Genomic DNA, 139,099 nt, shown 5'->3' on the forward strand with positions numbered 1-139,099 from the left:
CACAAACAGAGCTTGAAATCAAAAGGATACAAGCACTGAAGGATACAAGCACTGACATGGGTAATGAATAACACAAATCCTAGGTGTAAGTACGAGACTCAATTTTCTTCGCTACTAGGATTATCTAAATTCAATATAACTTGAATGAAGTCTGTGCTCATGTTCTAAGAGCACACATAGCAAGCTATCAAATTAGAGTGGCCAAAACAAGGTACTAATTGGTAAATAGCAAGGCAGCTGATACAAGAGACAGGGTTTCTTTTAGTATCTATATTATACAAACTTATTTACAGTCAATTAGCCAGAACTGGGGTGAGATGAGTAAAGAGAAAGGCGTATGGATCTCGGGAGGGAGGCGAGGGTGGCGGCGGGATCTCGGGCGGACTGAGTCAGTGAGACCTAAGGCCGGCGGATTGTTTAACGGTTGGAACCCACGGTTACGATCCATTAGAAGTCCAATAATGACTATCCCTCACCACACCACACCAAACTGCTAGGGAGGTGGAGCCCAAACCAAATGAATTTGTTAGCAGTGTTGGCCCATTAGCACCCAAGCTAAGGAAGCCCAAAAAAAAATCCAAACTGTTAAAATTATTTCAGCCCAAACCATTTGCAGGGTTAGCCGTACGCCGTGCCTCCTCTCGTTCTCGCCCCGCCCGACGAAACTGGCACGGTTCGCGTATTCCATGGTGCACGGGAACCTGGCACGGTGGCACCGTTTGCTGGGGTGGCGCACTCGGCGAACGTTCCGAGGGCCGACTTGCCGGATGCCCGGATCCCACCACGGCGACGCGCTTGCCTCCGATCAGCTCGGCGGGGCCTCGGTTGGGTGGAAACTGGAAAGAGTAAACGTGGGGGTGTTCGCCACTCCACTCATGAACCCGATGCACAGTATCAGGAAGTCACACACACCAAGGTGTCTCCATTAGATATTCTTGACCCATATTCTGTAATTTTGCAGTGTTTTGTCCGTGACGATTTTGATTTTCTAAAATCACAAAAAGAATTCTGCAAACTAGCTAGATTGTTAGCCCGAGCCTCCGAGTCACGGTACTGCACAAGCACCCACTTCCATGAAAATGGATGCAACCAGTGCTCCCTTTAGTTGAGTCACTGACTCGTATGAAATTAGGAGTACACGTTAATAACTCAACTGTAAAGAACAGTATTGTAGGTGGATCTTGTTCCTTCCTGTTGCCATCACCGAACACCTCGCTGTTGCTCACCAACCGCTTCAGCACGATGACCTGCTCCTCCGGCGCCCGACGCAACCACGATCTAAGCCTGTTCGGCTGGATTTATAAGCCGGCTGAAAAGCCTGATTTTTGTGAGAGAAAAATATTATTCGATGGCTAATAAATCGGCTGAATAAGCTGAAACGAACAGGTTCCTAGGAGTCCGAGGGTGGGTAGTTGAACGCCGGCGCCTACCTATATCGACAGCAGTGAGCCACGCACCATTTATGCCTCGTCGGTGTCGAAAGACCACCACGCGGAAGCCCTTGGTGAGCGCGTGCTTGCACACTATCAGGCTGCTAACGCCCACTTCATCGTCACGTCCATTGATCGCAAAGAGTGACGGAGGGTGGAGGCTGGGGCCAAAGGGAGGAGGCAAGGGCCCCCATGCAAGCCTCTATAATACGAAATTTTTTGAGCTTCTAACTCCGTCCCTATCCACAAATTACGCACTAATACCTTTTTGTTTCTCATTTTAAAGAAGGACGATGAGGTCACGGCACTATTGCCACCTCCCACCTACTCCTCGAAGAAATAGAAACTTTAAATATTATGAAAATAAAGTTTAGGTTATTCTAAAGAGTTTTGATTTTTGCTCCGGGGTCCTTCCCAAGAAAACTGCACGAATTTTAAAGCAAAGAGGTAATTGATTAACTTTTACGGAAACGCTACTGTCCGAGCGTCCGAACGCGTCGGACGTCATTACGCTCCCCTCCGCTTCCGATCCATTCTCACAGTTCTTTTTCTTCCCCATCCTCTTTTTTCTTCAACCTTCCACCCCGGTGTCCTCCTCCTCCACTCCGGTGACCTTGTCTCTCACCCTCGCTCCATGCCGGCGTCCTTCTTGCCCACCTCGACGGCGTCACGCTCCCCCACCCGGCAGCCTCGTCCCCTACCCGCGCCCCACACCAGAGTCCTCCTCCCCACCTCGACGGCGTCGCGCTCTTCCACCCCGACGGCCTCGTCCCCCACCCCGACGGCGCCCCTCCCCCCCACTCCGGCGTCCTTAACCCACCGGGAGCGCCCAACACCCTCGGATCTAGTGGCGCTCTCCCTGACCCCGGCGAGATCCGAGCAAGCCCCTGACCCTCCCCTACCCTGGTCGGCGGCAGCCTCCTCAGATCCGGCAGCATCTCCTCTCCTTCGGCCGACAACGGGCAGGCTGGTTGTCGTGGATCTGAGTGTTGCAACAGGTACCTCATGGTGTTGCAATAGTTATTTTTGGATGTTGCAATGGTGGCTTTTGATGTTCATCTGTTTTGCAACAGTCTGACTTGTCAGCAATCGGGTGTTGCACCAACTTGTTCATGATGTTGCATATAGTTGTTTTCTTTGTTTCGGTCTCTTCTTCTTTACGTTGTTGCAATGTTGTAAGAGATGCTTTTTTTATTGCAATGTGTCTGTTTTGAATGTTGCACGAAGCGGTTTGTGATGTTTCATGCACGCAAAGGTATTACAATCCTTGTTGTTGCAAGTGTTGAGTTTTGATGTTTCGATAGTTATTTTCTAATGTTGCGACGGAGCGTCCGATAAAAAAATTATCGGACGTCGGGCGCTAGCACTTCCCTAACTTTTATTATTAATATTTTATTCTGGGTCTCGTATGGGCCCGGCCCTATCCCATCCTAGACAGAACCCAGCCCATCCTGAGAGGGATTGGAGGTCGTCGTTCCTTATCTGCTTCTCTTGGTTCTCATGCGAACAGCGTGCCGGATTATTTCATCGTCAGACCGAAGATCGCGTCGACGGTGGCCATTCACGGCGGCGGCGCATAGCCATCCAGATAGCATCTCTATTCTCTACCCTTTTGTCCTCTCCATTCCATTTTACCTTGGCGCAACCACGCGAGTCCCATCGCGCTGCGCTCCAGCCTCACCTCTGAGCTCCGGATGGTACGTTCATGGCACCTCACCTCGCCGTGACCCCGTGCTCTAGGATGCCAGCCCAGTCCACATGCTAGATTCCCAGGATGGCAACACTGCGACTACAATGAGGAGGAAGATGAAGCAGATATGACAAATATGTTCTCTAATTGCCTATTTTTTGTCAAATGAATTTGCATGGGGCTATCTAAATCTCATTTTCCTTCTCGGCAAACAGCTATAAGCTAATATACTTTTCCTTAAATGTACTGATGTAACTCTTTTTACCTGGGATCCATCTTCTTTGTTCAAATGATTGGCATATGCGTGTTTACTGTTTACCGGAACTAAGGGGGTGTTTGGGAGCACTCCACTTCACGAAAAATTGCTCCACTCCACCAACTCCAAAAATTTCGCAGCCAAACATGTCTAGCTCCAGCAACTCCGGCTCCAGGAAAAAAGGTGGAGCAGGGGGTAGATCCACGTTTTTCATGGAGTACCTCAAGAGGTGCTCCAAAAATCCCCTTTACAGACCTCCTCGTGGAGTTGGTGGGTATTTACCCACCACTGCCACTCGTTACACAATGTAACGGTTCGCGAAATAAAAAAGGCTTCCGTCGCGCCGGCCGGCCATGCCTGCCGCGCCGCTCCCGCCCGGCGCCGCCGCCCGCCGCCGCTCCTCACCCGCCGCACCCCACGCCGCCCGCCGCCCGCCTGCCCGCCGGTCCTGCGCGGCCTGCCTGCTCGAATGAAGAAAATCGATCCCAACCAGCAAAGGAGAAGAAGGGGAGAAGTAAAGGACACCGACAAGTGGGACCCATTCACATGGGTATAATGGACTTTACACAGCAAGATCTTCTATTTCCGGAGCTGGATCTATGCATTTTGCCAAACATGTGGACAACTCTGGTATTTTTTTGGAGTCGGTGGAGTGGAGCTGCAATGTGGTGGAGTTGGTGGAGTGGAGCTCAAAAATTTAGATTGGAGTGCTCCCAAACACCCCCTAAATATATAATTCCATTAGATGTGCGTACAGTTTCAGAAATTAGCTATATCAAGATGCAGTGCCAGGGGTTGCTCAAATCAAATATCCAGGGCATTTCTTAACGAGAAATATTACTACTGATCACAATGTGTCTTGCTCTGCAACATGCAATTTGATGCGTTGTGTGCAAAAAATAAGCTAACTTTTCTCTGCACGAATCTAATCCTAGGGAATGTGCTTCTTCTCACATATTACATTGTTTTTTTTTCTGTTTCCTATCAAATTTAGAATACACTTGTCTTCATGCTAGTGAAATGAGAACACCGCGTATTGATCGGAGCAGCAAAGCCGGCCATGCCGCTAGTATTGGTTTGAACGGCTAGTTTCCCTCTTTACAGGTTACAGAACCTTAGTGTACTGGAAGAGGACTCTTTAAGCGGAGTGCACATGTCCAATTTAAGAATTTAAACGTGGTTCACACAAACAATCCAAAAAAACTCCACATCAGGAAGCAATGTAGAGTTGTAGGCTGTAGTTTGTTGGCCTTGTTCTTTTCGGTGTACTCTCCCAGGCCACGGAGCTCTATGTCTCGTAGGAATACGTCTTGGCTGCCGATGATGAAATCGGATTGGGGAAGAGGCGGGGTGTGGCAGCGTTGGTCCTGATCCATGGTGCGTGCTGCGTGCGAACCAGCGGATCAGGGTGGAGACCAAACCGCGACGCACGGGGATCGAGGACGGTGTGGAGAGTCACTGCCGAGCGTCGCCACCGATGATGGCGCCGCTGCCGCCAGCCGTTCGTCCATTCGGCAATCGGCACGAGCGAATGGTAGGATAAGATCCAAACTAATCTGGATCGGGCTCTAGTAGGATAAGGGTAGTGCTGGATCCAATGGTGATCCATAAGGCTAATCCCAGTGGGAGTTTCATAGAGGTTTCATGCATATTAAATACGGTGACACATCAGCATATGTGATGACATGGTATGGTAGTTATGAAGTGAGAGAGGGAAGGGGTTTCATCAGGATGAAACTGTGTATACACTGTTTCCAAGACTATGAAACATATTGAAACTCGCATTGGGGGCTATAGAGTTTCATTTCATCTAACTATATCCAATCACATACCTCATAATTAAATATCATGGGCATCCTATGAAATCGTGAAATGAAACTGTGCACTGGGACTCTCTGTTTCATTCATGAGAATACACCTCATGGGATGATGTGGCATCTTTGAAAACAGTGCAATGAAACCTTGCACTGGGACTAGCCTAACAAAATTAATTAAACGAAATATCTCTTTGCTTTTAGATCCGTGCATTTTTTTTATGGGAGGGACCATTGGAGCAAAACTCAAGAGTTTTTTATTAACTTAAATGCATAGTTTAATCAATGCATTAAAATTTTTAAATCCAATTTAATTTGCTTAAAATAACTTTCAAAAAACACTTATACTACACTACATGTGCCCGAAACCTTCGAGCTCTTCTATCGATCATATGAATGCTCAAGTAGTCGAGTTCACATGGTCTGCTGGAATTTCAACATTCATCTCGAGCTTTCATGGGCGTTGAAAGAGGCCTTGAACGGTAGGGACATGACAGCTAGCGATACTAGCGGGCACAGGGGGTGGCCGGCACACCGGCATTTCGCGGGCTGTGCTGGTCGATCGGATGAGTAGGGAGCGGGAGGAGTGATGGAGGCGGATGCAGAAAAGAATGTAAAAACATGAACCTGATGCCCCTCTTTCTGCAACTAGTTTTATAACTATGGGCGTTCTTGTGATTTTCAGGGTTCATTTGCTAAATTTCCAAATTCATTTGGACTATCTGTTTTTTCCGCTTCTGAACGACCGTTTCCTTCCCGGTTGGGCCCAACCAAGACGGCCCATTCTTTTTTCTCTCCAGGGCTGGACCCTATAAAGGCAGGCCGGGCCAAGGCTCAGAGCTTTTTCGTCGTTCTGGGCCCCGTGCGCGCGAGCCCACCTGTCGCCTGCCGCGCCACCAAATCCGCCATGGCCGCCACGGTGCGCTCTTGGCGTCCACATCTGAAATCCCAGACAGCAAGAAATGCACCCTTTTCTTTTCGCTAAGGTCCGAAGATTCCGAAGCCCTGGCGCCATTTCTTCTAACCTTGAACTTTCCTGGAATGCATACTTCTGAACAGGGAGGCTCAAGGCTGCGCGCTGATCTGCACCCAAGACGATGCACACTTCTGAGTTCTGATTCCGAATTCTAAGTACTTTCAGAATTTCAAGCACGCGCCACTCTGAAAGTCTGAATCCGTAGCAACGACTGTATGGTTTTATGCATGATGCCATGATGACACAACGATGTTCAGGAAGGACCCTACAGTCCCCTCCACTTGCTGGCACTTGCGTTGCAACTTGCACGCCTGAAGAGAGGTTCCAGGAGCTCCCACTCGCAGCCATGTGATCGTGTGGCAGATCAGTACTAAGCGACCCAGTGGTAATGAAAAGTCCATTAGCTTTCTTCCATGGATCTTATCCTCTCAGCCCCGCGGGAGTTAATGTTAATCCTGCTGCTCCTTGCAGTAGGGTTTCGCTGTCCCGTCTGATGATCTCTGGGATGGATCATGGATCCGTGCCTTATCCCTGACCACTTTGCACCGATCGAATTAATGACAGAGGATACAGCCATAACCATCATGCCTTGTTCTTCATCACCAGTTCACCATTCACCACGTAAAACCGGAGCCAAAACCTTTGTGCTGAAACAATGTCAAAACGATATGAGAAGCTTCTTCTTTTTTGAAATAAAATATGGGAAACTTTCCGACTTGATGATATGAGCAGACACTAGGGATCCCCAGACGAACTTTCTTGAGAGCAAAAAAAGGGATGTGGTGAGAGTGATGGAAAGGTGGCGGCCAAAAACACGAAAAGGCAGGATTGGATGCCATTCTTTAAAGGCTATAGCAAGCTAGCTGCCTAGCTGCATCTGTGAGATGAGATGCCACCCCTAGGACTATGATGTCGCCGGCGGCTGCCTCGCCCGGATCGGCAAGCAAAACGGCATGGGTCGCGCAGCACATTCTTCCAAGGATGAAAGATCCGCCCCAAAACTTGCCCACATCCCTGAATCTACGATGATTGGTCGCCGAAAAAACTGCAGTCGTATACTATACTGCACCATCCCTGAATCTATGAGTAATTTCCTTTTACCATTGGATTTCGATGACTGAAAATACAGATACTAGCAACTCTAAAAGCTCCCTTAAATACAGATACCGCACAACATCCCTGAATGAATCTCCGATGATTGGTCCCTGAAGAAACTGCTGTCGCATACAGTGTATACTGCCCCCGTCCGGTCAAAAATATGAGTAGTTTTACGTTTGTTTCTACCTAATTTCCTTTTACCATTGGCTTTCGATGACTGAAAATACAGATGCTAGTTCCTAGCATAAGGTTGGCATCACCAGGCTGTTGATGGCATCTCGTGTGTTTTCACCGCGTGTGGTTTACCTCTCGGGCTCGTGTGAAAGTTACCGCGGGATTTTCGAGAGACAGAGGAAGCGGCGGGGCCTGCTGGCCTGGGAAATGCGTTTGGAAAAAGGGCGGGATAGGGTACTGTTCCCAGATACCCTGCCAGTACTTCCCCCTGTCTCGAGCGGGCCCACAACCCGTGGACTGTATGGGCGGGGGTTCTCTTCCAGAGAAGTCCGCGGGCGATCCGATTCGCCCGTTTCGGATCCGACGCCTGCCCCGCCGCGACGACGAGACGACTCAGACGAGGCGCCCGCGGCACTGCTTGCCTGCTGGGGATGCCCTTCCCTCCGGCATGGCGCCAAGCGGTGGGCCCGGCCAGCGCATGAAGAGAGAGAGAGAGAGAGAGAGAGAGAGAGTGCAGGCCGGTCAAAGGTGGTGAGGCCAAGCAGAGGGCTGTGGTCTCCCAATCTGCGCTGCGTCTCTGCTGTCGCGCCCTGAAAACCCTATCCTCCGGTCGTCCTCCTCCTCTGCTGCGTTGCACGCCGTGGCAGGGACGGTATGCGACACGCGGTGCAAAGCGCACCCGGCCAAAGCTCCCCCTGCCTCCTGCTCCGGGTATGGTCCCAGGGTTTTCACTTTTCACTCGCTTGCTCTTGGGATCCATCCAATCGTCCTAACTCCTAAGCTCGATTTCTCGTTCCCAATCTCTAACTTTTTTTTTCCCAATTGAGGCCTTGTTTAGTTTCCAAATTGGGAGCGGTAAAGTTTGCATTTTTGCTATAAATACGCAATTGTAGTATTTCGTTTGTATTTGTGAATTATTGTCAAAACATTGACTAATTAGGCTCAAAAGATTCGTCTCGCAAAGTACAACAAAACTGTGCAATTAGTTTTTGATTTTATCTACATTTAGTACTCCATGCATGTACCGCAAGTTTGATGTGATGGGGAATCTTCTTGTTGCATAGTGTCAAAGTTGGAATTTTGGGGAACTAAACAGGCCCTGAGTACGTATTGGCTATTTACTCGTTTGATGGGTACCGCACGGTTGGTACGTGCAGCAATTGCGGTCGCCCGTAAGAAGAGGGAGGGAGCCGGCGTGGCTTCAGGGTGGCCGCACACGCCGCGGGGGCGTCGCGGCGCTGTCCGTCTACAGGAAGCCACTCCGGCCATCAGCAACGACCATCGATGTTCATCACCACTTGAACAGCGACCGCGTGTGCATTCTTCGCGTGGGAGACGGCGACGACCAAGCCTTTAGCAGAACATTCGGGGAAATTCAGGAGCAAAAGAAGCTGCGACTCCGCTGCCGCGCCACGCCATGCCCTCTGCAGCTGCAGGTTTTGCACCGCATGCCATCGCTATCGCTGGCACTCTCCAAGCCGAATTTACTACTCCCCCATGGCTGGCATGCATGGCCACCTAGCTTCTTGGCTGCTGCCACTTTGGGCGAGGCAAAGGAGGATTCAGAGAGCCCGAAGAGGGAGGGAGCGATTGGTTACTGGATTAGTGACAGCTCGGGCCACTAATGCCGACCCTAATCGAGCCACCAATCACCTTCCCTTTCAGCTCGATCCCAATATTCCATCGATCACCATCCATCGTCCGTCGCCGACGTTCGTTCACACCGAAATTTCATTTCACTGCAGCAGAAAGCCAGATATTTCCGTGCTGCGATATTTCTGCTCACAGGATCAGCGAAAACTTATCCAAAACCCATCATCGTCAGCTCGGGTCGTCGCTCATCCGGGCACGCGGTTGCCATCCACGCCTTTCCCAATCGACGACGGGGACCGGAAAGCAGAACGAAAGGCAAGGGCGTCCTTTCAGATTCAGGCTGGCCTTTGCAAGTTCTGATATCAGAGGAAGGTTCTAGAAGCTCCAGCTACCACCCGTCCGGAACTTTATCCGAACGCGTGCAGCGACGGCGCGGGTCTACCTCCCCTCCCAACGACCTCCGCCCGGGATCTCTCGTCTTCGTCTTCGTTGGCCACCCCCTTTTTTTCCCCGCACCGAAGAGGTATTGATGATCTCGGAGAAACCAGTGGCCCAGCCTGCCGATCTTGTGCTTGTGGGTGAATGGTGATGCAGCATCCAGCAACCTGCCTGTTCATAGCTTCCCGTGTACGGTGTACCAAGCTGCCAGATTTGCCGTTTGCAAAACGGAAAGGGGGAGGGACGCTTTCCGGGGCCAGAAATGGAGGCACCGTTAGCAGCCATTACCTGATTGACTGTGTCATCCTTGTGGTGGTCTTCCCTGTGTTTTCTTCACCTTTTTACTGTTTTAAGCGTACGCTTCATTTGGCATATGATGGTTAGCAGGAAATGAACCATGTTTTTTTTCTTGACCCAAACTCCTACAAAGAACCTTTAGATTTGGTTTCGAATGCCTTTTCCTCGACATACCAATCATAGAAGCCACTCTATTTTGAGTAGATGGAATCTAGAATCTCATCTTTTGTACTGGTCGGATAACCCTCTAATATGCTGGAAGAAATTGTAGGATATGCTAGAAGAAATTGTATCGGTTACGATAAACTCTCCAATATGATCGAAACGAGATGTTGCAAAACTAAGGCTCGAGATTCTTTAGGCCCAGCTGATTTCAGCTATCAAATCCACTGAAACTTGCATAATCTTGGATTTCTGCCACAAAACCTCCACCATGAAACCCTAGCCTCTCCAGGATCAGGGGGCCCCGGAGGGCCACGTGTCGGCGCCTCCCCCGGTGGCGATCCGGGCCGTCCATTCATGCGGGCGGCATGGACGACTATGCAGCCCCAGCTCCAAACCAACACGGCGGTCGACACATCACACGGGCGCAACAGTATCGGCGGCTGTTCATCTCATCTCTGACAAGTGACCATGATCACCTAGCCTAGAGCTCAGCAGTCAGCACCCCTTCCCTCTCCCACTCCCTCTTTCCTCCCAGATTCCCGCCCCCCTCCGCTCCTCGGCTCCTCCTCCTCCCGGGCTTCCCCCCACTCGCTAGCCTCTAGCTCCGGGCCTCCTCTCGCTGTGCGTGCACAGCGGTGGCGCACAGGCGCGGGCAGTAGGGGCCGCTGCATCGAGGAGCGCGCGGCGCCTGCGCGGCGCGGCAGGAAGGCTGCAAGGCTGGCGGCTGCTGCCCACTGGGCGTCGCCCTGAACAGTGGAGATTCCCATCCCCATTTCCCAATTATGGATAGCCAGCGGCCAGGGGGGGAGGACTGAGGTCGCTCGCTCGCCATTGCTCCCGTTTGAGGTAAGCGCATGGAATTCCTGGTCTTGCCCACCTAAAAATCCTAACGAGATCGGATCTTTTGGCTGCTGCGAGCCCGGGAAATGGAGAAAGGCGGGATCTTGAAGGCGCCTTCTCCTACCTTTCTTGGTTTCCTGCTGTTTTCTTTTCGGTTATCCTTTTATTGATTGATTCATGATTGCATTTGTGAGTCCCTCTGTTTAGCTTTCGTATCCATTCTACCGGTGGTTAATCTGTGCGAGGTTCCTCTGTTTTTTTTTAATGCCAAAGCGAAGTGTTCTTAATGTTGCCTAGCAGAGTGGAGTTACAGCCAAACAGGGTTTAGCTCCTTTTGACTTTTTGTATAGCCCCTTTTCCCCTAATAAGTTCGATCCTAGCATCGGCAAGTGTGAGTGCTGTATTCATTTTTACCGGAAAAGTGTGGGTGCTGCTGGTTGCTGGTAATCCGCTTTGGGTGCTGAAATGCGATGGAAAGTGAGGTACAATCTTGGAGGAGTGATCGATGGCTTGCCATGTTTTGCCTTCAGCATTCTTTCAGATTTTGGAGAAACGCAATGGAAGGACCATTGCTCGTTCCCGCCTTCCAGAGTTAGCTAGAACAAGTGGTTGATTTTTGGCTGCCGGATACCAATTCATGGTGGCGCTTTTTGGGCCTTTTGTTTCTGCTTTTCTCTTTCAAGAAAGTACACGATGCCTTTGCCCAACTTCGTTTTCACTGCCGACTACCAAAATCGCGTAGGTCCTACCTTATTCCCCGAAATGAGACTATCATTGCAAGCGGTTGTCATGAGGACTTATGCCAAATCCTGTGTTTAATGAGAGAATTTGTGCCATCCCTTAACCTTCATGGCCCTGATTTCTTAAATTGTCAAGTCACCATTGCCTTTAGACAGCAACCGAGCGGAGGCCTGAGCCTGGGCTTTTGCAGATTCCTCTTACCTGTTTATTTCTATATCACAATATCAGATGCGCCATTCAAATGGCATCTTTCACAGACACTAATTTCAGGTTGCTTTGTTTGCGTGGCTCTCCTTGCAATCTCTCAGAATTTATTCCTGAAGAATACCAGGCTGCTCCACAACTAGCTGTTCATTCACGTATTCGCTATTTTGACCATAAATTGCCCCATCCATTATGGGTCAATAAATTGGAAGTGCATTCACAAGATTACGATCTTTCGAGTCTTTCCTGACATTTTCTACCTTAGGGCTTAGGTTATTAGCCTTGAAGATCATGTTCTGACTTGTTGCTTTTCATTTTTAGGGTCACAACTTCTCGTACCTGTTGTAGCTCGGCAACCTGTTTAGCAAAATGAGGCCTTCAGACGACAGGGCGCAGCTCTCAGGCTTTGCACAATCAGAAGAATCAACACTTGATGTGGAGGGGCATTGCTACCATCAACAGTCATTTCCTTGTTCTCCATCAATGCAACCAATTGCTTCTGGGTGCACACACACAGAGAACAGTGCGGCATACTTCTTATGGCCAACATCAAACCTACAGCATTGTGCGGCCGAGGGGCGTGCAAACTACTTTGGCAACCTTTCAAAAGGACTTCTTCCCAAGTCTGGCAAGTTGCCCAAGGGCCAGCAAGCAAATAGCTTGCTTGACTTAATGACTATAAGAGCTTTCCATAGCAAGATATTGCGATGTTTTAGCCTTGGGACGGCAGTGGGATTCCGCATCAGGAAAGGGGTTCTGACAGATATCCCTGCGATTCTTGTCTTTGTTGCTCGCAAAGTTCACAAGAAGTGGCTTAATCCGACTCAATGCCTTCCTGCAATTGTTGAGGTTGGGAAACTTCAATTTATATGTATTTTGATTATTGGACTAGCTTGTTTTCTTTGCACTTTGTATTGGTTTTGTCATGGTCTGAATAGCTTTCACTTAGTTGGATCATTGACAGGGTCCAGGAGGTGTTTGGTGTGATGTTGATGTTGTTGAGTTCTCGTACTATGGTGCACCAGCTCAAACTCCAAAAGAGCAAATGTTCACTGAGCTTGTTGATAGGTTGTGCGGTAGTGATGAATGCATTGGTTCAGGCTCTCAGGTACACATTTGTTCTTTTCTGCATTGATTGATTTTTGAACCATATATCATGTGGATTAATTAGATTGTGCTACCGTGTGCACTTGTGCAGTTGTGCACAATGATTGTATCAGACAAAACCATGTACTACAAAATTGTACTAGTGGTTTGTAAGGGGACCATTCAATTTTGTCAAGATTCTTCTCATGATTTTACCAGTACGAAGGGAAAAAATAATTGTACGGCATGCATAGGACTGTGCTAAGGACTGACAGTTACTTTTTCAGCTAGTCCAATCATGTAAGATGCCTGGTTAAAGGAGCTACTATGAATCCTGCAAATGTTCAGTTCATCCAGCTGGATGTTCTGATAAGCTATTACAACTAGTATCCCCTGTAAAATCTATGCTACAGCGGCTAACACATCATCTGAGATAATGCAACTGAACTTTGCTTCTATAACCTAAATTACCTTGGTCATTGGTTCTCTCTGAAACAAATAGAATGCTTCTCTGATGCAATGGATGATTCAAGAGGGCATGCTTCTGAAAACTTCCTCCTTACAGATCTTGTTTCACTGCTTCAGGTTGCAAGTCAGGACACTTTTGGAACTTTGGGTGCCATTGTAAAACGGCGAACTGGCAACAAGCAGATAGGTTTCCTCACCAACCGGCATGTTGCAGTTGACTTGGACTACCCAAACCAGAAGATGTATCACCCATTGCCACCCAACCTTGGGCCTGGTGTTTATCTTGGAGCTGTCGAAAGGGCAACATCTTTCATCACAGATGATGTTTGGTATGGAATTTATGCCGGAACAAACCCAGGTAGAGCAGTTACAAATTACCTGGTTAATATAGGAAATACAATATTACTTACAGCTTTAATTGCTTGGTTAATTTTGTGTCTATTTAAAATTTCACAAGATGCCATTATTTATTAATCTATTCATATCAAGCATGGTTTGACATTTGTGATTTTATTGAACTTTGTCAGTCAAATTAACATCAACTTGCTCTTCAGGTTACTACTTGCAAACAAAGCAGCATTAAGTTTTACTTTGAAAAAAATTTAGGTTGGGCCTTTTTTCTGAACAAATAAAATAAAGCCTATTTTCCGTCATGCTACCCAAGCAGTACATCTACCTTATATTTTTTTTGCTGATGATTCCAAATGATGTACATAACCTTCTAATTCCCAAACATACATGCCATGCTCTAATGAACCTGCAGAGACATTTGTACGGGCTGACGGGGCATTCATCCCATTTGCTCATGATTTTGACATCAAGACTGTCACGACTACGGTTAGGGGTGTTGGTGACATTGGGGATGTTAAGGTTATAGATCTGCAGTGTCCACTTAATAGCCTCATAGGGAGGCAAGTATGCAAAATCGGCAGAAGTTCTGGTCACACAACTGGAACTGTGATGGCTTATGCCCTTGAATACAATGATGAGAAAGGAATAAGCTTCTTCACTGATCTCCTTGTTGTTGGTGAGAATCGCCAAACATTCGATTTGGAAGGTGATAGTGGAAGCCTTATTATCCTGACCGGCCAGGATGGTGAGAAGCCACGTCCTATTGGGATAATATGGGGTGGCACAGCAAACCGTGGGAGGCTAAAGCTTACATGTGACCATGGCCCTGAAAATTGGACCAGCGGAGTTGATCTTGGCCGCCTTCTGGACCGTCTTGAACTTGATCTTATCATAACCAATGAATCACTCCAAGGTATGGTATTTTCCTGGCTTTCTGTTCTCTGTGTTATTCTCGTTTTCAATTGCCCGTTCAGATATCTACAAAATTCATTGCACGGCTCACAATTATTATTACAGAAATTGAATCTGTATGTTTTTTTGGTTTTTTTCAATGACACACAACTGACAGAATTTATCCCAAATGAAGATGCCGTGCAGCAGCAAAGGCTTGCGCTGGTGGCTGCAGCCAACTCTGCCGTTGGGGAGTCTTCCACAGTAGTCCCTCCTGTCCCGGAAGAAAAGGTGGAGGAGATGTTCGAGCCTCTGGGGATCAAAATTGAGCAGCTGCCTCGAAATGATGTTCCAGCCTCTGGAACTGAAGGGGAGGACGCAGGTGTGACCAATGTGGAAGTGGAAGAGCGCCAGTTCATCTCAAACTTCGTCGGCATGTCCCCCGTGCGCCAAGACCAGGACGCTCCGAGACAAATCGCCAACCTGAACAACCCATCAGAGGAAGAACTCGCCATGTCACTGCACCTAGGCGAACGGGAGCCCAAGCGGCTACGCACTGACACAGAGGCCGACCTCGACCTGGAGAAGTGAAGGGGTCATTTCAGCATCCCTACATTCAGAAACCAGAAGTAGTCCGAAGATCTCCTGCGGTTCAGCAAACTGAACCAGCAGCCTTAGCCTAAACCAGCAGGTTCCTGGCAAAAGCACTATCATGTACCATGATGAAACTTGATTCAGCATTTGTAGGATTTTAGGTAGTATCCCTGCAGTTTTGCTGTGCTCATGAGACTTTATATACACAATGCTGAATCCCCTATCATCATAAAACAATGCACGGAGTGATGAATTGATCACTTTTTTCCTATCATTATTGGTCAAGTTGTTTCAAGATCAGCTTCCGGAAAATCTCATGTTTTCACTTTCTGAAGTACAAACTGCTGTTTTTTTTTCTGCTAGTATGTATAGCGCCTGTACATCTCTGTCTATGGTCGAATCGACCTTCTTACTACTTGCCAAACGGAAGATGTTGAACGAATATGCTGAACATAGACGACGTAGGATGGGATGAGAGGATGGTCCTACCCTAGTTCGGGATGGTCCTATCCTAGTTCTTTTTAAGGATTCAAAGGGATGGAATGGTGTCGATTTCACACGGTTAGTTATAGTAATTTGTGAGGCACACCTGTCATTCGTGGCCCCACATGTCATCCTCTTTTTTTCTTTCCCGGCCGGCCCTTATCTTCTTCCTTTTTCCTTCCCCCACCGGCTTATCTTCTTCCTGGAGACACCTTGGCTCCTCACGCTGGAGCCCATCCCCGCCGGCACCCGTGCTCGTCGCCGCCGGGGGCCGCCCGAGCTCACCCCCGCCGGCCATGGAGGGCCTGCGCGGAGCTGCCCCCCGCCGGCCATGCGCCGGCCATGGAGGGCGCAACGGAGCTCCCCCTGCTGGCCATGGAGGGTGCCGCGGAGCTCCCCCCGCCGGCCATGGAGGGCCCGCGCGGAGCTCGCCCCCTCTCTCCCGCTCGCCAGACGGAGGTGACGCCGTCGAATCGGGACGACCCTTCGCATATTTTCCACCATCCCTATGACTCCAAAGCAAACAGTATCGAATTTGGGATCGTCCCGTCCTTCGAACAACGCATCATCCACTTATTTTTTTTCCAGAAGCAGATCTCACTGACACGTGGGTCCAACACGGCGAGCCGGCACGAAACCTAACCGTACTAAACTAGGACTCCTCTGGGACGATCAACCCTAATTACTTCCAGCCATAGTCACTGGTGGCTGGGCCCTGCAGCACGTGTGACGGGGTGAGACGGATCCACGTGGCCGCTGGTTGCTTCGCGTATCTCCCTTCGGCTGGGCGTTAGAGTACGGGACGGGAAACGGGAAGGATAGCGAAACCCTCACGCCGCCCACCTCCCCATTCCGGAAGCGAATAAAACACCGCAGGATTCCGGTTTGGCTCCAGCGTCGGTGTCCCCCGATTGGCTCCAAACCTTGCGGCCCCGTTCGCGCGATCGGAGCTAGCTGGTTTGGCGGGAAGGCCCTCGCCTCTCCTGTCTTCTCTTCAGCTGGAGGTAGTTGTGGGGGTCGGTCGGTGTTCATCGTAGGGGGGTGGGGGCGTCAGAGTTGTCGGCGTTTTCTTTTCGTTTCAGCCAAGGAGTTGAGTTGAGTTTCCTTGGCGGGAGCAGATTTCTTGCCGCCGCGGCAGATCGGGACTGCTCCTGTTCCATCTATGGACCAAATCGCTTCAGTTTTTGCTCTGATCCTCCCAAATCAGGTCGCTGCCTTTGCAACAATTTACTGAAATTGCTCATCTGTTCGTCTGGTGAAGCAAATCGCAAGCTGATTTCCCGAATATAATCTTCAGCTCACCTTGATCTCGCTGCAATTTGCTGGAATCGCTGGGCCATTGCTGCTCAGCTTGATTTGAGACCTGCCGACTGCTGACGGCGCTTTGTGGGGGCTAGTTACCGCTGGTACTGTTTGGGAGCTGAAATTGGATAGACAAGGCTTGGAAAAGCGCAACCTTTTCTGGTGACCATGACGCTACTGGAGGAGTTGATCCGGGCGATTGAGCTCTGGCTGCGGATTGTGAAGGAGCAGGTGCCCTTGGTCGATCCAACCCTTGACCCGGTGCTACTTGTTCCTGGTATCGCCGGCTCCATCCTAGAAGCTGTTGATGATGCTGGGAACAAGGAGAGGGTGTGGGTGCGCATCCTCGCCGCGGAGCATGAGTTCCGAGAGAAGCTCTGGTCCAAATTTGATGCCTCCACTGGTATGAGCAACACTCTTGTTCACCAATAAGTTATAGTTTCGATTCAGTTGGCTATTATATATTGACTTAATTATTTATACTCTAAGTTTCTAATGTTATGGACTGTTGACTTGCTTATTTTACATGATTTGAAAAAAAGGAAGTTAGAATATTGAGCTAACAAAAAATTGGTAGAGATGCTTGTACTAAAGTCACATGGTCTTGATGAGATAATTGCTATAAACAAATGTATGGAAATTTAATTTCTTTTCTTTGGCTTGATAAGGAAAATTGTAGCTAATCCATTTCAATTTATGCTTTTCCCTTATGCTATTAGATTGTTTCCTGCTTCTATGTCATATGATACAAAGTTATTCTAATGGAGCAGGTGAAACTGTTTCTGTGAACGAGAAAACAAGAATTATTGTCCCTGAGGATAGATATGGTTTGTATGCCATTGACACATTAGACCCGGACATGGTAAGACATTACTTATTTGGGAGCTTTATTGTTGTTTTGTTATTTTTTAAAAGTTTCACATCAAACAGTCGCAGCTTGTAGAAGTACATGTTTGTGATGTTTTTTCAGCTTTCTGTCTCTTAGCTCGTGGCTCTCATCATGTGCTCGGTTTCTTGTTATAATAGCCATTTCAGATAATTTTCTCTTTTGTCTGTTGTGGGCTAAAATCCAACTTATAAGTAGTAACTCGGAAACTGGGACTTTGAAGCCACTTGATTGTGGATTTGATCTGAGCCCCAATAAAGTGCATAAATTGTAGTGGTTCTCATAATTTACTACATTTTGGTAATAGATCATCGGTGATGAGACTGTGTACTACTATCATGACATGATAGTGGAAATGATTAAATGGGGATATCAAGAAGGAAAAACTCTCTTTGGATTTGGTTACGATTTCCGCCAAAGCAACAGGTAAATTTTGCACTTTGTTCTTGTTTTATTTAGTTACCCACTCCGTGATCCTTCACTGATTATTAATAGTCAGAGTTTTCTGAGTATTTCTCATTGGTGATATAAGTATTGTGGGATTTTCCCAATCTCTGGTGGGACACATTACTTCTCCATCCTTTTTGATACTGTTATTTTCTTCAGGCTCTCAGAAACACTTGACAGATTTTCCAAAAAGCTAGAGTCAGTTTACACGGCATCTGGTGGGAAGAAGATAAATCTTATTACTCACTCAATGGGGGGATTGCTCGTCAAATGTTTCGTATCTCTGCACAACGATGTCAGTACTTCATGTCCTTTGGATCTTTTCTTTCAAGACTATAGTGCCTTTTTTGAATAGTGTTGTTTTTCTTCTATAGGTATTTGAAAAATATGTTAAGAGTTGGATTGCAATTGCTGCACCATTCCAAGGTATTATGTGCTTGAGTATGATTTCTCTGACATTATTAACATAATTTGAAATAGCTGCTGGATGTCTTATCTCCTGTAGTAATATTTTGATGATTTACCCATCTGCCATGGAACGTTTATCAACTTTGAGCTAATGAATGAAAATCTCACCTTTATGTTGTATTGTAGGAGTTATACTAAGCAGGTATTCAGTATTGCCTTGCCTTTGCACCACATGTTGTTGTGAATCATCTCTACTAGGCTGCTAGCAAATTTTGCTTGACAAAAGCAACCTTTTCAGGTGCCCCTGGGTACATAACTACTAGTCTGCTGAATGGAATGTCTTTTGTCGAAGGATGGGAGTCAAAATTCTTTATTTCCAAGTGGTGTATGCAGCAATTGGTATGCAAATATCCTACCCATTCCCATCCTCTGCATGTTTCATGTGGACACCAAAATTTTTGCGTTTGGAAAGAAGGCTGAAAACAGTTTTTCTGCTTCAGCTACTTGAGTGCCCATCAATCTATGAGTTGTTGGCAAACCCTAACTTCCAGTGGAAAGACACCCCACTGCTACAGATTTGGAGAGAGAATTTGGATAACGATGGTAAGAAAAGTGCCCTGTTAGAGTCATATGAGCCTGCAGAAGCAATAAAGATGATTGAAGAGGCTCTTTCCAAGAATGAGGTGAGCCATCCGCATTTAAAATTATGATATAACTCAGCTTACATTGATGCTTACTCTTTCTGAAAATTAAATTTTAATGGCAGATCATTGCTGACGGGATGCATATTCCGGTGCCCCTTAATTTGGATATATTGAAGTGGGCAAAGGAAACTCATGATATTTTATCCAGTACAAAGCTTCCAGAATCAGTGAAGTTCTACAATATTTATGGGACAGATTATGATACTCCGCATACTGTCTGGTACTTTCCCACCTGGATAGTTCTGATTTTAGTTTTAGTTGTGTTCTTGCGCTAAGCAGAATCTCCATCGGACCCATTGATATGATTGGATTATGTGTTAATTGCTGTTTATAAATTGCTCGATAAAGAGTGGTGAATAGCATGCTAGTAATTTCACAATACTAGTATTGCTACGAAATGTCGCCAAAACCCAAATATGCAGGTGGCACATAGTCAAAGATTATGGGATAAAGGCACAAATATGATATAAACCATCGATGTAGGATGGCTACTTAGATATTTGATGAGTAGCATCAACTTTCAGTTACTAATATTCATGTGTTTTGCAGCTATGGCACTGAACACCATCCGGTTTCAAACCTTAATAACCTCTTATATGCTCAGGTTAGTTTTTTTTTGCTTGGTTTCTGGCTTCCTGGTGCGCCGAACAATCAATCCCAGGTTTTTAGTGCCTGAGGCTCTAAGCCATGTTCTTATTTTCAGGGAAAATATGTCTATGTTGACGGTGATGGATCTGTCCCAGTAGAATCAGCAAAGGTCTGATACTTTTGTTGTTCCAGTTCATTATTTGGGAATTCTAAGGAAAGCTACTAAGAAAATTGAGTGGAATGTTTTTTTTTCTTTTTGCAGGCTGATGGGCTTAATGCAGTGGCAAGGGTTGGAGTTGCTGCTGACCATCGAGGAATCGTCTGCAGCCACCACGTGTTCCGGATTGTCCAGCACTGGCTGCACGCTGGAGAACCTGATCCATTCTACAACCCCCTGAACGACTATGTCATACTCCCAACAGCCTATGAGATCGAGAAGCATCATGAGAAATGCGGGGATCTCACATCAGTTTCAGAGGACTGGGAGATCATCTCCCCGAGCGACAACCAAACCTTGAGGCCAGCTGAGGTTCCTCCTATGGTCAACACCCTAACTGCAAGCTGGGAGGGCGTGGAGGGCACACTGGAAGAGGCGCAGGCGACAGTCATCATTCACCCACGGAACAAAGGGCGCCAACATGTGGAAGTTAGGGCTGTTGGAGTTAGCCATGGTGGCTAAGCCAGCCATAGGGAACATGCAGGTTGCCTAGCAGAGCTGAACCTACAGAGCAACACTGTAAAATAGCTGTACATATGGCCTCTCTAGGAAATCTGTGTTTAGAACTATCAAATGCTTGTGCTGCTTGTAAATGGTAAGAACTGCCAAACTGGGGCTCTAATGATGAATCAGAAGGGAAAGAGCAAAGCCGTGTTTGGATTGCAATTTCCTCGCAAAGAAATAAGAGGGTATTGCAATTTGCTTATACGTGGGGGATGGAAATTGAATTGCTTACACTTTTTAGCTTGTCCGTGGAAGGGATAAATAAAGGCTTTGTTGTTGTGATCAGCTCTGTTGGATATGCCGATGCATTTTGTTTGGCCGTGCAGCATATTCTGCACCTGTCATTTCTTCAGCCGTAAGGGTCGGTCAAATGTGTCATAAAGCATATTCAGAATATGCCAATTTTTCTCCAATAGACTTAGTCGCCTGAGATTTTTTGTTCATAATGATCCAGTCTTTCTTTGCTCTGGACTTTATGACAGTTTGGTACAGTTGCACCCAACTGGACGCTGGAAAAATTGACCCAGACCATGCAGCGGCAGCGAATAGATGTTGATTTTCAGGAGAAGTTAAGGAGTACGGCAATAATGAAGCACCAAACCAAGTACAAATTGATCGGAAATGTTCTCTTTTTCCAGAGCACACACACGAACTCCAGAAAGAAAAACTTGGATGAACTAGTGAAGTCTAGAGATGGAGTTGCAGGTACACCAACCCCATGATCACAATACTAAAATCATAATAGCGGCAACAAAGCATATACACGACGGAATCAAAGAAGCATCATGACTCAGAAAACAGCTCCATTCATTCGCGTCCCTGCAGGAATCGATCTGGGTCTGGACGCGCCGCCATCGCTGGAGAGGAGAGCTCAGAAGCACATGTCGAGCACGCAGCAGCAGCAGAGGGCCGCCAAGCTGCCAGATCAGAAACAAAAGGAGTCAGATCAGTGAACAGGGCACAAATTCAGAAGCGATCTGAAAGCGTGGCGCGCGTGAGAAGAAGACGACTTGTGTGTTGCAAGGATATCGATCGATCTTACCATCCTTTCAAGAAGCCGTCGTTGCCGCCCTTCTCCTGCTGCGGCGGCGGCGGTGGCGGGTAGCCGGCGGCCATGGGGGGCGGCGCGCCGTAGGCCGGCGGCGGGTACGCCTGCTGGCCCGGCGGAGGGTACGCCGTGCCCGGCGGCGGGTAAGCTGCAGATCAGCGCCAACAACAAAACCCAAACCGATCAGTTGATAGCTACAATAATTTCTTCTCGGAATTCAGTGTCAGATAGCAAGAAAAGGCATGGACGGATGATTGGACAGAAGAACTCTAAAGTACCTCCTCCCTGCTGGTAGCTCATGGCTGGCTGGCTGGCTGGCTGGCTGGTGACTGGAACTCCGGAAGCCAAGCAAGGACTGATCACTGGGATGGGATGACACGAGCTGGCGGATGGAGAGACGAGACCAGAGGCCGGGTCCTTATGTAACGCCGGGCGCCGGGCTAAAAAAAACGCGTTCTTTTTGGCTAGTCGCCACAGGCAACCTACCGCGGCCGTCGCCCCAATTGCTTACGCGTAGATGCACGCAAGGCAACGCGTCGTTTACGCTGACGCTGCGAAGCCGCGCATCGGTTTCTTCTGCTGCGTCGCTTTCAGATCGCCCAGCCACAGCGCGCGCCCACCCAACCCAACCCAACGTGCTTTTTTCAAAGAAGATCAGATCGATGGCACGGTCAGAGGAGGAAGAACAACGACCGGCGATCTGCTCCGGCCGCCGTGACGCCAACAACCTACTGCTACAGCCAACACTTCTCTGCCGTCTCCATCGTCGTTCCAATTCCATCGCATGGACTTGATGAGGCTCGTTTCTCAACTTGCTACTTCGTCGACCAATCGGATCATGCATCTTTCCCAGAAAAAATGCAGCATCCTTAACCCCTAAGCATCCGCGCATGCACGGCACGCGGCTACCGCCACTGGCAAGTGTACAAGCAACGTCTGTTTCTTACCACCCTTCCCCCCCCCCCCCCCCCCCCCCCCCCCCCCCCCCCCCCCCCCCCCACTTGGACGTTTCCTGCTGCAGTTGCTGCCGCTTAGGGTTCATCAGTTTACCACCCTTCCATCTCAAACTGCTCCATTACTCACCCCTCTTCACGTGGCGCGAACAGCTGGAGACGAATCGGATTCTCTCGATCGGTTAGGTGAAGGCTGGCGCTGGCAGCGCAGTTTTTTATTTGTTTGTTATTTTTATAATGTATGGTCTTTGGGGACCAGGCCACCACCAATAATTGCTGCTCACGACGTCGCTCTTCCTAGGTCAAACTTGAGGACCAGGATATTTTTATTTTTGTCGGAGGATTCAAACCTCTAGCGACTGTCCGTGCGTAGCAAATACGTCCAGATCAAAAGGTTCTCTTTAGACGATCGACATATTTTTATTTTACTTTTGTTGGAGAATAAAACAAGGACAAAAGGCGAGCAAGAAAAAGTTCAGGTAAACATCCCCTCGCCATTAAAAAGAAGGGATAAACGCAGGTAGACGTTTCGAACATTTTGGGCCGGTTCAACTCCAGGCTCGACGACTATCGTCGAAGCATGGCCTTCGTTCCTCATCTGATGTCCCTCAACCTGTTTATTTTTTTTTTGTTCCTCGACTATTTTAAGAATAGTTTCATGTGATGCGGTGCTGGATCCCACATGTCAAGTCAAGGCCGGCAAATGGCCACTTTCACTGTCGGTTTCCTCGCCGGCCGGCGACAAGGACTACACCTACGGCACGGGCTCGACGGGACGCATCCAAGGCTCTAGCTACCGAGGTGGTTCGCTACCCCTAGCCTGCCGGCGGCGAGCGGTGGCACTCGGCCCACAGTCGCGGTGGCGTTCCAGGCGACGGCGACGGCAGAGGCGGCGAAAAAGCGAGCGCACTAGCTTCAGCATGTCGCACGTGATCTATCTGCGGTGCTTGTTGACGAGGAGGGGGCTGGCGAGGTGGTCGTCGACGGCGAGTTGGAGCTCGGGGTGGTGGCGGACGGGAAAACTTAAATCCCCGTCCGCGAGGTGGACGGCGAGTGACGCGGAGGGGTTGAGGAGGGAGCCGAGGAGGTGGAGTAGGTATGGGCGCGGTCGATTTGATGGAAGTGGCCGGAGGAGGAAGAAATCGGCCGGCGGGCAGGAGTAGCTCGCACGGTCCTTGCTTGGCCAGAGGAGGAAGAAGAAGAATGAGAGGGGGAGAGAGCAGGGAGAGCCGGGGCTCATGCTGAATGGTTGGGGACGCCGAGCGAGAGGCGAGCTGCTCGCCGGATTGGGAGGCGCGGTCGTGGCCGGATTGGGTAGGCGGCGGCGTAAGGAGCCGACGGTAGAGGAAGAGGGGGGGAGGAAGAATGCCACTTGTTATGTGGGGCCCACCGCCACGTGTTTCCGTGGGACCTAATGCCACGTCACGTGAAACGACTTTTAAAACAGTCGAGGGACAACAACAGACGAGATTTAGGCCTTAGTTGCCCAACTTTGAAGATGCAAAATCACTATTGTAGTACTGTAGCATACTATAGCGTTTCGTTTGTATTTGTAAATTATTATCCAAATATTGACTAATTAGGCTCAAAAGATTCGTCTCGCAAAGTACAACAAAACTGTACAATTAATTTTTAATTTCATCTATATTTAATACTCTATGCATGTACCGCAAATTTGATGTGACGAGGAATCTTCTTTTTGCATAGTATCAAAGTTGGAAATTTGGGGCAACTAAACAAGCCCTTAAAAGAGAGGGATGTGGACGTAAGGCAGACTTCGACGATAGTTTCCGATACTAGCGGCTAATTAGTGTGGGTCTATCGACTATTCGAATGGTAATTAAGAGAATTAAATATGAGCTAATTATAAAACTAATTGTAAAAGTCCTAAGCTAATTTGTGAGATGAATCCATTAAACCTAATTAATCCATCATTAGCAAATGGTTACTATAGCACCACATTATCAAATCATGGAGTAATTAGGTTTAATGGATTCGTCTTGCAAATTAACCTCCATCTATGAAATAATTTTATAATTTACTTATAGTTAATACTCCTAATTAGTATCAAACATCCGATGTGACTCGGGAGCCAAGCAGGTCCTAAATTGGCTTTGAAATCTGCCAGCAGAGGGCCAAGGTTGTTTGCAGCCCAATTAATCTTTGCCTCTGAGGACCAAAAGGACCCACTGAAGCCCATGTAAAACATGACACCGGACGATATTTTCCTTCGTCTCTTCCTCTCTCTGCTCGCGGCACGAAGGCAGCTGGTTTCACCTCGACCTCATCGGCTCATCCCGAGTTCACCTCGCAGGCGCCGGGCAGACTGGTCCTCGCCGCGCCCTCCTCCCCGCTCCCTCGCCATCGCCGAGTTCACCTTGCAGAGCGTCGCCAAGCCTCCTCCCCCTCCAACCCTCTACTGGCACAGCTGGGAGTGCAGACCCATCCGGACTAGGATTGGTTCCTCGGTGGCTTGCTGGTAAGCAATTCCTACCTCGCTTGCATGGATTGTGCCAAAAATTTATATTTTTCCCTTTCCGTCCATTTCCTTTACTTCAACTGATTTCTGAATCCCCGCCCCCATGCCATGCCACAAATGATAATTCCGCCCCTGAACTGTTTGGCTAACCATTCTGTTTATCCTGAAACAGGTAGCTCAATCTGCGCCAATGCGTCGACCATAAGAGGATACGTTTTCCAGCGAAGAGTTTTTTGGGGGGTGTTTGAGCGCCATGGAGATACTTAACAGTGAGTTCCATTACCTTCTCCACATTCCAGGCTTTCAGCTACACTAGTTGGAATCGTGTATTGCCAGCTTCTTACATGTACTATCGGATCCCTAATTCAGGCGTTTCCTTCGGCTCGATAGGCTTCAACAGAACCAGAACGAACAAATTAGTGAAGGTACTGAATTCATGCCCTGGCTTTGCAGGTAGTTTCATTCGTTTACAATTACGCCACTTGAAGACAAGAAAACTGAAACCGAGTGTAGGTTATCCTCTCGACATGGAAGATAATTTATTTGCAGAGAAATACTTTGTCAGTACTTGTCATATATAACAGCTTGGCATCAGTAGTATGCCCTGATCTTCCTTATTATTGATTATGTGATCTGCTGAAGGATTGGCTGCTGTTACCTTCAAAGCTCTATCCAATCGAGTAACCGACTAGCAAAATAAATAGCTTAGGTAGTTACCTTGCCATTTTTCGTTGTTGGTATCTTATGTTTTCATGTTTCTTGTAGTATCATTTCGACAAGGACACAAGAGGGTTTTGCTTTACGAGTTCCCCATTCAGCTTGCACTAGTTATTACTACTACACATGGCAGATAGTGTCATTTGTGGATCTTTTACAGTCTTTGGGGTTTGGTCGAACGATCTCAACATGTAGAGAAAATTCCTTCAGTACAACTGACCAGTTGGGAAAACCCCAGTACAGTTTCAGATTAACAGCTCCAATACATATGGCAATGGTTGATACTGAATGCTACGTAATCAGAAAATTCTTAGCATATGTCCATTTTCGCTCAGATACCTGTTTGTGGAGAAGTACTGTAGCAACAGAAAACGTTTAAGCTTATTCCTCCTTGTTTGCAAACAATTAGGCTAATCTACAGTTGTCCTTTTTGTTTACAAGTTCAGGTAGGATCTCAACCACAACGAATTGGCTGGAAGCTGTCAAGGACATGTTGCGAATACTCTGCTGATACTTCTAGAAAGAGGCAGGCAGAGTATGAGCAACAACCACAGAATGTTGATCTTCCAGAATTACAACCAAAAAACAAAAAGAAACCCTTTCCTGTTCCAATTAAAAAGATGTTGCAAGATTCTCGGCGAGATAAGAGGCTTGCACAAATGCGGATAGAGAAGCCTCTTGAAGCCCCAAAGAATGGTTTGCTTGTGCCAGAGCTTGTTCCTGTTGCTTATGAAGTCCTTGATAACTGGAAAGTGCTCATCAGAGGCCTGTCTCAACTTCTGAATGTTGTCACAGTTTATGGCTGCAGGTAACTAGAAATGCTTATGTGTATGAGCAGTATTATCTGAAGTGATTTGTCAAGAATCCTGAACTTCTTTTGCTGGCTCCTGATTTTGCAGAAAGTGCCCTCAAGTTCATGTTGGTCCAGTTGGCCACCAGATCCAGGATTGCTATGGTTCAGGAAGCCAGCGTCGGAACAGTCATCATTCTTGGGCTAGCGGTTCCATCAATGATGTCCTCATCCCGATCGAGTCGTACCATCTTTTTGATCCATTTGGACGGAGAGTCAAGCATGAAACCAGGTTTGATTATGACAGGATTCCGGCGATTGTTGAACTATGCATTCAGGCTGGTGTCGACTTACCACAATATCCCTCGAGGCGACGGACCTCTCCTGTCAGGATGATAGGCAAGAAGGTGATTAGCCGCGGTGAGTTTGTTGATGAGCCTAAGCCACACCGGTCAGAAGATTGTGTATCTCTACTTGCTGAGCTGGACACATTCAACAACCAACAGGGCCAGTCACCTTCACCATCCAATGTGAAAGAGCTTGCAGAGAGGACACTGAAAGCATACCTCAATGTGAGGCAAGGTGTTGAGCAACTGATGAGCAAGTACACTGTGAAAGCATGTGGTTACTGCTCTGAGGTCCACGTTGGTCCATGGGGCCACAATGTGAAGCTCTGCGGGGCTTTCAAGCACCAGTGGCGGGATGGCAAGCACGGATGGCAGGACGCGGTGGTTGATGAGGTCATCCCGCCTAACTACGTGTGGCATGTCCCTGACCCCAGTGGCCCTCCTCTCAGATCCTCTCTCAGGAGTTTCTATGGAAAAGCTCCAGCTGTCGTAGAGCTGTGTGTGCAGGCTGGAGCTGCAATACCGGACGAGTATAGGCCAATGATGAGGACTGACATTGTCATCCCAGACTGTGAGGAAGCTCGGTGGGCTGCATAAGAGCATTCTACTTCTACCCTGCACCAGAGCCCAGATTCCAACCAAAGATGCCGTTTTCCAGGCATGCTGTGATGGTTGGGGCCGTTGGTCCTGTAATCTTATAGTTCAGAAAGCAGCAAATGCGTAGTCTGTATAATATAAGTAGCATAGCTAAATCATGATCGATCGGAATTTAGAATTGATCCAAAGACCTCGTTTAAATATTCACTGAAAGGTGATCCCCGAATATCCTGCATTCCTTAAAATTGCCTTTTCAGCGATTCTATTCGATTCATTTCTCTAATGAGCCATTGGACTGCTGCTTTTGCAGGCTTGACACATGAACCGAGGACGCACGGCGACAAACCTGATTGCCTGAAAGTGAAAAAGGATGGCCTCCGCAACATGTATGATGTCCATACCACCTTGTTTAATGGCCGCTGGTAGCTTTATTCCTGTCTATGCTAGACTGTGAGGCACTTAGAATGCCTCAGGCGTTGTCATACAGATGGCCTCCCGTTTCTCTGCCGGTAGCATGGTACCATGCTTAATTGTGAGCTAGCGCTTTGGATTAAACTAATCGCGAGCGGTTTGTTCGGGTATTTGTGCGCCTGGTTGTAATTAATCATGGGCTAAAGGTTGTGCGCTTGTGCCCGCCACAGATCGACACTTTGGGCGTATGGCAACATGTATACTCCTACCAGATCGTCGGCATATTGTGTTCCCCTTTTTGCTGAATACTACTGTACTACTTTGTAACATGCATGTAGAGGCTACTTATTCAGTTCCGTTCACTAATTGTGCTTATTATGAAATGTTTTGAGCTGTATATCAAACGGATGGTGAGAAATGAGCCATGGATAAAAGATGCATCCCTGTGTAACCGCTGACCAGTTCTATGATGACCTGCATAGATCCTAGAGCATTTGCAATGCAAATTATGCGAACAAGCTTGTCAGCTAGCCCTGAACTTAACTGCTTCAGACTTTGTGCAATCTTCATTTTAGAATAACATGTAGGATTTCAGAAGAGGAAACTTCATGTTACATTATTAATCTACGGTTTAATTTGTATCAAATGGATGGTAGTCATGTAATGATCTGAGATGTATATGATTTGGACGGTGAGAAATAGAATCATGTACACCAATTGGATGGTCAGAAATAGAACCATGTAGAGCAATTGGATGGTGAGAAATAAAGCACTATCCTGAGTAGCAAATGCTATGATGAACCGGGTAGATCCTAGAGCATGATCAATGACAACTACTGTAAACAGTCAGCTAGTACTGGAACCTGACCGCTTTTCAGAAAACACTGCATCTTACTACAATACTACGTTTTAGAAGAGCATATAGGGATTCAGAGAAGAACATTCGCGGCATATCATTATTAGATCTCATATTATTATTATTATTTTGCTGGCAAGAGAATATGTCGTTACATAACAAGCTAAGCCTATGAATCTATGATGCTGGCGCAAGCATAGAAAAAAAATGAGAAAAAATAAGGCAAAAAAAAGGAGTGAGCCGCTGCAGCGCAAGTACACGAGTTTGAGTTGTCCCGGTATATAGCTCGTCTCCCTTGAGCTTGGGCGATTAAAATAACGCAAGTAAATACAGCTTGGAATCAAGCTAACGGACCGTGGGCGTTTGGGTATCTAATGGTCCGGTGGCGAAAGCTGCCTATGTGGCCGTGTATAAATACGCGGCAGCAACGGCAACACAGCCATCAGCACTCGGCAGCTGTCAGCGCTGATCGGCTCCAAATCAGAGTCAGCCAGTCTCGGTCTCTCCGGCGAGCTCCTGCGCCGTAGTCATCATCGCCATGGCTAGGGAAGGAGAGCTCAAGGTACCAGAGCTTGCTCAGCTCAGTGCTCGCCTCCATTGATCCACTGCTTGTGTTGTTGTGTTGCATTGGCTGACATGGCTTTGATGAAATCGTTGTGCAGAGGATTGACCTGAAGGTGAACGTGAGCTGCTGCGAGGGGTGCAGGAGGAAGGTGATGAAGGCCATGAGCTTGAAAGGTCATGATCGTTAGTTCTCTGTGTCAAGTCTCTGTTGCATTTGGCCTCTGCTCTGTTCGTTCCAATCACATGAGACATGGTGCTGATGTGTGTGTCTCCATGCACGGGCGGTGCGTGCAGGCGTGCTGAGGACGGAGATCCAGCCGTCGCACGACAGGGTGACGGTCGTCGGAGACGTGGACGCCAAGGTCCTCGTCAAGAAGCTGTCCAAGGTCGGCAAGATCGTCGAGGTGCTGCCACCGGCGTCGCACTCCGAGAACTGCAAGAGGCGCGAGGAGGGCGTCGTGAAAGACAGCAGCGACGACAGGCCGGCGCCGGAGGCGGAGGAGAAGAGCGGCAAGGGCAAGGACGACGGCAAGGGCACGGGGGGCGACAAGGCCGCGGCGGCGTGCGAGGAGGGATGCAAGAAGTGCGCGCACAAAGCCGCTCGCGCCTGCGCCGCCGCCGATGGCGGCAGCGGCGACCACCACGCCAGCGGCAAGGCGGCAGCGTCCAGGGACGTCGGTGCGGACGCCAGGAGCGGCGAGGGACGCCGCGACGCCGACGGCTCCTTCAGCGGCAAAGCCGCCTTGGCGCCAGATCACGCGGCGCCGGCGCCGCAGGTGCAGATGCAGCAGCACTACCACCGTGCGGAGCCGGCGATGGTGGTGCCGGTGCACGTGCCGGCGTACTACCCTCCGGTCGCGGCGCCGGCGCCGTACTACGGCGGCTACTACCCGATGCCGCCGCCGCCGCCCATGCCGATGCCGATGCTGATGGGGGCGCCCCGGCGGCAGCTCCGGCCGCAGCCGTCCCGCTTCGACGAGGACTACTTCAACGACGACAACACGATCGGCTGCCGCGTCATGTGAAGCAATCAATCAACATGGCCGACCCAGCCAGCCATGGACGTCGTCACCTCAACGCTGTTCCTGCCCCGGCGGCGTAGCGCCATGCCTTACCGTGTCGATCGTTTTCCCGAGCGGATCGCATCGACGGCGGCGATGCGTCTGCCGCGCGTGCACAGTCAATGTAACCGTAACCAACAACCCAAGAATCAATCAAACGAATTCTTTTTCTCCATTCGATGGAGCCGGTGTGCACAGTGTAACCGTAACCACTAACCAACAACCCAAGAACTCTTCTTGATCAAGGAAGAAGAATGCCGTTACGTCGCTGTCGAGGGACCTGTTGCGCTATTCCGCCACTACTATTCTCGGCGTCGCATCGCCGATGATTCGCCTCGCCGCCGCGCGGGTACACAAGGACACACACCAACACGAGTGGAGTATCCGGGTACGCCGGTAGGGGGGAAGAAGAAAAAGCAACGGGAAACTAAAAGCTGGGGAATATGGGGTTGCGACCGCCGCCCAGCCGAGGCTTTATCGATTCGGCGTCGGCGGAAACGGTCGCTCGCGGGCTCGGTGTTCATGGTAGGTAGGCGGCTTTGCGGAATTCCGTGGCCCGCTCTGCTTGCTGGTCGATCGGCGATTCCGTGGCCGACTGAACCGGCCGGCCGGACCTCCCCGTACCCGTTGGCCGTTGCTGACTTGCTGAGCTGAGAGAGAAGATAGAAGAGTGTGGACTAGAGTGGAGTTGCGTTCGAAGCTGCGACCCGGGTGCTTTGCTTTGTTCTTGACCCTCATTTGTTCGTTCAACAAGGGAATAACTAAAGGCGATGGCGAGAGGCGGATTGAACTGGACCGCACATTACGTTTCTCACGCGTAAGCGTGGTGATCACATTGCCACAGAGGCGTTGAGTGATTAGAGGGGCAGGTCGGGTGATTAAAAGCTCTCCAAAGCGTGACAATGGACTGTGTACAATATTTACCATTCTCATTCTCAGTGAGAGATTCTCATTCTCCTCGTTGTTACGAATTAGCAATGCTCTTACAAAAGAAATAATATTCATTTTATATTTATATTTGTTTATGCTCGCAATATATAAATATCGTAAACATACTATTTGATAATGAAGGTTCCAACATATATTGTTTCCTAAACCAGGCTCCAATATACTATTGGTAAACAAAATATCGGTTCACATTATTTGATACTTTTTGCAGTTTCAAAAATAACATGTCACACCCGGTTTTAAAACAAGTGCTACCTATATGTATGCCAGGATGACATCATTAGTGAATAACAGCAACAGTATCGCACGAAAACATACAAAGAATTACAAGACTATCAGAGAAACACAGTTTAAACCTTGGAAACGAAGGCTCCAAACTTCACAGGCAAACGACTGGAGATTGCGTACGCCTAGAACTCAACATCATCTTCATAGCAACTTCACAGAAGCTTCTTCTTCTGAGCAGCAATAAGTAAGGGTGAGTACACATATGGTTGGTACTCAGCAAGGTCACAGGAACTAACGAGAATAACGATTTAAGTCCATCTTCAAGTTTAATAAATCATGTGAGGGTCCAGGCCGCTCTTAACTGTGAGCATGGCTGATATATCAGTTTACACCTACAGAGGTTGTACATCTTTACCCACAGGTCGCATAAAAGTTCAAAAAACTTTGGACCCAACCATGCGGTGCTAGCTAGGCACCATACCACACTCCGAGGTGTGATTGTATAAGGATGCTACGAGACCTTTACAAAGATTCCCCAGTAAGTGATAACCCGCTAAGGTTTCCGGATCAGTAACAGGGCATAAACCCTCCCTAGTGGGTATAGTGTCTTAGCAAAGCCCACGTCCCAAGAGAACCGAGTTATACCCCATCTACTGCCACCCCTCTTGCTCTTTCGGTAGGATTACCCTAGAATAAGATCTCTAATTAATTAGCCAAGATTAGAGCCATGATAGTTCCTGTGGTTGCATTGTTTTCTTGGGTGGTTCTCCATGTTCCAATTAAGCATTATCATGATATTGTGAATAAAGCATAGGTAGAAGGATGGTTAGGAACACTTACCTTTCTCCAACATAAAGTTACTCTTACTGCTCTTCAGATCTTGCTTTCTTGAAACTCTTAACCTTCAAAGCTTCCGAGCATCGTTCCTTCTAAACGAAGCAAACATCGACAACAAACAAACAAGTACAACTAAGAACAATACACCAAAATAAAAGAAAGGCTTTAAAAGAGCATACTAACGGACAAGGCTCGATCTAAGATCACGCAAACGCAAGAAACGTTGAGATCGGAACTATCGAGATAATCATAAAAGAAATAAAAAGACTATATGCCTGATCCATTTTAATTAAATAAAATATGGACATAGGTTATTTCAGAGAAATACCCTATTTGGATTTAACCAAATTATATTTAATTATTGAAAATGCGGTAAACTTAATTATATTTTATTTGTAAATATTAAAGTACGGATTATGCCAATTTAACAATTAACTTTAGAAACTTAGAGCATGTATAAGACATCTAATCGAATAACTTTGTATTTCGGGTTCAACTAAACATGTTATTACTGAAAATGCATTTATAATATCATTAAGTATCTTAACTTTATTTAGGAAAACCGATGTATAACCTAGATATCTTTTATTTAGAAAAGGTAGTTATAATTAGGAATTAACCAATTAAATCTTAGTTTATGAAAATCGGGATAGAACCTATTCACTTTTATTTACAAAACTAATTGAATAATAATTACTCAAATTGATATTGATTATGAAAAACCAGTGTAAACCCTACTTAAATTCTTATTAGGAAAAAGCATTCCAATGACATTTAATCAAATTAACAGTAAATTTATTTTCAAAGATAGAAAATTATGTTCAACATCACTAATAACGTGTACTTTATGTTGTCAATAATCTAAGGCAACTTGAATGGATTAAACCGGAGCTAAAACGCGGAATCTACCGACTAAACAAGGTTCTAAGGACCTAAACAAGATTAACCGTAGACTACAGGGGTTAGCAAGAAAGATAACCACAAGGAACAGAGCACACGAAAGCTGAAAACACGGGGTTAGATCTGCAAAAAGTCAAGGCCTGGATTAGATTGCAAGGAACTGAAAAGTTCAGGGGGTTTTCTAAATATTGATCAAGGCACAAAGATCTTGAGGAATTACACAGTTTGACAGGGGCTAAGACGCAAAATCGCCTTATCTTCTACCTCCATCCTTCGATTCTTCTGGTTTCTCCCGATTCATTCCGCCGGCGGCGGCGACCGAGCCTCGGCGGCGCCAGGCGCACGGGCCAGGGGAAGGGCGCAGGAGGCGGGGCTCGGGCGATGGGCAGCAAGCGGCGCTGGGTGGACGGCGGTGTTGGTGGGCAGCAAGGTGCGGCGCAGCAGGGAAAGGGAGCAGCGGCCGGGCACTAGGAAGGCGCGGCGGCGCAAAGGAAAATCGGCAGCAGGAGGCCCCAGGAGGTGCGGGCGAGTTCTAGGGGCGATGGAGGGAGTGGAAGCGGCGCCAGGAGGTGAAGAGCGGGCGGCACCATGAATGGTGGGTGGAGGCGGTTACTGGAAGAGGAAGGAAAAGGGGCGCGAGTGGGGGAGGCGATGCGACGCCAGAGACCTGAAGGGGCGCCGGGGAGCCGGAGGAGCGCCGGTTGTGCAGTCGGGTGCAGGTGTGCGGCGGGAGGCGAGCAGACGCTGGAGATGTGGTGCGGCTGAAGGTAGAAGAGAGGTCTGACAGGCGGGCCCCGCCTGGCAGTGAGAGGAAGATAGGGAAGCGAAAATGGGCCGGCAAAAGGACCTGGGCCGGTGGGAAAAGAGGCTGAGGGGGCCGGCGGCCTGCTAGAAGAAAGCGAAGGGAGAGGAGAGGTGGCGGGCCGGGAAAAAGGCCGGAAGAAGAGGAGGCCTGCTGGGCTGATGTGGGCCGGGAGAGAATGGTTGCCGGCGGGAGACGGGCCGGAAAGAAAAGGAGACGATGGGCCGCGGCCTGCTTGGCCAAGTGGGCTGGTGTGGGTCGAGCCCAAGATTCGGCCCAAAGGAAAAGAAAATATTATTTTCAGAAATTATTTCACGTGGGAATATAAATCCAGAAAATTCTAGATAAATACTTTAAACCACGAAAAATACTCTGAAAATCCCAAATATTCTGATAAAAATCTCAGAGACATTTTGGGATACGAGGAATCCAAATAAAATATTTGAAGCTCGTGAAAAGTATTTTAGAACCATCCAAAAATTGGATTTAGCTCTAACAAAAGGAGAATAAATTTCAGAAAAAGCTGAAAAATTCTCAGAAGGGTCTGGACAAGGTGTAAACGTGTTTTTGAAACTTTTACACTCATGAGACAACAAGATGCATCGGCATGAATGCACAGATAGAGAATAACATTATTTAATTCCGAAAAGCAAATAATTATTTTTTTCCTGTGCTAAATTTCCCGTGAAGAAAAATAAATGTTGAGAAGAATTTTAAATTATGGAAAATTTTTGTTTAATTAATCCTTTTAATCATATTTTGAAATTAGAAAATTTCAAGGTGTGACATAACATTTGGTGACTTTATGGTGGCCAGTACTCCCTCCGTCCCTAAATAACTATCTTTTGGTTTCCGTACCGCAAGTTTGACTGGATTTGTAGAAAATACGTGCACCATTTGTATCTTCAAATAAATTTATTAAAAAATTAGATTCGAATATCTATCTAATGATATTAATTTTGTGTCGTAAATATTAATATTTTTTATATATATTTAGTCAAAGTTGTTTTTAGGAAGCGAAAATAATAATTATTTAGGGACTGAGGCAGTATTTTCTAATTTTAGGGGCCACGATATTCACCCCCATAAAAAAAGTGCAGGCGCTCTTGCGAGCAAGTTGAAAGTGATGACGAATAATGAATCAGGTGTCACGGCCGTTGGCGTGGGTTAGTGACGAAAGCAGTTTACTTACGTGAGCCGAGCCCAACAGGCTGCCGTAAGCTCCCTGTGCAGCTTGCTGTGGAAGCAGACAGAGGCACAGAGCAGGAGCTTCCTGGAACGTGCGGTTCCAAAGGAGCACGGTCCCACCGGCCCCGCACCCCCGCAGCACTCACGACGACCCCCGGCCGTCTTTACCCCCCGTCCCGGCTCTGCCCCTGCGTCCGCTTCGCGAGCGGCTGCCTTCGCGCCGAAGCACCAGGGGCAGAACCGGGCAACCACAACTCGAGATTCGTTGCTTCACCACCCGCCTCTGCACTTCCTCGCGTAGTCGTAGTACACTAGTACAACTGATTTGACGTGTTGCATCATGTCGAAATCTTCCACCGCAGCCGGCTTTCGCAATAGTATAATTAGGAAAACAATCTTTACTCCAATCACGTAGAGTACGTCTCATTACCTAGAAACATACTCCTCCTCCCACTTCTTTGCTCTCGGCCTATGCTTACGGATGGTAACGGATCATGATCCTCGTGCTTTCGTCACAATTCAACTTATCCCTATCTATTTTTAGCTCAAAATCGTATATTATTGTGGTCAAGATTTTTATATTAAATTAGAGTACGCGCGGATTACGACAATTTCGACGCACATTCCATAAAAAAATTCCTTAACCCATCCACACGGGACGGGGGAGTACGGGGCTTGACTTGGATTGACTCGCGGTTTCCAAATTCCAGTTCTGCCCCTCAAATTTTGTTTCCTCGTACTGCCAGTTGGCCAACTCCCGACGACGGCCACCCCGGCACGACGCGAGCACACGGTATAACTACCCCCGCAAAACCTCTGCTGCCCCTGCGCTTTTATTAGCGGGGTACTCAGAAGCGGATTTGCTCCGGAAAACAAAATCCAAAACCCTCGCGCGTTCGGTTCGGTCGATCGGCAATCGCGATGGATTACGAGCGCGGAGGCGGTGGTGGGCGCGGCCGCGGGAGGGGCCGTGGTGGCGGAGGCAGCGCCGGCGGCGGCGGAAGAGGAGGTGGGTACGGCGGCCGCGGAGGAGGTGGGTACGGCGGCCGCGGAGGAGGCGGGTACGACGGCGGCGGCCGCGGAGGAGGCGGGTACGACGGCGGCGGCGGAGGAGGAGGAGGGGGATACGGGCGTTACGAAGGAGGAGGCTACGGCGGGGGCCGTGGAGGCGGCGGCTACCACGGCCCGCCTCGCGGAGGCGGATATGGCGCGGGAGGGCGTGGCCCCGGCGGTGGTGGCAGACAGGCGTACGGCCCCGGCGGTGGGCGCGGCGGGAGCGCGTGGGCGCCGCCGCCGGGTTCGGGGAGAGGTCGCGGCGGCGGCGGCAACGGAGCGGAGTACGTCCCCGTCACCAGGGCGCCCGCGCCGGCGCCTACATCAATGGGGATCGCGCCCAAGGACAAGGAGGCGCTTAGCGCGTCGGGGTCCGTCGGTAAGCGCTTCTCCGGATTTACTCGCGCGAATCGCGCAGCTCGTTACTTCGTTATTACGTTGTTCTTAGTGTTCACAAAATTAAGTTCGTCAAGGCTGCCTGGAATACTCTGTTTTCTTTGCATGCTATGCGCGTTTCTCCACGGCGGGTCGACGGTAGATTAGGCGCCGCTTATCATGTGGAATTTACCGTCTTGCGATTGCAATTCCCGCTGCCTGCCTGCTGGTTCGTGCTCACGATCTAGATTAGAGTACAACCCCATGGTTTTCGGTTTCTGAATCGAGGTTTAGCATTGTAGATTAGATGAGTGCTCCAGGCTTGTGGATCGAGTTTTAGATTCAGTAGTGGAGGATCTCTCTTAATGACAATAGCTGTTCATCGGTTTTTGATGCATTAGAGCTATATAGTGGTCAGCTTTATGCTGTAACTGTCTGTGTTTATATGACTCGTTTATGTCTTTGCTCCAAGAGGTCCCAGCAGTACTGCTTTATGTCTTTTGTGACTGGTGATACATCTGGTCACTTTAGTTTCCCTTTGGTTAGCGAGTAATCTATTAATTTTCCGTTGTGCTTTTGTGCCTGCTTGCTTGTCCAGTGAGTAGTTTTCTTTTGCAGTAGCTCAACATTTTTTCTCAGTTGCCCCTGTATTTTTGGACCTCTCATGCATGTCATTCTGCTTCCTTCTTGTTAGTCATTCTGCTTCCTTCTTATTAATGCCACCTGGATTTTTCAAAGAAGAAAAAAACTGTTTCATATAAAATGCATGAGGGGGATGTATCTGTCTAAGTCTACACACAGTAAAAAGAGAAGATATTTACCTATTCGCAAACTTCCCCACCCCTGCCATTTTGAGATTAGAATTGAATAATTAAGAGGATACACATGACATGAAAAAATAAGAAGGGAAAAAACATCTGGAGGGGAGTCTTTCCCCCCCCCCCCCCCCCCCTAGACATATCTTTTGATGATTCAGGTTGTTATTACTTGTATCATTTGACAAGTGTATCTAGAAAGCTCTCATGGCTGTTACCACCATTTGTCTGACACTGAAAAGAACACTTTTCTCTTTTTTGCACTTTCTTAATACTGTTGTATTGAAGCAGGCTTGGCAGATGTCAATAGAAATTGCTTCATAAGCTAGGAGAATTATAATAAATAAACTTTATGGACTGATTATGGAACAAAAGATTGCAGTGGAGAATTTGTTTGTACCACAATTTTAATATGGGACATTGTTGGGTCAAAACTTATTAAGGGGTACTATAGCACAGTTAGTCTTTGTTTAGCTTGGTTAGTCTTTGATTAGCTCGGTTAGTCTTTGATCATTTAACACCATACTATATTACTGCTTTTTAATGTAAAATTGACCTCGGCTGTTTCTAATTGCTGTCTTTTCTTGTAGAACGCATTGACTCCAGTGAATTGGCAAGAGGAAAACCTTCATCATCACTAGTTGCCACGCCTTACGCTGGAGCACGTGTGCCAATGCAAAGACCTGATCGTGGAGGCTCATCATCTCAAGCAAATGTCAAACTTTTGGTGAACCATTTCATTGTCAAGTACCGAAAGGCGACAACAATTTTTCATTATGACATAGACATCAAGCTTGATCAAGCTTCCCCTAAGGCTTCGGGCAAGGAGCTCTCCAAGGCAGAATTTCTTTCTGTCAAGGATGAGCTCTTCAAGGACACCAGCTTTCGACGTCTTTCGTCATGTGTTGCTTATGATGGCGGACGAAATCTATTCACTTCTGCTGAACTTCCAGAAGGTTTATTTCGTGTGAGAGTTCGGTCCAAGACCTACATTGTATCTGTAGATTTGAAGAAACAGCTGCCATTAAGTCAACTCTCAGAGTTACCTGTGCCTAGAGAGGTCTTGCAGGGTCTTGATGTCATTGTGCGTGAGGCCTCTAGATGGCGCAAGATTATGGTTGGTAAAGGATTTTACTCACCAAATAGCAGTCTGGACATTGGGCAGGGTGCTGTGGCTCTGAAAGGAGCACTACAGACCCTTAAACATACTCAGCAAGGGCTGATCCTATGTGTTGACTATTCAGTTATGCCGTTTTACAAAGCTGGGCCAGTGATGGATCTTGTTGAGAAGATAGTGGGGCGCCTTGATTACAGGACAACTCTGAACAAGTGGCAACTGGAAAATTTGGAGTATGAGCTTAAAGGCCGACGTGTGACTGTGATTCACCGCAGGACTAATCAGAAGTACATTGTGCAAGGTTTGACAGCCTTGCCTGCCGGCCAGTTGACCTTTGTGGATGCTGAAACCGGGCAAACGAATAGGCTTGTTGATTATTATGCTCAGAAACATGGCAAGGTGATTGAGTATCAGATGCTTCCATGCCTGGATTTGAGCAAGAGCAAGGACAAAGCCAATCATGTGCCAATTGAGCTTTGCACTCTTCTTGAAGGGCAGAGGTATCCAAAGGCAAATTTGGATAGGAATTCTGATAGAACACTAAAATCGGAGGCCCTAATTCCTGCATTTAAGCGGAGGAAGGAGATTCTGGACTTGGTGAATGCTACAGATGGACCTTGCAGGTACTGTGTTTCATTCTGTTCTTTTGTTTATTGAATACTCCTGTTCCTTTGTCAACCTTAAAAACTTGAGGTACTGCTATGCTTAACTGTTAGTGAAATTTAGATGCAAAATGCAGTTGAATTTGCTAATAAGTTAGGGCTATTCATTTTCTGTAATGATGTCTATTCGTCGTGACTCAGTTTTACCTGTAACCAAACTATTACTCTTTGGGATTTCCGTGTTTAATTTGTTTGCTGCCATTTTTTCTCCGACAAATGCACAACTGTTTCACATTTAATTTGTAGGACAGCAAACAAAGTGATCCTTTTCTTTTCAACAGAGTATGTGATTTTTTACCAATTACTAATCATCATTTCATTTACAGTGGTGAAATAGCACCGCAATTTGGGATTTCCTTGGATGTGCATATGACTGAAGTCATGGGTAGGATCCTTCCCCCACCCAACCTAAAACTTGGCGCCCCCAATGGCCAGACCAGCAAATTCAGTATCAACCACGAGAGTTGCCAGTGGAACCTTATGAATAAGAAACTAGTAGAGGGCTGGGATCTTCAGTGCTGGGGCATCGTGGACTTCAGTGCACGTACTTCTCACCCCAGGGAGGAGTCCCTCAATGGATGGATGTTTGTGGAAAAGATAGTCAGGAAGTGCTGTGAGCTCGGCATCCGGATGAACACTGATCCATGCTTCGTGCACAAGTCAGAAATGGCAGTGCTCTCTGATCCACATCGACTGCACGAGGAGCTAAACAAAGCAAAACAAGCAGCAGTGAGCAAGAAGCAGAGGCTGCAACTCCTGTTCTGCCCGATGTCCGAGCAGCACCCAGGTTACAAGACACTGAAGCTGATTTGTGACACGCAACTGGGGATCCTCACCCAGTGTTTCCTGAGCAAAATTGCGAACAAGCAGCAGGGCCAGGACCAGTACATGACCAACCTTGCCCTTAAGATCAACAGCAAGCTTGGGGGCAGCAACGTCCAGCTGTATGACTCGCTCCCACGTGTCAGCGGTGCGCCATTCATGTTCATCGGAGCTGACGTTAACCATCCGTCACCCGGGAACGTGGAGAGCCCGTCAATTGCAGCTGTGGTCGCGTCTATCAACTCTGGCGTCAACAAGTACGTGTCAAGAATCCGCGCCCAGCCACACCGCTGCGAGGTGATCCAGCAGCTTGGTGAGATCTGCCTGGAGCTCATTGGAGTCTTTGAGAAGCAGAACAGCGTCAAGCCAGAGAGGATCATCTACTTCCGTGATGGCGTGAGCGACGGGCAGTTCGACATGGTCCTGAACGACGAGCTGGCGGACATGGAGAAGGCGATCAAGGTGAACGGCTACTCACCGACCATCACCGTGATCGTGGCCAAGAAGCGGCACCACACGCGGCTATTCCCTAAGGACCAGGGCCAGCCGCAGACGAAGAACGGCAACGTGCCGCCCGGCACTGTGGTGGACACGGGCGTGGTGGACCCATCGGCTTACGACTTCTACCTATGCAGCCACAACGGGCTGCTGGGGACGAGCCGGCCGACGCACTACTACAGCCTGGTGGACGAGCACGGGTTCGGGTCGGACGACCTGCAGAAGCTGATATACAACCTGTGCTTTGTGTTCGCCCGGTGCACCAAGCCGGTGTCGCTGGCGACGCCTGTCTATTACGCCGACCTTGCGGCCTACCGCGGCAGGCTCTACTATGAGGCGGGCATGAGGTCGGGAACTTTTGAAGCGGGGAGCTTCCCGAGGCTGCACAAGGACCTGGAGGACAACATGTTCTTCATCTGACCCCAATTCTCTTCACCGGTGTCATGGAGCATGGTCTTGTGGTAGATCATGCTGCGTTTTGTTGGTCGTGTCTTTTCTTTTGTAATGCAGTGACTGAAGTTCACTTTTAACTGTACTTGTGTTGCGTTTTTGTCACCCTCGAGAGTTTGAACAGTGGATCTGGTGTAAACATGGTTTGAGTTAACGAAACTTTAATTACTGTGTTGTCCAGGCACTGTATTCCATTGATATGCATCCTGGTCAGGTTATCGAGTTCAGTGCAGCGCAAGGTGGCGGAGTGGAGAAGCGTCAGGCGCCGCACCCCAACCAAGCAGTGTTGCGTGCATTTCAGACATGTCCAACTCCAACCTGACTCAACGATGTATTCATATACCAACGCAGAGTTTATACAGTTAGAACGTAGTAGGGAAATTAAGCATCTGTTGCACATAGCATCATGCACACCAACAGGCAACAAAGTTCCAACTGAAGGGGTGAAAAACATCTTATACATCGTACTTTGTGCATGCCAACCGGCAATATGGTGGGCATACCATATTGTACCGTCAGCACATAAAAGAGTAGTGCATTCATCTTCCTTGGGAACCACCTAACCTAGTATTTACACATAGCCAATTATATACAGAGAAGCTTCTACACGACCCTACACTAGGCTACCGCACCGACTCACCGAGATCCACCGGACATCTAGTTCTCAGGCAGTTCATGATAATGAAAATGGAAGACAGAAGACCTGCCACCGAGTGTTCAGCAGCCCTGTGTTCTTTCATATGTAAATGGGACAGTAGTTAGAGACTTAGAGGTGTTCTACTGATTCATCAGAGAACAATGATATCACATTGACATGTGAGGTGCCGCACTTATTACATGGAAGTTGGAACCATATTTTTACCTTATGGTCCAGAAGAAAGCCACACATTGACACATACTACATTCCAATCCAAGAGCATGGGCACAGCCATATATGCCCGTATACTCAAAGAGCACACACTAAGACATGGACACTCGCATGCATTCAGACGCGGGCATCCTGAACAAAGACACACACACAACAAGGGAATCGGAATCCAATCCGAGACTCAGTACATGAGCACAGCTAGCTGCAGCTGCTATGCCCCTGCTGCAAACCTCATTCACTTTGCAAGCACAGCACTCCGCACGGAACAAATGAAGAAACGCGCACACAACACAACACAAGCATGAACGAGGAATTATGGGCGAATCACACATACGTAAGATCGAGCTGCTTGCACACACAAGCTAGTAGCAGTCCTGGGAATCAGCGACGAATGGATGAAGGATGGAGAAGAGTGAAGACATTTCCTTAGCAGGTGCCGATCCTTACTCTTTGTCCTGATGCTGCGTCTTGTTGTGTATAAGTTTCTTGTCATGTGCATGAATGTCTCTCCTCACCTCAAGAGGGATACTGTCACCGTTGAACACTAGCTCCTTCAATTCCAGAAGTTTATCGATGCCAGAGAGAGATTTCAGCTCGATGAAGGACCAGATGATCTTCTCGAGCTTACAAGCAGATTTCTCGGCGAAGCTGATTTCCCTGATCTTCAGGCACTTGACAGTTAGATGTTTGAGCTTTGGGAACTCATCTTCATGGAAGGTAAGCTGGATTTCGTCATAAGAATTGTCCAAGAGAAATAGCATGCACAGCTTTGGTTTCTTTGCAAGGATTTGTAGATCATCTTGCTTCAGGCATGTATCCAAAAGGGTCACCTTGGTAATATGATTTGCAGAGGTAAATAATGAAAAAAGGTTCCTGTCACCCTTCAAGTCAATCTCCTTCAATTTTTCAAGGCCGTCGACTCCAGCAAGAGACTTTATGTTTGTGTCGGACAAGACAATCTTCTCGAGCTCAGGAGCTCCACCTTCAAATTTAATGTCAGTTTGCAAGATTGCGTCCTGGACAAGGAAGTACTTGAGATGTTTGAATTCTTCCTCCCTGAAAGTGAGCGTGCTCCTGGTAATTGCCTCAGCATAAGCTGTCCCATCTTCATGTTTAACTGGCTCAGCAGAAGCTGTCCCATCTTCAACTGTCACAGCAGAAGGTGTCCCATCTTCAGGTAATAAAACCAGGAACTTGTTGCCCTTCAATTCGAGTTCCTTCAGTTTTGGAAGGGCACCGATGCCACAAAGATGCTTTATGTTGGTGCGGAATAGCACAATCTTCTCAAGCTCCGGAGTTGCTCCATTTTTAAATTTGATCATGCCAGTCTTGTGGAGACACTCAACGAGAAAATTCTTGAGATGTGGGAAATCTTCCTTCTTGAAGGTGAGACTGCTCTCCTTGTAAGCATCGTGTCGGAGCCTGAGGCATTGTAATTTGGGAAGTATGGCGATGTGGATCAGATTATTCTTTTCCAACAAGGTGCGACTCAGAGTTACCTTGGAAAGTTCATCGCTACCTTTAGCAAACAATGTGAGAAGCTGCACAATATCTGTGAAACCGTCAATGCTTAGGCTCTCAAGAACCTTGGGGGGTCGTATCAAGTAATTGTACAAGGGTGGTTCTAGTAGCTTTTGGTCGGTGGCAGTGCCCTCAGTTCTGGTTCCAAGTATAGTGACGGAAAGAGACTGGATGCATTCTTTCAAGTCGCTAAGGGCCCAAAGCAGATTCGTGAGGTGAGCTTTCTTGTTCTGGATAACCACACCAAGCTTCCTCAGCTGCCCTAGCTTTCTAATTTCTTTGAGCTCAGCTCCATCCTTTGAAGAAGCCTTCGCATTGGACAGTAACTCCATATTTTCCATTTTGTTGATCTTGCGTGGGATCTGGACAGCAGAGGGTAACCGCTTATTGGCCCCTGGGAGCGTTCCCATTTCTTGACTTGTACTTGGATCAACTCTTTGACCAGCCAGTAGGCGCCTCAGCTTTAGGAGCACGATACCTCTTGTTGCACGCTCAGGCACCTTGGTTTGCCGGATATCCAATACCTCCAGCTCATGGAGGTTGTTGATTTCACTAGGCAGATCATCAACATCTGTTCCCATTATGCTTAGATACTTAAGACGTAATATTGTGCTGCAGATGTCCTTGATGTGTTTCTTGTTCAAGCGACGATCACAGCCTTCCAGATCTAGCAGCTTGAGCAGCCACAGTTTATGCAAGTATTTAGGCCGGAGCTTCTCCACAACCGTGTTAATGTTATCAGAGGCACGAAGTCGAAGACCGCTGGAGGTGGAGAAATGACGGGCCTGGAGTTGTGACAGGCGTGTGTCCAAAATGTGCTCTTTGTTGGCGATTTTGGTGATAAACTCATGGACTTGGCCACCTACCATGCAGTTCTTGATCTTTCCTGCAGCACTAAGATCAACCGGCATAACAAGCTGCCGGTCTATGAGAGCTTCAAAACATTGTTTTGCATGATGCACTACAGTGGGCCAGTCTTCCTTTGTTATTAGCCGTTCTATAGCCCATCGCTCTATTAGGCTTGACCGCTTGATGCTGTGACCTTGAGGGAAAACAGCTAGGTACAACAAGCATGTCTTGTGTTCTCTTGGCAGATCTTTGTAGGAAAACTTGAATATCATCTTAGCCTTAGCCTTGGTAGCATCAGTTGCCATTGAGTTTCCCGAAACCTGCAGGGTGTCATTCAACCTGCGCAGTTCTTCATAGTTCCTGTTGGGATTTGCATACAGAGCATGAGAGAACATCCTCATGCAGAATTCATCTGGATTACACTTGTCCAAGATGTCACGGAAGAGCTGGGAATTGTTGTTGCCACCTTCATTCTCCCCTTGGCCTGTAATCTTGAGCACAATATCATGGTACATACCAACACGGGAATAGGCTACAGGTTCCCCCGATGCAGAGCAAAATTCTTTGGCCTTCTGCCTGTTCTTTGTGATCACTATCACCATACTGCCATTGGCGCAAGTCAACAGGCTCAAAGCATTCCTGATCTTCCACCGGGCTATGTAGTCCATCTCATCAATGAGGATGATCAGGGTCTTTTTACTTTGCAGATGCTTATTAATCTTGTCCACTACCCCTTTGATCAACAGTGAAACTTTCATCGGCCACGATATCTCCTGAACCTTCTCCATGGTTTCTTTGATAGCAGCAGTAGTACTGTTGGCCTTAGTCTCCTCTGAGTTGTTATCCGTCTGGTCAGGAAGATGTGGTCGTCCGGGAAGCAACTCCCGTATGATGTCTCTAGTGTAATCTTGTGGTTGTTGAGGATTTCTTTGATGCGATCTGCGGCTTCACCCAATGTAGTAGCAGGATTGGTAGTACTGGTTTCCTGCTGTACCTGTGGGAGCTTGCTGTCCAGGAACACCTTCCTCAAGATGTCTTGGTATTGGATATCATCCAGTTGAATTGGGAGCTCAGGCGTGGCAGTTTCCATGTGCTGTTTAAGCATGTTGGCCGCCTCGTGCAGTATGTCCTCCAGTGATTGTTGTATCATGTCAGCTCCTTGCTTGTTCAGCGTGAGCTGCAATGCCTGGCGGAGCACCTCCAAGGGTTCATCCAAGGTAATCCCGGAGGTGGCTTTGAAGCGCTTTGTTTCTTCAGTCTTCTTGCTCTCAGCTTTGGCAATGGTTATACGGACTGCTCCAACCTTGCTCTTGACTTGGTTAATCTTGTCGTAGATATTAAGCCTGTCAATGTTTCCCCATATTTCTTCACACGTTTTCTCCCTGTCTTCAAATGCTTTCCATGGATTCTTCTCCTCCGCCTCACCTCCTTGACCCGTGCCTTGTTGGTGTATGCATTCACGCAAGATGTAGCAGAGGATCTCCTGCGGTAGCAGCGGAAGATCCCATGCATGGTGCAACGCCTGGATGTTGATGGAGACAGTCTTCTCGAAATTATGGGCAGCCGCCAAACCCATTGCTCCTTGTGCAGCGGCGGCACAAGTATCAGCATCCTGTGCAACGATGGCAATGGATGGTATCAGGTATCGACCCTCCCACTGCCCCGCAGCTTGCTGTTGGCTGCTCAAGGAGCTGAACCAGTTGGCTAGCTTCTCGGCACAGAAGTCCTCCAGAGTACGAGACTCTAGAGCTCTTCGACGGGGATCAGGGCCACCGGGCGCGGCCGCCACTTGATTTTGGGGGTCGTCGTCGTCGTCTGCGTCTTCTGCAGCGTCAGGCGCAGCAGCAGCAGCAGCACCTTGAGACGGGGTTGAAGACGACGATGGTGGCCGGATCTCCACGCCGTACCTGAGCCGGCGCTTGCCGACGTCGCTCACCCGGCCCTTGAGCTCGCGCAGCCGCATGGCGGCTCTGTGCTGAGCAACCATCTTCTGCACCAGCCAGTAGGTCCACCAGACGTAGCGCCGGAGGCCGCCCCTGGCGAGGTGGACAGCCAGATCGCCGCTCTGCAGGTAGCTGTCGATGCAGTTGCTGCAGTCGTGGGCGAGGTCCCGGACCTGCTTCATCCACGTGCGGACCTGCTTGTCGTGCCTGCCGGCGAGGTGCGCCGTCATGGACAGGTGCTCCAGGAAGCTGTTCATGCTCTCTATCTCCTCCCTGATGAAATCCACGTCGCTCCCGACGCGGCCCAGCAGCTGCGCCTCCTTCTGGAGGAGGCCCAGCAGCGAGCTCACGGCTCCGGACGTCAGCTCGGCCATCGCAGTCAGGCCTCGATCCGCCGCCCCGATCCGCCGCCCGCCGGCCGACAACGGCGGGACCGGAGAAGCTAGGAGCCTACTAGAGGACATGCAAATGCATTGTGCAAGCATGCGTGGTGTGTGTGTGGCGTGCTGTTTTAGTCAATTTCCATTCGAGACATGATATGACACGAATAGACAGACGATGGTTTGGCTGCCTATAGACAGTTTTCTTTCTTCTCTCCTAGCTTTTGGTTGACGCAAACACGCGCCATTCCATCTCAGCATTCTTCGACAACTATGTCCCTTTTGCTTTTCCTCTTTATACATCCATATTTCATTCGGTCCTTCTCCTTGAGTTTGGTTCAATCTTTTGCTTTTCCTCTTTATCCATCCATCTTTCATTCGGTCCTTCGTCCTTGAGTTTGGTTCGATCTAGCTACTCTGTGCTCCAGCATCGGTTCCACATCGTCGGCAAAGGACATTCAATGATGTTCCTTCATTCGGACAAAAAGCATGGTGTGCAATATTGGAATAGCATACGTGCGACCCACGGTAAATTGCAGGTGAGACATGCTGGCCACCGACGGCCCGGCCGCGTTCAAGATGCCCACCGATATTCTAGGGTGGTGCATCAAAGAAAATCCCACACCGGTATTGACGACTGACCCTCGTCGCCATTCTGATGATCGATTTGGGGAGTTGTCTCCACGAATTGCAACCCATGCATATCACTAGGATATCCCTGCAGGAGTGTACATTTTCATATCAATAAATAAGGCATTTAGCATGATTAAAAAATAGCAGATTTTCAACATAATGCGCATATATACTTTGATCATAGGAGTATGCTATTACTTCACATCGCAAAAGAAGATTAAATGCAAAGGGGGAAAAAGATAAGGATATACTTCTCTAAAAAAACAACAATCTGTAGAACTCACTTGGGTTAGTTGACCATTCCCAGGAAACGGCTGCTGTTGCAAGGTTGAAACCGAGGCGGCCTGCAGGCAACACAAACCTGAGAATCTTGTTGCTTAATCAACACAATAAAGAAATTTAGGTTAGAGATGAACACAGACCTGATCAAACTGATTCAAATTGTTGTGAAGGTTCTGCGAGATACCAAGCCCAAAGTTGTGACCAAGTACATAATGTCCCTGCATGATGAAAGCATCAGCTAGTGTGCTATTTTTCTGGAGCAACAAGGGGGCGTATGGTAATACTTAGCACCCTATTTCTTCAAAAAAAAAACTTAGCACCCTATTTAAGGATTCACCTGCATTAATTGATCTGGAATGAACTGGTTGGAAGTATTCCTTGGTTCTGTCTGTATGTTTCCTGATGTGATATTCAGCTCTCCACTTGGTCCACCCTCTGTTTCATCAGGTTGCCCTGCGTTAATGACAATAAAAGAAATGTTTAGAATGCTCAGATTTACATGCAGAACATAAAAGGCAAAGATCCATAAGGAATACATATATACACACCTTTTCTCGCTTTCTTTCGTTTATTGGTTTCCAAATCATTTCTACGGCGAGCGACTTCACACTTCTTCTTTCCAGTAGAACCTAGAGCTTCATGGCTACTATTAAGTAGGTAGTCATTCTGGGCCATGTGAGTTAATTGGTCTGTAAAGGAATGTCCAGATGACTTATCAGACAGAGTAGATTGCAAAGTTCCTTCCACTTCTGCAAGAAGTTGATCTGACTGGCTTGCCATCAGTGCAAATGTCTCTACGTTCTCTGCAGCCTTAGCAGCAATCTTATAGAACAAGCGGCAAAGGGCTGCATAACGTCCTGGAATGGAAGATTTTGTGTCAATGTCAAAATTAAACCCATCGGCTTCATCCATTGTCACCAACTTTGCATCTTTCCTCCACCTCTTCAGAAAGTACTGTGAGGAAATCTCTTTAACATTCCTCAGCTCATATACTTTTAATATATGGCAGCATAACAGTCCAGTATTTTCAAACTTTTTGCAAGTACATGCAACCGTACCATTTGATGAGTCAAATCGCACAAGCTGGTCCTTAGTTTTGTTCTTGACAGTAATCATATATTCAGAAAGAGAGCCAAACTCACCACAACCATAGGCCATACAGTCCATACTTAGTTCACACTCCTTTCTAAATAAGTCAAAAGTTATTGGGGTATACAAATTTGCAGCCTGCCACAGCAATGGCAGAGGTATTCTCGGTACCCCTTGGTTGGCTTGGTAATCAGCTTGCATTTCTTCTTGTCTCCTCTTCTCTGCTGAACTTTCAAAAATCTTCAAAAAAGGGGATAGATCTGTATCGATGTCCAAGTACTCTTTGAGCCTAGTGCCAACATTTTCAGCTTGTAGCATGCTTCTAATCTCCCCAGAGAATATTTGTTGATTGTATGGCATGGCCCAATTTTCCCGATCTTCAAAAAGCTTAATTAACCATTCATTCTCTCTAAGATTGTATTTCTCCATTATCATATTCCATGTGCCAACAAACTCCTGTTCATCCTCGATATCAAATATACAGTGTCTAAAATCATTTGTGAATTCTTCAGAAGTAATAAGCATATGTGCTATGGACTTAACAGTACTCTGGTATATTTGCCACACACAGAAACGGTGGATAGTGCCAGGCCATGTAACACCCAATGCTTCCTTCAAAGGCACAGATCGATCAGTCAAAATTGTCTTTGGGTGTTTCCCACACATAGCAATCTTAAAGGTCTCAAGAAGCCACTTGAAAGACTCAACAGTTTCATCGTATAAAAAAGCCGCACCAAATATGACCATTTGCCTATGATGGTTCATGCCTAGAAACAAAGCTAAGGGCCTGCTGCAGTCAAATTCTTTGTAGATCATGTCAAAGCAGACCACATCGCAGAAGTAATGATAGTCCATTATTGACCTTGCATCAGCCCAGAAGAAATTAGTTGGTTTGTTATTTTCATCCACCTGAATCGCATAGTAAAACGATGGATTATCACTCTTCATTCTTCGAAAATAATCCATCAGAGCTCTGAGATCCTCTGATTTCATATATTTGGTAGACTTTGACCGAAGATAATTCTTGTACCCAGGAGGAATGTTACTACCTTGGCTTCCAGGCTGAACCTTGGCCAACACTCTTTGTGATTTCAACATCTCAATATCAAATGGTGCAGCAAGCTGGTGATTGTGATCCTCCACAAATTCTGTGACCCTATATTTACCACTAGGTGTTAACTTTATAGCTATTCGTGCAGGGCAACCCACCCTTGTCTCTGGGCGAGGTCTCTTGGCGTCATTCTTTAAGCGAAGCCCCTCCCTAGAACAGAAATAGACCCTTGACCTGTTGGAATTTTTAGCAGTTTTATCCAAACATCCTTTCCGGACACTAAATCCCATATTTCCTGCATAATTAACATAATACTCGTATGCTTTTTCTTCACTCTCAAAGACCATTCCAACTATGGGCACTCCTCCAGCATTTGAGACGACTTCTGGTGGCAATTCTGGCTCTTCTTCTGCCTTTCCTTCAGGATTATCTGCAATCTGGGGGAAACAAAAGCTCTTACAGAAGTGTGGATAACTAAGTCTATATCAGCTCATCTTTCGTACTATCATGCAAAGCTCTGTTACAAACTTGTGATGATTGGGACTCAAAGTCTCAAACACAGTGAACAGCAGTAACCATCTTAGCATTGGTACCTGTCTACTACACAGTGGTTCATTTATGCAGTAAATTATATGAACCAAAACATCAACATTTCTGATATTAAAACTGCTATGTTAATGCAAAATTCTGCCTAGCGATGACATGGTAAAATTCACATAAAAGTTAGCACATCTGTTTTTTCCCCAAGAATGTTAAATTAGCCTATTTTAATGTGCAATGTGCGAAGTGGTTTTCATTCCTGAGGAACCAGATATCCCGGACTGTACCTGGGTGTCCTCCTTGCCGAGGAACTTCCCTCCAGCACCCCTCCGCCGCCGCTCCGCCAGAGCCTGCCTCGATGGGACCTGCTACCAGCAACAGCAGAAGCAACCGCCAAATAAACTCGTCAGCTTTAGCTGATTGTGTGTGCTCCTCAATCCAATCACCCCACTAAACCAAGCTCTCGTCGAACGAATCGCACCTTACTAGCCGCGCGGTTGACCACCTGGCGGCCGCTCCGCTTCTGCATGTAGCGGAGGATGATGTCCCGGCGCTCCTCGTGCGTGTAGCGGGAGACGCGGATTCCCAGCTCCCGGAGCAGCCGCGACGGGTGGGATGACGGCGGCCCCGCCTTGGACCCGTCCGTTTCGTCCTCGGATGCATGCGCTTCCTGGCCGCTTGCCTTGGGATGGCTCTTGGGAGCGGTACGGCGCTTCTTGGAACTGGAGAGGTCGAGGTAGGTGCGCACGATGTGGGAGATACGGGAGGTCGGGTGACGACGCCGGGTGGGCTCCATTGATGGGGTTGGGGCTGGTTCGCCGGCGGCGGCGGGGTCGCCGGAGGTGGATGGGGTGGCCATGGTGAGGGACCAGTGGTGGGATCGGGAGGACGAAGCCTGGGGGATCGAGTGGAAAAGGTCGGGTGCATGTCATGTGGGACCATGGCCTTCGTGGAGCCAGTGGGACCCGCCTGTCAGCGAAGTGTTCGTGCGCTATCTTCCCCTCTTTTGCTTTTCAATATTTTCCCTTGTATATCACAACCCCAGAAAAAAGATGATATGTTCACAATTACCAGCATAAAGCATCCCATGGATATTGTGAAAAATCCAGTGATCAACAAAAGGAATGAATAACCCAACAAAATTTCACAATGGCTTAGTTCATCGAACAAATACAGAATTACAGAACAAATAACCCAACAAAAATTCACAATCGCTTAGTTCATTGAACAAATACAGAATTACAGAACACGTTCCGCGATCACCATTCTCAGCTAGCAGTTTGAACAACTGCAAAGAACAGTTTTGTACAACTTTCTACAAAGGGAAGGCACCTCAAGAGATTTGCAACCGAATTTACAGCAGGAAGACATGAATGAGGGAATGTGAATGCATGCTAAATCAAAAGGACCAAAGTTTCCGATAACTATGAGATTTTTTCCTTTTCAGTCACAGCTCCAAGTTATTGAGGATGAACAGCTCAAATTAAGGCGGCCTATATACAGATATCTGAAATCTGATCTTGAGACCTATGAAAGAGCAATGCTTATTCCAACAAATCGCTTCCCTGGAAACAAATGGCATGAAATAGGCATGATTAGCTGACCAGAACATTAGATTCCTTGCTCACGGACTTAGGAATGAACAAACCTGTTTGATTTAGAGAAGAAAAGAATACAGCCTCTGACAGATGTTCATGACTGGTTGCGATTAAGCATGTTCTGGAAAGAAATGTATAAATCTTTGTGCTCTGCTCCAAATATCTCTTCTGCTTTTGACAGGGTGTCCTGCAGATATCATCAAGTAAAAATCATCGTTCCAGGACACTAATGAGTTGCCGAACCATGAAAATAGTGGCAGATTACGCTACCTCTCGTGATTGTTTCTGAGCATTGAACTCCTTGATGTTCGCCAAAAATGCTCCAAATTGCTCATAAGAAAGTCTCGTCCTGGGAGTTGTAGGCACAAGCGCTAAGAGAGAGACAAGCTAATAATTGCTGCAAAAGATGAGCAGAATAGAAACAAACCGTGCTTGTCGAAAGAATTCCTTTCCATCTATACGGGGCCGCCCTGAAAACAGGAAATATCGTGGCATCCTCAGCAAGGTCCATATACATAAACTATACTTGCACAGATAGATTGTCACTTTCTTGAACCTGTGAGAGAGCGGCGTTGAGGAGGAGAGGTAGGTGCTGAATACTGATGACTTGATGATCCTTGCCATGATGAAAATGTTGACTGGCTCTCAGATCGAGATCTTGTAGGAGAAGTTGGACCAGATAAGAACTTGGGAGAGGATGGGCCAGTTGAATATGCTCGGGGGGAACCGGCGGAGGATGAAATCATAGGTGTTGAACCAGGAGCTAGTTTTTGAGGTATGTGTGGTGTGATCGAGAACTGGTATCCTGTAAATGCTTTCTATGTAAGTGGCAATGTTGAAAATAGAGTTCATACATTGACATACTTTAGCTGTTCAGTGGTGAGACTAAATTACCTCCACCATGAGTGGATTCAGTCTTTGTAGATCTGCTGGAAGTATCTGAAGAAGAGTGACTGCTTGAAACCTCATCTATAAAGTCATTTGAAAAACAAAAGCATGTATCAAGCATGCAGTTAAGGCTATGAAATTTATCAAAAAATGCTATCAAAACTGTAAGGATGTTAAATGGCACCTTTCCAAGAGGGAACTCGGGCAGTCAGATTATCTTCTGCATCATGATCCTGACCAGTTTCAGACAATTGCTGCAGGAATATGCAAATGAAAATCAGCTGCTAACACAAAAGTTCCAGCAGAAATGAAGTCTTAAAAGGTGAAAAGAAATCATGACTAAGAGTGTAAGAAATATTTGATCGATGCAACTCACCAATAGATTATCTTCACTCAATGATTTCATCAACTGTTTCTTAAATGCCTCCAACTGCAAAGAAAGAATGAGCTCTGGTAATTGGTAACTAGCAAGGTCCATTTTTCATGTTGAATACAAATAGAGTTTGAATACTCCATGCCAGTGTGAAACTGCAAAGCAAGGTAACTAACAGTAAAACAGTAACCAAACCTTTCCTCTTTTTTTTTGACCGGAAACCAAACCTTTTCTTGTTTCTAATTTCCTATCAAATCAGTTTCAAAAAATCTGGGTCGACATTTTGACATCCATGACATTTCGTGTTCAAAATTACTACTGGCGGTTTTCAAAAAGATCATCAACCTAATCTACCACGCAATCTCAGTGTCTGGTTGCTTGCAGCATAATTTGAATCTATATACCAAGAGGCTTGATTTTTCAACTGTACATCTACCATTAAGACTCAACTTATTGAAAGACTTCCTGACGGAGTCACAGATTTACTAACAACCCTTGAAATCACCAAGAAGACAGGTCAAAGGCTGTATGTCTTCCATTCCGTCACAGTAAGTCACCATCAAAACTACCAACACTACAAACATCACACATACTCTGCACTGCAATGAACACTACGCTACAAGTCTACAACACACAATAGTGAACAAAATTGGCTCTTTCCATACTACAAACAACACTAGACACACATTTCATCCAAATTCATAAAAATCCACGTTTGGCGCATCCCAAGTGCCCAGAATCATGGTCACTGAAAAGCACATCTCTGACATAAACAAGCAAACAACACTAAAAGAACAATGCTTCGATCGAAGTCCCCCAACAATTCTACTAACTGGACACTCAAAACACACCTCTCGTCAAAATCACAGGCTTCCGGTCACGATCCATGCTGAACATGAAAGCTACTAAACAGAATCGAGAGAATTCGCACTGCAATGAGACCTAAAAACTAGAAAGTTGGTAAATGCCGCACCTTTGCCAAGTTCCTCGCCAGCTTCTTGGCCGTCACGGCGAGCGAGTCCCTCTCCTTCGCCAGCTTCGCCTGCGCACCAAAGGATCCGAGCGAAAGAAGCTAAGTACAGACCTCAATTCTACGGACACGGGAAGAATTACGGCGACGGGGGAGCTTACGTTCTCTTCGAGGGCGGCGGCCAGGCGCGCGTCGGAGTCGGCGAGGCGGGCGCGGAGTTCGGCCTCGGTGCGGTCCCGGTCGGCGAGGTCACGGCGTAGGCGCCCGGCGTCGGCCTCGAGGCGGGAGACGCGGGAGGCGATGGCCATGGAGGTGATCTTGCGCGCCACGTCCAGCTGCTCGTACGGGTCGGTGGGGATCACGGCCAGGATCTCGTCCGGGAGGTGGAAGTCCACGCCCGCCGCCGACGCGGACGCCTCGTGCCTCGCCATCGCCGCCGCCGGGGACGGGTTGGTGGGCTAGTTCGTGGTGGTGGTCGCCGGCGTCGAGGAAGAATAGGTGTGGAAATTAAAGGTTTTCTTTTTTTTCAAAATTCTTTTTTGGACGCGAACATGTGATTTGTCATGGGGATGGATTTGCCTGGCTCCACACTATTGGGGTGCTCCAAGTCATTTTCTCACTCAAATTTCCTTTTGCTTCCTTTTGAATTTTCTTTGTAGATCCTTTTGGTATTGTACACCGTATCACTAGTATTTTTTTTTTGTTGATAGTAGTTAGAGCCATTCCTCTCACCTCACGATAAACAATGGTTAGCATCTTTAAAAAATAAATAAATAAAGGATGGTAGCAATAATGCTGCCATATATATAAAAAATACTGGTAAAGCAGTACTAGCATATACTATTGAATACACGATATACAAGTACAGCTGTATTTGTAAAATGCTTCAAGCTCGAGCAAATTCTCCTTTTGCTTTGCAGGCAATAAATTTCAGTTAAAAGATTACATATGTGATTTTTTTTCTCTCCAATCAATAAAGGCCCGATATGCTTATGCGATATTGTGATGTGCTTAATCACTAAGCAGAGTTTTGCTTTTCCAGACTAAGGGTCCCTTTGATAGAGCTCCAACTCTAGCTCCTACCAAAACGGCTTCAGCTCCGGCTTCTCCAGTGAAGTGGCTTTTCTAATGGAGCTGAAGCCGTTTTGAAAAAAGTTTGGCAAAACAGCTTCTCATTAGCAATGTGGGTAATTTTATGATCAATTAATACTTGGAGAGGGAGGAGAAACCAGTTAAGCTACAACTTCTCCTCTTTAATGTAAGCCGTTTTATAATTTTTTTGCAGCTTCGGTGGTGGAGCTATTTGAAGTTACCTCTTTAAAAAATTTTTACCAAAAGCTAATGAGAAACTCTTTAAAAAAACCCTGCCAAAAGGACCCCTAAGGGGTCCTAACACACACGACTGGTGGAGTACAAAAGTTCCAGCCTGTTCGCTTCAGCTTATAAGCCGGCTGAAAAGCTGAAACAGCTAATTTGTTGTGAGAGGAAAATACGGTGGCTGATAAGCCGGCTGAATAAGCTGAAGCGAACAGACCCAGTACTCCGTATATTCTCCTTGACAACATCCCAAAGATCTAGAAAGAAAAAGAAAACATGTGTGAATATTTTTCAAAATTCTTTTTTGACGCGAATATTTGATTTGTGATGGGGATGGGTTTGCCTGGCTGTACAGTTGGGTGCTCCAAGTCATTTTCTCACTCAAATTTCCTTTTGCTTCCTTTTGAATTTTCTTTGTAGATCCTTTTGGTATTGTACACCGTATTGCTAGTATTTTCTTGTTGGTAGTAGTTAGAGCCATTCCTCTCACCTCACGATAAAGCAATCTTCCAAAAAGAAAAGATAAATAAGGGATGGTAGCAATAATGCTGTCGTTTACTCGTTCCGTCCTTATGGTTGTTTTAACATTTCTAGTTTCATACTTCCTCCGTTCCAAATTATAAGTCATTCCAACTTTCTTGAAGAGTCAAAGCATCTCAACTTTGACCAAATTATAGAGAAGATCACAAAAGTTTATGGCACCGAATAGATATACTATGAAAATATATTTAGTGAAGAAACTAATGATATCTATTTTGTATCATGAATGTTAGTACTTTATTGTATAAATTTGGTCAAACTTGAGATGTTTTGACTCTCCAAGAAAATTGGAATGACTTGGAACGGAGGGAGTAGCTTTTACTACATATTTGACATGTGTTATATCTAAATGTATGGTAAAAAGTTATGTATCAAACAACATACAATTTGGGACGGAGGGTGTGGAAAAGAAATATTGGTAAAGCAATAGCATATACTACTGACTACACGATATGCAAGCACGGTTGTATTTGTAAAATGCTTATAGCTCCAGCAATATCTCTTTTCCTTTGCAGGCAATAAATTTCAGTTAAAAAAGATTACATATGCGATATTTTATTCTCTCCAATCAATAAAGGCCCGATATGCTTATGTGATGTGCTTTAATGACTAAGCAAAGTTATGTTTTCCAGACTAACACACCAAGACTGGTGGAGCAGAAAAGTTCTAGTACTCCATACTTTCTCTTCGACAACATCCCAAAGGTCTAGAAAGAAAAAGAAAACACGTGTGAATATAACTTTTGTTTTTGAAATAAAACGAATGAATATAACAACAATAACCAGAAGGCCGAAACTCCAGAAGTGTGTGCTGCTGTATCATACTCTGTTTTTTTTTTTTTTTGAGGGACTGTATCATGCTCTGTTGGTCTGGCCCATCAACAGCTGCTGTGGCCTGGGCCAAATTGGTTCCGCAGGCGGCACCCGCGCGGCAGCCGCGAGGCAGAGCGCGTGACTTGCGGTGCTCGGGGCGAATGGAGGGGATTAGTACCACCTCGCTGGCCGAGAAGCGATGCGCTCCGAGGGAAAGGCATATTAGGGAGGGCAGGGCGACCCTGAGAAGGCACGCAGCTGCGCGGTGAGCACATAGCGAACTATTCTTTCGCCTTTTACTAAAGAATACCGTGTGCGCGCCGCAAATAGCAGCATACGCCAATTTTTGGAGGGGATTCTCCTTACAGGGGCACCCCTACAATTCCAAAACAAATATTTAATGTATTAAAATTAAAAAAATTTCGCATGACTCCACATGCTTTTGGTTATTGATGAGAAACATGTGATATGAAGAAGGAAGAAACATTTCGCATGGCTCGTATAACTCGGCGCAAAAACGGGTTCATATATTCCGAAGGACGCTAGATACACAGGTTCGCCGAGACGAGACTATGATCCTAAACTGCAGTGGACTGCTGGAGTGTTAGCTTGGATCTTTGTACATCGTTGACTTTGCCATCCTATCCATCTCCATCGCTTCAAAAAACAAACTATCTTCTCTGCTTGGACTCGAGAATTATTGACAGACAGCATCTGACAAATCATGAAACCTGCATCACAAAACAGAAGATCAACATATGGACTGCTAGTTAAAATTTGTATGACTGAGAACTCAAACGGACCTACATAGTTGTTCATCCAAAAATTATTGAAGATGAATAGGTGGCACCCTGGTCAGTAGAAGTCCTGTCAGACTATAAACATACCATAATTTGGGTTTTATTGCTAATCTTGTTTACTTTACAGACCGCACGCCAACAGTTCTGACTTTAAACTTATATTGCGGCAACTCGTCTTCTTCGTCATCATCCTCATCTTCACTCGAATCATCTTCAACACTGTCCCATTTTGAGTAATCAAGGCCTGAATGGCCTTTTGGTTTTGGAATGGCCTCCCAGCCCTGGGGTTTTGAAGGCAGAGTAGGAGGAACATCAACCTTCTGAGGTTCAGTTCCAGGTTTTCTTTCGAGAATATGTCCATTTGAAGGTTTGTTCTCAAGAACCAGTTTAGTTTCAGGTTGGTCAGACTTAGTGATAGAAGTCTCAATCTTCTGATCTCCTTTTGGAGGAAGTTCATCCTTTTCTTCTTCGAGATACAGGGACTCCTCTTCACACTCAGGAATTGGGGCAAGTGACTTCAAAACAATACAGCAGATGGCCAATAAAATAGGTCAGTTAAGTAAACAAGTCATTTAAACAGCTTGAACTGATTTATGAGCTAATGGAAAATAGAAAGATATGTGCAAGAAAATCACGAACAATAGCTACAACACTAATGTAACCTTTTCTTTCCTGCAAGGTTATGCTCCCTTTTCGTTTGTAAATGAATTATTTAGGAAAGCTGATTTTTTTTTAATGATCCAATTACAATGCATGTCAGGTAAAGGGTGTCAGGAGGGTAAACCAAAGTGCATTAATGAGAGAGTGAAAACATACTAGCTGTGTCTTCAATCGTGCCTGGAGGTTCCGATATACTTCAGATGATGGATTTATCTCAATGAGCCTGTTGACATCGAATAGAGCTGACTGATAATCTTTCAGAGTAACGAGAGTCTGGGCACGCAACATCAGAGCTCCGGCATGCTCCCTATCCAACTCGAGGACAGATGTACACTCTTCTGCGGCCTATACCAGATATATTGCAAATGGAGAATGCAATGTTAATAACAAAAATGATAATGTAGAAAGGGAACAATACGTGAAGTCTGCAGTCCTAGATGATTCTAGAGAAATTCCAACTGTTACTACAGAGAATCAGATAAGTCGTAGCTTTTGTCTCCTTACTAGCTAATGCATGTTTTCAGTATCATTCGGCCCATGCACCTAGTAGATCATGGATTAAGCTATTTGGTTACCCCAAAAAATTCAGGTACTGAAGGAGATCATCCATTCCACTGCCATCATAAGTTAAGTCTGTTTCAATGCTTTGTACTTTCAGAAACCGTGCCTAGTCCATTTTGTAGTACTTCTGCTATTTTTGGTATGGCAACACCAAGCTTTCGTAAGCTTGCAGCTTCTCGGGTTCAGTCCAAACGTTCTAATGGATTCAGTTACATCTCAGCAACTGAGCTACATGCACAGAGATCATCATAACAAGCAATTGAAGATTAGAACAGCTTGACACAACAGTGTCACTCCCTTCAGACGAATGCCTAGCGTATATTCCCCATAAAGAATGGAACCCCCAATCCACAGTCCAAATTACGGATTCAAATAGTAGTTGTTACATTACCACAACTAACAGAATCTACGAGCTCTAAATCGCCGGTATCCTGAAATCCGGACCCGATCAGGACTTGTATGGCTAAAAATCGATCCTTTTTTTTTTTACCCAAACTGACACTTGGAAGCGCCGTAGAGACGCCCACCCCACAATCGCCACCGAGGCAAAGTCAAATCGAAGCAACGACGCAATCCGCGAAGGAAAGCAAACCAAGAGCAGGGGAGCCGGACCTTGCGGAAGTCGTGGAGCTTGAGGTAGCAGGCGGCGCGGTTGCTGTGGAGCGCGATGCGCTGCGCGGGGCCCCGCGCCGCCGCCAGCGCCGCGGAGTAGAGCTCCAGCGCCTCCCGGTGGCGGCCGCCCCGGTAGAGCTCGTGCGCCCTCTCCACCGCCGCCGCGCCCGCGCCCGCGCCCGCCATCGCGGAGAATCCGGCGGCGATTCGGGGCCTCACGAATCGGAGGCTGGTTTTTTCGGGGGGAGGGGGGGATTCGCGAGCTGGGATTTTGGGGGATGGATAATCACGAGGAGAGAGTCAGAGAGAGAGAGAGAGGAGAATGGGGGAGATGATGGCGAGCGGAGGGGGAGATTTGAATGTGGGTGGATGGATGCCTGGACGGTTGCGGGTTGTTGGGTTTTGCTGCCCGCGACCGCGCGAGGAACACGGCTCCTGGGGGTTATCTACCGGAAATGACGGCTTTGCCCCTTTCCTTCCTTAAACCTCGAACCTTCCGATCTTTCCGGATGCAGGACAGATGCAATCCGGCTTGATGTCTTTTGTATTCTCTCCGCATAAAAAAAAATGGAAGATTTGTAAAATTATTATATTATATTAATGATAGCAAATCTGATACAGATGGTCAGTTCCATTGTCACAGAAACTTTTTTAAAAGAGATGAATTGCCAAGCTCTCGTTGAGAGCTGTTGATGCTACCGTTTGTTGTTAGGTAACAGTCCTCAGCATGCTTAGCTGCTGACACTCATTGTGCTCTGCTCATCACAACCACCCAATTAGCCCATGTGACTATGATCTTTTTTTTTCACTTATAAAAACAAAGCAAAAGTAGTGGGAAGACTTTGCATGGGGATGCATCACGTTGACCAATTAATAAGCGTACCATGGTACACGCACACTTCATCAGTATACTTTACCTTTTATATCAGAGAAGAGAGAAAAAAAAGAAAGGATGTGAGCTAACAGAAAGAGAGAACGCGCGTACGTGTGAGGCACTCCGTAACGTAGGCCGGAAAGGTCAGCCGGACACGGCTTGATCGTACTGTACGACGCCCATTCCCAGCAGGTGGACACCACTACTATTATGATACTAAACACCCAGCAGCCATGTTATGCATGCCGAATTGACACACAGAAATACTATCCCCTGGAACGCCGGAACGTTCGCTGGGCTTCCCCAGACGTGTAACGCGGCTACCAGCTAGCGTGTCATCGTGCTAGCAGCAAGCAAGCAAGGCAAAGGCAAAGGCAGAGCTGGCGGCGGCACGCACGCTATCCCATTCTTGACGGGAACGAACCACCGCCGGCGCCGGGGAAAGGAACGCTCGCCAACCGCCGTACTCGACGGCGATGCCTGCCGCGGCGGCTTGTCACCGCTCACCGGCCGTCCGTCGGGGACCAAGCCGAGCTGTCCCTACCGGTTCACGGGCGTCGTCGTGCCGTGCCAGACGCCGTTGTAAATTCCATACCATTTCAGAGGAAGAATAATCTGTTGCCTCACACAAGCGAATTCCCCACTTGAAATGGTACGCACTTGCAGGATTGCAAGTTTACAACCGACCACACGTGAACTCCATCGTCTCTAAATGTCAAGTGCTTTCATCAAGAAACACAGTATACATGACAACTCATGACGGTGCGTAACACAGCGAGACGGTATCACAAAGGGAGAGTATCTGCCATCTTCATCAAGCTGGACATCGCGAAAGCCTTTGACTCTCATTAGGTGGGACTATCTCCTCTCACTTCTACAACGCCTAGGCTTCCCGACACGCTGGCATGACTGAATTGCGGGGATTCTCTCCACTTCCTCCGCCCGCGTCCTTCTAAACGGTGTCCCAAACCAGCCTATCACACAGGACAGGGGGCTACGTCAAGGTGATTCTTTGTCTCCGCTACTTTTCGTCATAGCAATCGATCCACTTCAAATGATTTTGGAGCAGGCAACTGAGTTAGGACTCCTTACCAAACTACGTGGCCAGACACTGTATATCAATATATGTTGATAACGCGGCGATTTTTATTGCACCGAGGAACGAGGAAATGGATGCACTGAACAACATCCTGGACGGATTTGGTGAAGTAATAGGGCTCAAAACAAACTTCCATAAATCAACGGTCGCCCCTATCCGCTGTGAGGGAGTACAACTCAATGAAGTTCTGCATAACCTACCTGCCAAGCGCACATTATTCCCTATCCAGTATCTAGGCCTTCCATTGTCCACACAACGCGTAAGGACTGTTGACTTCCAACCTCTAGTGGACAAAGCTATTGGGAAACTTAACAGTTGGAATGGAAGGAACATAACTGTGGCCGGCAGACTCATGCTCGTCAAGGCTGTGCTGACTTCTCAACCGGTGTTCCTACTGACGGCCCTGAAGGTGCCTAAAGAAATTATGAAGAACATTGATGATAAGAGAAAACAGTTCTTATGGGCGGGAACTGAACCCATCACGGGCGATAAATGCAAAGTAAAATGGGTGCGATCGGCAAGGCCGAGGAGAGGGGGCGGCTTAGGAGTCCTACACCTAGCAAAATTCACTCAAGCGTTGCATCTACGGTGGCTTTGGCACGACTGGATGAATGAGGGTCCGTTCTCGAACCAACGGGATATTCCTTGCTCACAAGTAGACCACAAACTTTTTACCGCGGCAACCACGATCATAATTGGGGATGGCAAGAAAGCATCCTTCTGGCACAACAGTTGGGCACAGGGACAGAGGCCGAGAGACATGACACCGAATTTGTTCAATATCTCCGGGACGAAGAATACGAAGAATAGGACCTGCACGATGCTATGACCGATGATGTTTGGATACGAGACTTAAACCTACTACACCGCGGCTTCTTTGTGACACATTTTGTAGAGTACCACCGTCTATGGGTTGCAGTCAACCGGATACAACTACGTCCGGATCAGCCAGGTACCATCGTATGGAAACTTATGGCGGATGGGCAGTATAATTCGCAATCGGCCTACCGAGCTCAATTCTTAGGATCAACGACAACTAACTTCGACACCATCATTTGGAAAACGTGGGCGCCGCCGAAGTGTAAGTTTTTTAGCTAGCTAGCTGTACAAGACAGGATATGGACAACCGCCTGGAGAGACGGGGATGGCCTAATCGGCCGCAATGCGCACTTTGTAACACAACTTAAGAGACTCTGGCCTTCATCTTTTTACACAGTGCTCTTTTACAAAGACAACATGGACAGAGATAGGTGCATGGACACGATGCGCTTATATTGACCTAGGCCACTGGGACGGATATGAGTCTCTGCATAGTTGGTGGACAGCTTTGGCGTCCGCTTAGGTGGCCAACAGGAAAGGGCTGTGAAGCTTAATTATTCTCATCCTATGGGAAATTTGGAACGAAAGGAACGTCAGGATTTTTCAAAACAAGGAGCAGACGATACATCGGACGATATATAAGATCAAGGACCAGGCGGCTATATGGATTGCGGCAGGTGTTAAGCACCTAGAGTCCTTCATTATCGCAGCGAAGGATCTATAGTAGAGAATTTTTTTTAACACTCTTTCGTTTTCTCTTTTTTGCTTTGGGATGTGCGTGTACAGTATGTATAGAATTTTTTTACTTCTCCCGTCAGGCATTCCTCTATTTTTTTAATATAGCAGTCAAGTATTCCTCCATTTTTTTAATATAGCAGTAGCTCTCCTGATGGCTCGTTAAAAAAAAGTTTTATGGTCAATTCCTCCCCTCCAAAATTACCATAGCTGTAACGAAACCAGCAATAAAGCACCACTGTAACGAAAAGAGGTGCCAGGCCTTGCATTGGCCCCTTTGTCACCGGCCTTCATCGATGATGGAGGTGAACAGCGGCGACGGGAGCACCGGCGTGACGTCCCCAGGCTCCGGACTCGCCTGGACGCCGCCTCCACCGTGAACGCCGGAGGACGGCTGCGTCGTCGTCGACGACGACCCGACCTGGCTGCTCGTGAAGCTACCGCTGCCGACGGCCTTCACCTGCCACTCCGTGATGTAGCTCGGCTTGGCCACTTCCTCGGTCATGTCGGCGTCCCCGGTGAGCATGGACACCACCTTCGACATGGGGGGCCGCCTGTGGGGCGCGCCCTGGGTGCAGTGGAGCGCCGCGCGGATGACGCGCAGGACCTCGTCGCCGTTGCACTCCGTCAGCTTGGGGTCCACGAAGTCCAGCGGCCGCCCGTTTTCGTACAGTTCCCACACCTGAAAAAAGGATCCAGAATTTGGGACGTCACAACTGAAAAAAGGATTCTAGTATGTTCTAGCATAGCAAAAAGAAGCAGAACACACTCATGCCTTGAGGATGCATATTGAGAATTACAGACATGAAGTGAAAAACTGAAGCAACACGTGTAGGTTTTAAAAGTTCAGACTGATCTTACCCTTTCAAAGATATAAGTCGTGTCTTCATCTAATGTATTTTGATAGTTTGATTCACCAGCAACAATCTCCAATGCAACCACGCCAAACGCAAACACATCAACCTTCTCAGTCATATGACCTCTCATGGCGTACTCAGGTGCGAGATAACCACTAGATGATACAGTCAAAGGTAACAAATAAACAACTGCCATTAACTTAGTTTTGCAAATAATATGACACCAAATTCGAAGGAGAGATGAAAACTACACTTACAATGTGCCAGCAACTCTTGTGCTGACATGAGTCTTTTTGTCATCATAAAGCTTGGCAAGCCCAAAATCGGAGATCTTCGGATTGAGATCAGAATCTAGTAACACATTACTAGCCTTTATGTCCCTGTGGACGATGCGGATGGTAGACTCCTCATGGAGATAAGCGATACCCCTTGCAATGCCCAAACATATCTCAAATCGTGCCGGCCAATCTAGGTTCAAGCCTCCCTTCTCTGAATATAAAGATTCAGACATTTTAAATTTCTGCATTATAAGTTGCAGTATTTATCATGTCAGATCAGGAAAATTCATACCAAACAACGCATGATCAAGGCTTCCATTCTCCAGGTACTCGTAAACTAACAATGGCGTGTTGCTCTCAAGGCAGCAACCATACAAGCTCACAAGGTTACGGTGCTGCACTCGAGATATGGTGTCTATTTCTGCGGCAAATTGCTTTTTCCCCTGATTAGAGGATTGAGAGAGCTGCTTCACGGCCACCACTCTTCCATCACTCAATTTACCCTGCAAGAAAGTTGCACTTTTAATTATTATGCAATGTATATTTCATATCCCAGGGCAAGGTTTTGCTTAACTTGAAAAGCATCAGTTTACGTCTTTACGATAAATGTAATATTCTGATTTTTCTGTGCAGTACTATTTAGATTATCAGGAATCAACATCTAAGCGTTCATGAGTTCACATGGAATACAAATCCAGTTATATGCTAGTAACTACAATTCTACATAGACAAACCTTGTAAACTGATCCATATCCTCCTTTTCCAAGTAGGTTACTAGAACAAAAATTTTCTGTAGCTGACCTAAGCTCACTATAACTGAAGACATTTGGCCTTCCAACTATGGTGTACAATTCTGCAAGGTCCGAAATAGCTTGTTAGCATAATTTCTGAGCAGTCAACCACACAATTATATTAGTATGACAAGTACCTTCTAGCTCTAGTAGTAGCTTTCTCCTTTTCTGACACCATAAGAAGATTCCAGCCAATGTGATCAATGCAAAAACTGAAACACTAACTACAACTCCAACAATCACACCAGTTTTACTGCTGCTCTTTCTATCTGCAGAACTACGCACTGTAGGGACAAAATCTGAAGAAAAGTTTAGTTAGTTGGAGCATTGAAAACCTTTTATAAAACATAAGTGAGATGGGATACACATATTTAAATATTTACAATTACATCAAGTACTAAAGAGGATAATGTGCAGTATTAGCCTTTATCATGCGTGTTCTATGTTTGTTATGCTTTTGATTTGAAATGGCATAAATCCAACTCAATTTAGGCTGATTAATTAGTTGTATTTGTCTATGTTTACTTTTCCACCACTGCCGGTCAAGAACACTTTGATTACTAACTTACACTAGTATATGTACAACATCATGAATGCTCTTCTGCCAACAAATTTCCATGTTCTGATTCATCTATTAAATATAACAGTTTTTATCCAAATTTTAAAAAAACTTGACATCATGTATACAACACCGACAAACTTATTTTTTGTATTACACTAGTACACATTGGTCAATACTTCAAGATGTCATTCTGGGCAGTAGTATAACTGCAATGTACAACAGAGTATAAGTTCAGGTGAATACTTGGAGTTGCACTCAGAGCCGATATTGCAGGTCCATAGTATCCCTTATAAGGAATGCAGCAAGTACCCTTCCCAGCCCAGAAGAGATGAATCTCAAGGAAGTTTTTGGTCACTGGAACAACATACTTCTTCTTAACAACAGTAAAAGATTTCCCTCCAGCAGCCATCCTAATGTCAAAGTTCTGCTCCTTGCGGTCTCCCTAAACAAGAAAGAAGTATCAAGCACAAAAGAAGTCTAGAACACATCATATGATTTAAAAGCATCAGATGCCAGCCAGATATAAGTTCGTAGCCACCTGGATATAGATATCAAAAACTCTCCTCCCTCTGCTTCTCCAAGACTCTATGTCTGGAAAGTCAACCTCTGCAAATTGAAGTGTAACAGTGTAGTTTCCATTCTCAAGTCCAATGCCATAGTATCTCAGAGATGATGGTGACATCCTTGCTGTTTGGAACAGCGAAGAATCTAGTGTGTTATCAAACTGGCGCGAACTGTAGATTATGTAAGTTCCATTGGGTGCATTCGTGAATAATCCGACGCTGCTAACACCCCATGTAGGTGCACCTGCAACATAGTATGATGCAGCTCCAAGAGTAGCATTATCAGCCTGATACATAGACTTGTCTGAACCTGATATGGTTGTACTACCACCACAGTCCACCGCAAAGGAGGCAGCTGCATGCAATTTATCAGAACAGTGCTTAATTGAAATGCAATTGCAAGTCCAACACTATTAGACACATGCTCGAAATTCCAAAGGGTCAAAGCATTACACTGTGGAGAACCAAGAAAACAAGGAATATTGTGCTGAAGACAGTCCAATCCCCATGGCAAAACACTGCAGATGAAATGTTTTATTATTTTGAGTTCTGATTTTGGACGGATAACTTATTTTTATGCTAGCCTTAATAGGGAGGATGAACTGGCATTCACCTGTTATTGGAGCTATCAATTACAAAGTCGTTTGCCACCAAATTCCTTAGTACAAAGTAGAACATACGGGTAAAATTAGCTATTACTGTTAAATGAATCAGGCAGGCTTTGTGCCCAATAAGCAGTATATTTTTCATGAAAGAAGTTTCAGAACACAAACATACAATTGTAAATTTTTCTTGGTAGCCCATGAAGGAAAGTTTCCTGAGAGATAGTTGTATGAAAAATCTCTGCAAACAGTTTCAAAAAAGGTGAATGCCTGAATATAGCGAGTGTGCCAAAACAAAGAGAATGTAAACATACAAATTGGTAAGTAAGGGATTTTTCGTGGCAGGAAGACTTCCCGAAAGGCTATTATTCCCAAGAAATCTGATTGAAACACATTTGAAAGTAGAATATTTGCAAATATCATCAGAAGGTTAAAAGGAAAGAAAAACAGAGGTTGATTCAAACAAATTATGGAAACTTCAGCAAGTAATTCTTACAAATAACTAAGCGATGGAAGATTCAAAATTGATTGAGGTATTGGTCCTGTGATATTGTTGAAACTCAGGTCCCTGTGATAGAGGAAAAATAGCATTAGAAAACAAAATGACAAAGTTCAACTGAAAGTTAAGTTATAATTTGTCACTTGATTGTGACTTTCTGACGAGTGGAACATGCTTACAGTAAGCTTAAATTTCCAAATTTGGAAAAGTCTACTGATGCTAGTGTATCAGATATCTTGCTGTTCCTCAACACTCTGCAAGATGGAACCTTAAATGTTAGGCTCTTAAATTTATAAAAGAATAAAATAAAGTGGAGGGCACATGTCGTACAGTTCACCCAGAGATGTCATGTTGCCAATGAATGCCAGTGGAGAGCTTCCATTTACTATTTCGCCTATTCTTCTGTTACATTGGAACAATCAATGCCATAGTTACTGCCATTATCTTATCTTTGCAACGATAACAATCCTACAGTCACAAAAACTACCAGGGACTCACAATTTTGATAACTTGACAAGATTAGAAAGGCTTTTCGGAATGGGACCTTGAAAAGAATTCCCTTGGAGCTTCCTGGAAATTCATAGATATCTGGTCAGTAAAGTAGTAATACCTAAGCTAGTTCCTCATGATAAATGTAATTGTGCTATAGAAACAGATGATGCAGGTAGATATGCAATGTCTTGCACTTCTCCAGAACAATGAATGACTTTCCTTACTGTTGATGTTGAGAAAACAATTTGAAAAATATTAAGATCTTAGTGGTTGTCAAATATAGATCTTACAGTTCAGTCAAGTTAGTCAAGCTCCCGAGATAATCAGGTATCTGCCCAGTGAAATTATTGTCTGATGCCCACCTGGATGCATGATGACAAGGGTGTGTAAGATTATTGGTTTCTACCTCAGAGGAAAGAAGAAATTTACGAGTTGATATCTCATTTTACAAAATTACAAGACTGAGAGGTTCTTCAGTTGTGACAATGTCGATGGTAGAGGACCACTGAAGTCATTACTATCAATGTATCTGCAGCTCAAAGATGGATAACATTTTTCAGTTGTCTCATGCATAAAGTTATCACTCTAAACAGTAAAGAAAGCACAGGTGATTATGAAGACATGTAAAGCGACCAAATAGACGATTTACATTTGTCGAAGTTTTGTCAATTTGCCCAGCTCATCAGGAAGTGTGCCGTTAAAATTGTTTGAGCCCAATGCCCTGAAAGAATTAATTAATTAAACTAGGTTAGCTCCAAAGAAATGTCCAAAAAAAAGTGTTGTTATGTACTTTTAGGCAATTGAAATGCTGATGAATATTTGATGGGGAAGATGCTCATTCTTTTCCATCAGATTCTCAATTCCACAATATTATATTAACTTTTGAGATCAGATCATATTCAATATAATGCCATAATGCTTGAGAGGCACACTACATGCATACAGCCTCATGACTTTCGTGCAAGTGAAAGGCAAGTATAACAACAGATGCATGATAGTAACTGAGCACCAACATTAGTCAGAAAAAATGAGCATATCCATTTTAAGACTAACCCTTAGAATAACATGATTGGAGGATCTTACAGTGATACGAGATTGACAAGATTTCCAAGCTCCTTTGGGATAGGTCCAGATAATGCATTGATGCCGACAGTTCTTGTGATTTACAAGGAAAAGAATGTAAGATTGCTTGAATGCAGGAACTGCATCACTGTTTTGAGTTCAGAGTATTACATGTATTCCAGAGCAGTTAGTTCTCCAATGAATGCTGGTAACGGCCCAGTGAGGTAATTTTTTCTCAAGTCCCTGAAATGTTAAGCAGAGTTAATCTTGCAAGTCTCATGGAGGGATCATATTGGAAGAATCCGGTTACTTAATGATTTGATTATTCGTGACAGATTCTGAAGTCAGCATGAATTTGAGAAAACTTTACGCACGCTGAACATATTAAGGTCTGAGACTCCCCTGGGCAAGATATCTAGTGCCTTAGGCACAGCCGCACAGGCATAAGCGACCAGGGGGTTTGTGCATCAGATTGGAGGGATTGTGTACTTCATAGCGGTCGCGGGGCGGCGGGGGTGGAAGACGGCAGCAGGCGGCGCCTGAAGGGCGGGAGAGCAGGACCGGATCTGAACCGGGGGGCTATATCAAAATAATAGGGTGCATTTTGCAAATAATCGGATCGCGATCAATAACCGCGATCCAAATTGGGGTTAAATGAAAATAATAGGGGTATTTTGCAAATAATCGGATCGCAATCCAATCCAGGAGTCATTTGCAAAATTACCGATCGGCGACCCGGTCCTCCGCACCTCCGCGGCGCCTCGCCAGAGTTCCGCCTCACGCCGGGCGTCCCTTCCCTTCACTTGGGTGCCTCTTCTTCCTTGCGCATCTCTCAGCCATTTTGGGGGCTGAATCGGAGTGGAGCGAAAACAGTGGAGACCTTGCGCATTGTGCAAGTGGAAGTCGCATTCATTCGTTGTTAGCAGGCCGCAGTGATTTGGAAGCCCAATTCATTGCTGGCCCATGGGCTTTTCCTAACAGAAGTTATCTACAGGAGTATACTGATAAAACAGCCTCCCTCGAGAACACAAACCCTCTATATACCACCCGAAAATTCATCGAAGTTGAACATGAAATCCTATAAGAAAAATTAAGGAATAAGGGACATTACAGTTGGAATAAGAGACCAATTTGTTATTGCTTATAGCCATAGACCATTTTTCAGTTTTAGTTTTAGTCAGGCTAGGCGTGTTGAGTAAACAAGTGATACAAAGTTGACAGCACATACAGCTTTCTGAGATGAGTGAGGTTCCGCAGCTCCTCTGGAATCGGACCAACCGCGTCCAGCGTGTTTATCTTGCTGCACCACCATCAAACAAAGGGGGAAGCAAAAATCTGATGAACTTTTTTTCTTTTTTGAAATAAGAAAAGTCTGATGAACCTGAAGAATCCCAAGAAGGAGGAGAAGAAGAAGAAGAAGCGGCGGCAGCTTGGACGGACGACTACTCACAATCTGATGACGTGGCAGAGAGTGTTGTTGCGGTCGGAGCAGTCGCACTTGATGGCCGGGTTGAAGGCCGGGTTGTCGTCCAGCTGCGTGTCGTCCGTCGCCGCGCCGCTGCAGGGGTTGCCGCTGATGTTCCACGACGCCGGCGCGCTCAGCCCAAGCTTGCTCAGGATCGCGTTCACCGCCGCCGCTGCACAAAATCACCCACCCCAGCAATCAAAATCAAAGCCTCTCATCGACCATGAACTGATGAACGATCTTCACTTCTAGAGCTCCGTCGAATGAGGGACACATACCTTCAACCGGATCAGTCTGCGGCGGCGGCGGAGCCTGAGCCACCGCTCTCCAAGAATTCAGAAGCAGCAAGACCAGGAGGAAGCCGCCGCCGCTCAGCCTGGGCTTCATCTCTCCCTGCCCTGCCAGCTCGAGCCCCTCCCTCCGCTAGTCTGCTCACTCTGTTTCCTTCAGATTTCTCTGAACTGAAACTAGTGGTGGACGGATCGAACAAAGGAAGCGGACAAAAGCGTCACGGCTGCAGCTATGGAACCATGCAATGATGCGAAGATGTAGGGTCAGCCAATTGGCCTATATGAAATTTGCGCCACTACCGTCCTAAATTGCTTGTTAAGCAGGAGCTACCTGCTGGCTTGCTACTCTGGCAAGCTGCAGAAAGAGCCGGAGTGATCGTGCTGCTGATTAGGTGGTGGTTGCTGGATTAGCTGAACTTGGCTGGCGTGGTTTCAGATTAGAGATCTCTATGATTCGACGGCTCAATTTTAAATGACTGGAGTGGTTTCAGACTAGACAGAGGTCAATGAACCCAGCAGGCTCCTGCAAAATTATGTGTTCAAGTATAACTTTGCTCTCCCTATATGAGCTAGCACTAGCAGTCGTCATCTTTTTCATGCACATCCCTAGAAATTTCCTTAATCCATTGCTGTGTGTGAGGTGATGGTTCAAGTTCAAATATAAAAATATTCACTGCACTTTTGTATGAAGATGGCAAGCTTTATTTTATTTCTTCTAATCGTTTTGTTATACTAGCTTGGTGAACATGAATATTTCGGAGCTGTTAATCTGAGCCTGAGGTGCAATGTACATTTGCATTTCGCCACATGTGAGTATGTGACTTGTGCGAGGAATTTTTGGTTCACAACTTCACGTGCATTGGTTGCTTTTGGCCGTACTGCTCAAGTGTGCCACCTTGGCCTTCAACCCCAACGTCGTCATCCCCTTTGATCAGCTTGAACAAAAGGGAGAAATTCAACGTCGTTTGCCACGAATATCAACCAAAGGTCTGCTACGCATTAATTGGAGACTATACATATTGCTCTTGTTTTCCATGCACATTTTCAGAGATTAAAAAGATGTAGCAAGCTAATACTACAAAACAATACAAGTGGATTTGATAGTTTATTGTCAACCTACACCAACTTGACCAATTATGAATTACGAGTTGCAAATAACTAATTAGCATCATCATCGCTGAGATAAAAAACAATAGGATAGCTTTGTCATGCCGATGCAGACATCCTACCCAACCATTCGTCTCAATGCAGTGCTGAAAGCTCCTCATAAGTGCAATTTGAGCATCCTTTTACATGCTCTAATCCTCTTACATTGGACCGGTTCACGCTATGCCTCGATAAGGAATTTCTTCTTTCGTCGTGCAATCGAACATGCAACCATCTCGCACAATCTCCAGCAAAAAACCATTCTTCTTCTTCCTTTTTAAATAAAGGTTGTGGCTTGACCATAACATGGAATTGCCGAATTGGAAATAAAGCACATGCCACCGCCCACCGGGTGTCGAAATCCATTAATTCAAGACTAGGAAGCTAGTAATCATTTTAGTTCTAATCGTTTTAAGAAAGTAAGAGCATCCGTACATCTAGTTGCAATACTAATGTGGAGAGGTTTTGGTTGATGCCATAATGTGGTTGGCTCCTTTCAGCCATACACTGCTCTAATGCACTGCCAACTTGAACATGAACCTCGACGTCGTCATCCCGGCCCGTTTATTTGCTTGCACGAGGGTGGAACCCGACGCCATCAGCCACAAATATCAACAAAAAAAAAATCTTTGTAATCATGTACTTCAACGAGCTGGCTGCTTTTCATGCATATTTCCCGAAATCAAATGTAATAATAGCTGTAGCACAGTAGCACGTACTATAATTTTTTTTTGAAATGAACGATTACGAGATTGTGGTTATTTCATTGATAAAGCACGTACTATAAATTATACGCAAAGTTGGCATGCCGGCACAATTGTTTTTGTGCATGTCCTTTTACAAACCACTTGACCAATATTATAAATAATTGTGAGTTGCTCATAGCGGGCACATGAAAGTTGAGATTAAAAAGTAACTGAGCTAGATCGAGCGGATGCAGACATCCCATCCAACTAGAGTCCTGATCATGCAGTGAATATAGAGTATGCGGTGGAATTGTGTATCTTTGTATCAGGTATTGGTGGAAGAGTGGCGAAAGTTCCTCGTAGTTGCCATTTGATTTGAGCACACGCATGCTCTATTACTACACCATCCATCTCAGATTCATCTCAGATTATAAGTTGTTTTATTTTTTTTAAAAAATTTATCTTTCGCTATATGCATCTAACAAAACATTTATTTAAGTGTATACCGTAAAAGTCATGGAAATTATGAATTATTGTCCAAGTGATAAATAAAATTTGTTCTTAATTGTTGTTTGACTGGTTGATGCTGATTCCTAATGCCTCGATATGGAATTTCCTTCACCTTTAAACGCAATCGACATGCGACTATCTGGCACGCCTGTGCACATGATCGTTCGGCTTATGCTTCTTTTTCCAAAGGTCTGGATTGACCAGCAAGGCACACGCACACGTGTGCCGGCAGGTGTCTACGGGATCTAGATTTTGGAGAGAACGAATCGAGAGCGTTTTGTCAAGGAGACAGCGACAGCTTCGTACGATTCCACTAACCGATTCAATGTAGCAACGACAGCTGCTTTCTTCACGGATGTGCACCACGTCCATGCGTTTGCAGGAAAGGGAGCGCAAAAAAAGAGACATTTTTGTGAACCGTACAGGCGGATATTACAAGGGCTGGGCCTATTACAAGGCCCAAGGCCTGGTCACTCATGACACAAAGCACGTTCGGTGATATGAAGCTGTGTGGTCCAGCCAATTGCAATTTACAGCCTTTTTTTCGAGCGAATTGGCAATTCTTGTACACACCCGAATCGAAATTTTTCCAAGTGAATTTCCAAGAAACAATCTTGGTCTTGGCAGAAGTTGATCTTAACTTGCCGATGGGCGATGGTCATCAATCACCGGCCTTCATCGATGACGGAGCTCAGGGACATGGCCTCCGCCCCCGGCTCCGAGCTCGACGTCCCCATGGCGTTGCTCTGCCACTCGATGACGTAACTGGGCTTAGTAACCGCCTCGGGCACCTCGATGTCCCCGACGAGCATCGACACCACCCTCGACATGGGCGGGCGCTGCCGAGGTGAGCTTTGGATGCAGAGGAGGCCAACGCGGATGGCACGGAGCACCTCTTCGCTATTGAATTCTGTGAGCCTAGGGTCTGTGACGTCCAGAGGATGGTCGTCCTCGTAAAGTTGCCAGACCTGAAAGCATGATAAGTTGGGGGACAATTCAGATCCAACCGTTTTTTTTCCTGTCGCAATAGCAGAACAAAAAAACACACAATCATCATTTTCAAGATGGTTCCAAACATTGATCTTCTGCTGTGCAAGTACGCAACAATAAGATCCACAATAATACTACGGCCATGCTAAAATTTAACAAGAGATGCCAGCCTCTAATAACAAGTTCACATAATGCCATATTGACTAGCAGTTTCTGCAAAAAAAAAGGCAACTTTTCGCAAGTTTTTGGTTAGACTGTTTAAGTCCAAGGTTCGATGAAACCCTTTGTCACCGGTCCGTGAAGGGACATATCTCCCTCTGATCTATTTTTTCCTTAAAAATTCTATGAGAAAAATACTATCTGGAACAAAAGAAATGCATATAATGAAAAAGTTCCATGCATGGGAAAAAAAATGAAAGAAAGTGCAAGTACAATCATACCATCTAATATAGTTGATGTATTTTTCTAATATAAAGCATCATGTTCTCTACCCGCTCATAAAATTTAAATCTAAAACTCAACTTGTACATGAAAAAAGATAAATATTATTAGGGACAAGTCGGACCAACTAAAATAGTTTGGGATAGTAAATTAATCCAAAATTTTGTTCATGGGGTTAAACGGAAAAAGTGGATTGCTTAGGGTAGTATAATTTTTCCATTTTATGTTTCTATAGTCTAAATAATTGTTAAGTGCAGGGAAAGGATTAGCTTTATTGATCTGTGGAACTAACACCATGGCAACGACTGAGCTAGATTCGCCCTCTGCAGAGGCTCTGAATCTTAACAACTCAATCCTTGCTTGCCTATCAATAAAGAACCAGCCGGCTTATATATTGCTTGGTGCTAACAAACCAAATCCTAATTAACAGCTATTGCTAACCTCCTGCCATCTTATCCAACAAATCAGGCGCCTAACTTGCCGGAGCTGTTGGCGCCGGCTTGCTGCGCCGCCTGTAGGTTCAGCCCACAAAAGCGTCCACAACAATAATACCTTATATTTTGATAAAAAATAGATATGTCTCATCAACAAATGATTTTAGAATGATATAAATTGTGTAGTATTGTAGGTGCGGGTACTATTCAAACCTTAGCAGACTAAAATTGTGGTTGTGTTTTTTTTTTCTGCAGGTAAAAAATCGTGGTTGTGTTTGATTAAAGAATCTCATGAATGCATGTGTGCTTTGATACTTTAAATCACTCATGAATCTAGTGTGGATTTTCCCACCCCAATAGCACAGGAAGAAAGAGTGGAACATTGCATGACCTGGATCTCAATTGTACAGTGACCTTACCCATTCTAAAAGATATGCTTTGTCTTCACCAAGCCTACCATCATAGTTTGGCCTTCCAGCTATAGTCTCCAATATGACCACACCAAAAGCAAACACATCAACTTTCTCACTCATATGACCTCTCATGGCGTACTCAGGTGCAAGATATCCACTTGACGAAAACAGTAAAAAGATCGCCATTAGCTCACAAATTTAACGAAACTAATATATATAGTGTGTCAAGATGCGTAAGGGGGAGAAGGTTGGAGATGTGCTTACAATGTACCAGCAACTTTTGTGCTGATATGCGTGTTCTTGTCATCATAAAGTTTGGCGAGACCAAAATCAGATATCTTAGAATTAAGATTGGCATCAAGTAAGACATTACTAGCCTTTATATCCCTATGCACAACACGGATGCTAGACTCTTCATGGAGGTAAGCCAGGCCTCTTGCAATGCCCAAACATATCTCAAAGCGTGTTGGCCAGTCCAGGTTCAATCTCCCATTTCCTGCCAATGAAGAATAATTTTCAGATTTATGTAAGAAACCTGAACTCTTTGCAGTTGCATCGAATTGAATGAAACATTACCGAACAATGCTTTATCAAGGCTTCCGTTGTCTAGATACTCGTAAACCAACAATGGGTTATTGCCTTCAAGGCAGCAACCATACAACTTCACGAGATTACGGTGTTGCACTTGAGAAATAGTTTCTATTTCTGTTATGAATTGCTTCTTCCCCTGACGGGATGTTTCAGATAGTAGTTTTACTGCCACTACACTTCCATCGGATAATTTACCCTGCCAGAAGGTATCATTTTTAAAAATGCATGTTTTAAGTATCAGCGTTACCATATGTATACTGTAATGGAGAAAATGAAGAAGACAACCACAACAAAAAGAAAAAGAAATCAGTAGGGAGCATATGTATATTTTTTTTTGAAATAAATATGTATAGATTTGTATTAGTAAAAAGAACGGGAGAAGCATGTGCAGTGAGAAAAAGAATTCACATTGCCCAAAAGTAGAGATAAAATAAAAGAGGTCTAGCCAATTTGCATAAAGAAACAGATCAGTGTCAAAAAATTCACAGAAAGTAAAATTTAACAGAAAATTGTCATCCATGTGTACTACATATGAACTAACCTTATAAACTGACCCATACCCTCCTTCGCCGAGAAAGTTACTGGAATTAAAATTTTCACTAGCGGTCTTTAGTTCACCATAACTGTAAGTGAATAAATTAGGTCTTCCAACAGTATTGTACAGGTCTGCAAGGATGACAAGCAATAAATTCATGAACACAACCAATGTTTGTTTAAAGAATACATTGTGAGCATAGTGTATCATGTACCTTGTTGCTCCAAAGACAGTTTTCTACTTTTCTGCCTCCGGACATACAGTCCAGTGAGCACTATTAGTCCTACAACTACTGCACCAACCGCAGCTCCAACAGTTGCACCTGTTTTATTCTTACTTCTCTTCCGAGCAGCATTAGGTGCTGTAATCGTGAAGTATGTCAGATTCAAAAAAAGCTCACTTGTTGGAATAAGACAGTGATCTTACAAAGAATCTGCATATTTTGACTCTGAAGTTTATGTTATGTTCTCCTGAATTTTACTCATTTTTATTTTGGAATTCAGAGGAGAATATTTGCACAATTTAGAATAGATATGCACGATTAGTATATATTTATGCATAGGTTTAATTGTCAGCATTTCTCATGGTCGAAACTATATGCACAAGTCGACCAAAGAAGGCTGTGGTCAACAGCCCATAATTCAACACCCGATCCGTTGAAGATGGACCGTAAAAGATGTCAATGGGAAGGCTGCTGCTGTCACTACTGACGTTGGTGATCTCCGTTTCCTGCAAGTTCATTTCGTTTACTTCTGTCACTACTGACGTCACCCGATCCGTTTCCTTCTACTACATCTCACCTGCACCAAGCAGGCATATGGATCTTCGCTAAAGCCTAACACAGCTTCTCCAAGTTCATTTCAAGTCTATCTATTCACTATTAGATTTAGGTGATCACACTCATGCGAGTTTAGTTGGTCCCGTTGCAATGCATACGGACCGGGTATCCCACCGGAATTCTAAAAAAAAAAACTCATGCGAGTTTAGACCTAACAAGATGGTGTTAGAATCATGTGTTACACCTTCTTGCCGGCAGGAGGTGTATCGGGTACAAGGGGTGGCATTTTGATTCTTTGGAACAGTGACGAGCTTAACGTCGACTCAGTTACCAAGCGAGATTTCTCCTTAACGGCCAATATAATAATAAAAGCGACCGCGGTGACTTTTCTGATAACGGTAGTCTATGGGCCAACGCGAGGGCGTGATAAGCCGCAATTCCTTCAGGAAATCAGAAACCTGGCCCCTCGTCAGGGCATCAAGTGGATTATCTTAGGCGATTTTAACCTGATCTACAAAACTATTGACAAGAACAACTCCAACTTAAACATCAACAACATGCGAAGCTTCCGAGACACACTAAACAACTGCAACTTAAAAGAAATACATCTCGAGAACAGAAAGTACACTTGGAGCAATGAACGCCGCAACCCAACCCTCGTTCGACTCGACCGAGTATTCTGTAACAATGCTTGGGACTTAGCTTTCTCGTCACACATACTGCAAGCGCTCTCCTCTTCGCATTCTGATCACTGCCCATTGCTCCTGTCAAGCCATGAAAGCCCACCACGACCACACCACTTCAAATTCAAGAACTTTTGGATTTCTATGCCAGGTTTTAAACAGGTGATATAACAGGCGTGAACATCCACGAACACCCACACAAACCCTATGCATCGCCTAAACTACAGGCTTGCCACGACTGCGCTGGCCCTCATAAAATGGAGCAAGAACCTATTTTCATAAGCGAAATTGCAATTTCACATGGCATAGTCTGTCATCCTTTAGCTTGACATTGCTCAGGAGTTTCGTACTCTAACCGATGACGAAATAACCCTACGTTCCAAGCTGAAGAAAAGGGTAATGGGCCTAGCCATCCTTGAACGTCTACGAAAGCGTCAATGTTCCAGAATAACAAACCTCAAATTGGGTGACGCAAATACTCGGTTCTTCCATCTGAAGATGAACTCCAGGAGAAGGAAGAATTTCATTACCAGACTTCGAAAAAATGATAGGTGGGCAATCCCTCAACAAGAAAAAGCTGAAGTTGCTAACACCCATTACACCAATGTCCTCGGAAGACCACAGCCAAGACAAATCGACTTCAATTGGGTCCTGCTCTCCTAGCCGTCCGTTGATCTATCCTCCCTGGACGCTGAATTCTCAGAGGAGGAAGTCAGAAAAACGCTCGAACTAATGCCCAAAGAGTGGACCTGATGGCAATGATACATGCTTTCCACAACTTGCGCCACGACTTCTTCGACATGCTAAACACGGCCAACGTTGTGCTAGTTCCAAAGAAGGAGGAAGGGGACTCCATCACGGATTTCAGGCCAATAAGCCTCATCCACGCTATAGCGAAGATCATAATGAAGATGATGGCCCTAAGACTACAACCGTTTATGAACTCCTTAATATCAGAGAGCCAGAGCGCCTTCATTAAAACAAGAGCGATCCACGACAACTACATGTATGTCAGAAACCTAGCTCGTCGCTTTCACGTTTCAAGAACCCCCTTCCTCATGCTCAAGCTGGACATTTCCAAAGCCTTCGACTCTGTTCGGTGGGACTATCTGTTAGACCTCATGCAGCGCTGTGGTTTCCCTCCGAGATGGAGGAGCTGGGTCACCACGCTGCTAAGCACCGCCACATCTAAGATCCTTATGAATGGTGCGCCGGGGGAGGACATCCAGCATGGTCAAGGACTGCGTCAAGGAGACCCGCTGTCGCCTCTACTATTCGTTTTGGCAATCGACCCGCTCCAGAAACTACTGCATCTCGCAATCGAAAGGAGGGCGTTATCAAAATTGCGAGGGAAATGTGCCCGCCTTCGACTCTCTCTATATGCGGATGACGCGATCATCTTCATTAACCCAACCGCAGCTGATGTTCGTAACACTAAGGAGCTTCTAGACAATTTCGGCTCGGTTACTGGGTTAAGAACCAATATCTGCAAAAGTTCGGTGACGCCCATTTGCTGCAACGGGATCGATCTAAATGCCATCCTCGCATCATTCCCGGCAGCCACAACCAACTTCCCAGTCAAATATCTTGGACTACCACTATTCCTTGGTAGACTTCAGAAGATTAACTTCCAGAGCTTATCCGACAAAGCAAACGCGCGCCTAGCGAACTGGGCTGGCAAACTACTCACGCCAGTGGGAAGAAGAACCCTAGTCCGGACGGTCCTATCTTCGCAGGCAATCTACTACCTCTCTGCATTAAATGCTCTGGCTGCTGTGCTTGAGGAAATTGACAGGCGGAGGAAGCATTTTCTATGGGCGGGTACAGACCAAATTGTCGGTGGAAAATGCAAAGTTGCATGGCCCATAGCGTATAAACCGACAAAATTGGGTGGATTAGGGATCCTGCACCTAAAGAAGTTTGCAAGAGCACTTAGGCTACGCCGGCTTTGGAATGAATGGAAGGAACCACGCAAACCTTGGGTTGGAATGCCAACTCTGTGTACTGAAAAAGACAAGAACCTGTTCGCTTCTGTAACGACTGTCACGCTTGGTGACGGGGAGAAGGCCAAATTCTGGGAATCGATGTGGCTTCAGGGAGAGGCGCCGAAACATATTGCCCCATCTGTGTATTCCATCTCAAGAAAGAAGAATAGGATAGTTAAAGACGCTTTACTGAATGACAAGTGGATTTCTGACATAAACGTGGCCAGGCTATCGTCGGCAACACAGCTCGCAGAATTCGCCATCCTCTGGGACCGAACAACAACGGTCCGACTAAGTCCGAGCATGCCAGACTCCATTGTATGGAACCTTACCCAATGGAACCTTACTCGACATGGTGAGTACACGACGGCATCGGCATATGAGGCTCAATTCCAAAATTCAACACCATCCGATATGAAACGACTCGTATGGAAGACGTGCGCGCCCTCAAAGTGCAAATTCTTCTCCTGGCTTGCTTTCCAAAACCGTTTATGGACAACGGACCGACTAATCACAAGAGGATGGCCTAATCAAAAGATATGCATGCTCTGCCATACACATGATGAAACGCTACTGCATTTGCTAGCAAAATGCCGCTACACGACTCAGACTTTGGGATAAAATCTTCGACTGGACGGCCACGCACATACCATCTAGGGGGACTGGTCCGCCTTTTCGTCCGTTAGCGAATGGTGGACACAACTAGGTTCTATGCCGGGCATGCCGCGGAGGGGGTTTAGATCAATCATCATTCTTGTGTCATGGGAGATCTGGAAGGAGCGTAACGAAAGAGTTTTCCAGCGAAAGTTTAAAAGTTTGGACCAGCTACTGTGCAAAATAAAGGATGAAGTACGATGTTGGACTCTAGCAGGTGCAAAGCATCTGGGAGATATCTGTCCGTTTGAGGAGTGATTGCGTTCCCTAAGCATCTCTATACAGTTTCTGTATACTTTACTATCTTTCAATTTTCGACCAAGGCCTGTAACTTTCTTCTCTATTTATTAATACAAGTCCGGCACTCTTTGCCGGGCCCGCTTTTTCAAAAAAAAAAGCAAATGGGAGAGAGAGTACCTGGAGTTACACTCAAAGCTGAGATTAAAGGCCCGTAGTGGCCTTGACTAGGGATGCAACAAGTGCCCTTGCCAGCCCAGAACAGATGAATTTCAAGGAAGTTTCTAGTGACAGGAATAATATATTGCTTCTGGACAGCAGCGTAAGATCCTCTTGCTTCCTTTCTTATGTCAAAGTTCTGCTCCTTCCGCTCACCCTTCAAAATTAAAAACTCGTGACCAGCTCAAGCTAAAATGTAAAAACCAAGGGTAGGTTATTAGTACGACTGGAACTAACCTACCTGTATATAAATATCAAAAACTCTTTTACCTAAACTTTTCCAAGTCCGTGAGTCCTCAAAGCTAATCTCTGCAAATTGAAGCGTTACCACATAGTTTCCGTTCTCAAGTCCAATACCAAAGTATCTTAAAGACGAAGGCGACATCCTTGCTTTCTGGAACAGTTCTGAATCTGGGGTATTCCGAAACAGGCGTGTTGAGCTGTATACTGTGTAACTTGCATTTAAGCTTTGTATTATGTAATCTCTTTCAAATGCCTCCATGAACCTCCCAACATTGCTAACACCCCATGTTGGTGCTCCTGTAACATAATAGGATGCAGGTCCAAGATTGGCATCATCAGGCAGATACACGGAACCATCTGATCCTGACATTGAACTACTGCTCCCGCAGTCCACAGCAAAGGACTTAGCTGCAAGCATGTTGAATTATTTAATACTGATGTTAATTTAGCTAAGTAGACGCACGTTGCAGAAGCTAGAAGCTCACTTTGTGGAGAGCCAAGAAAGCAGGGTGTGTCTCGCTGAAGGCACTCCAGCCCCGAAGGTAATAAGACACTGCAGATGTCAAACATTGACATTTTGAATTCAAAATACGAGCTTAGAGAACAATAATTGTACATGAAGACTTTGAGGAGCTATTCGAATGTAAACTGACCTGTTATTGGAGTTGCTGACCACGAAATTGTTTGCCACCAAATTCCTATGTACAATGAAACATGGAAAAAAGGCACCGTTCATACTTCAGAGCATAGAGGGTTTGTTTTATAAGACAAATAAAAGCAGGGACAAATAACTGATTCATTTTTTCAGCGAAACTGTAATGAAAAGTAATTCTCCTTCATTAAAGATTCTGAATTATATGTGGCTTAGATTCTGAATCATAGATGACGTCAAATGCAAAAAGAAAAAGAAAAAAAGAAAAAAGAAATATGATCTAGGTGCAGCAAAAGCAGCTTTTTAGATGTAGTTGATATTAAAAAATGCTAGTTTAATACATGTGTACGATATTGGATTTTCGGTCAGTCAATCAAGCTTGCAAAACTCAGCACTTACAATGTCAAATTCGGACTAACCCAGGAGGGAAAGTTTCCTGATAGCTGGTTGTAGGAAAAGTCTCTACACAAAAGAAAGCATGTAAATGTTATAGATAAACGCCTTCCTGGTTTTACTTCACAAATGAAAGTGGACAAACATACAAGTTTTTAAGAGAAGTTCCTATAGAACTTGGAAGGCTTCCTGAAAGACTATTATTCCCGAGAAACCTGGGCAGACCAAATTTGCGCATTAGCAAGATTGATGATCATTGTCATCAGAACCTAGAAATAAGTATCAGAAAGCAAGATAAACCATACAAGAAGCTGAGTGAATTCAGATTCAGCAGAGCTTGCGGTACTAGGCCAGTAATATTGTTAAAACTCAAATCCCTGTAACAGTAGAACAAATGAGACTAGGAGAGAAAGGGGTCATCAAACAATGCATAATCCACAGCAGTTCATTAAAGCATCTAGCAAAACATGCAGCTGACTGGAGTTTACGAAGAAACCAAATGTCTTACAGTAGGCTTAATTTTGCAAACTGTGAAAAGTTTACTGATGCCAGGTTATCAGATATCCTGCAGTTCCTCAAAACTCTGCAATGAAACATGTCAAGAGTTTTCGAATTTAACAATTGGTTACACTACAGAAAATATTAAGATGTAGTTTGAGTCATCAAATGAATGGCAAGTTATGCATACAAGGTGTTCAAAGATGTCATGTTACTGATGAATGCCAGTGAAGAACTTCCATTTACTATGTCACCTATTCGTCTGCACCACAGAAATAGATAATTGATTCTTCTGTTCTGCAACCTTAATATTTGACAATGATACTTATCTACTCCCGCCATCAGTAGTCACTTACAAGCTTGTCAGTTGGACAAGATTAGAAAGAGTGGTTGGAAGTGGACCTTGAAATGAATTGCCTTGAAACCGTCTGCAAAATTATAGTTGTTGTTACTAGTGAAGAAAAAAGGAAGATCCTGCTGGTACAATGGTCACTTTCTTGGTAAAAAAAGTAAATAGATTTATGCAGATAGAAATATGATCTGTTCCATAAAAAAGATAATTATTAGAAAAATCAATTCAATATTTTTAACACTAGTATTTATTTAATGGAACAGGAGGGGTTAGGACCCCTACTGGTTATATATTCAGGAAAAAGGAGTCTTTTACAGAGCAAAAAGGAGAAAAAGGAAAATTACAACAGATTGTCAAGCCATTCTGTGATTCTAGGGAAAGACTTCTTTTTTGCTCGATGGATAACCATAGCAAATTCATACTTGAAAATGTTTCTGCAACTCTCAACTGAAACTTGCTGTTGCATGGAGATTGCATTGTTCCTTGTTGTCCAGAATATGTGGAACAGCACCGCATTATCATGAATAGTGAAAAAATGTAATATTTACTAAAATGATGAAACCACCTCACATCTGACCTTATGTGGATTATTTTAATAGGCCATTGAATGGAGATTTAGCAGAGTAAAAACTACACTTAGCTAATACCATCTCATTTATGAGCACAATGAGCCAGGGTTCAAAATGAATTTCATACTTGAGAACTGTTGCAAACTGTACACAATGTCTTTAAAGAAATTATCAACACCATCTGAAAAGTATAAGTTGTAAATCTTACAGATCTGATAAATTACTGAGGCTCCCAATGTAATCTGGTATTTGCCCAGTAAAATCATTATCTGATGCCCACCTAATCACAAATAAGAATAACGCATAAGGTTAAATGAATAATACTGTTGACAAAACGTCTTTTATAGGCATACAATATTTTTAGGCTTGTAAGCTTAGAAAATGATGGTGGTAGTGGACCACTTAAGCCAGAGCTGTCAATATATCTGCAAGACAGAAATAAAAGAATAAGAATGTTAACATGGTTTGGTAGAAGAAAAGGTAAGAACTACAGGGTGCGCAAAATTAATCAAAATACGCACAGTTGCTCAAGTTTAACCATGTTACCCAGTTCGGGAGGAAGGGATCCATTTAAGTTGTTAATGCTTATGCCCCTGAAATCCCAAAAAAAATGTCAGGTTAGTAGCAAAAGATTTGTGACAGGAAACTTTCTTATCTTTCGAAGGATGAATACTTTTCCCGACAGAGGTCAACTAGTAGAAGGAATGAAGGTGTGTTTTTTCTATAAGCTTGATGTCGATAGCATGTATTCTCAACTTAAACTGTTCTTTATTTGTTGATTCTTACACATTTAAATAAATTCATAGGTACGTGTACAAAGCCAGGTCGAGATTTATAAAACTTTGTAGTTTGGACATTAGCAAAGATTTCTACTGAAATAGGGCCATGAAACAGAGAAGGTAAATTACTTACAGCGATACGAGATTCACAAGCTTCCCAAGCTCCTTTGGAACAGATCCAGATAATGCATTAATTGCAAGACTCCTTGTATGTTCAAGGGAGATAGTTTAAGTTTCAATGTTACCCAAAACATGCGATGTAGTAATGTTAGGTTCTAAATCTCACAAGTATTGCAAAGCAGTCAGTTCCCCAAGGAACGATGGTATAGGCCCTGTTAAGTAATTCTGCATTAAGTTCCTGAAAAAACGTCAGATCAGATCAGATGTAAACGAAAAAGGATGGCTCTCAGTAGGTATTATATTTAAAGAAATTTTGAGCTTGATGTGGGAGGCTACTACAAAGCAATCCGCTGCTATGATAATATGATATGCCGTGGAACTGCGGGAAATGACAAAGTCCACCAATAAGTTGCGACTAAACAATCTTAATATACACTTGGGATACTTTGGCTCACTGACGATTTCAAGAAAGTTGAGAATTCATACAAATTGGTCAAGTGCGTGAGGTTCCTCAGCTCTTCTGGTATAGGACCTACCAGATCCAATGCGTACATTTTCCTGCAGCAATAACAGTGAAGCACCCATCAGCTCGCACCATCTCAATTTAGCCTTCATGGATGTTTTTTTTTTTTGAAATAAACCTTCATGGATGTTCGTCGTCAGACAAACACCACCAGGTTATGGAGCGCCGTCAAATAACCGCACAAGCAATAGTTGCAGAGATAAGGACGATGCACTAGCCTGCCACACTCTGAGTGCACGAACTGCCACCTCAGGTGGGCAAATTAGATCATCCAGCAACTGATGGTGGGCGTACGGATAGGAAGCGTGAGACACTTACAGCTTGGTGATGTGGCATACGGTGTTGTTCTGGTACTTGCAGTTGCACTTGATGGCCGGGTTGAGGTTGGGGTTATGGTCGATGTCGGTGTCGGTGTCGTCCGTGGCCGCGCCGGTGCAAGGGTCGACGCTGCTGCTGAACCAAGATGGCCACATTTCGCGCCCGATTTTGTCAAACACCCCCTTCAGCGCATCCGCTGCGAATGAGACACAAACACGAAAACGCGATCAAACATCCTGCCCCTCGGCAGTCCGAGAAAATTTTGCAATATGCTCCTATGGTTTAAGATATTTAGACCCTGACTATAACTTTTTGCAGGCTTCTGCTGCCATAGACTAGGAAAGCCATGTTGATGTTTTGGATCTAATTTTGTTTTTAGAAAATGGAAAAATACATTGCCTTTAGTAGCCTATAGAAAACAAAGTATGCTCTTACCACTACAAGATTTAGCACCTTTGCCGAGAGCTTGCATTGTGTGGCCGAGGGGGATTGATTTGTTTAGTATTTATGTGCTCTAATGGTCGTGAGTATTTTGGTGTTACATAGCTGATCTCCGAGAGTGAACATGATTTCCAGAGAAGCAATCACCGACTAACCTTTACCGACCACAGAGAATGTATAAAATAACAGATCACCGTCAGGCACTCAATGCGAACTCTAGGCAAAAGTGGTGAATCTAGTAGTGTACAGTGATAGCTAGTCTTAAGCTTGTAAAACATAAAAAGCATTATAAGAGCAACTTCAAGAGGCAATACCTTTTTTTAAGGAAAAAAAGAGAAAAAACGAACTCCAATAGTCCACCCAAACCTTCCCCAATTTTTTAGCAACGCTAAAAAACAGCTTACCACCGCGTATATTTTAGCGTTGGCATTCCTCCCCCAATCCTGATTCCCGCACGCTCGCGCGTCCCTTCCAATGGGCCCAATATGATGACGTGGCCTGTTTTAAAATATTGGGGGCTATTTATTAGCGATCTGTTGTGGATTGACATGTTTTTTGGAGAAATTTTTTTTGGAAGAACCCCAATATATAGTTTTGGGGAAGAATTTTTTGGAGTACTCTTGGAGTTGCTCTAAGTACCCTAAAAGCTTGGTGACATAGTAACTTATTTCTTTTTTAATAAAAAATATATATCTAGTAGGAATCTTAGCCCCACCTGTTCCTAAAAAAGTACCAAGACTCTAGCAGTCCTACCTCGGGGCTTTCTTATTTGTACAACAAAAAATTAAAGGCAATGGGGGTACTAATACTATGCAGCAAGAGGTGAGAACAAGATGACATGAAGATGCACAAAAATGTTTGTGCTCGAGATGAAATCTGTCCTGCCCTGCAATGGACGATCCCACTCTTTCACAACCAAAATTTATGCTCGAACAAGATGCTTTTACCTTTACTATCGGTTTCATGACTACACGCACGCCGGCCTACATGTTGCCAGCACAGCACATGCGCCAACCTGTTTTGTTACGCCATCTCAGCCCAGGTCTGTGCCAGGCAAGCAGCACGAACATTTTTCTATGTTTAGTATCGATTCCTTTGTTTCAAAATATAGTTCAATTTAGATTTATCCTAAATCAAATTTCTATAAATTTGATAGGCATCAACATCTACAACATCAAATTAGTTTCAGTGAATCCACCATGAAATATCTTGTATTTTATTTGGTATTTTTTTGACGAAGTCCGTAGGAAAGCCCCAACCTATTTTTTTAATTTTTTATTCTAGACCTGCTTAATTCGCTCCAAGGGGAGTCGAACTTAGGTCTACTGGATATTGCTCAGGTGCTCTAACCACTAAGCTAGATGCACTTTCACTATTTTATTTGGTATTGTAGATGTTATTATATTTTTTTATAAACTTAATCAAAATTAGAGAAAGTTTGATTTAGTGAACTCTCAGCTGGTAAGGTCCCTTGTGGTGGAACCTGCTTAGTGGTAGGTGATGTGTCCATTGATAGCGAGATGTCAGTGGTGACTTCATCAATCTCGAGGATTTACCGGTTCAATTTTTCGGAGGTGCTCATAGGGGTAAGGTTGCGTGCGTGTATTCGTAGGGACAAGTGTGCGTACATGTATGTGAGCGTCTACATCTGTACTTATGATTCACAGTAAAAAAGAGAAAGTTTGACTTAGAAAAAACTAATGAACTATATTTTAGAATGGATGAAGTAATCAATTAGGTGCTGATTTATTTTTTTAAGACGTACATATGAGAAAGTTACCTATCAAATTATTCTTACTATATTTGGTCATTTAAAGACGACTCGTCATGCTAGATGACCGGAGGGAGTAGTAAAGAATTAGTCTTAGACGACTCCACCGGAGACAGGCAATCAGAGTTTCTATGGGTAGTTTTTATGTTGACATATCATCAAGATGCCACTTGTAGATCTAATCTCCCCAACCTATAATTTCTATGGGTAGTTTCTACGTATGATTTCACGCAAGCAGCACAAACAAAGCTCGGTCAGCTGTGGCAAGCAACCGCGTAGCCTTCATGCTGCCACAGTCCGAGCCATTGAAACAAAATAAATTCATTCGCAGCTGCTATAAGATCGATCAACCTGGAAAGAGCCGCCAAGAGACGATGCAGGCCAAAATGCAGGAGCGAGATGAGCGCTGGTTCGATCAGTGCCTGGACAAAGTGCCAAAGTGGCGCTAGAAGCAACGGACGGAGAACTAGCGCCTGGAGAAAGCAACAGCAGCAGCACCAACAACTCGTCTGGAACTTGAAGAGGGCTTCCTCGATTTCTTTTGATGTACGCCTTTCTTCTCCAATCGATCCTTAGAAGCGGCGCGTGGGGAATTGCTGGCGGAGGCTTGGTGCGCGGCCGCGCACGGGGGTGGCCAGCGGCGTCAGGCGGACACAAGCGCCGGAAATTGGCACGCGCGAGCGAGGGAGGGGATGGCCCGCGGCGCGCGCGTGAGGGAGGGTCGCGACGCGGCAGTAGCATGCGCGCACGGAAGATGCGCAAGAAAACGAGGAAGAAAACCGTAACGCTGGCCCAACGCGATTTCGGTGGTATCTACGCACTTTCTGTTCGCTTCAGCTTATAAGCCAACTGAAAAGTGGAAATGACTGATTTGTTGTGAGAGGAAAAACATTGTTTGGTGGCTGATAAGCTGGCTGAATAAGCTGAAGCGAACATGCCCTCGCGAGCCGACTCGGTTTCTAACACGAGAAAAACAACGATATTTCACTCTTTCTTCGTTAAATCACCTGCCACATCATTAGCCCCCTTTATCACGGCTCCTTGAGGAGCTTCTCCACCGGCTTCTCAAGGAGCCGTGTCAAACGCTTTCTTCAAAACAGCTTCTCCGGCGAAGCTGCCTAAAAACCTGTTGAGAGGAGCCAAAACGAGCGGGCGGAGCTAGGAAAACGAGCTCCCCGTAGCTCCCTCATCCATCCTGCACTGTTCGGTACCATAATACCCCTGGAGTTTGCCGAATTTACACCCATTTTACCATTGCTTTCTTTTCTCTCTCCCCTATCGCCCATTCGTGGAGGAACGACGGGCGGCGACTAGCAGCGGGAGGTTCAAGCACCAGGAGGCGTGACGGAGGTGGCCGGCAGTGGTACGCGGAAGCGGTGGCGGCTGGCAGCCGTAGGCGGCGCAGGCCAGGGAGAAAGAGAGGAGGAAAATAGAAAGGTGGATGGCAGCACGCGTGGTGGCCAGAGAAGGAGGCTAGGGGGGTGGCTGGAGAAGGCAGCCATGGGGAGCGCGGCACGCCGGAGAAGGCGACGACAGGCTGATCTGGTGCAGGGAGGTGCAGGGTCGCGACGCGGTAGTAGCAGGCATGCACGGAGCTTGGGGGTGGGTCGCGGCGCACAACGCATCGGGAAGATGGGCAAGAAAACGAGGAAGGAAACCATAACACTGGCCCAACGCGATACCGGCGGTATCTATGCACTTTGGTGCGCGAGCCGACTCAGTTTCTCACATGAGAAAAGTGATTTCTTACTCTTTCTTCTTCCCTGTTTGGTTCCTTTAGTGCATAGACTGGACTAAACTTTAGTCCCACCCCTATTTGGTTCCATGGACTAAGGGGGTGTTTGGCTCCCAGGGGCCAAACTTTAGCCCCTGTCACATCGAATGGTTGGATTCTAATTAGGAGTATTAAACATAGGCTAATTACAAAACTAATTGCACAGATGGAGGCTAATTCGCGAGATGAATCTATTAAGCCTAAGTCCATGATTTGACAATGTGGTGCTACAGTAACCATTTGCTAATGATGAGTTAATTAGGCTTAATAGATTCATCTCACGAATTAGCCCAGGGCTTCTCTAATTAGTTTTATAATTAACTCATGTTTAGTCCTCCTAATTAGCATCCGAACATTTGATGTGACAAAGGCTAAAGTTTAGCCCCTAGTATCCAAACAACCCCTAAAATGGACTAAAGTTCATAAATGCTGTTGAACAAAGACCCTTTTACCCTTCTTCCCTACCCTCTTGGTACCCCTGCGTCTACTTCTCCTCACACGGGAACTCCAACTACCGCTGGTTGAAGCTTCTCCATCTCCGGCGCCAGTGGAGCACCGCTCGGGCGTGCCCAACCTACCCCGCCACATGCGAACTCCCGCGCGGTGCAGGCAAGATCCTTTGTGTGCCGGCGAGCAGTGGAACGAACAGAGGATTGGCCCGAATGGGGGAGCCTCGAATCGGCGACGAGATGGAGGCTCATCGATTCGGCCACAAGGTGAGCTCAAGGAGGCGGCGTCACGTTGATTTGGACGCTGGGGAGGCTCGACGGGGTGGCGACCTGTCGATTTGACCGTCGGAGGACCCCGAGGGGGTGGCGGCAGTCCTTCTCATCGCCTCTCCCCTATGGTGGGTGAGCACCGTCGTACGTTGAAGCTCCGCCGACCTAGCTGCAGGGCAAGCGAGCTCCGATAGTGCGACCGCGGTACGGTCGAGCGCCACCGCGTAGGTGAGGGCAGCAGTGGGCCGGCGGCGAGGGGAGGGGAGCAGCGGTGGGTAGGCACGAGCGGAGGAGCAGCGGCCGGACGTGGGGAGAGCGGTTGCGTGGGGAGGTGAGCAGGAGGGAGGCGGGTGGTGACGGCGGCGGGCGGGAGGGTGGCGGCGGGCGGCGACGGCAGCGAGCGGGAGGGAGGCCGGGTGGGAGGGAGGCGGCGGGCGGGAGGGAGCCGGGTGGGAAGGAGGGCAGTAAATGAGGGGTAGGGGTGTCCCCAACACCCTGTAGTCCAGTTTTGTGGACTAGAGGACTAAAGCCTTTTGTTCAAACTTTAGTCCACTGTTTGGGTGTTTAGGGACTAAAAGTGCACCAAAACTTTAGTCTATAGCAACCAAACACCCCCTAAATCACCTCCCACATCATTAGATTGCTGAGATGGTAACACCTCCTGAATCACCTTCCACATTATTAGATTGCTAAGATGGTACTGTATTGAATGATATAGAAATTGGGTGACTTGGAGGTTGGGAATGCCCTTAATATTTTCTCACTTGGATCCCAATTTCACCTCGTGGGCTTGCTCTGTTAAGTTTCCTCTCGTGTGGTTGAAACAGTTTTGGCTGTGGCTTCTCTGATAGAGCGGTTTTTTTTACTCTAGTTTGCTTGATTGGAAAAACGTTTGGCAAAACAGCTTCTCCTAATTGTTTTAAATGGATAAAAACGTGAAATGTCCATACTACCCTTACCTTTTCTTCTTTTCTATTTATTTTCCTTTTTTTCATTTTCCTTCCTCTTTTATTGCTTTTTCCTCCACGGTTCCAACCGTTTCTCTCGCCCTACCTTATCCTTTCGCTCCATCCCTAGTGCCAACGCCTTTCGCTCCATCCCCAGTGCCAACGCCCGCGCATGCTGCTGCAGTGCCGCCCCCCGCTCCGAGCGAGCTCCGGCCTTCCCGCACGCGACTTGCCGGAGTCCTTGGCCTCCCGCGCCCACGCCAGGACGACGCCCCACGCTTGCGCCGCCGCTATCCTTCGGCCTCCCCCGCGTCCCCGCCGCTACGTCCTCCGCCCCCGCGCTCGCGCCCGCGCGGACGGCATCCTCCAGTCCCCCGCGCTCGAGCCGCCGCCGTCCTCCAGCCCTCCACGCCTGCGCCTGCGCCTCCATCCTCAGGCCCTACCGCGCCTAGGGGCAAACTGGAGACTTCGGCCTTGCGGATGGGACGAAGCTGCGGGGAGCCAATTTTTTTTTGGCTTCTCCTCCACTCTTAGCTCCTCTCAGCGCGAATTGCAGGGCTCCATCGATGGAGCCATTTCGTTCTTCCCCGTTTGGCAGCCAGGGCTGCTCAAGAAGCCCTGCCCAAGAGGACCTTATTCGTAGGCAAAACATGAACGAAGTCAAAAGGCCAAAAATCATAACATCATACCATTAAACGCGCCCCTGTTGCCCTTCTACCCCAAACATTTGGAACGAGACAGTTTCTTGAACGAATCGGGCAGATGATTCTCTGGAACAGATCATGGAACAGATCAGGGATGGCTTCCCTTGCCTTGCCGGGCAGATGATTCTTGAAAGAAAATTACCGTGCCTTGCCAGGCCCGTGCCGGACCGTACTGGGCCGCTCGTTTGGACATCTATAGCCAAGTGTGAATTTTATGGTGGGCAAGCAAAAGGCGAAACACGATATCGATGGATTGATGCAAGCTGATTTGAAACCCCCTCGTTAATCTGAAAGAAAGAAGACATGCACGCTTACCTTCAACCGGATCGGTCCTTGTCCTCGCTTGCTGAGCTTGCGCAGATGCAGCTAGAAGCAGCAGCAGCAGCAGCAACGTCGGGAGCGCAGCAGAGCCATGGCGGCACGAACTGCTGGGTCCAGGCCTCCTCATCTCCTTCCCCTCTCTCTGGCCTCGAGGTCGGGGTTGGCTACCCCTTCCGAGGCCGAGCGGGATATATGGTGACCTGATGGAGACTCTTATGGCGACTAGCTTGTCTCAGGGCCCCGCCGCCGCGGCAGACACGTACAGCTCCCTCGACGCTGCGCCACCATGCAAGGACGGCGCAATTAGGGAATTTTCTATGGTCAAGTGGCGCCACTGCTCTGTCGAACGCGACGGGCCAACAACTACCTCCAGGCTCCCACATGGAAGCAGAGCCGAAGGCGATCGACGACGACGGCTGACCGTGTTGTTCTGTGCGAGGAGACTTACAGCTTGGTGACGTGGCAGACGGTCGCCGCTGATGTTCCATGCCGACGCCGCCGTTTAGCACTTTCATTAAATATTTTACATATATTCAATAATGTGGTGAAATTGTGTTTTCTATGAAGGCCTGTGAACTTGATATTACAAATATTATATAATTCCATCATATGCGTTACACTAAAGAACCAGAAGCACAGGAATTAATGGGTGATATTGCTCCACCTCAAGTGCAGAGTGGGAGTGAACTTACATGTTCTAAAATATAAACAATATAAACTCTTGTTACGCTGCTGGAGAGGAGGCATCGCTGGAGTCGCACTTCGCCTTGTTGGACACGCATCACCCCTCTACTCTGTATGGGTCTCTTTTGCGCATCTCCTGCTGGCTCCAGCTCCATTACTGTAGCACACTATAGTTTATCGTAGTGCGAGCCGGATCTGGAGTTGTGGGGAGCAATTTTTTCTAGATTCACCGGCTCCTCCTCCATAACTGTAGTGCAATGTAGCTAATCGTAGCGCATGTCAGATATGGATTTTAACTCTTCATTGCAGTACAACACAACAGTGATACAAGTAGCGTGACAGAGGAGACAAGAGCCGTGAGGGAGCGGTGCCAAAGGGGTCATACGGGTGGGGCATACGGGTGGGGCATCAAGCTAAGTGCACGAGATTGTGCTCTGAGAAAATCTTGCTGCTTCTTTTTTTAATCATAGATCGGGTTGGCATCGTCCTGTCGTTCTGTCATAAATCATATATATATAGATCCGGATAGACCAAACCCTCCAACATCATCATTTGGTCCTGGGCTCAAAAATCAAACCCAAACTTGACCCGAAAAAGAAAATCGATCTAAGACGGGCGAAGCAACAATCGATCACAGCACATAACCTAACACAAAATACGTGCAAAAGCTGAATATATATCCTGAGAACGTTTGTGACGTGCATTTACAGAAAACTGTCCGTCAACTTGCAAATCACCGGCCTTCTTCTCGGAGCTGTTAGAGGTTTAGGCATTTTACGGCATATTTTAATTCCGAATATTTTTAAGTAAATTATGGTCATTGTGAATGATACAGAGCGTGTGCAAGTGCTTTGTTTAAATCACGTTTGAACGTAAACAGAACCAAAAGAAAGAACCAGATAAGGTTCAGTATGTACCCAGGGGCGGGATCATTGCCGAAGGCAATGGGTGCGCCGTTCCAGAACTGGATGCATCAGACATTGTGTCTAAAATGTCGGTTCGGGCTGTTCGATGTAGTTGATCAAAGTTGATGCAATGTCGAGTTGGTGCAGAGCAGTCCCTTGAACAGCCTCCAGGATGTAGCATGACGCGCAGAAGATGCGCTTCCCCAAAACTTGATCGCCTGCCTACTCATGCAAGTGTCGCAGCAGGACAAAGTTTTGGAGGCCTGCACGTAGAGGCTCGCGATGGGAATGTCAAGATAGCAGCGGGCAACAGCAAAAAAAAAAAGGGAGAGACGTGTGCGCGGCTCGACGAGGCGAGCAAGCGCGCGCGTGGCACCCTTTCTCTCTTCCTCAACTTCTCAATTAGTGCACACATAGTCCACCTATTTAAGTTGGTTAAGATACTCTTAACTATCCAGTGGAATTAACCATTTAACCATCTAGCATTACATGTGGATCCTGAGATTAAATGAATTAAATGGGCCTAACCTGAATATTCCAACGGGAGCTAGCTAATGAACGGCGAAGAGGTGTGCGACGAGGCGGCCCTTGGGGCCAAGCTCGACTGCCCGCTCATATTGCTGCTCATGAAGCTGCTGGTGTTGCCTCCCTTGATCTGCCATTCGGTGATGTAGCTGGGCTTGTTCACCACCTCGCCCACCTCCACGTCGTCCCCGGCCAGCATCGACACAGCCCGAGACATGGACGGCCGCTGGTGGGGCGAGCCCTGGGTGCAGAGCAGGGCCACGTGGATGGCACGGAGCACCTCGTTGCTGTTGAAGTCAGCAATACATTTGCCAAACCTGAAAGCACAGAAAATTATCTAGAAATGCTAAGATGCCAGGCTAGCGTGAGACAGGTGTTTAGGGACGTTTCATTTACCAAATATAATCTCGTAGTAATACCGTATCCCTTAATTTATAGACGGGATTAAAATCATTGGTGAGTTGTAGGGCAATAATAAGTATCTTACTATTACTAATTGGAGGCTGAAGCCTCTAGGTGAAGCCACCTAGGATTTCTAGGTGGATACTCTGTAAAAAGAGAGAAATCCTAGAAAAACTCAAAAAAAACAAAACATCCGACCATCAATCGATAGACTTAAATCATCATAGCCATTGGATCTATTATGTTTTCTAAAAAATTACCCACCTATGCCATTATGAAAATAGCCTAAAGTAACCCACTAAATCTATATATAAATTACCCACCTATGCCATTATATAAAATAAACTAAATCAACCCCTAATCTTCATCAAAATTACCCACTTCTGCCATTGTAAACAATATTTAAAATAACCCCCTAATTTGCAACTGAATTGCCCACCACTATTACTTTAAAACACTTTTTAAAGTAATTCCTTAAATTTGCATCTATATTACCCACGCATGCTATTATTAAAAATAACATAAGGTAATCCTTCATTTGGATCAAATAACCTTAATTAAATATATATATATATATATATATATATATATAATTCTAAATCATTTATACCTTGCACTATTGGTATACGATATAATAATTAAGGTCTATACGCATGATGTGTGTCACCATTTATAAAGATCTAAAGTGATGTGAATATATATTTCTATGTTAAAATTGTATCTCAAACTTAGGGTTCATTAAAAAAATTCAAGCGCATACCTGCGATGCAAAGTGAAAAGTTAAAGATTACAAATATGGATGAAAATATTATAGAGTAATTACTAACTAAAATATATCACAATTGGATGAAGATATTAAGTAGTATATAAGTATTGTGTTCGAATATTTAACAAACGAGAGGTAGCTTATGGTAATAGTTTTGTAGCAATGTAGTCTCATTTTTTCCATTGGAGGCTCCCATTAGTTCCCACGAGACAAGCTAGAAAAAAGAGAGAAATTCTCATAAAAATTAAAAATAGCAAACACCAATCCTGTAAACTCTAATAATCATAGGCATTGATCTATTATATTTTCTAAAAAATTACCTAACACTATCATTGTGAAAATATTAAAAAATGAGCTCTAAACCTATATCTAAATTACCGAGCTCAGCTATTATAAAAAAAATCTAAAGTAACCCCATAATTTTCATCCAATTTACTAATACTTATCATTATAAATCATTATAAAGCATAACTTAAAATATCATTCTAAAATTTTATCTATGTTACCCACGTCCGTTGTTATTAAAAATAACCTAATAAAGTAAACATGTGCATCATACGTCCAAAAGTAAATTAATATATGATTCTAAATGACCTATTTATATCATTGTTAATATAAAAATACTAAGTTAAAGTATATACACATGATGAATCCCACCATTTAGACCATTTATACATGTATGTGAGGAATCGATGAAAAATATTGATTTGTAGGCTAAACATAATGTATGGAGGATTGGAGGTGCGATACAAAATGGAAAAAGTATGAATATGGATGAAAAAGTGCATAGAGTAATTATTAAATTAAAAATAATCACAACTAGACAAAGATAGGTACATATCTATATAAGTATTATGTTGAAGTATTGAAAAAATAAGAGAGTAGTAGGTAAACAATTTTGATTATTAGTTAGGAGTTTAATTTCTAAATAATTTTTAAATACAATAGCTTCTAAAAACATTAGCCCGTGCGGGAGCACGGGTTGGTGGACTAGTATCGGTGAATGAGTACTTTTTTTTAGGGTCAACGGGGGAGTGCCCCACCTGATTCATTATAGGACCTTTTGAAGGCCGAAGTCATTACATTGAGAAAAGATGGAGCACCAGGCTTCAGCGATCCGACGATCCTCCATACGGAAACGCTGGCTCCATAGCCGCACTTCATCACGACAGGACGCCCAGAACCTTGTATGTGATGGTGAAGCTCGTTGGAAGACCGTACCATTGCGGTGCTTCCAAAGCATCCAGGAGATCAGAAGAAGAAAGCTAGTGTAGTGGCGCGCCGGGACTGTTGTCGGACGGAGAACAGTCCAAAGGTTTTGGATAGAGGAGTTGGCTGTCTGCGCGCCAAGCGACGCCCAAACGTGTGACGCGAAGGAGCAGCGGAAGATGATGTGGTTGCAGTCCTCTACCTGGCCGCAGAGCTCGCATGATGGATTATCCAGAACGTTCTTCTTCACCAAGTTGTTGCGGAGCTGGATGCGTTACTGGACCAGCAGCTAGGCAAAGAACTGGACACGGGGCGCCGCGCGGTTGCGCCAGACAAACTTGGCAAAGGCGCTGGAGGGTGATCCAGCAAAAGCCATGAAATTGTTATACACTGCACCAACTTGTAGGGCTATGGCGTTCCCATTCAGGGGGCAGAGACACTGGTCCTCCCCTTCTCGGAGTGATACTCGATCAATCAGTTCGTTTAGCTTCACCAGCTCCTCGCTGGCCAGGCGCGAAAGCCGTGAGGCAAGGTGTGTGTTCAGCCCCTCGCCCATGACCTGCTCGACTGCGACGTCCCCGCCGACGGCGTGGGAGTGCAGCAGGGGGAACATCTCGCACAATCGGCCTGCTGATAGCCATCGATCGTGCCAGAAGCTAGTTGCTGCTCCATGGAAGACCTCGGAACAGGTGATGGCTTGGTAGAGTGGCAGCAAATCCTCCAGATCTCTCCAGGGCGCGCCCTCGATGTTGCCGCGCAGATCCACAAGGCCAACGCGGCTCCGGACCCAGCGCGCCCTAGACAAGCCTTCGGGGTGGTGAAGGCGGTGAAGGAGCTTGAGCAAGAGGTTTTTGTTTTTCATGGTCTGATCCCAAGCCCCCCTGCTCTTTTGGCTAGCACGCTTGCTCCCACGCAACAAGACATTGAGCTCCACTAACTGTATCTTCCCCGGACCACAGGAAACGTCATCGTCGGCAATTGAGAGCGTCAATGTTCCCTGGGGGCAGAAGGAGCACTGACATAGCGTAGGTAAGCTGGCTGTCCATGACGCTATTGATCAGCACTGCATGGCCCATTGGATTGAGTAGGGAGGCGTGCCAGCCGCTGAGATGCCTGTCCGCTCTAGTGATCAGAGGGCTGAACACGGACAGACGTAGCTTCTCGTGGGACAGTGGCAGCCCCAGGTAGGTTTGGGGGAAGCTGCCAAGTTGGCACCCAAGAATACTCTGAAGCGCCGTGGTAGTCGAGCTGGAAGTGTTCATTGGCACCATGGTACTCTTGTTGAAATTGATGTGCAGCCCCGTGGCCTCGCAGAACAGATCAAGCACCTGCTTCAGCGCCACCAGCCCGTCTTGATCTGCCTTGAGGAGGATGAGAGTGTCATCGGCATATTGGAGCTCGGGGCACGGCTTCCCCGAGGCGGCAGGGTGTGAAATCCTCTGGTCGAGCTTGATCATCTGCTGAAGGACGTCAGCGACCAGAAGGAACAGGTAGGGGGATAGTGGATCCCCCTGCCGTAGGCCTCTTCCACAGGCGAACCACGGGCCAGGAACACCATTGACAAAGACAACAAGCTTCAAGGTTTGCAACATGCTCGTGATCCAGTTGCACCAGAGGGGCGGGAAGCCTCGCGCATCCATGATGGCGTTGAGACTGAGCCAATCCACGGAGTCGAAGGCTTTGGCGAAATCGAGCTTCAGAACCAGGGTGGGTAGCTTGCGGCAGTGGCAGCACTGGACGAGCTCCATCGCGTAGATGAAGTTCTCAGAGATCGAGTGCCCCTTGATGAATCCTGTCTGGTCTGGATCGATGAGGCGGGGGATCTAGTGTTGCAGCCACGTCGTCAGCATCTTAGAGATGATCTTCAAGGAGCAATTTTGCAGGCAGATTGGGCGGTAGTCCCCCGGCGTTGTGGCGGCGGCATGTTTGGAGATCATGACAATGTATGAGCGATTCAGATGCTCAAGCTCCGCAGTACCTGCCTGGAACGCCCAGGCCAGCTCCATGACCGTCGGCACCACCGTGGACCATGCCGCCGCGTAGAAAGCTGGCCCGAAGCCATCCGGTCCAAGAGAGCTAGACCGGTTCATCGAGCACACCGCGATGCGCGCTTCTAGCTCCATGAACGGCGCCAGCAGAGGCGCCTCGTCCACCCTTTCTGATTCGGCGTAGAGGGCCGCGACGCCGATGGAGTCCGAAGCTGCCGTGTTCACGCGCAGGAGCCCTTGGTGGTGAGAGGTCAGCGCGGCTGTCTTGTCCTGGTGCGAGGACACCACGACGCCGTCCACCTCTAGGGCCCGGATGTTGTTGCAGTGCAGGCGCTGAGTGGCCTGCGCATGGAAGAAGCGGGTGTTCGCGTCGCCTTCCTGGATGGCGCGGTGTTTCCCGCGTTGCTTCCAGTATGCCGCGCGTTCGCGCAGGACCAGCACAAGGTGGTCCTGGCAGTCGCAGCATAAGAGATGTTCACCTGCAGAAAGACAGCGGCCTTCCTCAAGCACATCAAGAAGATATATCACAAACTTGCAATTAGGGAGAAGGGTGGGAGGAACGCTCTTACGTCGCGCCCAAGCCTTGGACGTGCACCGAACTGCTTTGAGCGAGCCAACAATGGCCGCAGCCACGCCGTGCGGCGAGCCTCTGAGCCAGGCCGGGAGCACCGCGGGCAGGAAGTCGCTGTGTTTGAGCCAGGCGTTCTCAAAGCGGAACAGGTTTGCTTTTGGGATGGTGGTGGACATGGGGAGCTGAATTGGCGTGTGATCAGAGGTTGGCTTGGGCAAAGAGTAGAGGGAGGAGTTGGGGAAGGATAGGCTCATAGGGACGTTGAAGAAGACACGGTCGAGGTGGGTGAGAGTGGGAGTGCTACGGTGATTGGACCAAGTGAAGAGGTGGTCTAGAAGAGGGAGATCGATGAGACCAAGATGATCAATGGTGAAATTGAACGCTACACTGAGAGAGGCATTGGCAGAGCCGTTGCTATTTTCCTCGCCCCCACGGTGAGGTTGAAGTCGCCAGCAAGCGCCCAACTCCCTGGAACGTGACCGGCGATCTCCTCCAGATTCTCCAGGAAGGGCAGAGAGTCGCGGTGATCAGCCGGAGCATAGACGTTGGTGACGGCGAAGGTGTAGTCAGAGGCTGTGGACGAGAGGAACGTCGTGAGGGTGTGCTGCCTGATGATACAGGAGGTGAGGGTGAACGCAGTGGAGTCCCAGGCAGTGACCATGCCGCCGCGGGTTTCATTGGAGTCGACACAGCGAAACGCATCGAGGTTGACGGGAAGGAAGGAACGAGCTCTCAGGCTGTCGATGGCCCTGAGCTTCGTCTCCTGAAGGCACACATTGTTAGAACGAGCAGAAGTTAGCGTGTCGTGAACAATCGTGCACTTGTTCTTGTCCCCAAGCCCACGGACGTTCCAAGAGAGAGGAGAGAAGGAGACAGTGCTAGAGTTCATTGGTCCAGGAACAACACCAAATCGCCCCTGCGGAACACACCACAGGAGGGAGACAGAAGCGCGTGGTACAGGAGGGATATTATCTTAAGAACGTGAGGACATTGCTGACAGCAACCTCAAACTGAGAGGCGCCTCCCAGGAAAAGAAACAAAGCGAAAGGCAAGAACAAACTTAATTACAAATATACAATCGAGCTAATCAGATAGAACACCTCGAAAATTATCTTTTTTTATCGCAGGAGCGCTGAATAGGACTTACCTTCAGTTGGATCTGTCCTCGCAGCTGGTGCTTGCTGAGCTTTGGCCGACGCAGCTAGGAGAAGCAACGCGGAGAGCACGTAGCCACGGAGGGAAGAACTCCGTGCTAACCTCATCTCCCTCCCTCGGTCTGCTGTCGCTTAGCTTGGAGCCTTGGACCTTGGGACGCTAGCCTTCTTTAATATTGAGGGAGATTTCACAACGATCCAGTCTTTTAGAAATGGACATGTTTACTTCAGCTGGAACCTCTGCTGTCTAAGGAAAGGTGCACGAAACTTGAAGTTCTATAGGAGAAACTCATCAGCATATATAATAGTGAAAGAAAGTCAACCAAGGTGATTGAGGGACAGAAGATACTTGAAGCCAACAAGGGACAGAAGAGAAGTCGATCATATTGCAAACAGAGATATATGTCTCGTCCAGGGTCCCCAAAAAAGGCAACCACTGACATTTGCAACAAAATAACTTATGTGGCGCAATGTCAGATTCAAAGTGACTAATGAAGGGTTTATGCAATTTTACTTTTAATCATTCATTGATTCAAGACTTTCATGTTCCAGATTTCTCGGAATGAAATGTTTGTGATGGATAGCTTGTAGGAATTCGAACCAATTCAACAAAGTAATCATGGTGACGGGTGCCTAGACTAGAGGTACTCTCAAACCAGCAGCACCTCATGCACTTCTTCCAATGGAGAGCTGCCGATTATATTAAAAATAAGAAAACTAATAGCGCCGACTCAACATGGAACCAACGTGTTCTCTCGTACACCCCGGAATCAGGAGAAGCATATATCTGGTTCGCCCAAGGTTTCTCCGATCCAGAGAAAAAGTAGAGATGAGATTGCGATAGCAAAGGCGGCTGCTATCAGAACGTACGTGCAGGGACGAACATCTCGCGAGAAGCTTTTTCTATCTCAGTAAAAGAAAAATAATTCGGGACGGACTGGACATACCTTTCAGTTGGATCTGTCCTTGTTGTTGGTGCTTGCTGAGCTTTGGCCGATGCAGCTAGAAGCAGCAGCACGGAGAGCACGGAGCCACGGAGGGAACAACTCCATTTTGACCTCATTTCCCTCTTCCTAACTGCTCTCGCTTAGCTTGGCCGTGGCCCTTCCGAGGAAAGCAATCTTGTTCCGTGTCCAAAAATTTGCTGATTTCATCATCATAGAAGGAAAGCAAAGCAAATAAAGCAGCAGTCAAAGGCACACGACTGACTGGGGATACGCGGTCGTTTGGCAACATTAGTACTGAAGACGACTGCATGACTGACTGACATTTTCAAGCTTTGGATTCATCCACTCGAACCATTCAAGACTGTCATGGTCTAGATAATTAAGGCGATTTCCCAGGATGGGATGTTTGCTATGGACAGCTTATACGAAGTACTAGAATTTGGCCTAATCCTATGAACCCAGACAAGTTCCTACGGAGAGAATTTGATTCCAGGTCCGCCATTGGATCAAAGTAGGCACGGAATGGAATAATTGATCAGCGAGCTTGGGTTTAATAACTACCATAGCTAGAAGTAGAAGGTGGTTTTCCTCGAACAGTTATACTGGATCAACCTTTTGTACTGATAAGATCCAACGGCTGAGAGGTTGCTTGCAAAGGTGTCCGACGCAAATGCCTGGATCGGACGTTAGAGCTTTGGCAGAGCCCTAACTGCTATCTTTTCTGCCCGTTGATATAATTGATAATTCCTAATGCATGCTTCAATATCAAGTCTCTTCTTAAGTGCAATCGTAACGCAACTAGTATGTTGCATACCTATGCAGAAGTCGTAGAATGGGCTGACGGGCAAATGCATGCATATATAGCACATGATGATCGACTATCTGTTGACCAGCAAAGCAAGTAAAGCACACGTGCCAACGCAGGCGTTTAATTCAAAACACTGAGGACGACTATCACACCTTAAAATTTAAGTTCTCTATATATGCGTACACTGAGTATATATATACATATATATGCCTTATTGTTGACCCCTGATCGATGCTGTTTGATGGTTGTCCGTGCGTGAACATAATGGAATTCGATTATTCGATCCCAGGTCCATCACCTGATCAAAGGAGTGTCTGTTCTAGCCAGTTGCACCTTACGAATCTTACACACATCCAAATCTAATGGATCGTCTTCAAACTGCATCCACACCAAATAATATAATCCGTTGCTTGACAGAAGCTTATTTGAATCTGATGATCATTGACCATCATCACCGGCCTTCCTCGATGAGGGAGCTCAGGTACGACGATGCCGACATGCCGACCACCTCCCTCTTGCTCGAGCTCGCCTGCCACTCGGTGACGTAGCTGGGCTTCGTGACTGCCTCTGGCACTTCGATGTCTTCTGTGAGCATGGACACCACCTTTGACATGGATGGCCGCTGCCGAGGTTAGCTCTGGATGCAGAGGAGGCCGACGCGGATGGCACGGAGAACCTCGTCGCTGACGAATTCCATGAGACTCGGGTCCACGACGTCGAGAGGACGGCCTTCCTCGCACAATTGCCAGACCTGAAAGCGTAGGGCTCATGCATGTAGGAGAACTTCACTGTTGTAGGAATGCAACAAGCTATTTTTTTTCATATGATTCCAAATTCTAAGATCCACATAATGCTGCCATTTTAAAATTTAACACGCTGTGTCAGCTGCTTAGATGCTAACAAGGTCTTATAAGTGACACCATATGCATGACTAGCAATTTCTACGAAAAATGTATTTGTCTCAAATAAATAGCATTTTTATGTTGAATTTAGTATATGAACAACTTTTAAATTTTTATGTTGTTAATCTAAATAATTCTTCATGTAGTGCTGCGCAAAGCTAAAACTGCTGCACATTTTAGAAGAGGGACACTGGAGCATAGATCTTTAGATCAATAACTTATATTCTGTGTCCGAGGGAGTAACAAAACTTTCCCTCTTCTAAACAAGTGCCTATCAACAACTAGCATTCTGTACATAGCTTATTTATTTGACTGCATCTCTTTTTATATAATTCAATGATGTCAAAATTATGGTTAAGTTTTTGAATAAAAATTCTTATGAACGCACATGAGCTTTAATTTTTATGTTATATAAGTGCCTATCACATATATATATTCCCAGTTACCACATGAAAAACTGCAATTTGACCTGGGTCTAAATTTTGTAGTGACTTTACCCATTCTAAAAGATAGGCCCTGTCTTCGTCAAGCCTATCATCATAGTTTGGCCTTCCAGCTATTGTTTCCAATATGACCACGCCAAAAGCAAATACATCAACTTTCTCCGTTACATGACCTCTCATGGCGTACTCAGGTGCTAGATAACCACTTGAAAGAAGAGCAGAAAAATATTGTTATTAGCTCACAGATTAATCAAACTAAAGTATAAACTTTCTGCAATTGTATAAAGGTGCACTCCAGTGTGCAAGATAACCTCTCATTCCCTACTTACTATAAATGGGGCAAGATGCAAATGCGCTTACAATGTACCGGCAACTTTTGTGCTGACATGCGTCTTCTTGTCATCATAAAGTTTAGCGAGTCCAAAATCTGAGATCTTAGGGTTGAAATTGGTGTCAAGTAAGATATTACTGGCCTTTATATCCCTATGCACAACACGGATGCTAGACTCTTCGTGCAAATAAGCTAGACCTCTTGCAATGCCTAAGCATATCCCAAAGCGTGTAAGCCAGTCTAGGTTCTTTCTCCCACTTCCTGCAAATGAATGTTTAAGTTATACGATGAACTCCTGGAGGGCCGGAGTTATATACAGTTGCATCAAATTGAATGAACCTGTACCAAACAATGCTTTATCAAGACTTCCATTCTCTAAGTACTCGTAAACCAGCAGTGGATTTTCGCCCTCAAGGCAGCAACCATACAACTTCACGAGATTCCGATGTTGCACTTGGGAAATAGTTTCTATTTCAGCTATGAATTGCTTCTTCCCTTGACGAGATGTTTCAGATAGCTGCTTTACTGCTACCATGCTTCCATCGGTCAGTTTACCCTGCGAAAATGTGGCATTTTTCAAGAATGTAAGTTTCAGAAACCTCATTATCACGCATATAAGGGACAAAGTAAAGAGACTGCCAAGCTAACCATGTGGGGCAACTATAAAAGGAACTAGTAGAGAGCAACAAAAGGGAAAACCAATGGGGAATGTGTGTGTAGATTGATATTACTAAAAGAATAGGTGAAGCATTGCCCAGAAGTAGAGGTTTATTAGTCAATTTGCATACAGAAAAAGAGCTCTGATGTGCACTACTTATGTACGTGGAAACTTAATTTCAGAGGCAAATTAAAATTCCATAGCAAATTTGCATCCATGTCACCATGTGTAGTACAGATGAACTAACCTTATAAACTGCCCCGTATCCTCCTTCACCAAGAAGGTTAGTGGAATTAAAATTTTCACTAGCGGTCCTTAGTTCACCATAACTGTAACTAAATACATTTGGTCTTCCAACAAAACTGTACAGCTCTGCAAGAATCACAAGAGATAAGTTTATGAGCACAACCTCTTTGTCCGGTTTAAGAATACACTATGAACCTGTCATATCATGTACCTCGTTTGTCCAATGACAATTTTCTACTTTTCTGCCTCAACACATAGAGTCCAGAGAGCACTAATAGTCCTAAAACTGCTGCACCAACCCCAACCCCAACAGCTACACCTGTATTGCTAGTACGCTTCGTCTGGGCAGCATGGGCAGCATTACGCACTGTAGGTTTGAAATCTGTCCAAAAGTCCACTTGTTAGAACAAATGCAATCTTGGATTTGGATCCTATGTTAAGTGTTTATGAATTTTCACTTTTTAAAAGTACTTGAGAATTCAGCACCGGTTCAGAGTGGATCTGTAATTCTGTATCACTATTATACATGTAAGAGTGTTGGTTCAGTCATCAGCATTCTCCTAATGGGAACTAAGTTGACCCCGCGAAAATTATCTAAACAGTATAGAAACGTTGGTTTATAGACAACGGGAGTACTTGGAGTTGCACTCAAAGCAGAGATCGAAGGCCCATAGTAGCCTTGACTAGGGATGCAACAAGTGCCCTTGCCGGCCCAGAAAAGATGAATCTCAAGGAAGTTTCTGGTGACAGGAACAGTATACTTCCTCGTGACAGCAGTGTAAGATTTTCCGCCTGCTGCCTTTCTTATGTCAAAGTTCTGCTCCTTACGCTCACCCTGTACCAAAAGCAAGAAAAAACAATTAGAAAATCTCAATCAGCCCATAAGCTAAAAACTCAAGTAAGTGTAAGTTATCAGCATGACTGGAACCTACCTGAACATAGATATCGAAAACCCTTTTACCTAAACTCTTCCAAGTCTGCATGTCTTCGAAGTCAAACTCTGCAAATTGAAGTGTGACTGTATAGTTTCCATTCTCAAGTCCAATGCCATAGTAGCGTAATGATGATGGAGACATCCTTGCTGTCTGGAACAGTTCTGAATCTAGAGTATTCTGAAACTGGCGTGAGCTGTAGATTATGTAACTTCCATTTTGTGAATCCATGAACCTCCCAACATTGCTAACACCCCATGTTGGTGCTCCTGTAACATAATAGGAAGCAGGTCCCAGATCGGTGTAGTCAGGCTGATATATGGAATTATCTGAGCCATTATTTGAACCTGATATAAATCTACTGCTCCCACAGTCCACAGCAACGGAGGAAGCTGCAAGCATGTTAAATTATTTAATACTGATGTTATTTAGCGTATCCTTAAAGTGCAAAAGTGGAAGCTCACATTCTGAAGAGCCAAGAAAGCAGGGTGTGTCTCGCTGAAGGCACCCTAGCCCCCAAGGTAAGGCACTGAAGAAGTCAAACATTGTCAATTTGAATCCAAAATATGAGCTGAGGCCTGAGAGAACATAAAAATTGTGCTTGAAGACTTTAATGACCTATTTGAATACAAACTGACCTGTTATTATTATTGAATTCGTCGAATACAAAATTGTTCGCCACCAAATTCCTATGTAGAATGAAACATGCAAAAAAAGTTAGAAGGCACTATTGCGGAGAATCAAGAGAAACCAAAGCAGGGACAAAATTGATTCAGTTTTTTAAGATAAGTGATAAGGTAAAGTACACATCTGCTTGTTCAAAGATGTTGAATCATAGATGACGTCAAATGCAAAAAAAAAGGGAAAAAGAAAAAAGAAATATGATATAGGTGCAGCAAAAGCAGCTTTTTAGATGTAGTCGATATTAAAAAATGCTAGTTTAATACATGTGTATGATATTGGATTATCTTTAAAAAAATAGTAATAGGGCTGAATTTTTGGTCAGTCAATCAAGCTTGCAAAACTCAGCACTTACAATTTCAAATTCGGACTAACCCAGGAGGGAAAGTTTCCTGATAGCTGGTTGTAGGAAAAGTCTCTACACAAGAAAGCGTGTAAATGTTATAGATAAACGCCTTCCTGGTTTTACTTCACAAATGAAAGTGGACAAACATACAAGTTTTTAAGAGAAGTTCCTATAGAACTTGGAAGGCTTCCTGAAAGACTATTATTCCCGAGAAACCTGGGCAGACCAAATTTGCGCATTAGCAAGATTGATGATCATTGTCATCAGAACCTAGAAATAAGTATCAGAAGGCAAGATAAACCATACAAGAAGTTGAGTAAATTCAGATTCGGCAGAGCTTGTGGTACTTGGCCAGTGATATTGTTAAAACTCAAATCCCTGTAACAGTAGAACAAATGAGACTAGGAGAGAAAGGGGTCATCAAACAATGCATAATCCGCAGCAGTTCATTAAAGCATCTAGCAAAACATGCAGTTGACTGGAGTTTAGGAAGAAACAAAATGTCTTACAGTAGGGTTAATGTTGCAAACTGTGAAAAGTTTACTGATGCCAGGTTATCAGATATCCTGCAGTTCCTCAAAACTCTGCAATGAAACATGTCAAGAGTTTTCGGATTTAACAATTGGTTACACTACAGAAAATATTAAGATGTAGTTTGAGTCATCAAATGAATAGCAAGTTATGCATACAAGGTGTTCAAAGATGTCATGTTACTGATGAATGCCAGTGAAGAACTTCCATTTACTATGTCACCTATTCGTCTGCACCACAGAAATAGATAGTTCATTCTTCCCATGTGCAAACTTGAAATTTAAGGATGATAGTACCTACTCTTTCCATAAGTAGTCACTTACAAGCTTGTCAGTTCGACGAGATTAGAAAGAGTGGTCGGAAGGGGACCTTGAAACGAATTGCCTTGAAACCGCCTACAAATTGAAATTATTGTTACTATTTTTCAAGCATCATTTATTTACCAATGTGTTTACCTACTACCTAGTAAAGAAACAAGAAAGATGGGACTTCTTAGGTAAAACAAGAAATTTATAATGAAAAGTATTAGAAAAAAGGTTCAAAGATTACTAATACTAGCATCCAAAACGTAGCATCGTATTATAATGAATAGTGAAAACAAAAAGATTTAATATTTACTAATATGATAATAACAGCTCACACCTGACCTAAATAAATTAGTTAAGAGGCCACTAAATGGAAATCGGTAGAGTAAAAGACACATACACTTTTCTTTCCTTTTTTTACTTGAACACACAGGAGAACTATGTGCATTGCATTAAGAAGACGAAAGTGTTGAAAATTTATAGCAGATTTTCGATCATCACATTCGCGTCCTTGAATATGTGGATACTACCAGACTACTTGACTCTATGCTCTAGTTGCTACTAAAGCCACTAAGTCCTTAGCACTGACAAGACACCATAGGTGAGCTTCTTTCTCAGGCTCTCAGCAACCTGTAATAGGCGCTGGAGTGAAAGACCTAGACGCTAAACAGAATGAACTCATTTACATATGGCAACGAGTGAAGTAGGTATAAAATGAATGTCCTACTTCAGTACCAACTTAAGTTCTGATAAAAATAAAGATTGACTTGTGGAGAGCTATAGCTTGTTGTACCTATACTATTTGGGGTGAAAAAAGGGACCAAACAATTATGAAAATGAAACAACATATGTTGCTATTTTCAATTAGGAAATGATTGCAAATAATGAAGATTAATTAAGAAAAAACTTACAGTTCAGTTAGATTAGCCCAGTTCCCAATATAATCTGGTATTTGCCCAGTAAAATCATTATCTGATGCCCACCTGAACACAAAGAACAATAACAAATAAGATTGAGTGGCATGGAACAGTACAGTCAACAAAACATCTCTTATATGCATACAATGTTTTCATTCTTGTAAGACTAGAAAGCGATGATGGTAAGGGACCACTTAAGCCAGCGCTATCAATATACCTGCAATTAAGAGATGCAAATATAAGCACAGAAATAAGAAGCCGACTAATTCAAGCAAACAATTCTACGAAAGAAATATATAGTGCCCAAAACAAGTTAACACGCACAGCTGCTCAAGTTTAACCAAATTCCCTAGTTCCAACCGAAGGGAACCATTTAAGTTGTTTGAGCTAAAGGACCTGAAACCCACCAAAAAAAATATAGGTTAATCACAAAAAATGAGAAATATCTATTCCTAGAAGCATAATTACTGGCAGAAAGCTACATTTCTAGACAGTGGTTAATCAGTTAAGGAATGAAGATGTTAAGTAGAAATCTCTAACCTTTCCTAGGGAAATACGGTGATACAAGATTAGTAAGGTTCCACATTACAAAAATTTATTTCTTACAGCCATACGAGATTGGTAAGGTTCCCGAGCTCCTTTGGAACAGATCCGGATAATGAATTGATGCCCAGATCCCTGTGTATTGGACAGAATGAGATGATGTTCTGATGTTAAGCAAAAACATGTAATGTAATAACGGTTTAAGATTTAAATCTCACATGTACTGCATAGCAGTCAATTTCCCGAGGAACGATGGTAAAGGCCCTGTTAAGTAATTTTGTCCTAAGTTCCTGAAACAACATCAGAAAAGATATTAACAAAGATTAAAGTTGGCTCATCATGTTTGAATTTTGGTGTAATGTTGGAATACGGTGTTTCCAGAATATTACAATTATGCTGAACCTCTAGAATATCTTCATAAAGAAATAGGCAATAGGCATCAGCTATTTACAAAGTCCCCCAAAAACCACAATCCACAAGTAAAAGTCCTATTGGACCCTTCAGGTACAATGCAAGAAAGTTGAGAGTTCATACAGATTAGTCAAACGCGTGAGGTTCTGTAGTTCTGCCGGTATCGCACCAACCGCATTCAGCGCATGTATTTTCCTGCAAGCGAGCAAAGTCAAGTACATGGACCGTCAGCTTACACTATCTCAATTTAACCATCATCATCGCTGTTCGTCAGATATAAACACCAGCAGGAGGCGTATGGAGCACCGCTGAATCCTCTAGCTAGCACTTTTCAGATACAGAGGTAACGACGTACTAGCACAGCGAGGCGGACGCATCGCATACCCAAAGGCTCGGTACAAACAGCGAAACCTCCGGCAGGCCATCCGTCGAACACCTGCCGTGCGTAGCGGCAAGACGTGAGCTCTGAGTTGGCGACTTACAGCTTTGTGACGTGACAGACGGTGTTGTTCTGGCCGGAGCACTCGCACTTGATGGCCGGGTTGAAGTTCGGGTCTGTGTCGATGTTGGTGCCGTCCGTGGCGGCGCCGGTGCAGGGATCGCCACTGATGTTCCATGCCGACGACGCCGTCTGGCCGAGCTTGGCGAACACCGCATTCACCGCCGCCGCTGCAAAACCGAAAACGGGTTCACACTTCACACACATCCCAAAGACCCAAACCAACGGCAACAACGACTACCCGCTCATCGATCGTCCGATGGCCCGGTCCCGCGGCGATCGGACGGCCACGGATCAGGACCCACGCTGACATGGCGGAGCCGACCAAGCCAAGTCTGAATTTTATGGTGGGCAAGCAAAAGGCGAAACACGATATCGATGGATTGATCATTGATGCAAGCTGATTTGAAACCCCCTCGCTAATCTGAAAGAAAGAACTGGAGACATGCACGCTCACCTTCAACCGGATCGGTCCTTGTCCTCGCTTGCTGAGCTTGCGCAGATGCAGCTAGAAGAAGCAGCAGCAGCAGCAACGTCGGGAGCGCAGCAGAGCCATGGCGGCACGAACAGCTGGGTCCAGGCCTCCTCATCTCCTTTCCCTCTCTCTGGCCTCGAGCTCGGGATTGGCTACCCCTTCCGAGGGCGAGCGAGATATATGGTGACCTGATGGAGACTCTTATGGCGACTAGCTTGTCTCAGGGCCCCGCCGCCGCGGCAGACACGTACAGCTCCCTCGACGCTGCGCCACCATGCAAGGACGGCGCAACTAGGGAATTTTCTATGGTCAAGTGGCGCCACTGCTCTGTCGAATGCGACGGGCCAACAAACTACCTCCAGGCTCCCACATGGAAGCAGAGCCGAAGGCGATCGACGACGACGGCTGACCGTGTTGTTCTGTGCGAGGAGACTTACAGGTGGGTGACGAGGCAGACAGTGTTGTTCTGGTAGGTGCAGTCGCACTTGATGCCCGGGTTGAAGTTGGGGTTGTCATCTAGAACGGTGCCGTCCGTAGCGGCGCCTGTGCAGGGGTCGCCGCTGATGTTCCATGCCGACGCCGCCGTCTGGCCGAGCTTGGCGAACACCGCGTTCACCGCCGCCGCTGCAACGATATCGAGTTGAAACCGTGATCAGATTCACATGTGATGGCGAAAAGGTAAGTCTATTTACACCACCTAGCTTGGCCGTCTTTTAATTTCTTCCAGGAGGAGGAACGTATAATTTTTTCAAGCGAATGAGGAGGAAACATCCTCACGTGAAAAGCAGTTTATACTTTCATAGGAGTACATGAGATGGAACCTACAATCCCCTAGGAAAGCTGATCGATCAGGAACGAACAGCTCATGGAAAGCTCTTTTTTTAGAGAAAGGAATAATATCCGGCCTTAACATTCACAAGTGAATAACATTCATGGAAAGCTCTTATGTTTCAGGAATAGGAAACGAGGTGGGTATACCTTCAGTTGGATCTGTCCTTGTTCTTGGTGCCGCTCGTCGAGCTCCGGCAGATGCAACTAGAAGAAGCTGCAGCACGGAGAGCACGAAACCTTGGAGACAAGAACTCGATTTCAACCTCATCTCCCTGACTCCCTCCTGCATCTGCTCCCGCTAGCTTGGGCGCCGTCGCACTGCTAACGATCTCCTAGCCTCATAAGGAGTCTGTTTGTTTTTCCACGCGCAATAAATTTGCAACTGCCATGAAAACAGTTGCACATGAGTGGCTACATACTTTTCAAAGCCTTCTCACACTTCTTCAGAACTAAATAAAGCTCGTGCCGACAGATATTAGCCCAGATCATTCATGACTGTCATGTTCTAGATTTACCCCGGAGAATAATGAAATGTTTGCAATGGACCAATTCAATGGAGTAACAAGGTCACACGTGCATTGGACATGGACATATACATCATGTCGAGTCTGATAGTGTTTGGTTCGTTACCTTAGCACGTAAATGTAAAGAGTGTATTTGGCGGCGAAACGGGTGATTAACCTCTTTGTTTGGTTGCATTCTGGTAACGTATTCAGATTACGGTGTGGGTGTTGTATTTGATTACGATGGAGGAGTAGGGGTAACAAGCTTGTATAGATATTATTTAGGTAAGGGATTCGATTATAGCGTCAGTTGATTACAAACCACCACAACCAACATATGTAATGCAATTCGTTACCTTCATATTACGTTACATGTGAGCCAACCAAACACCACCTTTATTTATTTCAAGTTGCCTGCCTCGTTGTGATGTGTGAACCAATGATGAGTTTACTCGCAGCACATTTTGCTCACTATTTTTTACAGTTTAATTACCACTTCCCCTGTAGCTTATTCACAACCATGCTATCATAAACCTAAGAAAATTATGGGAGATATTTTTATTTACAGTTTAGCACTTTCATTAAATATTTTACATATATTCAATAATGTGGCCAAATCGTGTTTTCTACGAAGGCTTGTGAACTTGATATTACAAATATTATATAATTCCCAGCATACGCATTACACTAAAGATTTTACCAGAAGCGTGATATTGCTCCACCTCGAGTGCAGAGTGGGAGTGAACTTACACGTTCTAAAATATAAACAATATACTCTTGTTACACCGCTGGAGAGGAGGCATCGCTGGAGTCGCACTCTGCCCTGTTGAGCACGCATCATCCCTCCACTCTGTACGGATCTCTTTGGCGCAGCTCCTGCCGGCTCCGGCTCCATAACTGTAGCGCACTATAGCTCATTGTAGCGCGTGCCGGATTTGGAGCCGAGGGAGCAATTGTTTCTAGCTTCACCGCTCCTTCTTCGTAACTGTAGTGCAATGTAGCTCATCGTAGTGCGTACCGAATTTGAAAACGGGGGAGCAAATTTTTCTAGATTCACTGGCTCCTCCTCTTCTCCTTTTTAGCTTCAATATGGGTTTTGACTCTTTGCTACATAACAGCACAACAGCGATACAAGTAACGTGATAGAGGAGACCAGAGCCGTGAGGGAGCGGTGCCAAAAGGGTCATACGGGTGTCTTCCTCTATTTTCTTTGCAACAATCGATCACAGCACATAACCTAACACAAAATATGTGCAAAAGCTGAATATCCTGAGAACGTTTGTGACGTGCATTTACAGAAAACTGTCCGTCAACTTGCAAATCACCGTCCTTCTTCTCGATGACGGAGCTAGCTATGAACGGCGAAGAGGTGTGCGACGAAGCGGCCCTTGGGGCCAAGCTCGACTGCCCGCTCATATTGCTGCTCATGAAGCTGCTGGTGTTGCCTCCCTTGATCTGCCATTCGGTGATGTAGCTGGGCTTGTTCACCACCTCGCCCACCTCCACGTCGTCCCCGGCCAGCATCGACACAGCCCGAGACATGGACGGCCGCTGGTGGGGCGAGCCCTGGGTGCAGAGCAGGGCCACGTGGATGGCACGGAGCACCTCGTTGCTGTTGAAGGCCATGTTTAGTTACCCCAAATTCCCAACTTTGGCACTATGCATAAAGAAGATTCCCCATCACATCAAACTTGCGGTACATGCATGGAATATTAAATGTAGACGAAATCAAAAATTAATTGCACAGTTTTGTTGTACTTTGCGAGACGAATCTTTTGAGCCTAATTAGTCAATGTTTGAACAATAATTCACAAATACAAACGAAATGCTACAGTTGCGCATTTATGGCAAAATGCCAATTTTGTCACTCCCAAATTGGGAACTAAACAAGGCCGAAGTCAGCAATACAGTTGCCAAACCTGAAAGCACAGAAAATTGTCTAGAAATGCTAAGATGCCAGGCTAGCGTGACATGTGTGTAGGGACGTTTCATTTAACAAATTATAACCTCGTAGTAATACCGTAGGGACGTTTCATTTTACAAATTATAATCTCGTAGTAATACCGTATCCCTCGGGATTAAAATTATTGGTGAGTTGCATGACAATAACAAGTATATCGGTGAATGAGTACTCTTTGTAATTCTAAATTTCAACTCTTGAGTTGGTTGCTCCAGTAAACAACCATGTCTTTCTCTCACCTCCCCTTCTCTCACTCTATATTGTAAAATATCCTACGCAGCATTAAGATGGCTGACTTAGGTATTTCTTTAAAATAAGTATATTGGTGTCGTTTAACAGGTAGTCTTGTGCATTGCTTGGTAATCTTTGAGACAACCTAATAGATAACTGTAAAGCATGGCTTGTCTTTTACTTATGTCATAAGTATAGAAAAAGAAATATTGTGAGTTGCATGGAAATAACAAACTAGTATAATGATGAGAGCGTGGTTCTATAATCCTAAATTTTTACCTTATGAGTTGGTTCTTTCGCGAACAGTCACTTCCTTCTTTCCCCTCCACATCATCAAAAATTATATATGGCGAGACGAGTGGCGTGGCGTGTAACAATGTAGGCATGGTTCCATGCATGTTGGACGAAGCAACGGTGTGTGTGGTATTAGCATGATGAAGCACATAGAATTCCTGTTCTGTCGAGAAGGCAAAGCAGAGCGCTATATGGTGTTCGAGCTAATCGCGAACAAACTGGACATACCTTCAGTAGGATCTGTCCTTGTCCTCTGTGCTTGCTGAGCTCCGGCATGCAGATACAAAGAGACGAAGCAGTAGCACCAAGAGCACGAAGCCATGGAGACAAGAGCTCGGTTTCAACCTCATCTCTCTCCTCTCTGCTCTAGCTTGGTTTGGTGGGAGATATATTACACGATGACCCAGCATTTAGGAATGGACATTGTCTCAGCTGGGAAGGTTACAAGAAGCAACAGTTCTTTTTTTTTTTGAACAAACGGCACGGATTGTGCCATTTCTATTAGAAGAGATTTACAGGTAAAGCAACAGTTCTACAAAGTACACTAAAGTCAAGAAGATGACGGATGGTGACCCTGTTAGAAGAGTCAGAGCGGTTGCAATCGTTGACGCCTTACAGGTTTTTTGACCTATTCCTGACGCTTCAATATGGAATATCTTTTTTTTTCCTTAGATGCACGATAGATCTCTGCAACTGTCTTGAAGACGACTTGCTCATGGTTGGCATTATACATTTTTCAAAGATTTAGAGCAGCTAAGCACGGGCCATTATACAATAGTCGAGTAGTTCTAAATTTTGCCTGCCTACTTAGCTCTAGTGTGAAGTGCGAGAACAGTTTCATGCACGCATTGAAGTCGCACCTAAATTTTCCTCAAAAAAGAAGAAGAAGAAAAGTTGAACAGAAAAGATCCACGTGAAGCAACCATCAAGCACAGCACATAACCTAACACGATATTATGTAGCATTTACACACAAAAAATGTACTAATAATTTTGCTACATCTAACATTCTAACGTGCCGTAAATCTTGAAAACCATATATGCACATCCAAATAGACAAGACCCTCCAACATCATCACCATTTGATTATGCATACAAAAATTGGACTGCAGACGATTCAAAATCGAACAAAAAATTTGCCTAAAAAGAAAATCGGGCCGAAAAAGATCTACACGGAAGCAACAATCGGACACAGCACACCACCTAACACAATATATGTGCAAAAGCTGACAATCCCGAGACTGTTTGTAACGTGAATTTACAAGGAACAATCCGTCGATCGCTTGACCGAACTTGCTAGTCATCACCGGCCTTCTTCGATGACAGAGGTCAGGTATGGAGACGATGTGTCTGACGAGGCTGCCCTCCGTGCCAAGCTCGACTGCCCGCTGACATTGCTGCTCATGAAGCTGCTTGTGTTGCCGCCCTTGATCTGCCACTCAGTGATGTAGCTGGGCTTGTTCACCACCTCACCCACCTCCACGTCTCCTGCCAGCATCGACACAGCCCGGGACATGGCCGGCCGCTGGTGGGGCGAGCCCTGGGTGCAGAGCAGGGCCACGTGGATCGCACGGAGCACCTCGTCACTGTTGAAATCAGCAAGCTTGGGGTCTAACATGTCCAGTGGGTGGTTTTCCTCGTACAGTTGCCAGACCTGAAATCATAGAGAGAAGATAAGCTGCCAGGTTGGAGTAGCTTGTCTCAGGCAAATTCACTAATTCGGATATATAATATGTCTGCCATGTTAGTCAAAAGAAGGGAATTAAAATGTGATCAACCTCTTGTACTGCAATAACATCCGTCATGCTGGCATGCTGAAATAGCACACTACTATATTCAGGTAGGATATAAACCTAAGTATAGCACAATTAGCATTTTATTTATAGTTTAGCAATTTTTCTGAAATTTAGCCCACTACTGTATTCAAGTAGTGTATAAACCTAAGCATAGTACTAGCATTTTGTTTACAGGTCAGCAACTTCACGCAATTTTTTCCTAACAGAATGATGTGGCAAACAGTGATGTAATGAAGGCTTGTGAACTCCATTATAAATTCCTAGCATAAACTTTACAGACGATTTTACCAATAGTACGGAGACTAGAGTGCAACAATGCCTTGCCTCAAGTTTAGAGTTCAGAGTGAACTTACCCATTCTAAAATATAAACCTTATCTTCATCAAGTGTATTGTCAAAGTTTGGCCTTCCAGCTAAAGTCTCCAAAACAACCACGCCAAATGCAAACACATCAACTTTCTCCGTCATATGACCTCTCATGGCATACTCAGGTGCAAGATAACCACTTCACAGAATATTTACAAGAAGTTTTATATTAGCTCACATGTGAAAAATATTAACATAAAGGGGGAAAGATGGAAATGTACTTACAATGTACCAGCAACTTTTGTGCTGACATGTGTCTTCTTGTCATCATAAAGTTTGGCGAGCCCAAAATCGGAGATCTTAGGGTTAAGATTGGTGTCAAGTAAGACATTACTAGCCTTTATGTCCCGATGCACGACACGGATGGCAGACTCTTCATGGAGGTAAGCAAGACCTCTTGCAATGCCCAAGCATATCTCAAAGCGTGTTTGCCAGTCCAAGTTCAGTCTCCCACTACCTGCAAATAAGTGTTTATTTTTTAATGTCCATATAACAAATGTGACCCCCACCCCCACCCCGCACACACGCACACGCAAATACACACATTCATAGTTGCACTAATTGAATGAACTCGTACCAAACAGTGCTTTATCAAGGCTTCCATTCTCCAGGTACTCATAAACCAACAGCGGTTTATTGCCCTCAAGGCAGCAACCATACAACTTAACGAGATTCCTGTGTTGCACTCGAGAAATAGTTTCTATTTCAGTTGCAAATTCCTTTTTTCCCTGATTAGATGTTTCAGATAGCTGTTTCACAGCCACCACCCTTCCATCGCTTAATTTACCCTGCAAGAAGATGCCATTTTATCAACCATGTGCAGAAACTAGAAAATAAACAGGAAAACAATAGAAAAAAGGGAATGTAGTGGGAAATGACCCCACTGGTGTGTATATATTAATATTATATTAGTGAAAATAAATTAAAGGAGTTCACACCACCCAAAATATTGTTGAACTAACAAAGCTAGCTGATTTTCCATAACAAAACACACAAATGGGACATCCTTTAGCTTTGCGCAACTTAGAAAAGCTACTTTTAGAAGGAAATTTGATGGCAAATTCATATCCTTGTGTACTTCTGATGGACTAACCTTATAAACTGATCCGTATCCCCCTTCGCCAAGAAGGTTATTTGAACTGAAATTTTCAGTAGCAGTCCTTAGTTCACCATAACTGAGTACGTTAGGTCTTCCAACAATACTGTACAGCTCTACAAACATAGCCAAAAGACAACTTTAGAAATATGCCCCTTATCTTGGTTAAGATTTAAGAATACACTGCGATACTTGATTATGGCATATCATGTACCTTGTTGCTCCAATGCTAGTTTCCTCCTTTTCTGCCTCCACATACAAAGTCCAGCAAGTGCTACTAGTACCAAAACTGCTGCACCAATCACAACTCCAACAACTATACCGGTTTTGTTACTACTATTCTTATGTGCAGCGCTACGCACTGTAGGTTTGAAATCTGTCAGAAAGTGCACTAGTTAGAAAAATGTGATCTAACGGCTGAACCAGTACATTTTACCTTACCCTTTTTAGGAGTTTTTCAATATTTACTAGTTTTTGTTTGAAGAGAGCGAATTATGTATCCCGGGGTTCTAGCGCCCCCACTAACAAAAACAACATGTTGTAATGTTTCAAAAATCTAAAAAAATCATGTATTTAGCACACATTAAATTAAATAAACCTGCAGAAATTCAATGTCAAATTCATCCTACATGTCAGGGAAAAATACGACTTGTGTTTTTTGAATCTTGTTATCAGAGATGAATTTAAAATTGGATTATCATAGTTTCACTAATGGGGATCAGAATCAGAACCCCTGGTAACAAATGAATTTCCTATATCAGAAAGTGTGCATGAGAACATTCAGCAGAAATCAGAATGGATATGTACCACTAGACATAAGTATATGTGTATGCATTCCTTCTATCATAAGCATTTCTCAAAGTAGAAATTATATATGCATCTTTTTACCCCAAGAAAATTGTTTAAAAAGTATTAAAACAATGATTTGTAGCTAAGGGGAGTACTTGGAGTTGCACTCAAAGCTGAAATTGCAGGCCCATAGTAGCCTTGACTAGGGATGCAACAAGTGCCCTTGCCAGCCCAGAAAAGATGAATCTCAAGGAAGTTTCTGGTGACAGGAACAGTATACTGCTTCTTGACAGCAGTGTAAGATTTCCCGCCTGCTTCCTTTCTTATGTCAAAGTTCTGCTCCTTACGCTCACCCTGTACCAAAAGCAAGAAAAAACAATTAGAAAATCTCAATCAGCCCATAAGCTAAAAACTCAAGTAAGTGTAAGTTATCAGCATGACTGGAACCTACCTGAACATAGATATCAAAAACCCTTTTACCTAAACTCTTCCAGGTCTGCATGTCTTCGAAGTCAAACTCTGCAAATTGAAGTGTGACTGTATAGTTTCCATTCTCAAGTCCAATGCCATAGTAGCGTAATGATGATGGAGACATCCTTGCTGTCTGGAACAGTTCTGAATCTAGAGTATTCTGAAACTGGCGTGTGCTGTAGATTATGTAACTATTATTTGTTGCATCCATAAACCTCCCAACATTGCTAACACCCCACGTTGGTGCTCCTGTAACATAATAGGAAGCAGGTCCCAGATCGGCGCTGTCAGGCTGATACATGGAATTATCTGAGCCTGACATAGATCTCTGGCTCCCACAGTCCACAGCAAAGGAGGAAGCTGCAAGCATGTTAAATTATTTAATACTGATGTTATTTAGCGTATCCTTAAAGTGCAAAAGTGGAAGCTCACATTGTGGAGAGCCAAGAAAGCAGGGTGTGTCTCGCTGAAGGCACCCTAGCCCCGAAGGTAAGGCACTGAAGATGTCAAACATTGTCAATTTGAATCCAAAATATGAGCTGAGGCCTGAGAGAACATAAAAATTGTGCTTGAAGACTTTAATGACCAATTTGAATACAAACTGACCTGTTATTGGAGTTGTTGATTACGAAATTGTTCGCCACCAAATTCCTATGTAGAATGAAACATGCAAAAAAAGATTAGAAGGCACTATTGCGGAGAATCAAGAGAAACCAAAGCAGGGACAAAATTGATTCAGTTTTTTAAGATAAGCAGTAAGGTAAAGTACACATCTGCTTGTTCAAAGATTTTGAATCATAGATGACGTCAAATGCAAAAAGGAAAGAAAAAAAAGAAAAAATAAATATGATCTAGGTGCAGCAAAAGCAGCTTTTTAGATGTAGTCGATATTAAAAAAATGCTAGTTTAATACAAGTGTATGATATTGGATTATAGTAATAGGGCTGAATTTTTGGTCAGTTAATCAGCTTGCAAAACTCAGCACTTACAATTTCAAATTCGGACTAACCCAGGAGGGAAAGTTTCCTGATAGCTGGTTGTAGGAAAAGTCTCTACACAAAAGAAAGTGTGTAAATGTTATAGATAAACGCCTTCCTGGTTTTACTTCACAAATGAAAGTGGACAAACATACAAGTTTTTAAGAGAAGTTCCTATAGAACTTGGAAGGCTTCCTGAAAGACTATTATTCCCGAGAAACCTGGGCAGATCAAATTTGCGCATTAGCAAGATTGATGATCATTGTCATCAGAACCTAGAAATAAGTATCAGAAGGCAAGATAAACCATACAAGAAGCTGAGTGAATTCAGATTCAGCAGAGCTTGCGGTACTAGGCCAGTGATATTGTTAAAACTCAAATCCCTGTAACAGTAGAACAAATGAGACTAGGAGAGAAAGGGGTCATCAAACAATGCATAATCCACAGCAGTCCATTAAAGCATCTAGCAAAACATGCAGTTGACTGGAGTTTAGGAAGAAACAAAATGTCTTACAGTAGGGTTAATGTTGCAAACTGTGAAAAGTTTACTGATGCCAGGTTATCAGATATCCTGCAGTTCCTCAAAACTCTGCAATGAAACATGTCAAGAGTTTTCGGATTTAACAATTGGTTACACTACAGAAAATATTAAGATGTAGTTTGAGTCATCAAATGAATGGCAAGTTATGCATACAAGGTGTTCAAAGATGTCATGTTACTGATGAATGCCAGTGAAGAACTTCCATTTACTATGTCACCTATTCGTCTGCACCACAGAAATAGATAGTTCATTCTTCCCATCTGCAAACTTGAAATTTAAGGATGATAGTACCTACTCTTTCCATAAGTAGTCACTTACAAGTTTGTCAGTTCGACGAGATTAGAAAGAGTGGTCGGAAGGGGACCTTGAAACGAATTGCCTTGAAACCGCCTACAAATTGAAATTCTTGTTACTATTTTTCAAGCATCATTTATTTACCAATGTGTTTACCTACTACCTAGTAAAGAAACAAGAAAGATGGGACTTCTTAGGTAAAACAAGAAATTTATAATGAAAAGCATTAGAAAAAAGGTTCAAAGATTACTAATACTAGCATCCAAAACGTAGCATCGTATTATAATGAATAGTGAAACAAAAAGATTTAATATTTACTAATATGATAATAACAGCTCACGCCTGACCTAAATAAATTAGTTAAGAGGCCACTAAATGGAAATCAGTAGAGTAAAAGACACATACACTTTTCTTTCCTTTTTTTACTTGAACACACAGGAGAACTATGTGCATTGCATTAAGAAGACGAAACTGTTGAAAATTTATAGCAGATTTTCGATCATCACATTCGTGCCCTTGAATATGTGGATACTATCAGACTTCTTGACTCTATGCTCTAGTTGCTACTAAAGCCACTAAGTCCTTAGCACTGACAAGACACCATATGTGAGCTTCTTTCTCAGGCTCTCAGCAACCTGTAATAGGCACTGGAGTGAAAGACCTAGACACTAAACCGATGAACTCATTTACATATGGCAACAAGTGAAGTAGGTATAAAATGAATGTCCTACTTCAGTGCCAACTTAAGTTCTGATAAAAATAAAGATTGACTTGTGGAGTGCTATAGCTTGTTGTACCTGTACTATTTGGCGTGAAAAAAAGGACCAAACAATTATGAAAAGGAAACAACATATGTTGCTATTTTCAATTAGGAAATGATTGCAAATAATGAAGATTAATTAAGAAAAAACTTACAGATCTGTTAAATTAGCCCAGTTCCCAATATAATCTGGTATTTGCCCAGTAAAATCATTATCTGATGCCCACCTGAACACAAAGAACAATAACAAATAAGATTGAGTGGCATGGAACAGTACAGTCAACAAAACATCTCTTATATGCATACAATGTTTTCATTCTTGTAAGACTAGAAAGCGATGATGGTAAGGGACCACTTAAGCCAGCGCTATCAATATACCTGCAATTAAGAGATGCAAATATAAGCACAGAAATAAGGAGCCGACTAATTCAAGCAAACAATTCTACGAAAGAAATATATAGTGCCCAAAACAAGTTAACACGCACAGCTGCTCAAGTTTAACCAAATTCCCTAGTTCCAACGGAAGGGAACCATTTAAGTTGTTTGAGCTAAAGGACCTGAAACCCACCAAAAAAAATATAGGTTAATCACAAAAAATGAGAAATATCTATTCCTAGAAGCATAATTTCTGGCAGAAAGCTACATTTCTAGACAGTGGTTAATCAGTTCAAGGAATGAAGATGTTAAGTAGAAATCTCTAACCTTTCCTAGTGAAATACAGTGATACAAGATTAGTAAGGTTCCACATTACAAAAATTTATTTCTTACAGCGATACGAGATTGGTAAGGTTCCCGAGCTCCTTCGGAACAGATCCGGATAATGAATTGATGCCCAGACTCCTGTGTATTGAACAGAATGAGATGATGTTTTGATGTTAAGCAAAAACATGTAATGTAATAACGGTTTAAGATTTAAATCTCACATGTACTGCATAGCAGTCAATTTCCCGAGGAACGATGGTAAAGGCCCTGTTAAGTAATTTTGTGCTAAGTTCCTGAAACAACATCAGAAAAGATATTAACAAAGATTAAAGTTGGCTCATCATGTTTGAATTTGGGTGTAATGTTGGAATATCTTCATAAAGAAATAGGCAATAGGCATCAGCTATTTACAAAGTCCCCCAAAAACCACAATCCACAAGTAAAAGTCCTATTGGACCCTTCAGGTACAATGCAAGAAAGTTGAGAGTTCATACAGATTAGTCAAACGCGTGAGGTTCTGTAGTTCTGCTGGTATCGCACCAACCGCATTCAGCGCATATATTTTCCTGCAAGTGAGCAAAGTCAAGTAAAAGGACCGTCAGCTCACACTATCTCAATTTAACCATCATCATCGTTGTTCGTCAGATATAAACACCAGCAGGCGTATGGAGCACCGCTGAATCCTCTTGCTAGCACTTTTCAGATACAGAGGTAACGACGTACTAGCACAGCGAGGCGGACGCATCGCATACCCAAAGGCTCGGTACAAACAGCGAAACCTCCGGCAGGCCATCCGTCGAACACCTGCCGTGCGGAGCGGCAAGACGTGAGCTCTGAGTTGGCGACTTACAGCTTTGTGACGTGGCAGACGGTGTTGTTCTGGCCGGAGCACTCGCACTTGATGGCCGGGTTGAAGTTCATGTCTGAGTCGATGTTGGTGCCGTCCGTGGCGGCGCCGGTGCAGGGATCGCCACTGATGTTCCATGCCGACGACGCCGTCTGGCCGAGCTTGGCGAACACCGCATTCACCGCCGCCGCTGCAAAACCGAAAACGGGTTCACACTTCACACACATCCCAAAGACCCAAACCAACGGCAAAAACGACTACCCGCTAATCGACCGTCCGATGGCCCGGTCCCGTGGCGATCGGACGGCCAGGGATCAGGACCCACGCTGACATGGCGGAGCCGACCAAGCCAAGTCTGAATTTTATGGTGGGCAAGCAAAAGGCGAAACACGATATCGATAAGCTTGGCGCGGTTGACCTTCCAACCGAGACGTTTGGAACGAGCTTGTTTATTGGAAATTTGGAACAGAGGTCAGAGGGGGTAGGTGATCTCTGGAATCAGGCAGGAGTAGCTAGAAGAACAGATCATGTTTGCAAACTTCAAAGAAAAATGGACATTCCATGAAAGAAAAAAAATTCAGAAGCTTTCTTGAGAGTCAGAGCATGAGAGGGCACACAGAGCAAAAGAGATGAGCAGATGAAGGAGGTGACGGATGGGTTAATCGGACAGCTCGATCGGAAAGCCGGTTAATTGCATGGTGGCTCCAGAGCAGGAGAAGCCATCACAGAGGAGCAAAAACAGAGATGAATAATGAAGTGGTAGTTTATCATTCCGAAAGCAGATGAAGGCAGGGAGACGATCGATGGATTTGATGCAAGCTGATTTGAAACCCCCTCGCTAATCTGAAAGAAAGAACTGGAGACATGCACGCTCACCTTCAACCGGATCGGTCCTTGTCCTCGCTTGCTGAGCTTGCGCAGATGCAGCTAGAAGAAGCAGCAGCAGCAGCAGCAGCAACGTCGGGAGCGCAGCAGAGCCATGGCGGCACGAACAGCTGGGTCCAGGCCTCCTCATCTCCTTTCCCTCTCTCTGGCCTCGAGCTCGAGATTGGCTGCCCCTTCCGAGGCCGAGCGGGATATATGGTAACCTGATGGAGACTCGGATGGCGACTTGTCTAAGGGCCCCGCCGCCGCGGCGGACACATGCACCTCCCTCGACGCTGCGCCACCATGCAAGGATGGCGCAACTAGGGAATTTTCTATGGTCAAGTGGCGCCACTGCTCTGTCCAAGACTCCAAGCACAGTGGACGCGACGGGCCAACAACTACCTCCAGGCTCCCACATGGAAGCAGAGCCGAAGGCGATCGACGACGACGGCTGACCAGGCCGACATGAACATGATCCGAGACGACTACTATTCCTAGTAGCTGAGGGGGAAAGAAAACATGTGCGTCTACGAACTCGCAAGTATAGGGTATCCGTATAATAAACCTGGCACCGTATGTACGGACGGTCGCCGGCGCTGTCGGACGCGGCCGCCACCAGTTGCGTTGCGCATATGCGCTTCTGAAGAACTGTCCACATGCGCGTGCCGTCCGCTGCGGAAAGCAGCAGCAGCCAGCAGGGCCGGGAGAAGAAGAATTTTTTATTTCCGGCTGATGGACGCCGCGCGTGCTCTGCTTAGCGTTAACCTTGGTTATTAATTAAGGCTTTGACTCTTAAACTGCAGGATTATAAGAAAGGGATGCACCGGCGGCCCCCACGCGCGTGCAGATGTGCTGGGTGCGGTGGACAACGACTGCTTCTAATAAGGATTTGAGAAAAAGGCAAATCATCCTTGGGCATCTTGTATATTGAAAAAAAAAGTGGGTGCAATTAGTGTGATTTGTTTGGGTGGAAATGTGCGACGAGACGGCACATCATCTGAATCACACGGCACGTCCAATAGTTGGGGGTGGTAAGGATAATTTAGATTAGGCTAATAAATAAAGATCAGACTCAAATAATGTATGTTTTTAAACTAATAATAACTAGTACTGAGTTGGATTGCTAAGGAGATACGAGAGTTATGGTCCATTATCACCTCAACAGTAGCGGATATTGAAATGGTGAAGCTGCTCGTATGTGATATGCGCCGCTTCAACGGAACACGATGGTGATAAGTTGGTTGGGTTGGGACATCAAGACCATCGCTTCGAGTCGCATGCCATGCCCCGGTGGTCGACCAAGCTTTGGGAGGGATAGATGCCACGACGACGACAGCGGCTGCACGCGCTCGGTCCAATCAAGCGGCTGCCCGGAGAAAATGCAGCTTGGATTTGCTCCTCCCTAACGACACGCGCGCACACAAAGGTGCGTGTCGTCTTCAGCCTTGACCGCCGGGCTGCACCACGCCCCCACCGCAAGTGCCGTGCGCCGGACCTGGCGCTTACGCCAGCCAGCCCACTGCCCAGCACCCACGGCATGTGCTACGAGCGACTCGGTACAGACGCCGGGGGTACGGCGTACTCCCTCGCCGGCCGTCGCTGTACTGCACGCGCCAACGGCACGATCGACGGACATCGTCGGTCGTTGACTTTTCCTACGGTAGCCGTTAGAGCAGTACACGGGCACATGGCTGGATTACAGATGATAACAGGATCTTAATTAGTTGACTGCTTCAATCCACCAAACTTCACTGACTAGTGACTGCACGTTTCAGTTTCATCAGGAAGGATCATTCGATTGCCTGCCAACGAAATAGACAGGCCTCTGCAAAGAAGACGGCCCGGCCCGATCTCGAGGCCATGTTATGGGCTCTGAATGTGTTGGGTTTGTCCGTGGTCCGTTTTACGGCCCTTCTATGTTTGGTTCCTGCTCTACTCGAGGGCGTGCGGTGCGCATAAATCAGATCGCGCATCCAGCGGCGGCGGAGGAGCAGCCACGCGATGGGCGTGCGCAGCAGGTCGAAACGGCGGCGACGGGCGGGTGGCGCCGACCTGATCAGCGGCCTCGGCGATGACGTGCTTGTGAGCGTCTTCGAGCTGCTCCCCGACACGAGGCACGCCGTGCGCACGGGCGCGCTCTCGCGGCGCTGGCGCGGCCTCTGGACGCGCGTCCCCGCCCTTCAACTTCGCCCCCGCCACCAGGCGGAAGCTCGGCGGCGCCGAACGGTTCCCCTCCTTCGTCAACAATGGCACCGGGCGGAGATGCAAAGGAGCCGCGGGCACCGCCGAAGCCAGACTAGGATATTCACTGAAGTCATCGCATGTGTGTAATTTGATGCTGACGCACATGTAATTTATGCATCTGATTTTGCCTTTAAAATTGGGTGTAATTTGATGCTAACGGACATGTAATTTATGCATCTAGTTTTGCCTTTAAAATTGGGTGTGACACTCCACAACTCGCACACTGCTAACTACACATAAACATTCATATTGCCTTAAAAAACAAGACTTGTAGCTATGTGAAATTTGAGGAGAAAATTGTTTTGCGCTTGTGTGAACAAAGAAAACGTTGTTATATGCTAGTGTCGTGACCTGTGCAAGTTTTCTTTTTCTAACATTATTGTTTTCCTTTACCTGGTTTGTTTAAGAAAATATTAATAATGCCTCTACAGATGCTTATTTACTTGTCTTTTTAATCTTTTATTTATATTATTAGGCAGAAGACCGGGTTACGAACACAATCAGAGGTAGGATACCTCCTCTTCCCCACCTAATATCTTTGACTGTAAGTGTGTGTCTACCGGAGTTGCATTGTTTTGGCGTTGGTCTAGCAGATATCCTGACACAATGCAGCCACTATCGGAAACAGAAACTTTGCCGAGCGCCTCAGGCACTCGGCGAAGGTCTAAAAACACTCGGCAAAGAGTTTGCCGAGTGTAACACTCGGCCAACCGCACTCGGCGAACTTTCCCTCGGCAAACGGTGGAGTTGCCGAGTGTCGAACGTTGGGCACTCGACAAATGCTTTACCGAGTGTCAAAAAGCACTCGGCAAACATTTTCGGAAAAAAAATAAAAAAAATAGAAACACCAGCCGCCGGCCACGGCCACCACGCCGCCTCGCCCACTGCCGCCCACCACCACGCCGCCTCGCCCGCTACCGGATCCGCACCAGATCCGGAGGGGAGAGAGCTGGGGGCCGCCGGATCCGCGCCGGAGGGGGAGAAGGGCGCGCGGATCCGGCCGGAGGGGAGGGAGCCAGGGAAGGAGAGGCCGGATCCGGCCAGAGGGGAGGGAGTCGGGGGAGGAGAGAGAGGGCGGCAGCGGGGCCCGACGCCGGACAGCGACGGGGGCGGGGCCGGGGGCCGGGCGGCTGGCGGCGGTGGCAGGGAGAGCGGAAGGTGGGAGGTGGCTGGGGGTGGCGGAGGAATGAAGACGAGGGGGCCGGGTGCGGTGCCGGGGACTATAAGTCCTGCGCGGTTGGGGAAAAAATCGCCGAGTGTCCTAGGTGTGACACTCGGTGAAGGGTTGTTTGCTGAGTGTCTAACATAGAACACTCGGCAAAGCTATTTTAAAAAAAAATTAAAAATTATCCAACAATTTCAAAAAATTGTCAAAAATTCACATGAAATAATATATATTCTCTATTGACTATACAAAAAGTTCTGTAGTCAAATCAAAACTCAACCGTCATTTTGACTCCAAATCTTATGCAATCCTTCTCAACGTTATTATTCTTCTTCTGAAATGCTTCGGTTTGTAAACATCGTACGTGACGAAATGTGCAAAACATTCTCAATTTTTTCCAGAGGCTCCACGTATGATATCATCACATCATGACAAATCTCATGATTTTCAGACTTTGCTTGTTTTTTTATAATTTAAAAATACCACTGCCACACGTTCGTGGTCGTGTTTCCTGAACAAGATGTTCGAAATTTCTTTTCATTTCACGGGTCAGGTCTCAAATTGGGTCAAATAACATGAATATCATTTTTCTACTCATTTTATTCTATAATTTGAATCACTTGCGGTTCAAATTTGACTTATACCAAAAATTTTCTTGAAATACAATTGAAACAAATTCAAAAATATACTAAACTTTAACATTGAGTACCACATGTTGTATGTGGGGAGTAGAAAAAATTTCAAGGTGGAAAGAGGAAAAAAATTTATTGTTTTGCCGAGTGTCAAAAAAAACACTCGGCAAGCCCCACTCTTTGCCAAGTGTTTTTTTTTGACACTCGGCAAACCCACTCTTTGCCGAGTGTTTTTTTTTGACACTCGGCAAAGTCCAAAGTTTGCTGAGTGTTTTTTTTTTGCCGAGTGTTCTTAGCCCGGCACTCGGCAAAGAGCTTGTTTGCCGAGTGTCCGAAAAAAACACTTGGCAAAAAAAACACTCGGCAATTTTAAGGTTTCCGGTAGTGAGCAATCTAAAATACCTCCGTGTAGACTGCTCCAACAGCAGGGTGGGTATCCTAGCTAATTCTATGAATCCACTACTTGGTTAAATTAAATTTCCTAAATTGCTCCTTTTAATCACATCGCACTAAAATCATGCATATATCCTCAGATTTTGCCGCAGAAGCGCGACTGCTTTTGTTGTGATCACTTGGACCATTGGAAATCCCATGAGATGCACCTAGCTGACATCCAGGAAGTAGAGTTCCATGGACTAGTAGTAACCGACTGCGAAGGCTGGTTCATGCAACGAGTGCTCAGACATGCACATGCCAAACAACTTCAGAAGGCGATCGACTTTAACTTTCGACCCATGGTACGAGCTAGAGAAGATAAGAAGTGCTTTTGAAATCATTCCAGGTGGTGATGGGACGTGGATTCCTTATGACAGCACTTTTTTGTTCTATGAGTGGAAGCCTGATCTATAAGTGGAAGTGTGCACTTGCTTGGAGAGTTGGAGAGGAGTATAACAGTGTAGCTAGAGGCCTTCGCTTGTTATAAGCCGAGACCTAGAGTACTATTTGCTTAAAGACTATCCATGTGTATATGACGAGTCCAGTTCCAGTTTTTCTTTTCCTCGAGGGAGCCCTGTCCAGTTGCAATTGCTCTCTCGTATGGTTTCGGTTGCATAGCCGCACGTAGCAGGCCTGGGGTGGGGCATCGATCCGATAGCTAGCGTCCGGCCGGCGGCCTCTTGTCCACGATGGGCGTGCGCGGCTGGTCGAGACGGCGGCGTAGGCGAGCTTCTCCCTCCGCCGCCGGCGCCGACCTGGTCAGCGACCTCGGCGACGACGTGCTCGTGCGCGTCCTCGAGCTGCTGCCGGACGCGAGCGACGCCGTGCGCACGGGTGCGCTCTCGCGGCGCTGGCACGGCCTCTGGACGCGCGCCCGGCCCCCTCCCTCCGCTTCGTCTCCGACATCAGACCCAACTTCAAAGGAGCCAGAGGCGCCAAACGGTTCCTCGCCTTCGTCGACGACACCCTCGCGCAGCGAGCCCGGGTGACGACGGATGCCGCCGCTCTCGAGCACCTGGCGATATCGTTCGTGATGGATCCTGTCGGCGAGAAGGCCGAGAAGCTAGTGCCGAGGTCCATCAAAGCTGCCCAGGAGTGGATCTGGTTCGCCATGCAGGGGGAGGTGAAATCTTTCGTCCTTAACCTGTGCTTGCCTCTATGGGAATACCGCTATCACATCGCCTGCAGAGACAGCAAGAACTTGCAGCAACCAATGATTGATCTCTCTGAACTTCCTGGCTCTCCAAAGCTGGAGACCATGCATTGGACATTGGGCGGCGCAACGCTCTGTCTCCCGATGACTGCAGTATTCACCTCACTCGAGGATCTTTCTCTCGAAAGCATCCAGTTCCCTGCCGGCAGTGGTCACCTCCTTCCCCGCCTCCTGTCATCGGCGTGCTGCCCGCGTCTGCAGAAGCTGCAGCTGAGGAACCTTGGGCTTCGTGAACTGAATGAGCTGCTGGTCGAGGCCAGCGCACTCTTGGAGCTGTCCTACGATCACGTGCACGGCACCTAGGGTTCTGGAGCTGAAAACTCCTAACCTCCGGGTTCTCCGTACGGGCCCCGAGGCTGCCCCGGGTGATTACAGCGAAATCCAGACACTCAGGATCTCTGCCCCGAGGCTGGAGGAGCTCACCTTCCTGCATGAACAACCTGAGCATATCGACATTGACGGTGAATTGTCGTGCGTGAGGAGCCTTGGTGTTGAGTTGTATTCACATAAACTAGGCGATGATGACGATGACAACGACGCCAACAAAGTTAGCACTTGCCTACTCCAGTGCTGTACATCAGTCACATGCCTTGAGGTGTCTCTTGTTGTAGTAGAGGTATGCAACCAAAGACATCCGGTGATATGCTTTTCAAATCTTAAACTCCTTAAAAACAACATATAAAGTTTCTACGTGAAATTTTAATAGAAAAATTCTAATTGCATTTGTGAACAAAAGAAGTTAAAAGGGAAGTGAAGAAATTGATTCTGCACTGTTTCAGTTATTATTTGTAGTTTTCATACAAATGCAAACTGTATTCAATTTTAAATTCTGAATGGTTCTGAACTAAAATTATGTGTACTTGTTGGTGTGGTTGTGTAACTGATGTTTGTGAACCTTTTGAATCCGGTTTTCACAATGAAAGATAATCTTCAAATCATATTAATTATATTCCCATGAATTCATCCATTCATATGATATCATATATCCCCTATCTAGCAATAACTTTATAAGCGCTATACAATCATTCCGTTGTTAGACTTAATTTTTTGTTTATAACCCCTAGCTAGCAATAACTTTAAAAATGTTTATAGAACTATTGATTAATTAACCGTCCATCCGTACATCATCACCCTGCATTCTTGAAAGGATTTTTTTTTACAAAATGAATGGAAAAAAGAAGAAATATCATCCTATGCTGTCACAGCCTGTGCAAGTTTTGTTTTGGCTATACCTGGTCTGGTTTCAAAGATACCAATGATGTATTATTTTCACTAATGCTTATTTATTACTTGTCTCTTTTATTCTTTATTTTTCTAGGCAGAAAACAGGGCTGCTGACATAATCAGTGGGAGGATTCCTCATCTTCCCCACCTAATATCTTTGACTGTTCATGTTTATCTACCGGAGTGGCATTCTTTTGGAGTTGGTCTAGCAGATATCCTGACACAGTGTAGCAATCTCAAATACCTCCGCGTAGACTGCACCAATAGCATGGTGAGTATACGCATCCTAGCTGATTCTTTGAAGCCCCCTGTTTTGTTAAAATTCCGTAGATGCTCCTGGCCTTCACATTGCACCAAAATCATGAATATATCCTCGATTCTTCGTGCAGCTGCGCAACTACTCGTGCGATCACTCGAACCATTGGAAATCTCATAAGATGTGCTTACCTGACATCCAGGAAGTAGAGTTCATGGGGATGGTGGGAACCAATTGCGAACGCTGGTTCATGGAACGAGTGCTCACACACGCCACACAACTTCGGAAGGCGACCTTAAGTTTCGACCCAATGTTCAGGCTAAAGAGGAAGAGAGATGGTTCTGAGTTTATCCCAAGAGGCAGTGGGACGTGGACTCGTCATCATCGTGACAATTATTTGTCCTATGAGTGGAAGCCCGATGTGTAAATGGAGTCTGTACAATATTAATTACTTGCTTGGAGTCTGTAGCACAGAGACCAAGACATTGTTAATTATAATTCTTTCGGGAGACTAAGGGCCTGTTTGGATACCTGTGTTAAAGTTTTAACACTCTCAAATGGAGTATTAAAGTTTAACACATTGAGGTGTTTGGATGGTGTGTTAAACTTTAACACCTTTAGTGCGAAATGACTCCATTGCCCCCTTATTTATGGCCGGCGGAGAGAGAGGGAGGAGAGAGAATGGGGCAATGGTGGGAGAAAGTTGAGAGGGGACCACTTTTAACAAGTTTAACAACTTTTAACACCCCCTTGAGGTGTTTATGAGATTGAGGGTGTTAAATTTTAACACATATGTTTGAGAGGCAATGTGATAAAAAGATGTTAAAAGTGGGGTGTTAAACTTTAACACCCCCTATCCAAACAGGGCCTAAGACCCTTCACCTCAGCTGATTTCCATAGCATTAAATATGGTGCTATGTAGGCAAAAAATTGAGGTGGCAAGAGAGTTAATAAGGAGAGATGTAAAAAAATGGAGAAACGAGGTCTCATGCAAGACACGGTGTTGCCACGATCTCGAACAAAGAATAAGAGGGGGGAGAGAGGAGAGAAAATTTATTACAGCCCCACATCAAGAAATCATGGGTTGAAGGTGTAGTTTCTAGAGCTGATGTCTTGATGATTAGTAAGATTGACTCTAGTTATGGACACTGTGGGTTGGGACTGGCCTTAGTGACCAGTAGTATAATACGGGCTCTGATGTGTTGTGCTAGGTCCTGGCTCCATTTGCTCTGATGTGTTGGGCCGTTGGGCCGGTGCCATCTGGCAACCTGGTCCGATAATCCGCGGTGGTGTTGTAATAAGGGGAATTTCTATATGCCTTTCGGAACAATATATCTTTAAAGTCCATATTAAGTCCATTTGAAATTTTTTCTTTAATAATTTTAGACATCCATCCACATTTATTGACATTATCAACATTTGTTGACACTCGATCGGATGCTCAAATTGAAAATTTTAAACCCATACCGACAGCTTTCCTTCATGCACGAACAAATTCTTTGAGTCGTCAGTCGATTCCATCCCTAGTTCAGTAGTTACCTCGTATGCGTCCTTGATCAGAATTCAGAATATATTATCCTGCTTTCATAGTTGAAAGGTGAAAGATTAATTTGTCCCATCTCACCATTTACCAATGCTGGCTCGCACCGTTTCCCATCTCGTGCACGTACGGAGAACGGACACTGGATATTATGGATGGTGTACCGTACCGTCTCGCCCAAGGAAGGAAACGCGGGCTCTCTACTCCACGTATCTGAAGTCCTTCCTGTTTTGCCAATTGCCGCGTGGGCCGGGGTAGTCCAATCCAACGATTACAGCCTGCGGGCACCGGCCGGAGTGTCCACGACGATGGGCGTGCGCGGCAGCGCGAAACGACGTCGGCGAGCTCCTTCCAGTTCCGCCGGTGCCAACACCAAGGGCGAGAGCAGGTTTCCCCCGATCAGCGGCGTCGACGGCAATGCGCTCGAGCGCAAGTCAAAGCAACGGAGGACGACAGAGCCGTCAGCTGGTCCCAGCGGCGCCGGCTCCGGCGCCGACCTGATCAGCTGCCTGGGCGCCGACCTGATCAGCTGCCTGGGCGACGACGTGCTCGTGCGCGTCCTAGAGCTGCTTCCCGACGCGAGGGACGCGGTGCGCACGGGCGCTCTGTCGCGGCGGTGGCTCGGCCTCTGGACGCGTCTCCCCGCCCTCCGCTTCTCGCCTCCAGCATTAGACCAGAGTTCTGGTCGGTAGACAATGGCTTCCAACGCTACGTCGCCTTCGTCAACGACGCCGTCGCCCTTCGCGCCGCCCAGACGGAGCCCGCTTTCCAACACCTGGCCATCTCGTTCACGATGAGAGGACTCCTGATGCAGCGGTGCTTCGAAGCCGCGCAAGGGTGGATCGGGGACGCTGTGCGGAGCGAGGTGAAATCTTTCATCCTTGAGCTAGATTATTGGTCAACTGATTACGATAACTATGATGCCGGCATATTTGGCAGCATCGACGGCAATTTAAAGGAGCAGTTCGTGGTAACTCTCGAGGACCTCCCCAGCTCTGCAAAGATGGAGACCATGCGTTTGGCACTCGACGGCGCGGCAGTCCGGCTCCCCGCCGCCGCAACATTCGCTGCGCTCGTGGAACTTTCACTCAGAGATATGGAGTTCAAGGATGGCAACGGCCTCTTGCTGAGCCGCCTCCTGTCATCGGCGTGTTGTCCCCGACTTCGGAAGTTAAGCCTGAGGGACGTCAGGTTTACTAGGCTGGAGGAGCTGTTGCTCGAGGCCGAGACGCTATTGGAGCTGTCGATGGAAGACTTAGTGTGGGAGCCATATATTCTAAGGTTGAGGACTCCCCTCGACCTGCTGCCTGACGCGAGCGACGTCGTGCGCACCCACGCGCTCTCGCTGCGGTGGCGCGGCCTCTGGACGCGGGTCACCGCCCTCCGCTTCGACTCCAACACAAGGGGGGAGTTCAAGAACGACCCCGCCGGGCGGTTCGTCGCCTTCTTCAGTCGAAGAAGGATCTGGCGAGCCCGCGGTCGAGCACCTGGCGATCTGGTTCGACATAGGTGATCAGAACAGCTCATGCCACCGTCCGTCGAAGCCGCACAGACGAAGCAGCATGGGGTGAAATCTTTAACATTTAACTTGGGTCTGCCATGGTACCGCACTGACGAAGCAGGCGATGACGGAGTTCATCGAGCGTCCGGTGATGACCCTTGATGCCCTAGCTAGCTCTGCAAAGCTGGAGACCATGCATTTGGAGTTGTGCGACGTAAAGCTTCGGCTGCCTTCGACTGCGGTATTCGCGTCCCTCATGGATCTTTCACTTGAAAACATAAACCAAGAATGTCCCACGGAAAATTGAAAATTGAAACTACCTGTAGGACACTGGTTTCTTTGCTGCAGGACACCGCCTAGTTTGTTTTCCCAATGTCCCACGGAATCTACCAAAAACCAAGAACGTCCTGCATAAGTAACCTAAATTGATTCATCCACATGCAACATTGTGTTCTCAAATCGTCTTGTCATCTTGTTTCAACAGTACGTCCACATTAGAGATTTATTTTTTGGTGGTTGAAAATGTTGTTTTGTTTACAATTTTGTTATTTTTGTATGTTTTGACCTTTCTTAATTTGATCAGAGAAGGAAGCAATATGTTGACACAATCAAAGGTTGTATTCCGCAGCTTCCTCATGTGACATCCTTGACAATTGATGTTACGGTATGGGATCGACGTTCCGATGTAGCTGGCATAGCAAGTCTCCTTGCACAATGCAACAGTATTAGATACCTCAGCATAAATTTTTACTACTGCTTAATTAGAAAGGTAAGATGCATGAACATTCTTCCATCCGTCAATACACTATCTGGATAAACTGAGTAATAATGCATATATCCTTCCATATCTTCACTGCAGAAGAATGGCACAAATTTGAATCTCCCGTGCGATAACTCGGGCTTAGCCCATCTCCAGGAAGCAGAGTTCAAGATGTTGATGGGAACCGATCAGGAGTTCCAGTTCATTCAGTTCATATTGACAAGGGCCTCAGGAATTCAGAAGGTAGGCATTTGTTTCGACGAGGACTACTGGCTAAAAGGCAGTGAAGATGGTTTTAAACTTATGCCACCACTAGCCGGTGGGTCCTGGACTACTTGCAATGACACTGAATTATCGTACAAGTGGAGGCGTTGTGCATGAGTGGAGATCGAGAGTGGAGAAGTCCGTGAGCAGTTTGACCGCACATACATGTCGAACAAGCGTTTGCATCTTGTTTCTGTTTTCCTCATTGATGCTGCCTAGCTATAGCGTCGTTAACGTGCATGGAGAACTGTTATACAATGTAATTAAATTTACACGAATTATGGGCAGAATGTCCCTAATTATTAGAAGTTTCCCATATCATGCTATTTTTCTTGATATAAAAGTTGAGTTTCATGATCCACTAGGAGATTGCAGTTATCTCTTGTGAAAATTGTATTAGCTCTGGTATTCCTTTGAGCCATGCTGCTGCTCAGCACCGTACCGTCAGCTGATCAGCGTCGAATCAACGGATGACTACAACAGCACCGTCAGCTGGCCCCAGTGGCGCGCTGGCGCCGACCTGATCAGCGGCCTGGGCGACGACCGACGACGTGCTCGTGCGCGCTCTCGCGGCGGTGGCGCGGCCTCTGGACGCGCGTTCCAGCACTGTTGATCCCAACACGGGCACGCTCATCTTCAGAAGGAATTTCAGGTTAATTGCATTGCTGCATGTACACCGAGCCCAATGCGATCCACGTTTTTGAGAATTGAGAGTCCTGTTCCAACTGCGTATCAAATCATTGACCGGATCGAATCTGCCTGCCTGCCTGCACCGTGTGGTCCACAATGGCGTAAGCGGCAAGGCGGCGGGAGGACGACGACGACGGGGAGCAGCCCGCCGCCGGCGACGATGTGCTCGCGCGCAAGGCCAATCAGCTTCGTCCATCGGCTGACCTCAAGGACGGAGCAGCCACCGCCGGCGTCGATCTGACGGGCGGCCTGAGCGACGACGTGCTCGTGCGTGTCATCGAGCTGATCCCCGACGCGAGGGACCTGGTGCGCACGGGCGCGCTCTCGCGGCGCTGGCGCGGACTCTGGACGCGCGTCCCCGCCCTCCGCTTCGCCTCCAGCGCCAGGCCGGAGTTCGCGTCGTCGGTCGCCGAGCGGTACGCCGCCTTCGTGAGCGACGCCCTCGCCCTCCGCGCCGCCCAGACAGAGCCCGCCGTCGAGCGCCTAGCGATCTCATTCGCCGCCCTCGCGTCGCCGTCCATCATCTTCAGAGCCGCGGAGGCGTGGGTCCAGTACGCCGTCGATCACGCCCTCAAGTCCTTGGACCTCGAACTGCGCCTGCAGATAAACTTCAGATCCGGCTTGCCAACGATGGCTCTCGACCAGCCCAAGCACCGCGACGCTGGAGACCACGCGTTTGGCCATTGACCACGCCATCGTCAAGCTGCCCGAAACTGCGGTGTTCGCGTCTCTCACGGAGCTCTCACTTGAACGCATGGGGGTTGAGATAGGCAGTGGCCACCTCCTAGCCCGGCTCCTGTCACCGGCGTGCTGCCCGCGCTTGCGGAAGCTGAAGCTGAGGAAACTCAGGCTTCGGCTTGCTGGGTTTCAAGCGCTCCTACTGCTTGAGGCCGGCACGCTCTCCGAGCTATCGTTTGAGGACATGGTGGAACCGGGGGTTCTTCAACTGAGGACACCCAACCTGCGAGTTCTCCGCATCAACCACTCTTGCCTCAACGAGCTCGTGATCTCTCATGCCCCAAGGCTTGAGATCCTCATGATCGATGGCCTACCTGATCGTATTGATGTCGACGGCGATTTGCCGCGTGTGAGGGTGTGAGGAGACTTAAGGTTGTTTCACTGCGCTCACATTCATATTTTGACGACTTGGAGGATGAGGAGATCAACAGAGTTGGGATTCGCCTCCTCCAGTGTTGTACCTCAGCGATCGAGATGCCTTCATGTGTTTCTAAATGTTCCAAAGGTATGTATCCAGATCCAGAGGGGCTTATCCTGTCATATGCCCTAGAAATCTCCAACTCCATAAAGTCAGATGTTAAAGTTTACCAATTTTGCATTGTTTCAATTACAATTTCGTTTGCGTACTAACTACAACTGAATTTTATTTATTCTGAAATTGTATGTGGCTGGTTGCGGAAATAGTCTGTCCTGGACCTAGTAACTCTTCAAGAAACTTTTGTTTGAAAATGGAATTCGCAATTATGTATCATTTCACGTGATATTATCTTTTCTACTTCCGTTTCAAGCTCAAGTTCGATTTTTTTTTCTAACAGTTTCTCTTTGTCCTTTTATTTCGACCTCTATTGGATTAGAAAATAGAGCAGGTTTCTGAAGTCATAAAGGGCAGGATACCACATCTTCCAAATGCGACGAGTTTGACCGTTCAGATTTCTCAATTTGAGTTGCATTCGTTTGGAGATGGTGTATCAGATATCCTAGCTCAATGCAACAATCTCAAATACCTCTGCCTAGACTTAAACTGCTTTATTGCTGATTTGGTAAGCAAAATTTTTCCTAGCTAATTTCATCCAGCCACTGCTCATTAGAATTTTCTAGTTTCTTTCTTTTCCATTACTAAATTACACGTGTTTCATTGGTCCTTACAGCAGCGAAAGAATCCAAAACTGGATTTAACATGTCATCATCAGGACCACTGGAAAACACATGAGATCTCCTTAGTTCACCTCAAGGAAGTAGAGCTCAAGGGATTGACAGGAACCAATTGCGAACTCTGGTTCATGCAATCTGTGATCTCAGGCGCCAGAGATCTTGAAAAGTTGGCCATAACTTTCAACCGGGAGTACCGGCCAGAGGACAGGAACGAAGCTTTTGACCTTACGTCGCTTGTAGGTGATGGGGTGTGGACTGATTGCCATGGCGCTTATTTGTCGTACGAGTGGAGGCCATTTCAGTGAGTGGAGAGCTTAATTATTGCAATTACCTGTGTATAATATTATAGATTAATTTTTTCGAAAAACGTGTACCTTTTCTTGCTCGAAGGAAAGTAGTGTCATGGATTGATTCTAGTTGGATGTACGTGGGTTCCAATGTAAGGCAAAGAATTATCACAATTGCACAATATGAGTGAAAAAAAACTGTGTACTCATGCGGCGCAATGGTAATGACTTTGCATAGTTCTTGTTCTATGGTTGCACATTATTCCAGCAGCCAAGACCAATAACTTGTCACATGTAATAGCCCGAAAATTCAAATCCAAAAATCACTCGAATTTAAAAACTCCAAAATCTATTTTCAAAATCTAATTTTAAAATATTGCAAAACTATCCCTGAGCTCAATTCCTTTTCATTCAAAATCCATACAAGTCTAATCTCCCCTTTAATTCATTTGTCTTTCCAAATCAATGCTAAGAACTTCTCTCTAACCTTCCTATTCTCCCTAAGCTATCACCATCAACCTGCTAATCCCTTTCTTCTGGTGTGCTCTCACACACAAGCTTGCCACCTTGCCGCACACAGCTTGAGCACACACACAACATGCATCGTATGCATATACGAAGCAGCACAGAGCCACGGCACATGCTGCCCTACTCAAGCGGCAGCCGGGCCCCGTGAGGTAACCCGCACTGCCGCCCGGCACCACACCATGCCCCCCTTGTCGCGTCCCTACCTTAACCACACCGCTGCGTTGAAGCTTGCCAGCCCTGCCGCCTCGTCGAGCGCACCGTCAACGCTGCCTTTGCCTCAGCACCATCGCCGCAGCAAGCCAACGCCCGCTGCAGCACCACCGTAGGCACGCACGTTGCCTTGCTCCACCTCCCACCTATGTCACGCCGTTGCCTCAGCGCCACCGTGGTCACATGCTGCCGCTCACAAGCCGATGCCTGGCCACAGCGCTCCATTAAAGGCGAGCGGTTGAGCCGCTGGCACAGCTCTACCCTCGCCGCCTATAAAAGTCACCCCGGGCAGCTTTCCTCCACCATCCCGAGCTTGCCGAGCCACCTAGCTCCACCGCTCACCTTCTCCCTCCCTGAATCGAGCTCCTTGCTTCTCCACACAAAAACAAGGCCTCTTGGTTGATCTCCCTCTCCAAGCCGCCGCTGTTCGAGGTGAGCCTATGTCGAGTTTCCCCATCCACTCCTCTCTCTCCTCGTACCCTTGGATCCGGAAACGGTGGCTGAAATCACCCCATGGTAAAGCTCTAGTGAGCTTCGGATGCCTCCCATGGCAGACGAGACTGAGGAGCATGAGCTCCTATACTCTCCTCCGTGTCTCTCTCTCCATTATGTCCTTCTCAGGCCCAAAACACTAATCAATACTATAGGCCAGCTATGAGGCTAGTGAAGCATCCACCCATTTATATTAATATATTTTCGAAATTTAATTAATACCCAATATGCACACAGCCATATCTCATGCATCTAAACTCCGATTCTGATTCTTTTTCCTAAATTCTTCTAAAAACAAATACTATCCCTTCCAGCTATCCTTCTTTCCGTTTGAACTCATTTCATTTTGCGTTTGTACTTGTCTGTGTTGCCTTAGCCGATGTAGTGATCGAGGAGGAGAAT

General features: G+C 45.9%; 13 protein-coding genes, 1 long non-coding RNA gene and 1 other non-coding gene across 19 annotated transcripts; 6 read left to right on the forward strand and 9 right to left on the reverse strand.

Annotated features, from left to right (window-relative positions):
- Positions 1-10,338: 10,338 nt before the first annotated feature.
- LOC117864285 (protein NARROW LEAF 1) lies at positions 10,339-15,380 on the forward strand. 2 transcript variants are annotated; one of them, XM_034748331.2, is made up of 6 exons: positions 10,339-10,777; positions 12,038-12,565; positions 12,681-12,824; positions 13,388-13,628; positions 14,034-14,534; positions 14,691-15,380. In XM_034748331.2, exons 2-6 carry the CDS (start codon positions 12,086-12,088, stop codon positions 15,101-15,103), a joined length of 1,779 nt encoding a protein of 592 aa, XP_034604222.1. In that variant the 5' UTR covers positions 10,339-10,777; positions 12,038-12,085; the 3' UTR covers positions 15,104-15,380. The 2 variants fall into 2 exon arrangements, with proteins under 2 accessions (XP_034604222.1, XP_034604223.1); XM_034748332.2 differs by having other exon boundaries at positions 10,341-10,777; positions 14,709-15,380.
- A 645-nt stretch (positions 15,381-16,025) lies between these two features.
- On the forward strand, positions 16,026-20,847 carry LOC117864286 (lecithin-cholesterol acyltransferase-like 4). The gene is made up of 11 exons (XM_034748333.2): positions 16,026-17,294; positions 17,662-17,753; positions 18,085-18,203; positions 18,384-18,519; positions 18,599-18,650; positions 18,931-19,031; positions 19,133-19,315; positions 19,399-19,556; positions 19,886-19,940; positions 20,040-20,093; positions 20,187-20,847. The coding sequence occupies exons 1-11, from the start codon at positions 17,060-17,062 to the stop codon at positions 20,601-20,603; spliced, it is 1,602 nt and encodes a 533-aa protein (XP_034604224.1). The 5' UTR covers positions 16,026-17,059; the 3' UTR covers positions 20,604-20,847.
- A 386-nt stretch (positions 20,848-21,233) lies between these two features.
- Positions 21,234-22,133, reverse strand: LOC117864287 (uncharacterized). The gene is made up of 3 exons (XR_004642381.2): positions 21,972-22,133; positions 21,688-21,841; positions 21,234-21,562 (listed from the first exon to the last, which is right to left on the reverse strand). It is a non-coding gene; the product is annotated as an uncharacterized lncRNA (long non-coding RNA).
- A 2,741-nt stretch (positions 22,134-24,874) lies between these two features.
- On the forward strand, positions 24,875-28,353 carry LOC117865214 (APO protein 1, chloroplastic). 2 transcript variants are annotated; one of them, XM_072294853.1, is made up of 6 exons: positions 24,875-25,125; positions 25,298-25,394; positions 25,495-25,550; positions 26,289-26,650; positions 26,742-27,790; positions 27,887-28,353. In XM_072294853.1, the coding sequence occupies exons 2-5, from the start codon at positions 25,379-25,381 to the stop codon at positions 27,574-27,576; spliced, it is 1,269 nt and encodes a 422-aa protein (XP_072150954.1). In that variant the 5' UTR covers positions 24,875-25,125; positions 25,298-25,378; the 3' UTR covers positions 27,577-27,790; positions 27,887-28,353. The 2 variants fall into 2 exon arrangements, with proteins under 2 accessions (XP_072150954.1, XP_072150955.1); XM_072294854.1 differs by lacking the exon at positions 24,875-25,125 and having other exon boundaries at positions 25,310-25,394; positions 26,284-26,650.
- A 715-nt stretch (positions 28,354-29,068) lies between these two features.
- LOC140220059 (uncharacterized) lies at positions 29,069-30,643 on the forward strand. The gene is made up of 3 exons (XM_072294855.1): positions 29,069-29,405; positions 29,506-29,581; positions 29,702-30,643. Exons 1-3 carry the CDS (start codon positions 29,382-29,384, stop codon positions 30,430-30,432), a joined length of 831 nt encoding a protein of 276 aa, XP_072150956.1. The 5' UTR covers positions 29,069-29,381; the 3' UTR covers positions 30,433-30,643.
- A 5,528-nt stretch (positions 30,644-36,171) lies between these two features.
- LOC117863676 (protein argonaute 2) lies at positions 36,172-41,343 on the forward strand. The gene is made up of 3 exons (XM_034747486.2): positions 36,172-36,803; positions 38,205-39,354; positions 39,720-41,343. The coding sequence occupies exons 1-3, from the start codon at positions 36,293-36,295 to the stop codon at positions 41,131-41,133; spliced, it is 3,075 nt and encodes a 1,024-aa protein (XP_034603377.1). The 5' UTR covers positions 36,172-36,292; the 3' UTR covers positions 41,134-41,343.
- A 586-nt stretch (positions 41,344-41,929) lies between these two features.
- LOC117864842 (uncharacterized) lies at positions 41,930-46,829 on the reverse strand. The gene is given in 2 exon segments (XM_034748927.2): positions 41,930-45,294; positions 45,297-46,829. Coding segments are annotated over 2 exon segments (4,353 nt in total). The 3' UTR covers positions 41,930-42,474.
- Positions 46,830-46,837: 8 nt separating this feature from the next.
- Positions 46,838-51,222, reverse strand: LOC117863677 (protein FAR1-RELATED SEQUENCE 5). Its single transcript, XM_034747487.2, has 7 exons — positions 50,801-51,222; positions 50,607-50,684; positions 48,188-50,216; positions 47,977-48,092; positions 47,780-47,857; positions 47,642-47,701; positions 46,838-47,442 (listed from the first exon to the last, which is right to left on the reverse strand). Exons 1-7 carry the CDS (start codon positions 51,176-51,178, stop codon positions 47,332-47,334), a joined length of 2,850 nt encoding a protein of 949 aa, XP_034603378.1. The 5' UTR covers positions 51,179-51,222; the 3' UTR covers positions 46,838-47,331.
- A 222-nt stretch (positions 51,223-51,444) lies between these two features.
- On the reverse strand, positions 51,445-54,699 carry LOC117863679 (uncharacterized protein At4g15545). Its single transcript, XM_034747489.2, has 10 exons — positions 54,310-54,699; positions 54,152-54,220; positions 53,182-53,235; positions 52,990-53,059; positions 52,812-52,886; positions 52,474-52,722; positions 52,345-52,387; positions 52,188-52,266; positions 51,968-52,104; positions 51,445-51,884 (listed from the first exon to the last, which is right to left on the reverse strand). Exons 1-9 carry the CDS (start codon positions 54,577-54,579, stop codon positions 52,012-52,014), a joined length of 1,002 nt encoding a protein of 333 aa, XP_034603380.1. The 5' UTR covers positions 54,580-54,699; the 3' UTR covers positions 51,445-51,884; positions 51,968-52,011.
- A 2,374-nt stretch (positions 54,700-57,073) lies between these two features.
- Positions 57,074-57,190, forward strand: LOC117866052 (U5 spliceosomal RNA). Its single transcript, XR_004642746.1, has one exon. It is a non-coding gene; the product is annotated as a U5 spliceosomal RNA (small nuclear RNA).
- Positions 57,191-57,286: 96 nt separating this feature from the next.
- Positions 57,287-59,818, reverse strand: LOC117862573 (uncharacterized). Of its 3 annotated transcripts, none has more exons than XR_004642015.2 (4): positions 59,451-59,818; positions 58,434-58,622; positions 57,625-58,132; positions 57,287-57,548 (listed from the first exon to the last, which is right to left on the reverse strand). XR_004642015.2 is itself a non-coding variant. In XM_034746066.2 (4 exons), exons 1-3 carry the CDS (start codon positions 59,634-59,636, stop codon positions 57,734-57,736), a joined length of 774 nt encoding a protein of 257 aa, XP_034601957.1. In that variant the 5' UTR covers positions 59,637-59,818; the 3' UTR covers positions 57,287-57,548; positions 57,705-57,733. The 3 variants fall into 3 exon arrangements, 1 of the variants encoding a protein (XP_034601957.1); XR_004642014.2 differs by having other exon boundaries at positions 57,621-58,132; positions 59,451-59,817; XM_034746066.2 differs by having other exon boundaries at positions 57,705-58,132.
- A 3,439-nt stretch (positions 59,819-63,257) lies between these two features.
- LOC117862644 (uncharacterized) lies at positions 63,258-92,115 on the reverse strand. The gene is given in 47 exon segments (XM_072295347.1): positions 63,258-63,659; positions 63,839-63,989; positions 64,092-64,323; positions 64,405-64,615; positions 64,847-64,965; positions 65,041-65,202; positions 65,709-65,907; positions 66,004-66,383; positions 66,482-66,546; positions 66,642-66,686; positions 66,806-66,871; positions 66,945-67,010; positions 67,127-67,198; positions 67,309-67,422; positions 67,424-67,531; positions 67,628-67,699; positions 67,912-67,983; positions 68,079-68,150; positions 68,271-68,342; positions 68,705-68,776; positions 68,855-68,926; positions 69,912-69,983; positions 70,134-70,320; positions 70,427-70,566; positions 73,450-73,748; positions 75,065-75,215; positions 75,323-75,554; positions 75,635-75,845; positions 76,191-76,315; positions 76,399-76,545; positions 80,702-80,897; positions 80,982-81,391; positions 81,469-81,536; positions 81,637-81,681; positions 82,035-82,097; positions 82,178-82,243; positions 82,334-82,405; positions 82,537-82,788; positions 82,883-82,954; positions 83,656-83,727; positions 83,801-83,872; positions 83,969-84,040; positions 84,360-84,431; positions 84,513-84,584; positions 84,833-84,904; positions 85,188-85,383; positions 91,859-92,115. Coding segments are annotated over 47 exon segments (6,393 nt in total). The 5' UTR covers positions 91,992-92,115.
- Positions 92,116-98,178: 6,063 nt separating this feature from the next.
- Positions 98,179-99,168, reverse strand: LOC140223508 (uncharacterized). Its single transcript, XM_072295348.1, has one exon. The coding sequence runs from the start codon at positions 99,166-99,168 to the stop codon at positions 98,179-98,181; it is 990 nt and encodes a 329-aa protein (XP_072151449.1).
- Positions 99,169-101,976: 2,808 nt separating this feature from the next.
- On the reverse strand, positions 101,977-123,679 carry LOC117862643 (uncharacterized). Its single transcript, XM_072295349.1, is given in 47 exon segments — positions 101,977-102,574; positions 103,223-103,373; positions 103,529-103,760; positions 103,845-104,055; positions 104,405-104,529; positions 104,615-104,785; positions 105,040-105,238; positions 105,336-105,727; positions 105,800-105,864; positions 105,974-106,024; positions 106,372-106,434; positions 106,513-106,578; positions 106,669-106,740; positions 106,872-107,123; positions 107,217-107,288; positions 108,110-108,181; positions 108,261-108,332; positions 108,440-108,511; positions 108,722-108,793; positions 108,877-108,948; positions 109,193-109,264; positions 109,552-109,738; positions 110,026-110,253; positions 112,703-112,989; positions 115,166-115,515; positions 116,011-116,161; positions 116,248-116,479; positions 116,600-116,810; positions 117,116-117,234; positions 117,333-117,494; positions 118,063-118,261; positions 118,359-118,738; positions 118,811-118,875; positions 118,985-119,029; positions 119,368-119,430; positions 119,511-119,576; positions 119,667-119,738; positions 119,870-120,121; positions 120,215-120,286; positions 121,106-121,177; positions 121,257-121,328; positions 121,436-121,507; positions 121,719-121,790; positions 121,874-121,945; positions 122,147-122,218; positions 122,503-122,689; positions 123,376-123,679. Coding segments are annotated over 47 exon segments (6,753 nt in total). The 5' UTR covers positions 123,515-123,679; the 3' UTR covers positions 101,977-102,274.
- LOC140223279 (probable LRR receptor-like serine/threonine-protein kinase At1g56130) lies at positions 110,175-111,320 on the reverse strand. Its single transcript, XM_072294834.1, has 2 exons — positions 111,022-111,320; positions 110,175-110,667 (listed from the first exon to the last, which is right to left on the reverse strand). Exons 1-2 carry the CDS (start codon positions 111,161-111,163, stop codon positions 110,477-110,479), a joined length of 333 nt encoding a protein of 110 aa, XP_072150935.1. The 5' UTR covers positions 111,164-111,320; the 3' UTR covers positions 110,175-110,476.
- Positions 123,680-139,099: the final 15,420 nt, after the last annotated feature.

The sequence above is a fragment of the Setaria viridis genome, chromosome 7 (assembly GCF_005286985.2).
Source record: "Setaria viridis chromosome 7, Setaria_viridis_v4.0, whole genome shotgun sequence".
NCBI classification, from domain to species: Eukaryota; Viridiplantae; Streptophyta; class Magnoliopsida; order Poales; family Poaceae; genus Setaria; species Setaria viridis.

Excerpts from the sequence above, each read along its gene's own strand:
- LOC117864285 (XM_034748331.2), top strand. The coding sequence starts at position 12,086 with ATGAGGCCTTCAGACGACAGGGCGCAGCTCTCAGGCTTTGCACAATCA. Across the intron at positions 12,825-13,387 it reads GCATTGGTTCAGGCTCTCAG|GTTGCAAGTCAGGACACTTT; the intron begins GTACACATTTGT and ends TCACTGCTTCAG. Across the intron at positions 13,629-14,033 it reads TTATGCCGGAACAAACCCAG|AGACATTTGTACGGGCTGAC; the intron begins GTAGAGCAGTTA and ends ATGAACCTGCAG.
- LOC117864286 (XM_034748333.2), top strand. The coding sequence starts at position 17,060 with ATGACGCTACTGGAGGAGTTGATCCGGGCGATTGAGCTCTGGCTGCGG. Across the intron at positions 17,754-18,084 it reads ACACATTAGACCCGGACATG|ATCATCGGTGATGAGACTGT; the intron begins GTAAGACATTAC and ends TTTTGGTAATAG. Across the intron at positions 18,651-18,930 it reads AATTGCTGCACCATTCCAAG|GTGCCCCTGGGTACATAACT; the intron begins GTATTATGTGCT and ends CAACCTTTTCAG.
- LOC117865214 (XM_072294853.1), top strand. Across the intron at positions 25,551-26,288 it reads GAACGAACAAATTAGTGAAG|GTAGGATCTCAACCACAACG; the intron begins GTACTGAATTCA and ends TTACAAGTTCAG. Across the intron at positions 26,651-26,741 it reads GTCACAGTTTATGGCTGCAG|AAAGTGCCCTCAAGTTCATG; the intron begins GTAACTAGAAAT and ends CTGATTTTGCAG.
- LOC140220059 (XM_072294855.1), top strand. The coding sequence starts at position 29,382 with ATGGCTAGGGAAGGAGAGCTCAAG. Across the intron at positions 29,406-29,505 it reads CTAGGGAAGGAGAGCTCAAG|AGGATTGACCTGAAGGTGAA; the intron begins GTACCAGAGCTT and ends ATCGTTGTGCAG. Across the intron at positions 29,582-29,701 it reads GAAGGCCATGAGCTTGAAAG|GCGTGCTGAGGACGGAGATC; the intron begins GTCATGATCGTT and ends CGGTGCGTGCAG.
- LOC117863676 (XM_034747486.2), top strand. The coding sequence starts at position 36,293 with ATGGATTACGAGCGCGGAGGCGGTGGTGGGCGCGGCCGCGGGAGGGGC. Across the intron at positions 36,804-38,204 it reads TAGCGCGTCGGGGTCCGTCG|AACGCATTGACTCCAGTGAA; the intron begins GTAAGCGCTTCT and ends CTTTTCTTGTAG. Across the intron at positions 39,355-39,719 it reads GCTACAGATGGACCTTGCAG|TGGTGAAATAGCACCGCAAT; the intron begins GTACTGTGTTTC and ends TTTCATTTACAG.
- LOC117863677 (XM_034747487.2), bottom strand. The coding sequence starts at position 51,178 with ATGGCCACCCCATCCACCTCCGGCGACCCCGCCGCCGCCGGCGAACCA. Across the intron at positions 48,093-48,187 it reads ACGAAAGAAAGCGAGAAAAG|GGCAACCTGATGAAACAGAG; the intron begins GTGTGTATATAT and ends TCATTAACGCAG. Across the intron at positions 47,443-47,641 it reads GGAATGGTCAACTAACCCAA|GGATATCCTAGTGATATGCA; the intron begins GTGAGTTCTACA and ends ACACTCCTGCAG.
- LOC117863679 (XM_034747489.2), bottom strand. The coding sequence starts at position 54,579 with ATGGCGAGGCACGAGGCGTCCGCGTCGGCGGCGGGCGTGGACTTCCAC. Across the intron at positions 52,887-52,989 it reads CCGAGTTCCCTCTTGGAAAG|ATGAGGTTTCAAGCAGTCAC; the intron begins GTGCCATTTAAC and ends ATGACTTTATAG. Across the intron at positions 52,105-52,187 it reads CTCAGAAACAATCACGAGAG|GACACCCTGTCAAAAGCAGA; the intron begins GTAGCGTAATCT and ends TGATATCTGCAG.
- LOC117862573 (XM_034746066.2), bottom strand. The coding sequence starts at position 59,636 with ATGGCGGGCGCGGGCGCGGGCGCGGCGGCGGTGGAGAGGGCGCACGAG. Across the intron at positions 58,623-59,450 it reads AGCTCCACGACTTCCGCAAG|GCCGCAGAAGAGTGTACATC; the intron begins GTCCGGCTCCCC and ends TATCTGGTATAG. Across the intron at positions 58,133-58,433 it reads CACGATTGAAGACACAGCTA|TCACTTGCCCCAATTCCTGA; the intron begins GTATGTTTTCAC and ends ATTGTTTTGAAG.
- LOC140223508 (XM_072295348.1), bottom strand. The coding sequence starts at position 99,168 with ATGAGCCTATCCTTCCCCAACTCCTCCCTCTACTCTTTGCCCAAGCCA.
- LOC140223279 (XM_072294834.1), bottom strand. The coding sequence starts at position 111,163 with ATGCAGGAGGGAGTCAGGGAGATGAGGTTGAAATCGAGTTCTTGTCTC. Across the intron at positions 110,668-111,021 it reads AAGGACAGATCCAACTGAAG|CGGCGGCGGTGAACGCGGTG; the intron begins GTATACCCACCT and ends ATATCGTTGCAG.